Source organism: Spea bombifrons, chromosome 11 (assembly GCF_027358695.1).
Source record: "Spea bombifrons isolate aSpeBom1 chromosome 11, aSpeBom1.2.pri, whole genome shotgun sequence".
Taxonomy (NCBI): Eukaryota; Metazoa; Chordata; class Amphibia; order Anura; family Pelobatidae; genus Spea; species Spea bombifrons.
The window spans coordinates 16843062-16987240 of NC_071097.1; the positions used below are offsets into that span (position 1 = coordinate 16843062).

A 144179-nucleotide genomic window follows, 5' to 3' on the forward strand; every position below is an offset into this window, starting at 1 on the left:
AAATAAATATGTTGTATATAGAATTTAAGAAACTCATTGTGTTATCGTACCATAGAGGAATCTTATTTTTAAAGGGGCAGGTCCAATCTCTGTAGTTTGATGGCATCACTGCAGCTGCTGGAGGCCAACATTTGGAATGGCTACATAGACAACTGTAAACTGCATGGAATCCCACTGAGCTCTGTTTTACAAGGTATGCAAATACACATAAGTGAGCTGGACAGGGATGCAATAGAATCTAAGCCAGACCCTGGAGATTAGCTAACCAAATGTAACAACCATATGAGAACTGTGAGAACCAAAACACTAAACGAGCTCAAGCTTGTAATCATCAATGATTCACAAACCAAACCATCAAGAATCAAGCTCACCCTAGCTTGTAGATGAGAATCAGAATTCTTGCAATAAGTCAAAGAATGTGGCACACACACTCAGAGAAGCATACTTTAATTATAAAGGTGGCTATCCAGACTAAAATATCTGCCGCTGTTTTCTGGTGGAGTAAGAGTTCAGGGAAACTCTCAGAGACGTAGTGAAAGGCGCAGGACTCTCAGAGACGTAGTGAAAGGCTCTGCTGGAAACTCCATGTCTCGCTTCTTGCTGCTGCCCCTGTGGAGGCAGCTCAAGTGGGAAAGGTGGGACAGCTCCGTCCCTTACAATTGGACCATGCCCTGGTTCTACTCGGACGTGGGCAAATTTGTAAGGGAGCACCAACTGGAGGGAGTTAAACCAGACTTGTGGTTACCCCGTGTGATCCACAAGCTCATCAGAGCCAAAGACACTATCGAGAACATCCCAGGGCTCCCCGACGCCACAGCCAAGACTGTCTGGGCTAACGTGTCGTCGAGCAGGCTAACCAACAGGCATAAAGACATTGCATGGATGGCCATTCAGGGAGGCCTCCCCCTAAGGACATTTATGCATGCCAGGGGGCTGTGCAGATATATACACTGCCCACAGTGCATTGTGGAGGAGGAGACTTCCCTCCACTTGTTCTGGCAGTGCCCGTTTGCACAGGCCTTGTTCAGAGCCCTGGAGCTGGATCTCAAGGACTCTATCGAGAGAAAGTACCTGTCCTACCATTCGGTACTTTACGGACGTTTCCCAGGGACACACACGGAGAGCGCCATTGAGGATGCTTGGCGCCTCATGTGCTGCGTAAAGGACGCTTTATGGTTTGCCAGGAACCGCCTGGTGCTGAGAGACTACTCTCTCAAGGACAGTCTAGAGGCTGAAGACTAGCCCCATTCTCCCTGGCCCCCTCCCCCCCCCCCATTTCCCCAGGTTATGTTCCACTAAAGTGCTAACCATATGTGCCACGTCTGGGAATGTAATTGTACACTGCTTCTACTGAGCTTTCCGTAAACTGAAGTCGTACTGTAATGTGTATTGCCCTGTGCTGCGTCGCAGTACTGCTTATCGTCTATCTGTGCTAATATTACTGATCTATGTATTCCTGCTAAAACAGGTTGATGTCTGTTTTATCATAATCAGTTTTGTATAATAAACTTAAATACAAAAAAAAGAGTTCAGGGAAATGGAAAATAAGGATAAGAACAGGGTGACTCCTATGCGCTCACAAGCTCCACAGAATTTCTTGGTTTGTCCAGGTCAAGAGCATGGAGCCCTTATAACAAGTTATTCAACAGAAGTCTAGATTAGGCAGACCATACTTTCCTGGTCACCATTGGCCACCCATAAACATAGGGTGACCTAGACATAAGAGGGGACTAGGAAGCTAAGAAAGGAGCTTCCCCATGAATCTGCCACGCCCCCTTCCCATATTCAAATATACAGATACATTTGCAATCAAAAATATTCAACCCAATACAAATCAGGTTTATTGTCAAAATTTACAGACTTTCAGCTGTTTGCAATGAACAATGCTTCAAGTGGTTTCTCCAAATTGAACTGAAAATGCAATCTATGACTTCCCCAGTCTCCAAATTATTCAACCCCTTCATGGCAACCATCTTTAGTAATTAGTAGAGCATCTTTTTACTTTTATGACCTGGTGCAAACGAGATGCATAGTCAGACACCAGTTTTTGGCAGTGTTCCTGGGGAATCTTAGCCTATTCCTCATAAGCGATGGCCTCCATTCAGAAATATTCTTGGGTTTGTGTGCGGCAACCACCTTCTTCAAATCCCATCAGAGATTTTCTATAGGGTTCAAGTCAGGTGATTGTGATGGGCACTGTACAATCTTCCAGGACTTCTTCTGCAGCCAAGCCTTGGGGAAATTTGAAGTATGCTTGGGATTATTGTCCAGTTTGAAGATTCAATGACATCCAAGCTTCAGCTTCCTCACAGACGTTATGACGTTTTACAGAACAGAATCCCAAAACTTCTGTGGCTTATCAATATGATTTCGAGCATATCATATATGTTACACATCACCACCAAGCTATTTTTTAACCTACAGTGGATGTAAAAAGTCTACATACCCCTGTTAAAATGCCAGGTTCTTGTGATGTTAAAGAGTGAGACAAAGATAAATCATGTCAGAACTTTTTCCACCTTTAATGTGACCTATAACGTGTACAATTCAATTGCAAGACAAACTGAAATCTTTGAGGGGGAAGAAACAAAAACACAATAACCTGGTTGCATAAGTGTGCACACCCTCTTATAACTGGGGCTGTGGCTGTGTTCAGAATTAACCAAACTCATGTTAAATAGAAGTCATTACACACCTGCCATCATTTAAAGTGACTCTGAATAATCACAAATTAAGTTTAACTGTTCTAGTAGGATTTACCTGACATTTGCTTAGTTGCATCTCAGAGCAAAAGCCATAGTCCGCAGAGAGCTTCCAAAGAACCAGAGGGATCTCATTGTTGAAATATATCAGTCAGGAGCAGGGTAAAAAAAGAATTTCCAAAGCATTAGATATATCATGGAACACAGTGAAGACAGTCATCAAGTGAAGAAAATATGGCACAACAGAGATATTACCAAGAACTGGACGTCCCTCCAAAATTGAATTTCTGGCAAATACTGGCTGTGTGCTACATGTGACAACAATCTCTCATATTCTTCATATGAATGGGCTATGGGGTAGGGTGGCAAGACGGAGGAAGCCTTTTCTTACAAAGAAAAACATCCAAGCCAGGCTGAAGTTTGCAAAAACAAACATCAAGTCCCCCAAAAGCATGTGGGAAAATGTGTTATGATCTGATGAAACCAAGGTTGAAGTTTTTGGCCATAAATCCAAAAGGTATGTTTGGTGCAAAAACAACACTGCACATCACCCAAAGAACATCATACCCACAGTGAAGCATGGTGGTGGCAGCATCATGCTTTGTGCCTGTTTTTCTTCAGCTGGAACCGGGGCCTTAGTCAGGGTGGGGGAAATTATGAACAGTTCCAAATACCAGGCAATTTTGGCACAAAACCTGGAAAGGGTTAACATTGTTCTTATATGCCGTCAATTTTTATGTTTCTCTATTGGAGTTCTTGCATGTAAACCTTCTGCGTTAAGTATCCGCCTTACTGCGCCTGTTGCCACCAAGTCTTGGTGCAGGTCTTTTGTAGTCAATTGAGGGTTTTTCTCAACCTGCCTTCTCAGAAATCTGGTTGCAGATATTGATAGCTTTCTTTTTCTGCCCTGTCAAGGTTGCAGAACTTGAGAACTATGCTTCCAGTGATGTCTCTAAGAACATTCAGTGCCTTGGTTTTGTTTGATTTGTTCATTGCAAACAGCTTAAAGTTTGTAAATTTTTATAATTTGCAATGGAGGTGAATAATTTTGATTTCAACCGTATGATTCTGTTGGGGAGAAAATGGAGCAATTTGAACAATAATCGGCATTACTGCTTAATGACCAATGATGTGCCCCATGTGGCCCCTCCCCAGGCGCCCGATTTCAAAGAGCTTAGGAGGCGGTCAACGATTGCCTCCTAAGCATAAATGTTGCCGAAATGCCTTGAGAGCGAGGCATTCAGCGACAATGAAAACCCACCCCAGGATGCACTGTGGCCGCCTCGGAGAGTGGTCACAAATGCCACTGCAAGAGATGTTGCCCCTAGAAAGATGTAGGTGTCCTTTAAAAAAACTGCGCTGTCAATGGAGCCCAGCTTTCTAATCACAATATGATTAGTAAAATATATTATTTATTTTTTTAAATGGTAAAACATTAAATAGTTAAAATAAATAAATAAAAAATTGGTAACATTTTAAAATAATTATGCAGTGATGTCACCATCTGGGGAACCATCCAGTTCCAGCAAAAAAATTTAAAATTTATAAAATAAAAAGTTTATTTTTATGAGCTTTTTATTATTGCTTAGCAGTGTATCTTCAGAAAAATCCATGCATGAAAAGATTTAAAATACTAGCATTTCAAATACCTATTGGGTGTCTACTTTATGCCCCTATAGGGCATATGCGCAGACTGAGCAGATGTCAAAATGAGAAAACAAAAAAGCGCACCGCCCAAATGTGGCCTTTTACTCACAACCACAGTTGTGAGTAAAAGTCCTTAAGGCTAGGTTTCCACTTGGGTTTTTGTCCTGCGTTTTTTTCTTGATGAAAAACGCCAGGAAAAACGCCAAGAAAACTGCCACTGCATTTACCTGCGTTTTGGCGTTTTTTCTGGCGTTTTAGCCTTTCTGTGGAAATTGCTTTTTTTGACCTTAGGCAGTTTTTCCAGCCTTTACAAGTTAGAAGTTTCACCCAGCTAAAAGGGATTGGGATAAATGGCAAGTATCTGCCCTCTCCTGATGTCATTTACTTGGTAGAGTTCTACTTAAACGCCCCGGCGGACCCTTTTGTCTCTTTTCTGTGGTTTGTAAGGCATGCTTTATTTTGAATGTCTGCTCCTCTAGGAAGATTGGCCCCAAATGATGGTGCAAATTGTTTGCTGTTGCTTTTGGCACGCAGGATCCAGTTGATGCGTCGGGTATGTTTGTTTGTAATGGCATGTTTGTTCCAAATGGTGTAAAATTCAATATGAACCAGTCCAGGACTTTGTTTTGTGTGAAACTGTTTGTTTTCAGCCTATTTCTCGTAGGACACACAGATACTGGGTCCATCCTCTGCATTGTAACTGTGGAAAAAACGCCATGAAAAACGCCAAGGCAATAAACCCACATGGCTTTTTCATGGCGTTTTTTCTCTCCCATAGACTTCTATTGGAGAAAAACGCCAAGATTTCCTTGCAAAAAACGCCAGAGTGTCAACATGCTGCGATTCTGAAAAACTGCCACAGAGCCCAAAAAAGCAGAAAAACGCCAAAGAGGACTGAAAAAAACGCCAAACAGAAAAACGCCAAGTGGAAATGGCATTTTGCGATTTCCTATTGAAGAACAGCTAACATCTGGCTGCAGCGTTTTTTCACTAAAAAAACGCCAGGTGGCGCTATTGGCGTTTTTAGCAAAAAAAAACCAAGTGGAAACCTAGCCTAAGAGGTTAATCTAAATATATATATATATCTATATTTATTTTAAGCTTTCCGGCAGAAGCAGACAGGTGTCATTTAATATCTGTTGATATTTGAGTACATGATGCCTTGTGCCCTTACAAAATTTAGAGATCCTCTGGCAGAAAAACAGCCCCAAAACATTAAGAAAATCGAAATGATAAAACAAAAGTTACCTAATGCCGGGCTCAAAATATATAAATGAAAACATATAAGGCAAACAAAATACAGACAATCAAAAAGTTGGGTAAAACTAATACAAATTATTTTTTGTATCATTTTTACCCTCATTTTTGACTCTCTATATTTTGTTTAGCTTATATTATTTCTCTTATGTATTTTGAGCTCAGCATTAGGTAAATTTTGCTTTACCTTTTCAATTCCCTTTGAGCTATACACAAGTTGTGGGGCACGTGTCAAATGCCTTGTAGCTCTCCATCTTTAGTTATATTGCTTTTTTTTAGTTTGGATTCACATTTTTACTGAGGTGTGCTTCACAGTTTTTCTAAAAACATTAAAGAACCACCACCATATTTAACTGTGGGCATGAAGTACTTTTCCATATGGCTACTGCTTTGTGCGCACCAAATCCACCTCTGGTGTTTATTGCCAAAGGCTCTATTTTGGTTTCCTCTGACCATAGAACCCAATCCCATTTGAAGTTCCAGTAGTGTCCGGCAAACTGTAGACAGTTGAGTTTGTCTTTGGATGAGTAAAATCTTTTTTTTTTCTTGAAACCCTTGCAAACAACTTGTGGTGATGAAGGCGATGTAGTTTTGGAGACTTTCTGACCCCAAGACGCAACTAACTTTTTAACTAAGATTTTTTTGTACGTTCAAGACAAAAAAGGGAAAAAAACAGATCAGTGTCACAACATGACACAATTGCACCAACCCAGCAACACTCACTTTGGCCAGGCTTTGTGCCAAAGATCGCCCACCAACGTCAGTGTGCAGTACTGGCCGCGTCCCGCAAGGGAAGGCTCGGGGTAGCCGGAGCCCAGAAGTTCCCAGGCGTGTCTATGACCTATTGATAGCTTTTTATATAACTAACATTATTGAGACCTTTAGGGCCATTGAATGGTGTGATACTCATACCTACCGTTTACAAAGTATGCTGTGTATATAGGCACCGCAGTTTACACATAGGTTGCGGATGTTTTCTAGAAGCAAAAAATAAAATGAATCGCGCTTAAAATGGCATCTTTCGCACAGAATAGCATACGTAGCTCCTTATAATCCTTGTGGTTTAGGGATGTATTTTGGGCCCACCAAAGCAATTTAACCCTTTTGTTGCAGTACATCACTCAAAACCGGCAGTGAAACCTATAAATTGCTAATCCCCTTCAATAAATTGCTAATTTCCTGCAGTAAAATGCATTAGCAGGAAGGGATACATTAACATATGAGCCTCCGTCAGTCTGAAGCTGGAGTTTACCAGGAAAGAGGCCCATGCTTTTCGCCCACAAGATGGCATCAAGGGAAGCGACACCGTAGCTGCTAAAGATGGCTAAATGCTAAATACCCCGCCTCATTCTAAATCTCTACACGTTACACAGACCAAGATGGCCCAAGCGTCAACTCCCTTACTTCCTTCCCGGCCTCACAGGTCTCGCGCATGCTCAGATCAAATCCGCATCATTCATTTAGAAGGCGCGCCCCCCGAGTCAGGTCTCGAAGGCGCGCCCCCAGAGTCAGGTCTAGAAGGCGCGCCCCCAGAGTCAGGTCTAGAAGGCGCGCCCCCGACTCAAGTCTTGCACAACAGGGCTCGCTCCCGGCAGCTGCAATCCACTGTCTCCATGGCAGCGATAGTTCCTGCTATTTCTCTCAAGAGGAGGGGTTTATGGAGGAGGGGGAGTGGCGGGAGGTAATACCTACACGAGCTACAGATTTACTGGCGGTCGGGTGAGTTTAAAATGCACTTTTGTTTTGCTGGGTTTACTGAGGGGCAATAAGCATTTCATTTTACAAAGCGCTTTCTGTACTTGCATTCACCTGGGGCATGGTACAGCCCTGAGTGGTGCATGCTGGTACTATGTGTGAGGGTTAAACCACTATTTGCCCCATGGGAAGAAAAGAGGTAGTGAAGCCCTGTTAGTGGGCAGGCTGGCTACTCATCACTCCATCACATGCATGCACCACTTCACTTACTTGCCCTTCTTGCCTTTACATAAGAAATCATTTGCAATTGTGAAATTATTTTTACACCCTTTTTCAGATTATACTTAAATAGAGAAGGAATGATGATGTGGCTTCAGCCTTGTCAATAGACCTCAGTGGTTAAGTAAAGTCTCAATGTTCTGAAAATAAGCTGCATATCCTCTATCAGTATTTATTGTGTTTATCAGATTTTATGGAAATATGTACATTGATAAAATACTTAATTTAAGGTCAAAACTGGTAAGGATACGTGAAATTGGAAAAACAGGGGTTAGGTATTAAAAAGTGATCCTAGAACAAAGTTTAAAAAGTGGCCTTATTACCATAGCAACCAATGGGATAGCCAAATCACCATAGCAGTTGTTTCAACACTACTTTTCAAGTTTAGCATCACAGTAGGTTTTTATGTTACCCCAGAAGTTATGTGTATCTTTGATTAGTGAATGGTGTATTAGTTTTATTTAATCTTATGTGATATTGTGCTCTGGCTGAAAAGGACACTCTAGCCATCATATGCACATTTTGGTCCATTTAACTTTTTGTGGTGTCCTCCTTGCCAATGCATGGATTTTGCAGAAGCTCCCCATGTGCACCCCCCCAGCTATTTGCTTCAAGGGAATACATCTCCCTGCTCATGATATACTTACTTACCTTCTGTCAGCTCCAGCGCAGCACCAGCACCCATGCATGCTGTAAAAGCATTCCCATTAATTTCAATGGGAGAGATTTCCTGCCACTGATTGGCTGCTTCAAGCAGCCAATCAATGGCAAGAATCATAGGTCCTCAGCGGAGAATGGACTGCTGAAGCTTCTATGTTAGGTGCTTCTCTGATGAACGTTTATTAAGGTACGCCCATAAATTGGAATTCTGCCTTCACAAAAATGTAAATCTTCCTTGGATATACTGGATGTTTATTGGGGAGTTATACCTGTTAAATGTACATTTAAGTTGCATAGTTTGACATCATCTAGCGTTATGCTTTCAGTTTGGTCCAAGATGTTGGAAAGCATGCTCATGTGTGGTTCCTAAATATGAACGTACATAACACCACAGTCAAATACTGTTGCGCTGTATTGATTATTTGATTTTTATCTTGACCAGTGATGGTTAAAAGATTACCCACAAGTAATTTAATGGCAAAAACACACATTTTTGCATAGGAGAAATGTGCAAAATTATGAGGATCACAAAATTTGTCATCCAACATGTCCATCCAATAGGAGACAAGGGGGTAAAGTGAATGATGGGGTAACCCAGTTACTGACAGTGATTTGGGCTATTTATAAACGATCACCACAAGTAAACTTACACCAAAGCAAGAGGAGTGCGGCTGGTCAGGAAGTATACATGAGGCGGGAAAACAACATGGGAGCCTCATCTCAGACTGAGAATGCACCGTGTTAAACTAGCCTGCCCTATAGGAAGATACCTACTTGGGAAGGCCATTGCCATTTTTTGCTCACTATTACCTCTCTATTAGCATATCCAACTGGTCCCGCCCATCAGGGCAGTCCCAACCAGAAATGCATGGCAAGCCTCCACTGCAGAAGAAATACAGTAACCACAGACATACGTTTCAGCCTCTCATAGGCCTCGTCAGTGTGGAAGTATGCATGAGGCAGCCAAAGGAGGGTTCTTGACCTCATTGATTGCTCATTCTGAGGTTATGCCATCAGTAGTCCCATTTTTTTTGATTTGTGAATTCTCTGTGTGCCTACAGTTTTGATCTAATATATATATTTTAAATACTTTGGAAACTATTCAAACAATATGCCAAATTCATGTTATTTAAAAAGTAATAAATAATATAGGAAACAATTGCAAATAGACTGAGCTCTTGGTACATGTAGCTCAAGCACTACTGCACAAGGTAGGCCAATAATAGCACAAAGACAATTACTCTCTCTAGTGTGTCCTACTAAGCCTGGAACTTTGCTGATGGTTTTCTTTTCTTCTGAAAAATGGGATCAATGTATTTATCTGGAATTCTGGATTCTGAGAGTTTTTAATATAAACCCATTTTACATCTGTGAGTAGCATCTCTGCTTGGGATGTTAGAAAAACGTATTGATCTCTGTCGTAATATGAGTTGTATTTCACATTAAATAGTGCATTTCACATTAAATAGTGTGGATGGATACATTTGGAACCATACAAAAATACATGGTGGTGGGGGTGAGGTTGGTATCCTAGGTATCCAAGAAATTAAAGAAAAATGAACAGGAAAAGGAATTGTGAAAGATACACAAACCATTCTTGAACGAAAGACTTGGCAGACTAAATGACCATTTCCGGTTAAGCAGAAAACCATTGAGCTCACTTGCCACAACATTGTGGAAGTTTTAAAATAAGGATGTTTAAGTAGAAAAATATAGCTGTTGTGTATGCTTTTCTCTAGAAATCAGATTTGGCTTTCTGAGTGCTTTATTAATTTACATTCTATGATGTACTTGGTGGTGTTAGTGGGCCACCAGGGGGCAGAGTTGCAGCATGTTGTAACCTGCCCAGAGGATCAATTAGTTTCTTTGTGTTGAACCCCAAGGACATCTTGATGGGTGATACAATATGTTTGTTTTTTCTTCATTCACTGAACCTGTAATTTGGTACATTTCGAGCTATATAGTTTTTTGTTGTATATATGCCTTCAGTTTCCAAAAATAGTGGAAATCGTTTTTTAACTACTGAATGTATTGTTAACGTTACTGGTAAAATATATAGCAGAATATGTACAGCATTCCTGAGGAAATATCCATCCTTTCCATGACATTTCCTGCTGTCTGGTTTCAATATTTAAGACATTTTACATTAAGGATGCATATTACAAATCATTGCCTTAATCAGCCTCAAATAGCCAATAAAGGGCTATTACATTACCTCACACCTACATTAATATTGGGGACCTCTCCCAGAGTGATGTTGTTGTGACGGGAACGACCTGTACCCCGACTGGGTACTCCCGCCAATCGTTGCTGCTTCCTCCCAGAACCGCAGGGGTTCACCACTTCCAGCACTAGACTATATTAGCGAAGAAGGAATCAGGAACTGGCTTGGATTCCTCGATGGAATAGCATACCTGGGAACTTATGCCCCTGAAGCATTAGACAAGACTAATGTCCAGGGAAGTAACACATGCTTTATTGGGAAAACACACGGGCTAATATACAGTTCCAAAGGGAAAAAGGTCATAAATCACATCCCCATATCCCCACCCTGCCCAGACAGTCTGTCGCCACACTTAGGCCACTGAGCCCCGCAGTGTCCGTACAGCTTTGAACCGTCGTTTTTGGGGTGATCCCGAAGGAGTGTCTCCGATCCCGGGGTACCGATGGATCGCTCGGGGTCCTGAGGATATCCTGTCCAAAAAGCTTCACGATCGGTCCAGTAACCGCGCCGGCTAACCCTGCTCTTCTGGAAAGTCCTTGGCCGTCAAAGTTGTATGTTGTTATTTTTGAAAAGTAATGAAAGGACTAATTTTATGTTATGTGGTTTACTATAAATCGCGTGGTTTGCCAAATAAACCAGCAGGGCCTGTATAATATATATATATATATATATATATATATATATATAATATTCAGGTCCTGCTGTTTTATTTGGCTGTATGTATTTTCTGGAAAAAATTTATTGTTTTGTCATTTCGATTTGTTGACTGCTATGGTGTCCTGATTATTGTTGGAGTTTCCTCTAAATTCTTTGTCAGGGTATGTATTTAGAAGACTATAGACTATTATGGAAAATGAAAACAAAAATAAATATTAATCAAGTAGACAAAGTCATGTCCCCTCGTTGAATAGACACAGACGAATCAATGGTTGTTGTAGGCTGTAGGTCCCCATTATGGTCAAGCATACTTTAATTAAACCATTCTGGTACAAAGCAAGCAATTACATTTTGTTTACCATTATTGACTTGGGGCCATAATCACTTTTCCTGATGTTATATACCATGTTTGATGGCAGAGAAAATCAAAGTTCCTTGACTATATTGCTGGGAGCATAGAGTGTAAATTCAAATGTCACTTTTCTATACCCTACATTTTACATTTCTGAATTACTGTATACTAAGTAAACCCAAATAATGTTTAAAAATAAAAAAACAACATGTATGTATTAGAAACATTCTGTATGTATAATACTAGTATACCATAGGAGCAGCTGCCTTAAGTTTCTGTTCTCAAGATCTGCGTGTGTCAAACATTTTACCCATTCTAGTAGAGTTAAAAAGTTGGAACAATGTTAGCTCATTGGTAAGTTATTAGATGAGAACAACTAATCTAAGTGGACAAAGCAAGGCATTCATTAACACAATCATAATAGTAGCCAATGGAATGATGAATTCAGGGCTGGAACTAGGGGAGCAGGACATAGTTGACTTGTTCTTGACCCAAGAGACATGAAGTTGGGGTTGGTGACTAATGATTGTACAGGACATTTGAGACTTATTGGAGATCCCTGTCTTGTCCAGAAGAACAGTTGCTGAGCATAAAATCAGATTGATTAGAATTAACTGTGGGAGCCAATGATACCAGTCCAAAATCAGTTAGGTTAGGGGCAGTCAGGAGACGGGTAGCAGTGAATAATGGAATTCGCAGCCCTAGCTTAATGAAGCAGTAGCTAAGTCCAAAGACCACGCCAAGTTTGTAATTGGTATATCGGTCCTCTTAGTCATACAGGCTCATAAAGCTGTGCTTGTTACCTGCTGACCCCAGCTGCTGAGCATTTCCAATGATGACAATTGGAAATGAAAAATTCACATTAACCTAAAGTTGTAAAGGTGAAAGTTCCCCTTTAAATGTGGGGGTAATGTAAGGATTGAGCATGCAGCAGTTGACTGTGCTGTATTACCGTCATTTTTTTGTTGTTACTTCTTTACAATCCAATTTGTCATTCCAATGGATTATGTTCCCTCATTGTAAATTATAGTATGGGGATAGCGTGCTGTTTGTAAATTAAAAGTGGATTGTAAAGGCATTAAATTATTTTTTAGATCATGTAGAAATTGTTAAACTTTAATTATAATTCTTTATAGCTGAATGTATTCTGTTTTCATGACAAACTGTGATAATAAATCCTATAATTGTTTAGTAAAACATGATGGAAGTTAATTATTTTCATGCGGTTTTAATATAGAAGGTTGGAATATGGCATTGAGGAACAGAAGTCCCTAAAATGCTCTGAACCAAGGGACTCTTTTTTGGAATAATCTCAATATTAGAATCCAGTATGGGAAATGTGCAGTTTAAGTTGGAACTTTTTATTTTCTATGATGGACTAGGTCTCCAGAACCTACTAAACCTGCTGTATTTGAGCTTTTCTTAAGTTATGAGAATATTGAGTTCAGAGGGACAATAATGCTGTTTTCCCTTGATCATGAGATACGGCTCCTGCTCCAGGTAGGGGAAGAACAAACCTATACAAATCTGCCCCTTCAGTGTTTTGGGCATGCCCTACCAGGTAGGAGATCATTTTCTTTACCACGTTTGATTTTTTTTTTCAGTCCTTGTGGAGTGCTGGAGGAGGAAGTAGGGAGCAGTCTTCAGGCTTTTTGCTCTAGAACACATAGTGAACCCTCCTGCAGCAGAGTTGTAGGATTGAGCTAAAGTGTCTGAGTGGGTTGGACATACCTTGCCACAGTGACTGTGATCTCTCAGCTTCTTCAACCAGCCAACCCTTTTCTCCATGTCTGGTCACCAGGATTCCTGTAGAGGATGGGACACAGAACATTCATAGTGTCCTCCACAAATTCAGCCATTTTAATTGATAATTTAGGTCTTAAGAGGGAAAGCAAGCAAATAAGGTTCTGCAAGACTGGGATTAGGTTCTACTTAAACATTATATTGTGGATAGTCACAGCCTGTGTAGTAACAACTTGATAATCATGGCTACCTAGATATAGAAGGAGGTGGTAAGGAAGGTAATAGGGCATTTAACTTGCTTGTTTGAAGATTTGCTTGCAGACTTGCAGAAGATCTTGTTGAATGTTTTTTACTTTTATTGTCAAGTATAGCCACTGGATGTTTTAAACAATGACTAATCATTTGGCTTCCATTTACGTTCCAACTCGATACTTTTTTGATCTCTTTGTTGGGCACAGCTACATGTTGCACAGAGAGCAAGTTGTCCCCGACATTTCGTTGTCCACTATTTTAGAGTGTTATTTGGCTGGGTTTGTTACCATGCTTAGGAGTTCTCATCCCTACATTCAAAGCTTAAATAGAATGAAAAAAACGCCAGCGAGTATGTATCACAAAAATCTGAATATTTCAATACAAATAGAGGCATGAAGAGTATAATATAAAAAATATATATTACAAAAATCAATACTCTAGTCCTCTCAAAAAAAGCAGCCACCTCCAAAGCAATATCCCAACCTGCCGATCAAAAAACAAACATCCAAGGTGGAGATATGCAAAAAAAAAGCACTTGAGACGCGAAACGTGTCAAGCGGTCTCTCTTTGTCTGGGGCTGGTATGATATTCATTGTATATATTTGTTTTTGTTACTTTTCTTGCATAATTTTGGACACACTATATTTTTTATACATATGGGATCAAGCATCCAAATAAAATATTTTTTTTATACTTCTATCTGCATGGCTTGCCGGTGTTCCATTGTATGATGCACAAAATAAAGTAGAGAAAAAAATAAATGAAATTAAAGTCAATAATGCTTTCTCTTTTTGAGGTAGACACGCGCCTATGACCATATGCCAGAACTCCTGGTCCATCTGCACTGGGCAGTACAAAATAGCTTTTTCTGTATCTGACACCTTATTATAACTAAGAACGTTTTCATTTTTTGAATTTTTTAAATTCCAGAATGTCTTATGGAAAATATTAATAAAAAATAAAGCCACGGAAGCTTGGTTCATTGAGGTTAGTCACAATAATGGGGTCACAGGTATTTCTATGAAATGAGTCTTGGTAGAACAAGGCCAAATTGCATATTCAGACTCAGCTGCTGCTAATAGAGGTCCTAAGATAGTTTTCCATTACAGCATATGAATAGAGAATAAATAAATCAAACCTTGTGTTTGACCAGTTGTCATGTGCACGAACCAGATTGTGGTTTCCAGGGAGTCCAACAATTAAGCCATTACTGAGAGGAGGATGCGAATTTCTGGCGGATTTCTTCGTTTTGTGTAGTTTTTGTGATAGAGTAAGCTGCAAACTGTAAAGATCTATATTCATCTGTTCAAAAATAAATTTACAATTTTTGGTGAATCTGAGTAAGCATTTTTATTTTGTACTCGAAGTCTTTCTGCTTGTACAGGAGTTAATCAAATAATGTTGTTGTTCCATGTACTATATCAGATCAAATCAATGGAGTTATGTATAAATAGGAATTCTGTTTCAGAATATTAAAACTGAAACTATCTACCCATTGATTGCGACACCTTGGTTTTTGCCATTTTGTACCAGAATTACTCCTTATACAACTTTGGACCCACCATAAGTATTAAAATATCCAGAAGCAAATTCTTAACTTGAAACTCCAGCTATTATATACACTTTAATGCATATGATAGCTAAATGGTTCCCTTTAAATTATCATGGCATCACACTTGCATTTGGAGTGGAGGGTTCTGCAGAATCAGTCATATGCATGTGCTGCATTTTATTTGCTGTGGAGGTGCCGTGATATTCGCCATACTAGCCAACTGAAGCACTGGCTCAGTGAGTGTTTCATGGTATCTAATCAGACTTCCCCTGTGCATGTTCAGAAAGTTATCCCATTGATTTTAGCGGGAGTGTTTACCTGCCACTGTACTGCTTCTAGCAGTGATGCGAAATGTAAGACCACGAAGGAGGCAGTGTGCTGTTTCTCTGGTGCTGCAGCTTCTACCAAAGTTACAGTTGATATAAAAATTCTACACACCCCTGTTAAAATGGCAGGTTCTTGTGATGTTACAGAATGAGACAAAGATAAATCATGTCAGAATTTTTTTAATGTGACCAAAAACATGAACAATTAAATTGCCAAACAAACTGAAATCTTTGAGGGGGACCCCCCCCCAAAAAAATCCACAATAACCTGGTTGCATAAGTGTGCACACCCTCTAAGTGACTCTAATTAATCACAAATAAAGTTCAGCTGTTCTAGTAGGATTTACCTGACATTTGCTTAGTTGCAGCTCAGAGCAAAGGCCATGGTCCGCAGAGAGCTTTCAAAGCATCAGAGGGGTCTCATTGTTGAAAGATGTCAGTCAGGAGAAGGGTACAAAATAATTTCCAAAGCATAAGATATGCCATGGAACACAGTGAAGAAAATATGGCACAACAGAGATATTACCAAGAACTGGACGAGAAGAAAACTGGTCAGGGAGGCTTACAAGAGGCCTACTGCAACATTAAAGGAACTGCAGGAATTTCTGGCAATTACTGGCTGTGTGCTACATGTGACAGCATTCTCCCGAATTCTTCATATGAATGGGCTATGGCAGGGGTGTCCAAGTTTTTTCTGCAGTGGGTCACTTCATCAGAAATGTATGAGTGCGTGGGCCGCACTCATTTTTCACTGAGAGAAAATATGGCCCTTTAGCTTTATAATGCATATTAATACAGGGTTAATTTGGCGATAATGAAAAAAAGCAGTGGACAAACAGTTTTTTGATCAACATTTATATGTCATTCTATCAATACTAAATTACAGTAAAACAAAGTCAGTCCACAAACTATTTAAAATAGCCAAATAAAAACTGCACAAGGCTGGAGCACACTGGAGGCAGGACCGGATTAAGAGCATCATGGGCCTGGTGCTGAGGATTTTGGTGGCCATTTTATGGAAATAAATAAAATAGAATCTTTACTTCTCGGCATCGATGTGTACTGGATAAAGATGACATCAGTGCTCTGCAGATAATACAAGATAATCTTATGTGATGGGATTGGGAGCAATCAGTACACTAAAAAAGGCCTCATACACGGGACGCCTGAAGCCACGATTTAGTGCCACTAATCCTTTTTAATAAAATATGCAGATTGAAATAGAGTAAATAACACAAAACCTTTACTTTTCCTCTCACTAATTTCTGGACCAAGAAAGTTTTGTCCTCTGAAGTGACTACAAATTCAGGAGGGCGTTTTATCTCTGGATAAGTAAAAATTAAATAGTTTTATTTATTACTACAGTAAGTAAAGTGCCAGGAAACAGATGACCAAACGCACACACCAGGGCAGGCTCTGCCACACTGACACCCAAACACACACACACCAGGACAGGCTCTGCCACACCGGCACCCAAACAGGCCCACACACACCAGGACAGGCTCTGCCACACCAGCACACAGACACACACACACCAGAACAGGCTCTGCCACACCGGCACCCAGACACACACACACACACACACTAAGACAGGCTCTGCCACACTGACACCCAGACACACACCAGGACAGGCTTTGCCGTACAGACGCCTAAACACACACACCAGGACAGGCTCTGCCACCCCGACACCCAAACACACCCACACATACCAGGACAGGCTCTGCCAAACCGACACCCAGACACACACACACTAGGATAGGCTCTGCCACACCGACACCCAAACAGGCCCACACACACCAGGACAGGCTCTGCCACCCCGACACCCAAACACACCCACACATACCAGGACAGGCTCTGCCAAACCGACACCCAGACACACACACACCAGGATAGGCTCTGCCACACCAACACCCAAACAGGCCCACACACACCAGGACAGGCTCTGCCACACCAACACCCAGACACACACACACCAGGACAGGCTCTGCCACACCGGCACCCAGACACACACACACACACTAAGACAGGCTCTGCCACACCGACACCCAGACACACACCAGGATAGGCTTTGCCACACATACGCCTAAACACACACACCAGGACAGGCTCTGCCACCCCGACACCCAAACACACCCACACATACCAGGAAAGGCTCTGTCACACCGACACCCAGACACACACACACCAGGACACGCTCTGCCACACCGGCACCCCCCCACACACACACACCAGGACAGGCTCTGCCACACCGACACCCAGACACACACACCAGGACAGTCTCTACCACACCGACACCCAAACACACACACACACCAGGACAGGCTCTGCCACACAGACGCCCAAACACACACACACCAGTTCAGGCTCTGCCACGCCGACACCCATTGCTGCTTTGAATGTGGGCCAGTCTGGCCTTGCTCACTCACGCACGTTGGATGCCCCTGCTTTATGCCCCCCTAGATATGCCACTCTGCCCCTGATATGCTTTATGCCCCTAGATATGCCACTCTGACCCCCCCGACTTACCAATGCACCCCCAGACTCCCTGGTGCCTAGTGGGGGCAGCCGATGTACATCTGCGCAATGCGCATAGACAACCTGTACTGCTGCTCGTCACATCTGCCGGGGCTTCTATGCAGAAGTGCTGGCAGCATCCAGAAAGGAGGATATAGGTCCCCTGCAGGGGCATCCTCATCTCTGGCAGCCGGGGGAAGTCTGTTCCGATGCGCTCAGACAACCTCCACTGCTGCCGGGGCTTCAACGGTGGAGTACCGGAAGGTCATGTAACACTGGTGCTCCTTCGTAGAATTCCCGGCAGCAGCAGGGTTGTCTGCATCGCACAGACATCCATGGCTGCCGGAGAGGAGGATTCAGGTCCCCTGCAGCGCTGCGGCCGATCTGGATCCTCACCCTGCTGTTTGCCCGCAGCAGGGCTAGATAAAAAAAAGATAAACCCCGTTTGTACAGTTGCTTATAGGCCACGGCCCAGTACCGTTCCACAGCCCAGTGGTTGGAGACCCCTGTTCCTCTAGCCCTCTAGCGAACTGTTCCAACTTTGTTGGACGAGCCTCTATCTTGTGAGTGGCAAAATCACTCGCGGTGGCGTTTTGTGACCGGTATCTGGAGCGGTCACAGCATGTCCTGTGGTGAGTGTTCTGTGTCGCTGAATGCCTCGTGATCGAGGTATTTCAGTAACACCTTTGAAGTTGATCGCCAGTGTATGGTGGATGTTGATGCCCCGGGGAGGGGCCAGACATGGCCCCTGATGCTGATGTCGTTGTTGCCGAATGCCTCGACATCGAGGCATTACAGCAACACCATTTAAGCAAAGATAGTGATTGTAGATCACTTTCTAAGCATGTTTAATGAAATGACGTGTCAGGCAGGTCATTGGTCGTTAAGTGAGTGTTTTTGCGTGACGTGCCTGACCCATCAATGTATGTCAAGGGATTAAGGGTGTGCACACTTATGCAACCAGGTTATTGTGAGGTCCCCCCCTCAAAGATTTCAGTTTGTTTTGCAACTCAATTGTTCACGTTATTGGTCACATTAAAAGTGGAAAAAGTTCTGACATGATTTATCTTTGTCTTATTCTTTAACATCACAAGAACCTGGCATTTTAACAGGGGTGTGTAGACATCTTATTTGTTTTTCTAGGTTTGTACTCTCAAAGTACTATGCATTCTTAGTTTAGCAGGCTGCCTTTTTAAGGTTTTTTAATCAGGTCTTAATTGTACAACTCTAGTTTTACATTTAGCACGATCTGTGTCCATTTGTGAGTGTTTATTGAATGCTCCAATAATTGGTCCACGATCGCCGCTTTGCTTATTCATGCAGTATTTATACAGTGACCAGTTGAATCCTGTACTTCACAAGTATTTATCGGATGCCTGATCACTTGTCTATTAAGGATGAGTGGATATTTTTCCGCCTAAAGCTTAATATTAAAAAAAAGTATCAATAATAGCTGAAAATATTGATTTTTAAAAGCACCCAGTTTAAAATGATAGTGCTGCTATGACTGAGAAAGTTTTTGGATATTAATTTAATTTGGGGATGTTCCAATAGGAGACCTGCATTTTAAGTATACATTGTCACAGCAGGCATAATTAAGCATAATTGCTTTCTTGGCAGCCCTACTCCAGCTTCAAGGTGTAGGGTGTAGAGACATACTTAAACAGTAAAGCCACCAAGTATCATTCCATCTTAGAACTGTCTAGGGCTGCAACTAACGATTATTTTAATAATCGATTAATCGGCCGATTATTTTTTCGATTAATCGATTAATCGGATAAAAAAAACAATATGCAAATTTTTCGTTTATTTAAAAGAATTTTGCATTGTGCCCCCACCCCTTTGCACTGTGCCCCCACCCTCACTCTGCCCTGCATCCCCACCCCCACTCTGCCCTGCACCCAGTCTCACAGCCTGCCCTGCACCCAGTCTCACAGCCTGCCCTGCACCCAGTCTCACAGCCTGCCCTGCATCCCCACTCTGCTCTGCACCCAGTCTCACACCCTGCCCTGCCCCCCCACCCCCACTCTACTCTGCACCCAGTCTCACACCCTGCCCTGCATCCCAACCCCCACTCTGCTCTGCACCCAGTCTGCCACCCTGCCCTCCCACCCCCACTCTGACCTGCATCCAGTCTCCTGGCCCCACTCTGCCCTGCACTCACATCCTGCCCTGCATCCCCTGCCCCCCCACCCCCTGTGCCGCGGACCCCCCACCCCCTGTGCCGCGGACCCCCCACTGTGCAGCGCACCCCCCCCACTGTGCAGCGCACCCCCCCCACTGTGCAGCGCACCCCCCCACTCACTGTGCAGCGCACCCCCCCACTCACTGTGCAGCGCACCCCCCCACTCACTCTGCCGCGCACCCACACACACACTCTGCCGCGCGCACACACGCACACACACACGCACACACACACACACACACACACACACACACTCTGCCGCGCACCCAGTCTCGCACATAAACATTCGCACAGACAATAGACATAAAGAGTACTTACCTCCGCTACGAACTTGTTCCACTTCCAACTTGATAGTAGACGCGCGTCACATCCGTCGTCACGTAGCTTGAAGAAGGCGGAGACTGCAGAGCGTGGAGCAGAAGCGGGGAACGCTGGCGGAGGTAAGTAAAAGGAGCCTAGTGCTCCAACGACGAATCGATCACTCGATTAATCGATAACGGAAATCGTTATCGATGATTTCCGTTATCGATTATTATCGATTTTATCGATTCGTTGTTTCAGCTCTAGAACTGTCATACCCATTTTCTGTGAGTTGCATATGAAGATGCAGCTTTATCAATCATACGCCCTTGAGACAATAGCTAATGCTTAAAAGTAGACATAAGCAGAAATATTACATTCTTGAATAATACTTAGTTACAGCTTGGTTACAGCAAACACAAAATTTAGAGCCCCATATATTACATTTTGTAGGTGTTGGAAAATAAAAAAAAAAATGCCACCAAAGACAGACTTATCTGCCATGTTAAGGTACTCAATAAGCAAATACAAAATGGCAGGACTTCTAAAGTAAGCGAATATCTGTAGTTTGTAAAACCAAAGTGTTAGAAGAGATTTACTACAGCTAAGAGGATAATAGGTTGTCAGGATGAGTGATGGGGATCCGACAATTTGTTGTGCGGTTTCTGCCCCGTAAAAAATGTATACAAAGGATGAGCAAGCATCTACAAACTAATACATATAAGCCACTCTCATTGAGATGGAAGCATTGGAAGCATGTAACAATGTATCTCTTGGAGTTTCTTCACAAAACCAGTCCAAAATAATTTTGGACTAAAACAGTAGTCCCCATGAGATTGCTGGTAGACTGAAAAGAACCTGCTTCTGATATCAAATTCTACTCGACTGGAGATGTTAAAACTTGAATATATATATAAGAACCTCATGTGTCTCCAAAAGAATGTACCGTTCTGTACCTGCTTCTTGCTAATAACATTTCACAGAATTAACTAAAGGTTGTTTTTTTATCATATTTTCCACCAACTTAAGTAAACCTGTAGCCAGGATTCTGAATAACAACTCTTGGCACGATTATGCATAGTATTTGAGCCCAGTTGGAAAAACATGTTCAAAGATAGGGTTTGGGGATCCCACTGTGTTAAAGCGCTAGCCAAGACTGGCAACAGCAGATACAGCTACAGAACAGAGTGGGAGAAGCAACAGGTGCCAGTACCTCCATTTTGGTTGCCCCTTGATATATCAGGCTGCTAAAAAGTATTTTATTGGATTTATTTGGCGCTAATAACGCATAAAAGTAACAGGTTTTATCCCTCGAGTGTGTCTGCTACAGTGAAATAGTTTGATGTCCTTTATTATATTTTCCCCAAACTAACATACCATATAAAGTGATGTTTGTTATGTGACAATCTAATGTATTTCATGGAATGTTTCCTAATTACATTCAAAGTGAGAGAACTAGAGTTTCATTTAATAATGAAGTAGATCTTCACTTACAATTTATTATGTGTACAAGGGACTAGGGCTGCAACTAACGATTAATTTAATAATCGATTAGTTGGCCGATTATTTTTTCGATTGATCGATTAATCGGATAAAAAAATGCAATTTTTTCAAATTTAAAATAATGTAATAAAAAACGTACAATTTACACTTTCATCTCTTTATTGCAATGGCCTCTCTCTATTCACCTTCTTATTTTACTGACATAATAATAAAAGCTACAAGAACCCAAACACGGTGTTTCTCAAACTAGGTTTTAATACAAAGTTATTAGTAAATATTAATTCATATGTTAACTATTTTTCATATTTAATAAAAACTATGAGAAAAAAAGCCTTGTTTAAATTTTTTTTATTTACCAAACTGCCCCCGGTTATGCACATCAGACCCCCAGCTTGCCACTCTGCCCCCATATATGCCTTATACCTCTTATATGCCAGATTCCACTGTGCCCCCTGATATGCCACTGTGCCCCTGATATGCCTTATACTCCTTATATGCCAGTGATATGCAACTGAGCCCCCTGATATACCTTTTACCCCCAGATGTTTTATGACCCCCTGATATGCCTAATATCGAAATGCCTTATACTCCCTATATGCCCTGAAATTCATAAAACCCCCCATACACCACTATAACTCACCCATACACAACTTTGGCTCCTCCCCCTCCCATACACCACTCTGGCTCCTCCCCCTCCCATACACCACTCTGGCTCCTCCCCTCCCATACACCACTCTGGCTCCTCCCCTCCCATACACCACTCTGGCTCCTCCCCCTCCCATACACCACTATGGCCCCTCCCCTCCCATACTCCACTCTGCCTCCTCCTACTCCCATACACCACTCTGGCTCCTCCCCCTCCCATACTCCACTCTGCCTCCTCCCCCTCCCATACTCCACTCTGCCTCCTCTCCCTCCCATACTCCACTCTGCCTCCTCCCCCCTCCCATACACCACTCTGCCTCCTCCCCCTCCCATACACCACTCTGCCTCCTCCCCCTCCCATACATCACGTTGGCTCCTCCCCCTCCCATACATCACTTTGCCTCCTCCCCCTCCCATATACCACTTTGCCTCCCCCCCCTCCCATATACCACTCTGGCTCCTCCCCTCTCCCATACAACTCTGGCCCCTCCCCCTCCCCCTCCCATACTCCACTCTGGCTCCTCCCCCTCCTATACTCCACTCTGCCTCCTCCCCCTCCCATACTCCACTCTGCCTCCTCCCCCCTCCCATACTCCACTCTGCCTCCTGTCAGCAACGGATCTTCACTAGACACCAGGGAGCCGGGTAGAGAGGCAGAGTGGCGTATGGGAGGGGGAGGAGCCACAGTGGTGTATGGGAGGGTGGCTCCCATACACCCCTCTGACTCCTCCCCCTCCCATACACCGCTCTGCCTCTCTACCCGGCTCTGTTACGGACAGTAACGGAGGCTGTCTGTGCGATGCAGACCCCCACCAGCTGACAAAGAGGATGATTCTCTGTCAGCCTGTAAGTGTCTGCATCGCACAGCCTCCGTTACTGCACTTCACTTACACTGTGGCTTCTATGAAGCTGCAGTGAAAGTCCTTGTCAGTAACGGAGCCGGGAGAGAGGCAGAGTGAAGTATGGGAGGGGGAGGAGTCAGAGGGGTGTATGGGAGCGGGGAGAGAGACGGAAGTGAGAGACCGGCTGACAGTGAGGAGAATCCAGGTCCCCTGCAGCGTTGCGGGGGATCTGGATCCGGTGTTATAATCCGATCTCTGTTTATTATAAGGAGAGGAGTTTTTCAGAGCATTTGCTCTGAAAAAAACCTATTTTTATAATCGATAAAAATCGATTCGATTAATCGATGATGAAATTCGTTGCCAACGATTTTCATAATCGATTATTATCGATTTTATCGATTAGTTGTTTCAGCCCTACAAGGGACGTTCAAAAAGTTTCCACACTTTTTTGTATTTATTTCAAAAAAAAAAACGACATTACTTTTCTACATAGTCACCATCCTTTGCGATCCAATTTTCGTACCAACTTTTTAATGCCATCAGCAAAAAATGTTTTTGGTTGAACATGTAGCCTCTGTTGCACTGCTGCTTTCTCATGATTATCACATGAAAATCTTCTTCCCCTTTAAAGCTTCTTTGAGCGGCACATACTTTACTGAACTTAAGGCTGTCATGATTCAGGGCATAGGCAGATCCAACACTCACATTCAGCTTTCCAGCAACCTCTTTAACTGTTATTCTTCTGTTTTCGCAAATCAGTTCCAGGGTTCTTTCTTCATTCCTCGTGGTCATGGCTGTAGCTGGACGTCCGGAGCGCTCTGCGTCCGTCACACCAGTACAGCCATTTTCAAACTTTTCAATCCACTGATAGACGACTCTATGAGAGAGAACCTTATCCCCATGCTGAGCACACATGCGAAGATGAATTTGTGGTCTCTGCACACCTTCTGCCCACAAAAAGTGTATGACAGAAAACTGTTACTCTTTGGTGCAATTTTTATACGTTTCACAGCCATCTTCAACCCAGGGTGAACTAAACTGCAGGAGCAGCCGGCTTGCCAGACAGAACTAGTCACACGACACACTAAGACATTACCAATTACTACTGCTCCCACCTTCACCACTTACAACGAAAATATAAAAGTGCGGAAACTTTTTGAACGTCCCTCGTATTATTATTTTTATTATTTGTAGTATATCATACATGTTTTATATGGTTTGTGTTTTCTGTAAATGCTTAGTCGAGTAGTAATTTCAAGAGACCAAGAAACTAGGTATTGAAGGTAGAACTAGCAGGTTTATTTATGAAACATTAAACTTGCCGAAGGAGCGACCACAGACAATTCTTCATGAAGGGATGAAGTTGTCCTTTCCTAGTCCTTGGTAACAGTGGTGTGACAAAGTGTTTCCATTCTTCTACAAACGTATAGTTTAGTGAGTAAACTCAATGGAAGTTTCAGAAAAACATTTCCTGCACAATGAAACTGTTACACGTTGTAATGTTTGCTACAATCCTTCCTGCATGTTTTCATTTTACAGATTGAACTTGATGGACTTTGGTCTTTTTTCAACCTTATGAACTATGTTACTATGTTACTATGTTACATTACAAATTTGATTCAACACCTCTCGTCCTTGTACAATTTTGAGGCTTGTCTTCCATGTAATAATCTTATACCTTTTTTTTAATTCATCTGAAACCATGCAGAAATGTGCAATAGCAAAAGCATTTCGCCAGACTGGCTTTTCATACCGTCCGACCAGTTAGATAAAGCAGAAATAGGTCACTTGAATAATGAGAAATCCTATGTGCCAACATGCTTTAAATATAGCCATTGAGTGTTTTCTCTATGACATAGCCCTATAACGAGATCATAAAATTCCACAATAATAGCGGCTTTAATCTGGCTCTGGTATGTGCTTGATGGGGAAATATATTTTGAAATAATTACTAGTTGTAGCTGACCAGTTTAATTAGGGAAGCGCCTATTAAGGGAAATATCTTGCTAGTGACAATAAGCTTAAATGGACTTTACAAAATAGTGTTATTGTTTTTTTTAATGAATATTGTACCCCGATTTTACATAGTGGGGGCCTGGATAAAAAAATGTATAGTAAGCTGAGAGTTAAGAATTAAAAATAGCACTTAAGACACATTGATTCTAAACCATGTACCATGAATCAAGAGTATTAAAAGAGTGTTAAATAGTGTAAATTTTTAATAAGTGTCGTCCTGCTGATTCGACTGTTGCATTGGTTGCTATAGTGATAGAACCACTAAAGTCTTAAATCTTTATTATTAACTCTAGATGTGTTGGCCACATTCTGTCACCAAGTGGACCTAATAAGAGGTTGGGAGCTATAATGAAGAGGGAGGCAAGAGCATTAAACAAGCCATGGTATTGCGGCACAGTGAAAGATGGAAGTCAAACCTACAGCTATATGCACAGCATCATAGAACAAAACTAAACATTACGTATGCTTTCACCTCTCTTCACAAACAGTGTGGAAAAAAAACTGTTAGAATAGCTTTTCTGTGTTATTAGAGTGCCAGAAGGCAGGCTACCAAGAGCTCTACCTCCTCTGGGATAGTTGCTTTCCAGGGTTTGCTGGTCATATGGCTGGTACAAGCCGTCCACACGGCAAGGACTAGCTGCACACAGGCTCAGACGATATTGAGTAATGGAGGGAAAGTGTGTGTGGCAGTAGGAGTTCACCCAGAGACTCCGGATCAAACCCAGAGAGCTGGGGTACTTTCACGTAGTGGTGGGCTAAGCAATACATGTCCATATAGTGTGATGGAATCCACAATATTTATGCCTTAGAGAGTTTTTATTTTAAATGGTATTCGCTGGGTATGCAATGAATTCTTTATTTGTTTTGCAAGCCCAGAGAGTTCCAAAGTAGAGATACAGCTTAACTGTACCCTGAAAACCAAGTACAACTGTCCCTTTTAATATATTCTGTTAATTGAATATAGTGTTTTGAAGATGCAGTCCCTTCGAAGCATGAACTCTACTACAAACTTTTGGTTGCTGTGATTGCAAACAAATCAAGGCAATATATTTGCATTGCTTTTATTTTGATAGAAGAAAACATCACTTAGAGTGTTCAGTTGTCTTCCCAGTATGTTTCCGTCTTCCAAGTATGTTTCCGTCTCCTGTTTTCACTCCACCTTGATAGCAATAAAATACACTTTTTTAAATTGTCAGAAATTGGGCCCATTCACTACTAAGGAAGTTTGTAAGGCTGGATACATTAATGGCAGGTTGTAAACCTCCATAAAACGCAAGTCGTTATGAGCATTTCCTGGCATTAACAAAGGAGACAAAGCCTCATGGCCTGTATAGCTCATTATGCAGTGCCATTTATTTGTGTTTTAATAGTATCAAGATAAACACATCCGGTTTTACAAAGCCTGTATTCCGCAGTCGAGACTCCCTTCGTTAGTTAGTATCATGACTCATTTCAGGATTGCTTGTCGCCCCTGTAATGCCAAAATGTTTATGCCAAAATAAAACGCTGTCAACAAAGAGCGATTACTGGAGTATTAGCAGCATGTGATTAATAGGGTGATTAAAACCTTTGCTTGGACCGGCAATTTAACACAATGTTTTCCTGGTCCACCTGACAGTGATATGAATGAACAAACACACATTGGATTGTGTTTATATTTTCCTTAAATCCTCTAAAACCTCCTTGTTGTGATCTGTGCTTGTTTTTTTAAAAGAATGTGCGAGTGTTTTTTCCCCTTCCACTTTTTGTAGGGTGGGATTTTTCACTTGGACTGATATGTAGGTCAGGAAACACAGGTTGGGTGCGGGTATCCTCTATACTCGATAGGAGTAACTTTATCAATGGTGTTGACCCTTCATTGGTGTATATCTACATGTTTAGTGGTTGGTCGTACTGAGTGAGTATGCTGGAGTGAAATATAACTTTAAGACGTCAGCGTGGAATACAGAATGTTTTCCGAAAAATACTCTAAAGGGTGCAGTGGGAAGCAATGACACTGAAAAAGAGGACTTTCCTTAAAAAATCTGAACTGTCATGTCACTTTTTCCATTAATATTGTATAATGTTATCTGACCATCATAACTTCTAGTTCTAGAATATGACTTTTTGGCCTAGCATTTCCTCATTGTAGAAAAATGCTCTCCTCTTATTTTCTTTAAACCCTTTTCTTATGTAAGCATTTCAATTATATAATCTCAGTCTTATCTTTCCCTTAAGATATACAAATTGAGATCCTTTGGTCGAGGAGCTTAAGAAGTCCTGATTATGTACTTGTGGCGCAGACATTCATTAGTCAAATTGTCATCCTGGTGTATTAATGTTCAATTAAGGCTGGTAGAAAATTTACTAAAAATCATCATGCTACAGATTTGTGAGATAAGATTCTTGTGGTTGATCTTGTGGTTTATATATGTCTGCAAAATATAGCCTAAATGTGCCTCATGTGCTTGGTATTCTGAATTCAAGGCCTGGAATCCTTGTAGAAGAATGATTTCAGCAGCTTCTTGCAGGAGGTGGTAATCAAGAAGTGCAGGAAAGCAACTAAATTGCTTAAATGTTTAATGTTCCTAACACCCCCACTATAGAAGAATTCATACTAAGGCATTCTTGCAAAACGGGAAGAATTTTACTCCATGGTTTAATCGCGCTTGAAGCAGCCAATCAATGGCAAGAAAGTGCTCCCTTGGAAATCAGTTGGGGCACTTTCCACGCTTGCACACGGGAATCCAAACCTTCTTCCACCAGCAGCATTCGCCAAACTAGCTCTGGAAGGGAGTATATCCCGTGCAAGGAGGTGTATTCGGCAGAGCACATCTCCTGCCCTGCCTTTTTCTGGCCGGTGGGAAAACTGCAAATGGCTATTATGGCATTCTGCAGACCCCCCCCCCCCAACCCAGTGCATTTGCAAAATAGACAACAGGGTCATGCAGTTATCATATTAATTCAAATGCATATGATGGCTGGAGTGTCCCTATAAGTACATGATTGTAAAGTCAAATGAGCGATGAGTCAAATGAGGTATGTTTTAACCTGAGTTAGTGTTAGGGTTTTGGTTACACCATTGTAGTAGAGCTATGGAATCCGCGGGCGCTCTATAACATTACACAAAGTCATTTCTGAGTTTCGGTGTGATAACAGGATCCGAATTTCAGCACTAACCAACGTTTATGTGTAATTAGCTGCTGTGCCAATCATCAAAATGACCCACCCACTTTCATATCGGTGTCCAATCAAATCCGCATGGAGTGGTTCCATATCCCTCCTGCTAACTGTCTCAGCTGTGGAACACCTTCCCTCACGTCACATGTCCTGTGCCTGCACGACTGTGGCGCTGTTACAATCACAGATCCACCGCAAATCCATGTTTTGGGGGTTATTGAATATTCTTGTTGACTGGTGAATCTTTTTTAATGATACCTTCACTGTCTAATGATATGAGGGGTTAAAACTGTGTAACCTGCCCCAAAGAAATGTGTCATCTTCATAATACATGAGCGTGCATAATTATTTAGCACCCACAGAGAAGTTGCAAAAAATTAATTCTTATTGGAGTGGCATTGGTTACATTTTGTGATGTAAACACATTACATTATATTCTAAGTATAAATAATGCTTTTTAAAGATTAGATTTGTTTCAGAGCAACCCTGTTTATTCAGAGCTCCTAGAACATTAGGCAGCCACATAACATTTCATTTTACCAGGTCACCTGCTCAGCGCTAAAATGTTTATTTAGTATCTGCTTGCATTAAGGAGTTCAGGCAAGCAATATGACGTTAACCTGCCGATAGCTGAAAATATATCTTAAAGATGTTGAAGTAGCCCCCCCTGATTTCACAGATCTGAACTGTTGCTCTTAATTTTCCTTCCAACGCCAAAGCAAAGTCGTTGCCAAGATGCCAATGATTTGAGGGCAGCATGCGCGAGCCTGAATGTTAGTAACACAGAGTGCATTCTCCTTCCCTCGACATGTATAAGCAGAGCCACTGTTACTGTGGATGAGCGCCGTCTTCCCTGCCTGCAGCATTTCGTACACAGCATTGACCTGCATTTCAGATTAGACACACGCATGCACAGACCCTTCCCCTTTTAAGCTGCAATTTCCAGCAGAAGCAGCTCTCACAACACACACACGCATGCATACGCAGCTCGCTCTAAAAGGTGTTTTATGGGCTGTCCCTTTAAGAAAACAATGACCTGCGTGTGAGAGGAGGAGCTGCATCCTGAGAATCAGGTGCATGTCTGATGGGATGATGTCATCTTTCTAACAAGACCTGCCCGGGAGGGAAGAGTGGAAACATACGGATGCAGAACACAACATTTCCCTAATTGCAGTATTCCAGATGGGAGGATGAGCTGGACACTGTTACGGCTGCATGCAGTTGGCGTGAGTATCGCAGATAGCATTTTGTCTTCCTTCTGTGGCGTGCTGCTGTTGCAGATACGTACACTTTGAAGGTGACACATTGCTTGTTTATATAACTTGAAAAGAGCAAGCAGGCTGCTGCACGGAGACATGCATTGAAGATCATGTTGCTGTTTCCTTGCCGTGACAGATGTGATTGTGTACGCATCACTAGGGCCCCATAATACGGTACAGCATTGACCTGTTTACTTCACTATCCTTAACCCTCGCTGTGCCGGCCGTCGGCCTTTTACAATATGTTCCTGAAATGTTGGTCTGGCTTCCGTTACACTCAGAGGTTTCTGTTTTGCATTTTATTTGAGAATACATAGTTAATGATCATTCATGTTTAGAATAATGTATACGATCTGTCCGTGTGGCATTTACAGTTGTTCCATCAGTGCATCGCATTCTGTATTTGCACAGATTTATTTTGTAGTTTCAGTAATTTAACGATACATCTGGTTAAAGGCAATAAAGCCTTAGTATATCAAGTATAGCCAAGCCTCGTGTTGTATATGGTATAGGATTCGGTTAAAAAGCTGGGCAATAGCCTTGATAACAGCAGTGCTTGTTGGTAGTCAGTAGAAGGTATTTAAAAAATCTGTATAAATAGTTCTGGATCATCCCGGTTTGGGTCTAAATATATACTTTGCATCATTCCTGTTGCCATCTAATGTATACTTTGCATAGTGCGGCGATTGCTTAAACAAACCAAAGATCTTAATTACAATATACAGCTCCATGCGATTTAGATAGTATATGTATACACATCTTTCAAGGCCGCTCAGGGAATATTTCATAAAACCTTACCAAATTTTAACTCTTGCATCATGGACAGAGACAGGATTGTGTTTACATAGACACGTTTCTTTGCTCCTGCGTCCCCTGGATAATGGCAGAGGGTAGTGTGTGTTTATGTAATATCCAGAACTAACGGTAGGTGAAAGATGAACACGCACGTGACATTCTATAATCCCTGCTATATAAGCAAGAAGAACCTCATCAGATGGTCTAGTATACTACTCAGTGAGAGACGACCATCCATACCCAACTGGAATAATGTATATATGTATACTTTTATCACCAGATGTACTTGATGCGTTACAGTTTAAATGTTATGTGTTTTTTATACATTGCCGAGAAACATGTTGCCACTTTGTGACTAAGATAAGATTTTCCCTACATTTACATCCGTTTCTTTTGAGCTGCTTGTAACAATTGTTCCATCTGATTGCCTAATAAAAAACTTTTAAAAATGTAAGAAGCGTATAGGACCAGCACTTTGAAAATTGTTCTTTTTGTATGCTATTTTCTGTTTCCTATCTTGTTTCTTATTGTTTTCTTACTTTATTTCTTCACTCTTTGTTTTTCTGTCTTGCATCTGCAGTTTTCTGGGAAGCAGCATGAGTTATTATAATGACTTATTTGACTCTGTTATCCTACATCCTGCTAAACACTATGACACGTAGTCAAGATGATATCTCCCCGATATGTAATCCTTACTTTTAAGTTGGCCTTATGGTGGCATGGAAATGCATGGAAATGCCACCAAAATAAGCATACTGATGTTATGGAGCAGGAAGCTCACTGAAGCTTTAGCGTATCCCTTCCGGCCAAAGCATGGAGATAATGTAAAATAAACACAAGAAGCACTGCTTGTATTTTGTGTGTTTCTTTTTCTAATTTTTATGTATACATGTTTGGAATAGTTTACGTTGACGTAGTTACATATTTTGAAGAAGACATAAGTCAAATTGAGTCCAATATTTGGAAGATGTTCCCAATTGCATTGTGCCTTGGTTTGTAGCTACGTGATGGAAATGTCTTAGAGTTCCTATGTCTGTCTGTCTATCTATCTATCTATCTATCTATCTATCTATCTATCTATCCATTTGCTAGAGAGAGAAAAAGATGCATTTAATTTGAAAGAAATTGGTACTGTTGCTTTGTGGATACTAGACAACCTACCTTCAAATAGCATTCCAAGATCCTAGAAAGGAGGGACAAAGTGATTTGGGTCTGAAATATATGCTGTCCTTCCTATGAAGGACACTTTGTAGGTATGAATAGCCCTCAGGTATGATGAATACACTGTTATCGTTATCTGCTAATTGTATTATGTGTGTGACACTTTTTGACTGGCATTCATACGCCTGGACGTTGGACAGATATTCAGACATTTCGATTTCCAAAACGATGTCTCATAGTCATTTCCCACTATCGCCCGCTGGCCCCTCATGTCGCATTGATTTACTTATATAAAAAGTACTTCTATTAACTATCTATCACAACAACGTTAACAGGCATACATACAGTTGATCTTAATTAGATATTAGTTAAACCATTAATGTTATGCCAAATGGCCATTTATAAAGGTATTCTTTACCACGGATAGAACAGATTCAAGGTGATCATACCCACAGCACTGGATATTATCCGTATGTTTTTGGTGGTCGCGTTGCTGTATTTTTATCTATTGATTTTTTGACTTTTCAAGAAAAAGTCATAAAATAGCCAATTTCCTAGAGCAAAAACATCTGCAATGTTTTAATGATCTCCTTCTTCAAATATATCTGGCATGCAAAGATAAACAGATATGGAAGTGCAAATGTGTAATTTTGTGTAGGTGTTCAGCCAGATGGAAATGTGATGTAAGGCGTATATTGGATCCATAGGGGAAAGAAAAAGTTTTATAGAAATAATACATTTCAACGATATTTTAACAGCATTTTGCATAATGTACCAATTAGCAAGGAGAAATATAAACAATGACTTGAACTTGTATGGCGTGGATTTGATGTAGCGGGGCACGTGAGCATGTGGGTATAGGGCAAACATAAGAAGAACTATTGTTTTTAGTTAGTGTAAGTCCAGTTTAAAACTATATTTCTCCTTGTTCATAAAATACAGTTCTGTACATTGTAATGTTACTTAGGATAGACAAAAACATGATTTTATCTCATTTTGTTCTGATAAACTTCCTTTATCTGTAGATCTAGAGGCTGCCATTATTGTCGGCCATGATATTTTGGGCGACCTTTTCTACACAATCACTACACTAAGCTGATTCTTTATGGCACTGCTGTACAATTCATTCCTACATAGACTTTCATTAGTCAGAATGTCCAACTGGGTACCATTTGCCACAAGCAGTATGACAAGGAGTCAGGATGTTTGGTTAGTAGATTAGGCTAAGACAACAGAGCTAGAACAGATACAAATGTCTAATAGGCAAAACCCAGATCAGTGTAAAAAAAAGAAAACAGCACATTATTGTTGAAAATCTATTTTAATCTGATACTAGTAAAAATCCAAAAAAAGTTCAATGGTTATAGGTCAATTGGATGGCCATCTGGTCATCCAATCCAAGTGAGCGATTTTGAAGTTTTTTGGGGTTTTTTTATTCCAATTTATGCAAAAACAGTTATATCTTAATTTAAAAAAAAAATGAAAACCTGACCCAAATATAATTTGTGCCAGGTTTATCCAATTAGACTATTATTACATGCTTCTATGCTCCCAATGTTTGCATGGTACAGAATGCTTTCATTAATCTCCCTCACTTCATTAGTATTCACTATGTGAATTACCATATATACTTTTGCTTTCCCATCTTTAAAAGCAATTAGTTCAGTTTGTATAGAAACTGCGTAGGAAAGATTCACATAATTGTTTGCCCAATATTCCCTTTTAGTGACCCACTTACTGAAAAGCAAACAGCGACTGTGTGTCTTGTTATATTTCAGTTCCCAGCACTGATGAGGCAGTGCCTAGCTGTGCATGGAGATTGACGTATTAAACTGCTGTATTCAATGGGGCTATGGTTAATAAAAGAGGCGGGAACAGATAGATTACACGCCATTGGTTGCTATTTCGGGTAATGGCTGCTGCTTGTTCTGTGTGATGCTGATGTTGCCTTAAATAGATTTTTCAGCTGTTGATGCTGCATAGTACTTCAGAATAGAACCATGAAGAACAATTGTCTGGATTCTAATAGATCCAGCTGTAAATACGTCTATGTGGATTTTTGAGGAACGTGGATTGTGTATCACTACAAAGAACGATGCCGTAAAAAATTGCATCAACCTCAGGGTGCCAGATTGTGTCATTTAGATGGTTTTGTGTGTCTGTCATCTTGTGGGATGCTTGTGTTATCATTAGCATAGCTGTCGGTTCCTACAGCTTCGGGGACTGCAGTCTTGGTCCAAGGCTTCTCTCTGAAGCTGCCTTTATTTTGCTTGTATCTCAAGCAGAATACTCTTTATAGCGAATCTCGCATCTGTGCTACTTACAGTACTGGTTATAAGTTGTCGTGAAAACAAAGATTTTGCCTTAGCCTTGAAGTGCTAATTTCCAGCTTTTGATTTCTCCAGCCGCCTCTTGCAAATTTTCCCTGCAAAAAATAAACATGTTTTTTAGTGTGTGTTTGTGTGTGTATTCGTGAGTGGAATACAACTCATCATTCTCAGCCATAGGATCTTTCTTACCATTATCTACATTATTATGTATATAGATGTGAGTGGAGAAGCACAAAATGGCTTATCGCTTTAACCACTATGCATTTTAAAGGGATAGCCGTGGCAACTTTTATTCTTGTCTTCTGTAGTACTTGTTTAACGATGTATTATACCTGTCCCACTCTGCCTTTTTGGTCATTTACTGTTCATTTATAATGCAAAAATAAAGGGAAACTTCAGCCATCATGCACTTTAGATTCTACATAATCTTCTCTCCCCATGTGCATTTGCCCCTTTCCCCAACTGTTTGCGGTAGAATACATCATCTGCCATGTGACAGACTTACCTGTCAGGTTCAGCACTGGCTCAAGAAGCATTCCAGTGAGACCCCCCCCCCGTGCAAGAGCAGACATCATTCCAATTGATTTTCTGACACTGATTGGCCACTTCAAGTAGCCAATCATTGGTGTGAATTGTTGGACCATGGATGAGACATTCTGCTTCTACTAAAAATAAATAATTAGATTGTATTTTTAATTAAAGAAGAGTTAAACAAGCACTTTTTAATAATTTGGTCTTTTAGAGCAGTGACAAGCAGCTCTGGAGCTTATATAAAATTGAGGAACATATAAAAGTGGGTGTATGCACAAATCGAAAATCGAGCGTCCTAGTGAGACCTAAAGGAGCAGGACTGTCTACTCTTTGGAAATCCTTTAATTCTTACTCAACATTTGCAAATATTTACAGATACTCAAATGGAAAACGCATCTTAGTGAATTTTAACTCTGATAAAAATAGAAGAGTTATGTGCATTTATTGCTTTCCCTTTGATGTAGCAATATTTAAATCCTATTCGTCATCTTTCGTTTCATTCAAAACTGCACATTTGAGTTGTGAATTAATCTGAATCGTTGGTCAGTTTGTAGATAGTAAATTGAATAACACGTTATGGTGGGAGCTGACGATGGAGACAGACACCAAGTTGTTGATAGTCTTTACATATAATATAGAAGCTGAGTAGGGGATGCAAGAAGCGAGAGGGTTGGTTTTTGTGGCATTGGTATGATGAATAGCAGCTAGTGGGTGAAATATAAGACATTTGAACTGTAGCAGAGTTCCCACCATACCTCATGCTTGTGGACTTTGCATCTTTGAGAGAAACACAACTTTGAGACAACATCCCTGATTCTTGTTGACTGGTCTTTGTACTGTGTGGTGAGGCGATATAGTTGGTTTGCAACAGATATCTGTAACCTTGAGCTAAGATATAGGTCCTTAGTGAATTAAAAGTAATTACTCTCAGCTATAGCACAAGCTATAAAAAGGCGAAATGGTGATTTTGTTTCTTCTTGGTACTTGGATATTTGTTGGTGTCTGTTTCCTAGTACTTCTGCCAGGAACTGCTGTCTCGTTAAATTAAACGGTCAACTTATTTCCTTTGCACTCCTTCTATTATTCTATGTGACAAATCATCAGAGTTGGTTGCAGCTGTCTGGACGGTTATGTGAAGGAATCAGGTCACATGCCCAATTTTGTAATTGAAGGAAATCTTACAAGTCAACATCTGAAGATACATTTACTACAACAAACTTCTTTTAGTTATGTCTTCAGCACAGGTTTGGCCTCAGGTTTTTAAACTCTTTACTGATTATGTACTGGGAGATGCACTATATGGCCACCAGGTTGCTTAGGTGTGTCTGTTTCTACACATTATACATTTAATGTGAGCTAATACAATGTTAGCCTACAAGGGCAAGGCCTCTAAAATGGTGGGATGTCTTGCAACAAACAGTTTTGGGATATGGTGACACTCCCTGAAAAAAAATACAGTCCGGGAGAGCCAAATGGTCATTATCTGCAGTCAAGTTGTGTGTGTGTGTTTTGTTCTTTCATGTGTAACGTCAAACATTGAACGCAATAGCTTTCTTAAAGGCTATTTTCAGCCATTGCTTAAAAAAATCTGTAACTTGTATCTATGATTGTAGGACATTAGAGCCACCATGCTTTATACTTACATACTACTCCAGTGTTTATGTTGGAAGGTTCGGTGTTATTGCCAATCTTGAATCATGTGATTAATTTATAAACATACATATGTTTTGTAATATTGTATTATGCAAGAAACCGTTTCGTTTATGTATATTTTTCATGACTTTTCATGAAATCTTTCGTCTGGATAATCTGTACTTCCGCTGCCTTTTGTTTCACAATTAATTTATTGTTTCTCTCATGATTTGTCTTGGAAAATTTTGAATTCAGAAACTTTGATCCACCTCCTTGTTGGCTTGTTCTGGAAGTTTTAATTCTGAATCTAGAAAGACTTATTTGTTTCAAGGTTCCCTCATACACATATAGTCTTATATGCAGTCCTGGACCTGGTCTCTAGACTATGCAAATGAGAGAACCCATGTAACGTGGGCAAGAAAGAAGTAACATACCTTGTGACTTTGTGTGAGGGACTTAGTCTTAGACATGTCCGTGTGTTCTATTTTGCATCTAAAAAAGAAAATGGTATTATAACTGTTTTATTCTAGTAATAGATGTGAAAAAGTCAATTTCTTCTTATCTTTCTTATGCTGAAGCTGCCAAGAAGGCACCTGTTATAATCGCACACAAAGCCAGGAAGCTTGATTTTTCAAAGTAAAAGACGTTTGTCTAATTGGGATAGTTGTCTTTGTTACAGGCTGACCTTTGACCCTGAACAATAGAAAGCTTCAATGCTAGGCTTCCCCCGTGTCCTTTTTATTTATGGATTCCTTTGTCCTCGCTCATTTTGTAAACTTACAAATGTGAATTATTGTTGACACCATGCATAACAGAAGGCATTTACCAATGGCCACTGGCCATCGGTTCCTCTAATTACTGGAAAATGCTCTGTGATGGACAGCAAAGACTTTTTAATGAAATAATTATTCATAGATTTGATGAGGGGATCTGGAGGAAGAAAATAATATGCTTGTTGGCATTGATTTTTAGCTATGTATGTTTACGCTGCATGTGTTATACATAGAAATCCATATGAACAATTATCAATTCTAAATGATGTAAGAGTAAACAAATTTATGCCACAAGTCAAGCAAAATACCCCATCTGGCACGTACCATTGGACCAGCTAAAAGCTTGTGTTAGAAAAGGTCCATTGGAACCTAAACATTCTCACATGCTGATGTGTAGAGTAAGAAATTGGTTTTGGGATCAGGTAGAAATCTCTGAAAGTGACAAATTATCAAACCTTCATTGGTGTTAAAACTATTAAATATGTTTTATTAAGAACAAATGAACAGAAGCTACATTATTGACAAGAGCTGTTATGTGCAGTCTCACAAAACCTCTTCTTCTCAGTTTATGAGTCATAATCCCAGCATAAGGCAGCGATGACTTTGTTATGCATCAAGGAGCTGAAATTATTGCCGTAATTTGGTATGATTACAAATAGACACTCTAATTACTGACACACGTATTGGAAATGCGACACGCCTAAACGTTCAGGGAAGCATGCGAATAGAAGGAAGGCGGCTTCGTTTATGTAACAAAAATAAAGTGGATAATGTGGAACTCCTAAAAGGAAGAAGAATACCATGCTGCGTATATGAGAAGTATATTTTTGGGTCCTGGCTCATATGGATGGCTTGGAAACTTGACGTAAGGATAATATGGCCAGCAAATGATTTTGTGAGAAGATGTGTGGTATATTTGTGATCTATGTACCATGCTCCAGGATGATCCTGTCAAAAGGCCTCTTTTGTATTCAGCGATAGGGATCTCAAGGCAGTGGGAGTCTGGAAGCCTGTTGGCTTAACAGCAAAGTATTATATGTATAATAATATTCCATTGTAGTATCACTCGTTCTTGGCCCCCACTGTCAATTCACTACGGATGTTGCTGTCTGTTAGGTTTACAGTAAGGATTACTAAAGCTTTCTTGCCCAGCATGGTTTCTCAAGTTGCTATTATAGATACTTCTTAGTAGGGTAGTTATTTCTGATCAATAACTTATATAAGGAAACATTTATTAATATGTCCCTTAGGTTATTTAAAAGGACATGATTGGGCGCCCAAAATCTGCACTGAATAAAACAATATATTTAAACATTCTGAGGTCCTAGAAAAAGGGGCATTAGGGATGATGGAGGGACCGATTGGTTTGGGTGGCAGAGAGCTACACTTGGGAGTAATGCATGCAGAGACTTAATTGCTTCCCGTACTACATTTTAAGTAAAGGTTAATTGGTTGTCCCTTTCTTGCTTTACCAAATCATTCTGTGCTGGGTGTAACAGCAGTTTATTAAACATTTGCCGGTGGTGTCACTTGTGAGTAAGCGTCTATGATGTCCATAATACACCAATATACCGTATTGGCTCGGATATAGGCCACCCCCGTGTATAGGCCGCACCCTAAAAGTTTGGTGCTTTTTTAAAGAAAAAGTTTTTTTCTTTAAAAAAGCACCAAAAAAACATACTGCCACTCTGTCCCCCCCCGCCCCCCGAGATACGCTGCCACTGTCCTCCCTCCTCGAGGTACGCTACCACTGTCTCCCCCCCGAGATACGCTGCCACTGTCCTCCCCCCCCGAGATACGCTGCCACTATCCTCCCTCCCCGAGATACGCTGCCACTGTCCTCCCTCCCCGAGATACGCTGCCACTGTCCTCCCTCCCCGAGATACGCTGCCACTGTCCTCCTCTGCCCCCCCCTCCCCAAGTTACCGGAGCAGACTCCCGGGTGTCTTGCGGGGCCGGCGGGGGACATCTACGCAATACAACTTCCGGTACCGGCACATCCGGCACCGGAAGTTGTATTGCGTAGACGTCCCCCGCCGACCCCGCAAGACACCCGGGAGTCTGCTCCGGTAAGTCCGGGGGGGGGGTGCAGAGGTAAAACGCATCCGCACGATGCGCTTAGACAACCTCCCGTGCCGGCACCCCCCCCGTGGGAAGTGCTGGCAGGGGAGGCTGTCTGAGCGTATCAGACAGTAGGATACAGGTCCCCTGCACCGCTGCGGGGGATCTGTATCCTAACCCCGCTGCCTGCCCGGCGCCCGGGACTGCATGTCCCGGGCGTCGGGCGCTAGACCCCGAATATAGGCCGCACCCCCACTTTAAAGTCTTAAAGTGGGGGAAAAAAGTGCGGCCTATATTCGAGCCAATACGGTATGACTTCTAAAGATTTATTAGGTCCTAGAATAAGAGTTTCTTGCAGCTGACTATCAAAAGCTACAGAGATGCAAGCAGTTTGATAATGATGATGGTTTTCACATTGTTTCTAAAGTGATTGTGAACGGATATTTAGGGCTGCTGACCCCCCTCCTCTTTTATACTACTGGCTTAGTGTTTAATATCAAGTAAATACATTTTTGTACCAAAAAGGAATATTAATATTTCAAATGTATGTGTTTATTAAATACTAGTTTTTGATGTAAAGAAAATATTTTTGTAAGTGACCATTAAATTCAGTGCTTTATGTAGCAATGTAGGTTAGCATTGACAAAAATCTTTTATCTTATTGTGTTCAAAAAATAAAACAGACCTGCGTCAGTCATGTGACATGCTGTCAGTCATGTGATATTTTGCGTGACCGTCCCTGCTCGAACACCATACTGAGCTGATTCTATCCTTTTCTTGGTATAAGATTGTTTCTCCCCATTATGTTATCTCTCTTCTTTTGGTGGGTTACTGATTGTTGATAATTGGTTCAGGCAGGCTTTGTGTGGGTAAGGAGAAGGGAACGTACTTTAGGACAGGCAATTAAACAGATAATACTGGTCCTGCCACAGGCTACCACCCACCTCGGTTTCCGTGAGGTTCGTTTTTTAGTTTTGAAGATCTTGTTGTGCATGTGCTTGCAGGAGAAGGACTTTGGAGTCGGCTGGGGCATTGGGACTGTCCCAATTTCCCCTCGTAACCTGCCAGAACATCCCAGCCGGCTCATCAGTCGTATTTTTTAACACATTGAATAAGCCAGATACCTTCTGTGTATACTTTCTTTTCGGTGACTCGGGCAGACACAGTAAATATATGTGTAGGAAGTCAAACTGTGTCTAGGAGACTGGTATTACGTGTCTTTTAAAATGACAGCTTTGTCACAATATAGTCTCACAAATAACAAGATTAGCACGTAGAGCTTTTGTGATGGTTTTGCTGAGAACTATTCTACCCGTAATCTGTACTAGGATTGGCTTTATATGTAATAACACACTTATAGTGCTTTTGTATTTAGGGAAAATCTTTTTTTTTTTTCTTCAGGAAATGTTCTCTCTAGTTTAACATTTAACCACATAAAAGATGTTTTGGAGATATTTAGATGTTCATTCTCTGTGTTTCTAGATGTTCAACGGGGTCACCTGGTTTTGGCAGAGGTACTAAACTATTGAAAAGACATTTGTGCATATTAAATGAGTACATCTGGAAGGCTATTGGTTGTTAATTACTGTAGCTGTTACAATAATCTTTTGGATATTTTCTGGGTGTTTCAGATCCAGAATTATATTCAGAAAAGAGTTCCATCACCTTTATAAGCAGCAGTTGCTTGTGGTTCTGGCCTTCTGGAAGAAGGAAGGGGGCGGAGCCAGTTGTCACAGTGATTACAGGGAGGGACTGGTAAGTAGGAGCTGCTGCTGTGAGTCAGACTAAACGGATTATATAATGAGGGGTATTTTTCAGAGCGTTTGTGCTGAAAAAACCCTCATTTTATAATCGATAATAATCGATTCAACTAATCGATAATGAAATTCGTTGGCAACGATTTTCACTATCGATTATTATCGATTTTATCGATTAGTTGTTGCAGCCCTAGATTATAGTTGACCTGTTTTTGAAATATTTTCAAACATGTTATTTTAATGCTTTATCCCTCAAAAATGATAATAAAACCTTAAATCCTACATAAAATAACTAACTTATTTGACTTCTACAATAGCAAACACCAAATATGAATCACATTTGTCAAACTTTGTTTTTTTGTTATTATTTGTGGTGATTATATATGTGTATAATATATAATATATATATATATATATATATATATATATAAATCTTGTGGTCTCATTTGTTTTCTGTATTTTGTTATTTTATAGAGATAGGAATGTTCCCATGTGGCTGCAGGGGAAGTAAATGTTTTATTATTTATGCTGTCTTTCTTTCCCAAAGACTAGTTGTGATGTTGAGAAGATATTTAATTTCTCTTGTAACATATGATACATTGTTACGTAATTCTGGTTGTATCTGGATCTACTCAACATTTTTACCCTTATGCAGTGTTTTGATTGATGCTTCCCATTGTTCTTAATTGTCTTTTTTGTGTTTTTTTTCCCCCCAATTCTAGGTCCCTGACATTTTCCAGAGGATGCTCCTTAAGATCGTGAAACATGGTTTTGCTTATCTCACCCTGCAAGCTTCTTTCGGTCATCAAAATGATGGATCTGTTCTAATTGAAGTGTTTCCTGATGATATTACAGTACTTGCCAAAGCGTGAAGTCATGAAGTTTGAACAAGGCCGAGTTATTCTGCGCAAACCTTTGAATTCCGTTAAATAAACATATTTTAACCTGCCTGCAAGCCAAAATATTACATTTAAATTATAATCATATAATTTATTTTTCCTAATAGAATTTTTTTTTTTTTTTAAAGTCAAATAAATGAAGAGCCTTCTCCTGGAATATATTGTTCTCCATATTGCTAAGCGGGGTTTTATAGTCTTCCTCATACTCCTTTAAGTTGTCATCTTTATATCTGTTCTCTAGAAAGGCTATTAGTTAACCGTGGGAGGTGAGGCTTGCCGAACTTGACAAAACTTCCCAACAATGCAGCACAGTAATTAAATGACGCAACAGGTTTTTTTTTTCACCCTTCTTCAGCTGCCTGGATTTCCAGTTTTGAACTGACTAGACTAGGGCGCTTCTGTGAAATAATTAAATCCTTTAAAAGCTTTTGTGCCGAACTTGTTGAAACTACCAAGGAATAGTCGTGTTTCTTGTTGCAACCTGCCCTGGCTGAAGTTGTCTATCCTATCCCCCACCCCCTTTCATGATGCAGGGGGCTCCACGTCATGTGAGTCGTGTTGATTGTTGATGTAGAAGCTGCTTCCAGACCTTTTTGTTTTTTTTGTACTCGCTGTTCTGAGGATTAAGAAACACACTTCTTCTGGATCCGTAATTGTTGCTGCTTTAGGGCCTTTCTGGACACACAGTCACAGTATCTATCCGGAGTTTTTAGATACCGTCATTGCTACAGTCTCAAGGATATTTTAGACAAGTTGCATGATCAGATCAAGGATGTACTCTGATGATTTTCCTACAAGTATTTCTACTTCTGCATCGATTGTACTCCCTGTATTCCTTCTGTACGGGTTAAGCCTAAAGTAACATTTCTACCTTTAACAGTTCCTGCTGATTTCTTTTGGTTTATACGTTTTCACTTTTACAAACGATCTTACTGGTTGCATCTAGAGGCTCTGCGGAGATTCCGGTCTCGTATTTTCTCTTTTGCACTGAACTCAATGATGTCCTGGAAGAGAAATTACTTTTCTACGGGTAGAGGAGGCGTACACGAGATGTTTACTCCACGAAATTCCATGTCCATTGCTCCAAGCAAAGGTCTGATTAATGAACCCGGACAGAATAGCTGTTTCCTAAACAGTGCACTGCAGGTAAGGATGCTGACTGCTTGTAAACACGGTGTAAGGCTTTGTCCTCTATGTACCCGCAGCTGCCTTCTCTGTAGAAAACATTGTGGGTTATGTATAACAAGTGATTTTGATGCAAAGTTTGGATAGTGGCTTTATTACCATAGCAACCAGCAAAACGGTCCAGTTCTTCAATTCCTTTGGTTTCAATGCTAATAAGACTGCTTGGCAAAGTTTGAGCAACTACTACCTTTTTATACATAACCATCAGTAGCTGAAACTCTGAATTGTAGTTTCTTATCTGTTCGTGTGGATACAGCTATATACTTGCACAGCTTTACAGCATAAACTTTATGTGTGTGTTAAAAGTATATTTAACTTTCCTTTATTGTCTTGTATTGGAACAGCTTTAGAACAAATTGTGGACCCTATGTTGGCCAGCTATGTCCAGTATACACACCATCAACAGCTCTGTAGAAACCTGCTTTACACTATTTAAGCAGGACATTCAATTAAATATTATTAATGTGAATTATTCTTGTCTAGGGGTAGATTATTATGGCATTGGGCTCATTATTATTAATATATTATAATGATGTTATTATATATGTTTATATAAGTGGTTTTTAGCACTTTTGGTATATAAATGGACTTTTAGAACATCTACGGACAGTTCAACATTGGGAATTCTTTCTCTATAACAAAGTACTAAATCTCCCCAGTGGATTTTGTGCACTTATATCTACAATTTTGGGCATATATAGAAGCAAAAGTTAAACTTGGCAGAAATATCGGTAGATTTCTTAATAACGTGTCTTTGTCAAACTATACAAAAAAAAATGTTTTGGGAGCGCCCCATTGACCATTGCACTTTACATGAAGACACAGTTAGTAACCCGTTAACCCGTTAATGCAGAGACATTGGTCTCTAAAGTTAATATACACAAAAAGTCCTTATTAGCGCATCCATGAGGCTTCAGTCACATACGGTGACTTAGTAAGAGATTTCTAATTCAAGGCAAGGGGGGCTATTTATTTTGCTCTCTTAGCAAACCATCAAATTGGGTTTCATCGAGCTAAACCTGTATTTACAAAAGACAGTGGGAACTTTCTAACCTTGCTGAGTTTTTTAAGGATACATTTTGTTTTTGTGATGCTGAATTGTTCTAAATTAACGTTAAACTCGACCCGATTAATTCATCTGTTTTCACACCGACTGTAATTTCTAATTGTATGCATCCTGCTGGCTACAGACCAATATAACCGCCAAGTTCTTGTGACATGGAACAACTCATATAACGTTAATACATCAGCCGGTATTTAGAAAGACAAGTTATAATCTTGTCATCAATGTAAACATAGAATCCTAAAATAATAATTGAGGATTTGACGGCAGGTAAGAACCATTCGGCCGATCTCCTGTACCGGCTTTTTCCTGCTTATTTGGTCCTTAGGCTTTATGCCTGGCCCATGCATGTATAAATACCCCGCTGTCAACTGACAACCAACAACACCGACTTTCACTGTAATAGTTCTCTGTGAACCAAACTCGGTTTACTTCCCTAAAGACAAAAATGGCATGTCTTACTATTTATCTCACCAGTTTAACAATACATCACACGCGTATACTTCTTGTAGCAGAGCCTAAGCATTGAGGCTGCAGTTCCACCTTTTCTGCTGAATTTCACACTTTAATAATTTAACACAGAATTAGAAACATCATTCCTCATACAGCCCAAACATGCACAATATTTTCGCAATTTCTTAGGGAATTGTTAATTTAGTGCATAGTTAATGTGTGAAATTAGATTATTCACTCACATCCTACTGAGTTTATGATGGCATATAGTATGGGCTTGTATTTATTATTGTTTAAAATCCTGGAGTATGTATATATATATATATATATATATATATATATATATATATATATTGTTGTTGTAATGCTAACAGGTGTACTTTACACGTCACAATATAATAAAGGGGAAGTGCAGTCATATAAGTACAGTGGTCATACAGACATTATGAACTAGGTACATTATGTATGAATACGGTAAAAAGGAGCTCCCTGCACCGATTATATTACACTGTAAGTAGACTAGTCCCTTGCACAATACGTTTAATAACGAGCTAAAACAAATCAGGGCTTTCTTTGACACGTGAGCTTGAAACAATGTGCCATGGCTGTAATAGTTCACTGCATGAGCTGTTTTAATAGCCCTAATATAATTTGCACCAAGCTGTCAATTGGGAGTTTCCATCCAATATCTTTTTTGGAAGCCGTCATATGGATGACTAAGGGTATTTAAATGGAATGACGATGTACGTGAAATTATTTGGAGCAGCATAGCTGAATGCCGGAGCGGGCAGGTCTGGAGACACAGTCGTGATGCTAAAAAATATTTACTTGCTCTTTGAGTAACCTTGGAAAAATGCAGACTGTTCAGAACATACTCCCTAATAAAACAGTATTCCTCTAGCCTGTGGGAATACCCTTACCTAGGAATTCAACAGAACTGTGCTGTTTGCACTATACCAAGCAAAATATTTGCTTGAGCTCCACGACCGCCTTCTTTATTGTGTCCTTTTCTTTTTTCTCTAGTTTTCCATGAGTTTAGGGTTTTTCCTCCCCACTGTTTGTCCTTCTGCGAAAAGGAATGTATTACTAAGGATGCTGACGGAAGAATAATTGGCACATAACATGTCCTTTATTAATAATAAATAACAAAAATAGAACTGTATTTTTGTTGATACTAACAATTAATAAAAGTGCTAAACAATAATAATAGACAATGAACTGTTCACCCTTTGAAGACATGATTATTCTACACCCTGAAACTTGGACAGTTGTTTTTTTTCTGCTTTTCTTTGCCTTACGCCACATTTCACAACCATTTTGATAATGTTAAAATGGGTTTTTAGATGTGTCAACTAACACCGACATTAATGTTCATTTCTGCAAATAACATCACTGGCTCCTTAGTCACAAATCAACGCTGACATTGTCGGAAACATCCTTTAAAGTAAAAAGGTCCCCAGAGAGTCTATCCAGATCTACCTGAGACCTGAAGGCTGATCAGCAGCAGTGGTGACTAAAGTCAAAACTTAAAACAATGTCTGTTTTATAAATAATTCTAGGTTACAACGCCTGTAATTATATCCATTTGTATTCATATTTTGCATTTTAATTTTTTATTTGGGGTCAAATTGCTTTAAACAATTCAAAATGTGTTTAAAGGCACAAGTTATCACATTGTTCGTTAAGGCCCTTCTCTTTTTAACCAAGGGTATATTTGGGATGAAAAATAACTTAGTTAAAATCAACCAAGCTCGTGACCTCTTTTATGTGTAAAGTTAGTACCTACACAGAGACATTGTTCCTAAAGGAAGTAACACACGGCTACAGCTGTTACATATAATGATCCTGATGAGAATACCACAAATCTTTCATGTGTCCAATCTTGCCTGTCACATAAGTATATACATTTATTTCTTCCATAGGTTTTGTGGCACCTGGATATTTTCCGCCGAAGCTTCCGACAACTTACAACACATAAATGTATGGGCGATTCCTGCATATTCTGCGCACTTAAGGTAGGGTGTGTGTGTGTGTGTGTGTATGTATGTGTGTGTGGTTCTTATAATGTATGAAGCATAGCAATGCATAGCGCTGGCCAATTCTGTGTTGCACGTTGAATGTATAGGTTGTGAACTATGGTGATGGAGACGCCTTCAATTACAGGTTTTGGTGACAGCAGCTAAATGTATTGATAAAGAAATGGTTAAAATTGCACAAGCTGTGTATATATTAATGTCTTTCCTAGAGCGCTCGGGCTTTCTCAAGGTGTACATTTTAGTATTTATTGAGAAATTGATTAGTCACTTGTACATCATCGCAGTGACAGCCTGTATACAATAGGCAAACATATTTCCATTAATTGACAACTGAACAGTGAAGAAAACAATTCTTGATTAAAGTGTAGCAGTTTTACAAAACATTTGTGGTTACGTTTATGATAACCTTTTGGTAACTTAGCAGCAGCAGAACCAGACATTGATTTCACAAAAAAATTTTTTAACAAAAGTTTAACATACTGCTTAAGTTGTTGTTGTTGTTGTTTTTTTTTTTTGCCTGCTCTTAGAAAATCAACAAGGAATAGTAATCGCAGTACAGAACATAATTATGCTACACTGAGAAATGGTTGATAAACAACAAATTAAGAATTGATTGAGTGAAGTATTGGAATGCTGAAGCATAGAATATTTTTATAGCAAACTGATCAGCTTCATCTTTGGCTACTTAGGTGTGAGACTGGCTCGTTGGACTACGGGCGACAACAGCTTTATTTAGACAGATTACTCACTCAAATCTGCTGCTCGCTTATGCAATAATAATAAAAAAAATCTTCTGATCCAAGAGTTATTCCTTCTGTAAGGGTTTGCCATTTATTTGCAGGACACATTTCCTGTGCTCATATTCAGCCTGAAGTAACTATGTATAGAAGTGAGAATAAGCAGTCGTTTTGGGTAGAATGTGTTGAAAGTGTAGTCACTTTAGGCACTAAAAGAATGTTCCTGCTGATTATATCCCGAGTCAGAATAGTTACTAATGCTCGTTCTTTGTATTTGAGCAAATTTGATTGATATGGCTGTCCTGAAACCTGGCTAGTGTTAAGCCCACCCATTAAGTCTCATGTGTGACCCCTAACAACGTGATACTCTAGCAAGACCAGCCCTGCTAATTGCAAATGTGCTCTGTCTTGTTGACTGGAACATGATTAGTATTCGGGAATAGTGCTCTGATCCATACTGGAAAGGGTTATAGTATAAATGTCTTTGTTCTCACCGCCTCCAAAATCTCTTATAGTGAAGGAAAAAAAAACTACACAAAATGCAAAACTTCTAACCTGCTCTTTGTAGGAATATTTTTTGATGGAAACATGTTGAAAGACTTCTTTTTTTTTTAGTCTGTGGGTCATTGTTGTATGCTGTATCCAGCTGAAATTCCTCTTTCATGTAATAATTCCTAGACTAGACAGAAAATATATTTTGCTTTGGTCCAGAAAGTATACAGGTCAATGTAGTAGACATTGGATCTTCTTATCAAAGGCTACACTGAGATCATTCAGGTGCTTTGATATGTTTCTGCAGTAAAAAAATCTGTCTCTTCTTCTCTCTCGCTCTCTTCTTGCTTAAAAGAATTAATAATGCCAGTTTGTGGCCTGTGCCTTTACAATTAATAAGTCGTATAGGTTGGTGGAGTATTGGCCTGGGGGGGGCAGTACGCATGTACCCAAACTGGGTGCAGATTTCTAATACTGGGGTATCTAGCTCCCAATGTGCCACTACCCAACTGGCCAGTTGCAAGGAAGATCTCTAACCTCTTTAACTATGGAGGTCCATGCGCAGCCTCCGTAGCACACTTTTCCTTCGCAATGTACATCCTTAACATAGGAAGGGCTTGATTATGACGTTGTATCAGGGCACTCAGCGGGAAACTGCCATAAAATCTGAAAACTTAACTATAATTTCTCTTCTGTGATCTGCATAAAAATCACACTCTGATCTGCAATGGGTTAATAAATTGTTCAATTCAAAAACTGTTTTCCTTCTAGTTACCAAAAGAACTTTGTTTATTTTGCTTTTGTTGTTTTGTTGTTAAGAGGTTACATTATAAGGCATTCACCCTACAGGTCCAGAACACTTCATTGTTGTTTTGCGTATGGGTGTTGTAGGGTGGGCTGGAATTCTAACAAGATAGAATCAAATTATTTTCTTCTTTTGCAACTGTCTCAGAAGAATGATTGACAGCTACTTCAAACTCAACCATCCAAAACGTTGATATCTTCTAGCTTCACAGGCGTAGTTGCTTTTTTGACAACTGCGGCCGGTACACAAAGGAGAAATATCCTGATTATCACTCTGACACTGCAATAACACAATCCTAGCATTACAGCGAAGAACTTCCTAACATGTTAATCATCCTTTACTAGGCCTCATCCGTACATACCTTATCTTTTTAAATCAGCAGTAAGCAAAAGGGTTTGAATGCCTCCAGGAAAGTGTTACTAAAACCTCAAAGTATGCAACTGTGTATAATACGCCGGTACAAATGTACCCTATATTTTTAAGAAAAAAAAATAGGTACGTTTGTATAATACGCAGCTATAACTCCAGCTTCACAGATTGTTTCACGTACACCCGTTACATATACTAGCACTGACATATACGGACACTTATACATGGACACACCATATACAAACTCACTCCATGCATCACACACTCCCATCTACATTTAGGACCCCCTCTTACCTTTTGTAGGCTCAGGAGGAGGCTCTTCCCTTTTTGATCTAGTACCTGTTGACAGGACTGATCTCCTGCTCTCTCGCAGTCCAAGCTCTGTGTTCAGGCTTGGACAGCGGGCTGAGACTGAGGGAACCATGATGGAGAGGACACCTTGACTGGGACTGAGTTTGAGTCTGATATCATTTCCCTCAACTCAGACACAAGCAGCATGCTAGGACTGCGAGGGGGCAGGAGACCAGACACGGGCAGCATTTAACTCCTTGACAACAATTGACATGGTAGGCACGTCACGGAAAAAACGTTAACGACAATTGATATCTCATTATGACTTTAAACTGGTATAGAAAGCTATCTACAATTGCTTTCCTCACTCAGATGGGGTTGCTGTGAACGTCCGCCATATATTGCCATATATTGTATGGCGACGGACGCCTGATTTAAAAGAACTTAGGAGGCGATCAACGAGGTGTCGTAGAAATGTCTCGATAGTGAGGCATTCAGTGGCACCGAAAACCCACCCTGGAGAGCGTTCACAAGCGCCACTGCGAGAGATTTTGCCTCTTGTAAGATGGAGGCTCCCATTAATGAAAAATAAGTTTCCAAGAGGGTCTGTCCAGTCTGTGAGATCCCTTCCTGCAGTAAGCACTCACCATAGTTGGTCTTTAATAATGCATAAGTTAGGTCGTGAAACGATAACGTTTCATGCCAGCTCACTCACTTTTTAAAAAAAATAATATTTACTCCTCTGAAGATCATAAGATCTAGGTGAAAATTTTATCCTGGGCAAAACAGCCTGTATTTTCTAAAGTACAAACTGTTTTCTCTTAAGGCATTAGTGTATCAACTGTTGTTTCTTCTAAAGAAGATTTTAATAAATAATCCCATTAGTTACAGTGAGGTTGGCCGCATAACATTTGCATATCACTATAAAAATATTAAACAAATCACAGAACATATTAACATATCTGCTTACAAATAATTGTACATTCAGAATCATATTTAAAACACTATTGTATTAGGAATGTGGGTAACCTAGATTTGTGAGTTTTTCACGGGCTATAAATATCCATTAGAAATGGAAGAGTAATGAATCATCCCAAGGAATGTTGAAATAAACCCTTAAATAAAGCTCTCCAAAATCTCATTTATTTATTTTTGCATATATTTTTCTGTAAATAAAACCGCACGCCGCACTCACGTGTCCTTGATATTAAGTAAAGTAAATCAGTTTTTACAAAAAGAGGTAGGTATAGGTCCAGTAAGAATTAACTCGTTTCACGCTTATATTAGAGCTTACTCATAAGCGTATGAGTAAGTTTTATGAGTAAGCGGAAGTATGAGCGCAAAACGCCTCCTAAACTTCAATGGTGTCGCTGTAATGCCTCGATCACTAGGCATTCAGCGACACCGAACACCCACCACAGAACGCGCTGAGAGCAGCCGCTGCTGCAAGTGATTTTGCCAAAATGGGGGGAAAAAAGCGCACTTCCCAAATGTGGCCTTTTAAACCCCAAACACCAGACAAACCCATGCATGTGTGGTATCACTGTACTTGGGAGACGTTGCTGAACACACATTGGGGTGTTGTTTGATACCTGGAACTATAAATGTATACCCGAAGTACAATTTGTGTGGGAAAAAAAAACACAAAATAAATTACTACCACAAAGTTTGACAAAGGGTAGTAGTAGAATTAGTACATGGAAAGGGTTAAAATACCAGGATATGAGATACCTTGAGGTGTCTAGTTTTCAAAAATATATGGCTTAATGGGGTAAATTGCATTGCCTGGCTTCAAATATACCTGAAATAGCACATGGGGCAGAATGACCAGTTTTGGGGGGGAAAAATGCGTTTTGAAATAGCAAAACGCTACTTGTACTTATTGCAGATAAAAGCAAAAAAACATAAAAACATTGGGTATTTCTAAACTCAGGACAAATAGTAGAATCTATTTAGCAGGTTTTTTTAATTAGCGTTTTTGGATGAGTAAAAGATTTTTTCAGGTAAAAGTCAGAAATTTTTTATTTTTTCTTTCAATTTTTTGTCATAGTTTATTCTTTTTTAAATGGAAAATTAGATAATATTATCAAAACTATGGTATCTGAAGAAAGCCCTTATTGTCGTGAAACAAAGCAATATAAAACTTGTGTGGGTGCCCTAAATGAGTGACGAGAAAATTACATCTAAACACGAGCGCCGCAAAAGTGTTAAAACAGCCTCGGTCCCAAAGGGTACAAAAATTTAAAAACAGCCCGGTCCTTAAGGGGTTAATTGAGCTATGGCCACCTGTTCCTGTAAGCACAGTTTCACCTCCCTCACTTTCAATATTTATTATGAAGGGACAGCAGTGGCATGTTTTTCCACTGTGAAGGCCTGGCTGAGCTGGCCCTATATAATGAATAATTTAATACACGAGGACACTTGGAAAATAACTTCTTCAGTAGAAAGTCACTGGGGATGGCCCTTCATAACGTATAGTGAAGTGTGGCAGATAAAACCACAACTCTCCTGTCAACTCCTCCTTTATTGAATTGACCAACATGAGGGCTTTGGCTGTAATACCCTATAGTCTCTGCGATCTGTAAAACCATCTAGTACCGCAATAATTCCTCGTATTTCCTACCAGTTTTAAAATGGAAGCACCTTTTTTGAATAGGTTTGAAACTATACTTATACACTATCTCATGTCGATATCTTCATATTGGTAGGAACAAACTGTTTTTGGCAAATACTAGCCCCGGAAAATACTGGTTCACTGACATGAGGTTATATGGTATTTATAGTTGTTATTAAGTGTTTCATATTTAGAAGGTATTGTCTCTTCAACCATAAGAAGTTCAGGAGGCAATTGCACGTGTGCTTCAAAATACTTCACTTTCATTTGTTCTCTAGTAATTCTGACATGAGACCTATTAGCAGGATTACAAATCTATCGGGACATGTAGTAAAACCCTCTTATTTTATTTCCTTAGTTAAAGTGTGCAAACAAATATAACACGTTTTGCTCCTTGGAAAGTTTTGCATTTAGTTACAAAAAGTAAGGGAAGTAAAAAGATTGCAGGTGGGTTTGAATAAATGCATTTATTCATAAAAAGGCTCTGTTGGAGAGAGAACAGTACAGATTAGTTTCAATGTGTTTGTCTAGTTTAACAGATGAATAAAGTGGTCTATTGTTCCCATAACAGAACTACCTTGTCCTACAAATGTAGGCAATGTCACGTGACGAGTACGACCACAGAACTGTTACCATGAGACAAGGTAGCCTGCCAAGTTTATTGAGCAAGGATATCTTTTTTTTTTTTTTAACTTCTAAAACGACTTTATATAATATAGTTAGGTTCAGCTAGTTAAAGAAGAGGTAGTGTGTCTCCATGTATGAGGAATTACTCTTAGAGCAATATTTAGTCAGTGACCATGATTTGAAATCTAGATGATCACTAGAAGTCACTAGACATCCAGCATTATTCTGAATTGTGTCATAGGGGTCTTCATGTACCAAAAAGTAAGGCCTCGTAATTGCATCACTTTCTTCGATGATTTATAGTTCATGCCCTTTAAATAATGTACTGATAGAAACATGTTTAAAAATGTCACCAAAGGGACTTTGTATGTCTGTTCCTGAACTGTACCTTCTTCCTAAACAGGGAATATTCAATCAGTTCCAGTGCAGCAGTGAGAAGGTGTTGCCGTCAGACGCTCTCCGTAGTGCACTTGCCAAGACGTTTCAAGATGAGCAGCGTTTCCAGCTAGGTATCATGGACGATGCCGCAGAATGCTTCGTGAGTATGAATTCCTCCTGACAGATTTGGCAACATCATTCCCTGTGTATTGCTTTAATTAGATTGTAAGCTCATGAGCAGGACAATCAGAAACACCCCCATTTTTGATGACAAGCATATTGCAGATATTTTTGTGCATTCTGATTGCAGTGCATTCTATCACAGGAAAACCGATAGTTGTGCCAGCCGACACCAGTATCACACCAGGAAGTTCCTACATGTATAAAAAAAATAATTTATTGAGCGTCCTTGGACAATAAAATTGAAAGGAACAACAGTATGTGAACACGAACAAAAAAAGGCTAAACCGCTTGACACGTTTCACACAAACTGAGCTTAGTCATAAGACTAGCATTGTAAACTTAAAAATTCATCAGATAGTGTGTGTTTATATATATATAAATATATATACATATATATACAGTGCTGTGAAAAAGTATTTGCCCCTTCCCCATTTCTTCTATTTTTGCAAATTTGTCAAACTTAAATGTTTCTGATCATCAAAATAATTTTAATATTAGTCAAAGATAGCCTGAGTAAAATGCACTTTTTAAAAGACCATTTCTTGTGTCGAAGGAAAGAAAAGCTATCCAACCCCACCTGTTCCTATGTGAAAATGCACTAGCCTCTTAGTTACTAAATCAACCACATTTAATTGATAATTGGGTTCAATTTCACTATACACACCTATGCATTATTAATGCCACCCCTGTTGAATTTAAACAACAATTAAAAACCTGGATTGCTAGGTGAAGTAGGCTTAAAGATCTCAACAAGCAGCACATGATGTGTGATCTTGTCAGGACCCGGACGAGCAGGTCGGGTTGGAGCCCATGTGCAGGGGATACTGGGGATTCTGTCTGTACCCCTTGATGCATATTGATGGGTAGGTAGGTACAGACAGGCACACAAACGGAATAGCAGGACTGGAAAACAGAATAGAAGGGAGCTGAGGCCCACTGGCAGGGCTGAGAACAGGTAAGCCCACTGGCAGGGCTGATGACAGGTAAGCCCACTCTGAACAACTGCAAATCGTATATGCCAGGAACGGAAGACAAAAAGGGAAGTCTGTATAACAAGCCAAGTCAGAAGCCAATGATCAAGAACAGGACACCGGGAACAAGCCAGGACCAGGAACAAGCCACAGCAAGGAGCTGCTTACACTACAATGCAAAGGCACTGTGTGAGGAGCAGGGCAGGTCTTTCAAGGCAGGGCTCAACTCAGGTAATAAGGTTCAGCTGTACCTGTTAATTGGGTTCTGAGCGCTCCTGAGGGAGGAGGGTGGCCACTAGTGGTAGCAGATGGATATACCACATGTATTGTTAAGCCATGGTTCAGGCAGCGAAAAGTGGACCCTGACAGGTCTAAGGAAATTAAAAAACAGATGAAAAAGTAATTGACACCTATCAGCCTGGAAAGGGTTATAAAGCCATTTTAAAGGCTCTGGGACTCCATCTAATCCTTGGTGACAGCCATTATCTACAAATGGAGAAAACATGGAACAGAAGTGAACCTTCCCAGGAGTGGTCGGGCTACCAAGATTTCTCCAAGAGTACATCAACAAATCGTCCAGGAGGTCAGAAAAGAACCCAGACTAACATGCAAGCTCAAGCCTCACTAGCCTCAGAACGAGACTAAGCAAAAATATCATCCATGGGAGAGTAGAAAGGTGAAACCAAGCTTGCTGACCAAGATGAACACAAGAGCTCATCTTACATTTGCATCTTGTGATAATATTCTGTGGACTGATGAGTCAAAAGTGAAACTTTTTGGAAGACATAGGTTTTGTTACATCTAGCGTACAGCTAACTCAGCATTTCATGATAAGAACATCATACCAATAATCAAATGGGGTGGTAGTAGTGCGATGGTCTGGGGCTGCTTCAGGACCTAAGTCACTTACCATAATTGATGGAACCATAAATTCTGCTCTGTACCAGAAAGCGAATGTCCAGCCATCAGTTTGTGATCTTGAGATCAAGCGCAATTATGGAGCAGGACAATGATTAGAAGCACACAGACAGGTCCACCTCTGTATGGCTCAAGAGAAACAAAATTAAGGTTTTGGAGTGGGCTACTTGAATCCTTTTGAGATCCCGTGGCATGACTTTTAAAGGCAGTTCCTGCTCCCAAACCCTGCTCAATTTAAACAATTCTGGCAAGAAGAGGGGGTCAAACTTCCTCCCCAGCAAAAACTTATTAACCAGTTTTTGCAAACATTTACTTTCAGTTGTTGCCACCAAGGGTGGCACAACCAGTTACTAGGTTTAGGGGGCAATAACTTTTTCACAAAGGTGATATAGGTTTTGATTAACTCTTTATCTTCAATAAATGAAATGAACATTTAAAAGCTGCATTTTACCCACATCGTCTTATATTAAAATTAGTTGGATGATCTGAAACATCTACATGTGACAAATAAGCAAAAATAGAAAAAATGGGTAGGGAGCAAATACTTTTTCACAACACTTTATATTCAGTAAGAATACATTAAAAACAATGTACTATGTTCTCAATCTGCAAAAAGGCCCTTTTTAATTTCAGAAAGGGTAAAACCTTATTATGGGAGCTGGCACCATATTCTTCACTCTATATGCTTTGACAGAACGAAAAGTTGTTATATGCTGCAGATACACTTGATATGTGATAATGCTGCAGATGTATATAAAAAAGAAAATTTGTGTTTCCCCACTTTTTATAGGAAAATCTTCTAATTCGCCTCCACATCCACATTGCGGATGAGTCCAAGGAAGATATATGCACTGCCCAGCACTGTATTTCTCATCAGAAGTTTGCGATGACCCTGTTTGAACAGGTACAATACCAATTCCAAGTGACATATAGAAAACAGAGCCACAATAGTTCCTCGTTCTTGAACTGGACAGTATAGAATGCCTGTATAATTGGCTCATAAGAGATCCAGACTTTGTGTAAATCCTGTCATAATCCATGGTGCTATGGAGATGGCTGTGCAAGTTAAAAAAAAAAAACATAAAGCTTCTAGTAGTAGTGATTTTTTGTTTAAAGAAGAACTCCCATAAACTGGTTTTATGGCTAGTTTCAGATTAAAAACTAGTTTTTAAAAATATTCTGCCATTCCGTTTTTTTTTTTTTTTTGAATAGTTCTAATTTTTGTATAATGCAATGTTTTCACCCAATTGTATGTCAGTCATTTGTATTTGTTCTAGCTTTGCTATCTTATCCCAATCCCCTAGATAAAATCCTGAACTCCTTAACATATTCCCTGTGATAAAAAAAAATTGAATGACTCGACAGACATTGTGGTTAATAAAAGTCTACGGAGGAACAGGCTTCCTTAGCATTACCATAAAGATTCAGCTTGGTGTGGTCTTTAGGCAGGCAAAGTTACCCCCAAAACATGACTGACAACAGTGACAGCCCCCAGGACTGCAGAGAAAGAAACAACATTTGATTAAAAAAAAGATTTTGACAATAGAAATCTACATTACTGTGTTCACCACAATATTTTATTCTCAAGTAAAAAAAATATGTTTCCATGGGACAGTATGTGTGTCATTAACAGTTTTTGTTTTATGTATTACAGTGTGTTTGTACAAGCTGTGGTGCCACATCGGACCCTCTGCCATTTATTCAGATGGTGCATTACATTTCCACCACTGCCCTCTGGTAGGACTATTTTAAATTATTTTGTGAAACAGGAAAAAACTAAGCATTTACTCATATTTCTTTTAATGACATCATTAGTATTCTAATTTTGTCCTTAATTATGTTCATTTCATTAGGGTTCTAACTTTTTTAGAGTAAGTAATTCAGTAAAATCTTGATTTTAAATTGATTACAATGTTTAATACTTACCACCTTTAATGGTGTTCTTGAGCGTATATGCATTGCGACAAAACTGCCAATGAAAGTAATTTAAAAAATATAAAAATTATCAAAAACCCCTTCCTGGACCCAACTGATCTATCCCAACTACCTTCCCATCTCTCTATTTCATCTCTCCTCCAAACTTCTTGAATACATTGTACACACCTAAGTTTCTTGACTCCAACTCTTTACATAGCCCTCAATCTTGACTGCCCCTACTAAATTTACTAATGACCTGTTTACCGCTTAATCCAAAGGCCGCTACTCTATGCTAATCCTAATGGATTTTTCTTTTGTCTTTGACTCCGTGGAACACCCTCTTCTCCTTCAAAGTCTTCACCATCTTGGTCTCTCCTGGTTTACATCCTACCTTCTGATCGTACATTCAGCGTCTCCCTCTCCAGTAACACTTCCCTTCCAATGCTAAAATTCCTTCAACAGTTTCTCTCAATGTCATTGGTGCAATCATCCCCCCATCCACTTACACTTGCTGCCTCCGTGTCACCCTTGACTGAACACCTTTCATTTACCCCCTCCAAATCCATTCTGTTTCAAAAAACTGCCATCTCCATCTTACAAACATTGCCTGCATCCCTTCCTAAGACAAAATGCCACTAAAGCTCTTTTTCCTGCCCTCATTATTTCCCATCTTGACTACTGAATCCCTGTCTTAGCTGGTCTCCCTCATACCCGTTAAGACCCTGTACAATCCACCTTGAACGCAGCTGCCGGACTTATCTTCTTCACCCATAACTTTAACAAGATTTCAAAATCCTAACTCTTACTTTCAAAGCTCTTCATAGTGGTCTCCCTACTTACATCTCCTAATACTTTCCTAACCGGTCTCTCTGCACACCTAATGATCTCCATCTCTCCTCTCCTCTGATTTCTAGTTCTCATGCACACTTGCAAGATTTCTCAAGAGTAGCATATATCCTCTGGAATGTACTTCCCCGACTTATCTGTCTTTCCTCTGCCTTTGGTCCTTCAAAACTTTTTAAGGATACCTACAAACTTACCTGTTAACCCCCTTCCTCCTATCTTCCTTTAACTCACATTTCCAAGTCCCTCTCCTGTAATATTTTTACTAGTGTGGCTGGTTCATCCCTAACAGTGGCACGTTTACCTCTTGTATAATACTCCTTAACTCCCTCCTTACCTCTTGTTTCTGTATACACTTGTTATGTCCTGCGTATCCATTGTACCGTGCTGTGAAATATGATGGTGCTATGTAAAACTGTAACTCATGATAATTATATTAACATAAATGGAAGTTTATTATGAGGCTGTTTAAATGAATATATACATTCCTATTTCTTGAAGGCACAATGGAACATTGTGTTTATACTAAATTATGCAAAATCTCACCTGTCAACCGTTTTATTGAAAATCTTAATATTATGTTCCGTAACTGAAATGAAATGCATCAAATTTTGCTACTGCAAGATCAAGTCTCGATCACTAGATGTGATGAAATATATGAAGAAAGAAGATTAAGTAGGGACATGTTTCATATTCTGCAGTTGTTTCTGTTTATCTGAAATGCCAGTAACATTCATCAGCGGCAGTTTTCATGGGGAGAGATTTCTATAAACTCCTTAAAACTCCTTATAATGCACATATACATTCTAATTAATCCTTTATTTGCTTTACAATAGTAACCAGGCCATCTGTATGTTGGAAAGAAGAGAAAAGCCTACCCCTGACATGTTTGGGGAACTGCTCCAGAAAGCTAGTACTATGGGAGACTTGCGAAACTGTCCGGTGAGTCAACGTTTTCATGTGTGTGGTTGTGTATCTCAACTATTTGTCTTGCGTTAAATAGTACACTTTTATGTTATATGTGTACTGAAGAATAAAATATCTACAGTGTTGCATAAAAGAATAGTTGCCTGTTGAAATGTCTTTATGTGGTCCTATTGTAACTCATATGTGAATTGCTTTACAGAGCAATTGTGGTGAGAAAATAAGAATCCGCCGTGTGCTCATGAACGCTCCTCAAATCATAACCATAGGACTGGTGTGGGACTCTGATCATTCAGACTTGGCTGAAGATGTCATTCATAGTCTTGGCACCTGTCTGAAGCTCGGTGATGTGAGTTTATACTGTTATAACTACTACAGTAAATAACTTAATTGATAAAAGATTTCTCAGTTCTGGTTATTGGAAAAAGCAATTACCTAAATTGTTTATTTCTCATGAATGATGGCGGAAGCTCACTTTAAAATAGATAATCCTCTAGTATTTTTTTATGTTGCAATCAGGCTTGTGCTGTTAGGTTTTCCTTTAAATTTCCACTTGTTTCCTCCACTTAGTAAGCAAACACATTTTTCTGTAAAGAGGTATGTGTGGAATTGAGGTTAAGGAATGACAAAGGGATTTAGTCGATATAGTGGAAATATTGCAGCTGTTTGTGTGACAGAACTATATTATTTCAACTCTTTTTATTTGTATTCAAAATGAATTAAATGTTTTGACACTATAAGGGTCTGTGAAAGAATTAACTGGAATTCCAGGATATAAACTCTTACTTTGTCGTTAATTCCCACTGCTAACAATCTAGTTAAAGGGTAATGAATGAGGGAATAAATTGTGTTTATTATACTTTTACAGTATTTACAATAAAAATGTTCCCCTTTAAAATGTTGTTTTAACATGTAAAAGGCATGGTTATTTTAAATTAATAAAAACACAGAACCCTTTTCCTTAAATTGGTATCAGTTAAGATTGTGTATAGGTAATTATGACTTATGATCACAGCAGGGGTCAAGCAATCCTCTTTCTCAGTTGTTTTACAGGGTAACAGACGACAGAGCAAAACACTCTGAACTCTACCTGGTTGGAATGATTTGCTACTACGGGAAACATTACTCCACATTCTTCTTTCAAACAAAAATACGCAAGTGGATGTATTTTGACGATGCCCATGTTAAAGAGGTGACCTTCAGAAGAATTACTTTTTACTAGGTTATTCCTTGTCCCCCCGTTGCCCCCCCCCGCCGAATTTGGAACCACCCAACGGATTGCCTGTCTTTTTTTTGCAGTAACCTTTTTTTTTTGACTTAACAGAAGTAACTAATTAGTTCAAATCTCAGAGTATCTTAACCATTTTTCCACTTTTTCAGATTGGTCCAAAATGGAAAGATGTAGTTACAAAGTGTATTAAAGGCCATTACCAGCCATTACTGCTTTTATATGCTGACCCCAGGGGTACTCCAGTATCTGTTCCAGATGTCCTGTCTCAGATGGATATACGTCAGTACAGCAGAACCTGCTATGACAGCGAAGACTCAGGTAATGAAGCTGAACCCTGTCTCGCAGCATCGGAATTCCTTCAATGCACTATAAGAATTTAAAAAATCTAAGACTCATTTTTAATTGTATGCATCTTCAATAATATGTGCTGGAAAAAAAACGTATAAAGCGGCGACTTTATTGTCAATTCAAAATACATTGTGCATTAGTATTATTATTGTTATTATTATTACTATATGATAGCCTTACCCATTATTGTGGGTTGCATCTTAGGCAAATAAAGTGGCAGTTTTTGTGTTCTATATGTGTTATACGTCTTTTAATTTTTTTATTTTTACACAGGGAGGGAACCTTCAATTTCCAGTGATACCAGGACAGATTCTTCCACTGATAGCTATCATTATAAGCATTCCCACCACGAGTCTGTGGTCAGTCACTTCTCCTCTGATTCGCAAGGTACAGTGATATACAACCTGGAAAATGATGCAGCATCACAAAGCAGCCGGGACACAGGTAACGTATAACTTGAAGAAATTGTTTGTTCGCTAAAGGGAGAGTTGTCAGAGTTGTGTCTCAGCTCCCTGACTTTACTATACATTATGAAGGTCCACCCCCAGTGAACATCTGCTACAGGAAGCGCTTTATAATTGATTGTAAGCTCATTTGAGCAGGGCCCTCCTAACCTGTTGTTTCTGTATGTCATCTTGCTATGCCCTGTCTACCCATTGCATAGCGATGCGGAATCTGATGGCGCCATATAAAACAATAAATGATAATAAATATACACAGCTCTTGTAGTTGAAGGAACTTGATTAATAATGAATGATGGCATATGGGAGGGAACTTTCTTGCAAACTTTCCTGACCACTTTTTTAGTGAATAGAAAGTGCTAGTAATTACTAAGATAGGATCTTACCTGTAACAAAGAACATGTTATAATCTTGACAGTTAAATGTTCAATTGTCCATTCCTTGGCAGAATTTGAGTACCAGTATCGAATAACTCTATACAAGGATAACCTATGATGTTGTACCTTCATTCTAATCCACAGGGCACCTGACAGATAGTGAATGCAGCCAACGACACTTCTCGAGAAAAGGACCCATAACGGACCGAAAGCGAACTTCTAGTAGACCCAGAAGGAAAGGAGAAGAATCTCAGTCTTCTGGCTATCACAGCGAAGGTCAGCCTTCACTTTTATTTGTTTCCTTTCCCTCGTGATCCTCAGCTGCACTGCAACAAGTGAACTGTAGCTTGCCCTTTCTTCAGGTAGGACAGGAAATTAATAAAATCAGCCCCTCCCAACTGCCTCCTCATTGTTTTTCCTGGCCTACTGCAGGTAGGAGCATTATTTTTTTGCAACTTTTTCTTTTAGGTCCACGGGAGGACCTGTATCCCTAGCTCCCCCACATACACTCGGTAGAGCAATCAAGTGAGGAGACATATTTGGAACCTGTAGCGGTCTGAGAGCAATCTGGGTTCTGCCTCTGGTTTAAGAGGCCATTCAGATGGAAGTGAGCTCCCTCAGGTGTTATTTTCTCACCTCCACTCACAAATAGCTTTAGATCTTCCCTGTTATTGTGGAGAAGATGCTAGCAACGTTTATTTTTAAATCGTTCCGTTCCGCGCTCTAGAATAATTTTGAGCTTTTCAGGAACCAGATATTTTGGGACATTATTCAGGACTTGCAGATGAAAGAAGTGCTAGTTCGTGTGTCTGCAAGGGTCTATTCACCAGTATTTTTGGTGCCAAAGTCATAAGGCACCTTTCAGCTCATCATAGACCAGCGTTTCCAATCAAGTTCCCGCTACCATTGAAATTCGGGATGGAATCTTTAAAGTCTATACTGAAACTACTGAGCCTTGGTGACTATCTGGCCACTCTACAATAGATAGAATAGATTCGCAGGACACTGATCTACGTCTGGCTCTGCTACGCCCTCAGTGGACTGTTCACACTTAGTTTCGAGCACTCCCTTTTGGCCTGTCATCTTCTCCTCAAGTTTTTACTAAAAGACATACTTTACCTGGTCTATTGGCTTCTGGCTGCTCTCTCACTTGCAACCCTTCTGCCCCAAGTCACCAGCACTATTCATACGTTACTAGAACCTCTGCTTGATAGTGAATCTTAACAAGTCCCAGTTGCTTCCCTCCTAAAGACTTCTTTTGAAAACAGTCATAGACACCACTCTGCAACAGGCCTTCCTTCCACCAGAGAAGGTACAACATCTTCAGGACTTGACCATAGATCACTTGAAACATTCCTCCTGTTCCATCAGGTAGATATGTTAGGACTCATGTCAGCATCAAAGATGTCTATTCCTTGGGCTCTGGCCAGGGTGTGTTCTCTACGGACGTTTCTCCTCAGAGTTTTGGGTGGCTTCTCTCTTGTGGCTAAATTCTCATCAAATAACCAAAGGGCTGTCTTGGCGGGCTCTGTGTTGGACAGTGTTCTCTACAGATGCCCAATCTTTTGATCGGTAGCTACCTCATAGGCTAAACTGGCAGTTGTACCTTCAGATTAGATATGTAGCAGTTTGGTCTTTGTTTCACACCTTTCTATAGAACTTGATATTTCAGCAGCAGAAACGTCTGTTATTTCCCACCCTTTCTGCTTAGGTATATGTCACTTGTTAGTGCTGTTGAGGATCACAAGGGAAACATTTAATTTTTACCTGAGAAATTATTTTCTTACTGTATCTTGCAGCAGCACTATATTGTTTCCTCTCAATAAAATGTTCTTTTGCATAATACTTTGTTGGCTTTGTTAATACACTGAGAGTGGTGTTGGGAGGAGCTGGTTTTGTTGATTCCCTGCCCTACCTGGAGGATGAGGAGCTACATCTCACCTTTTAGTGCTGCTGCAGGATACACAAGGAAGGAAATTGCCAAGTAAGAATTTAATGTTTCATTACTTTAAATTTTTCCCCATTTTCCCAGCTTACCGATATAATTTTATTATATATTAGGTGAAACATTAAAGGAGAAGCAGGCTCCCAGAACAGGCCTTAAATTGTCCAGCAGCTCAAGCAGGCTCAGAGACTTTAAAGCTACTGTTAGCAATATGATACATAGCAGACCATCACAAGCATCACAGACATCACAAACCGTTCATCATGTAGGAAGTGGAATGGATCAGACAGAAATCAAACCTCCATCAAGCTTGACTGTGCGACCTCGGGACTGGGAGATGGAAAGTGGCAACAATGAAGCCAAGTCAAATGTATCCAATAGGTATCGTCCGAATTGGCGTCCTACTCGTGAGCCATTAAATGTAGATAGTGTCTTCAGATCAGAAAAGAGGAAAAACACTGGATACTGTCCGCTCAGTCCTTTCAATGAAGATTCAGGTGAGTTTTTTGTCTATGTATGTTTTAATCATTAATCACAATGTGATTAGTAAACAAAAAAAAAGATAGTTAAAAAAAACTCTATTTAGAATTTATATCTTAACAAAAATCCTTGCATGGAAAGAGTATTCTTTAATGGTGTAAATTGAATTGGCCAAGTTCAATGATGTCCAAAAGGACGTGGCCACAGGCTGACCAGATGTCAAAATTCCAAAGAAAATGCACACCTCTCAAATGTGGCCTTTTTTCAGCACAAAAAATACACTACTAAAAATATTTTTGTGTTGTCTGGCAGTAAAACATACAAGGTGCTGTAAATTCCTACTAAAGTAGAATGTCTGTGGAAAAAAAACACAAAAAATACTGCTGCAAACATTGACAAAGGCTGGTGGTAAAATGTGTGCATGGAAAGAATTAAAATACCAGTATGAAATACCTTGGGGTGTCTCGTTTTCAAGCATATATGGTTTGATGGGGTAAAATGAACTGACCAGCTCCAAAGATGTCTCGAATAGGACATGAGGCAACATGACCAGATTTGGAAAAAAAATGTTTTTTTCAGTAACAATATGCTGCTTGTACTTATTGTCCTATAATGTGCAGAAAAACATAGAAAACATTGGGTATTTCTAAACTCAGGAAAATATTTCTAAATCTATTTAGCAGTTTTTCGTCGTAAAAGATTTTTCAAATAAAAGTCTCAATTTTTCATCATAAATTATATGGTATGATGAAAATAATGGTATCTAACGAAAGCCCTTCTTCTCCTGAAAAAAAAAAATATAGAACGTGTGGGTACAGTAAATGAGAAGTAAATTACAGCTAATAATGAGCACCACGAAGGGTACAAAAATAAAACGGCTCCGTCCTTAAGGGGTTAATTATAGTGCTTTGCTAGTGCTAACTTTTGTTAATAGTTATTTTCCATCACAAATACTACCAGTCTGAAATAGTTGAGTGATTAGTGCAACTACCTTAATGTATTTTATCCACACAGATCTGGATGTTTTGACCTGTATGATATTACATGTTTGTTTGTTACATTGTTGCATAATATCACCCAGACATGGGTTGCTATGTGAGGTTATTGATTTGATGAGTTGCTGGTTCTTTTGTAAGTAATTTTACCTGCTTTGTAATTCTTGTGTTTTTCTTCCATTTTCCTTCTCATAAAAGCTAAAGAACTGACCGTTAATGATATGCATGATCATGCCATGCATGATGCAAAAGAGACACATCAGTGTGTGAAATACAGGAGTTGGGGTGTGGGCCGGAGCATTCCACATCTTATTGAGCACCAACAACCTCGCCTTATTCAGAGGATGGAGTCTGGCTACGAGAGTAGTGAAAGGAACAGCAATAGCCCTATTAGCATGGACCTGCCTTTATCAGAAAACTGTAGTGCTTTTCGGTAAATATTCAGTCTATTTAGAGTAAAGTCACAATGTAACAATGTAAAATCTCAAATACAATACAAATTTGTTGTTTTCCCTACAGCCTCGGTTTAATGCATGTGCATTTTTACAGTACATATTAATGTACATATTGTTTATGTGCAGTTTTAGATATGCAGATTAACCCTAAGCTTTCATATTTTATGGCAGTTTTATCATTTAGCTGAATAATAAAGATGAATATCTTTTTAAGGGAATATCATTCAAGAAAAAGTCCTGCCGCGGCACCCACCTGGCGAAATATCCCCAAATCCCAAAGCAGCAGTGCATTGGATATGGCAGATTCAGCCTCAAGTGTCTGGGTGAAGGTCCACCCTTCGCATATGGGTAAGATGAAAACCCTAGACAGCCTTATAATTGTATGGGTTTGTGTATTTGTGTGGATGAACATTCCGAATTTAAAAATGTGTAAAGTCTCCAATGTACATTAGCAATTCCTGAAAAATACAGATATAGATTTTTGATTCTTTATCCACCGCTATGTAAAAAGTAACAGAACGCCATGTAACGATAAGGAATCAAAAGATGACATACATTGGATCTTGTATCCATTTCTCTACCTAGAAGTCTTAGATTGCTTAAGAAAGTTACACCTCTTTAACTGCAAAGAACAATGGTGTTAAAGTGGTCCTGAAGCTGAAGGGAAAGAAAAGGCAGTATCAAGGGCAGTTTATTATCAGAATCAAACAGGCCAGATTCAAAATGGTAAGGACAAGAGAAAGTCAAATTCAAAATGGTAAGGACAAGAGCAAGGTCGGGTAGTTCAAAGATCAAAGAAGGCTGCGGCCAAGAGGACTCAAGGTCAGGCATAAGGTCTGGATACTGAGGAACATGTGAATGAAACAAAAACAAGAGATGTCCCAGGAGGCACTGAACCTGTGAGCATCTATGTGTGGGTTTACATAAAATGCCACAGTACAGTACTTGCAAAAGTATTCACCCCCACTTGACATTTGTCCTATTTTGGGGGTTTGTATCATTTGATTTACACAACATGCCTACCACAAAAACTGAAAGCATGCATAACTATTCACCTCCTCAAAAGTCAATACTTTGTAGAGCCACCTTTTGCAGTCACTTGGGGTATGCCTCTATAAGCTTGGCACATCTAGCCACTGGGATCTTAAAGGCAAAACTGCTCCAACGCCTTCAGGCTGGATGGGTGTTACTGGTATACTGCAATATACCACAGATTCGCAATTGGATTGAGGTCTGGGCTTTGACTAGGCCATTCCAAGACAGTGAAATGTTTCCCCTTTATGCGCTCGAGTGTTGCTTTAGCAGGATGCTTATGGTCATTGCCCTTCTGGAAAGTGACCCTCCGGCCCAGTCTCAAATCCCTGGAAGACTGAAACAGGTTTCCCTCAAGAATTTCCCTGTATTTAGAGCCATCCACCATTCCTTCAATCCTGACCATTTTCCCAATGTCCCCACATCCCCACAGTTGTATGTTGCCACTGTACATGTTCTCAAAATCGAGACTAGAGAGATGTACTGACACTGGCTATATAATTCCACCAGCCACAGGGAACAAGTCTCTCTACTTGTCTGGTCAACAGAAGACTACAAAACGAAAAAAAAAAAAACCAGTTATGTCTTTTTTTTTTACTGGTAGACAGGAGACCGAGGATGGGAATCTTTACTTTTATTTTACCAAAGTAAAAATAAAAACAGCATTGTGCATGTTCCACAGTTACATGGAATTTAAAAATGTATTGTATCTTCCTTGGTGTACTATGTGCATTGAGGACATTTGTTCAATTATTCATTATAGCTTTATGCCTGTCCGGTGCTTGTTTAAATGTCCTTACTGTATTACCCTCTACCCCTGATGGGAGGCTGTTAAATGTATCTACCATCCTCTCTGCAAAATCTCCTTAAAAAAACAGAACAGTAAAGGTATTTCTCTTCCGATCATTTTTTTTTTTGCATGATGTCTTCACTATGCATATGGCATCCAGGGGCTGTGTCTTGTTGATTAGGTAAATTAATTTAGTCCCCATTCCCAGTCCCAATCTATTTTTCTCGTTGGCATATGGACCTCTCTAACTATTCGGCAAGTCTAATACTCCCCATTGTTGGATGATAGCTCCATTTGTTTTAGCAAGCATGTGGCTGTGACTGATGAGAGTTCCAGCAGAACCAATGACGGTGGTGACGGTTATCCAACTCTGATTTAAATGTAAGCTAGTTCTGTTTGGTAGCAATAGTTATTATGCTCGTCACGAAGACTTGTTTGATGTACTTGTCTTGGGTCAGAGTGTTAGATTTTTTTGGTTCAGCTGTTTTCTGTATATAATTTTGTGTAATTACTGCAAAGCAAACATGATTATTATGTTGATGAGTCGTGTTTTTGATGTAAAGAGAGTGCGGTTAAGAACTGCAGTTCTGGTGTATGCATTGCATACAGTATTTTAATCTGTAAACATGGTTACTTGGCTTGTTCAGCATACTGCAGAATTTGTATGTGTTATCACACTGTTATTTTAGGCCATTCTACTCAACAAACACCCTGACTCCTTATACTCCCTGCGTGAAACGTTATTGTCAATCACCCAGCCAGACACTATACTAATCAGTCTACATAGGAGCCAATTTCATTAGCAGTGCCGTAAAGAATAATCCCAGTGTGGTGTTACAGCAGGGACAGTTACTCAGAGTATCACATGACTGACAACAATGGCCGCCTCCTGGTCTGCAGATAATGGGAGCTTATTTATGAGATAAAACCAGGATTATGTGAAAGCTACATCACTGTATACAGCACTGTATTTTATGTTCAAGATTTTTTTTTCCCAATGGAACTTGCCCTTTTATTCAGTGAGAAAGTATTTTCTCTAATATTAGGAGATGCATAATGTAACCGCAGCAGTTCTCAGTATTGCTCCCGTTGCTGATTAGGATCTTTTCACACAGTGTTATACTTATTTGACAGCAGGAGTAGAAGGCCCTGTGCCTTTAAAAACTGAGCTTGATGAGTTACAAGAGGAAGTAGCAAGAAGAGCGCGAGAGCAGGAGTTACGTTGGAAACGTGAGAAAGAGATTGAAGCAGCTATGGGATTTAACCCTCGGCCTAGGCGATTTTTGGATTTGGATGAATTACAAAATCAGGGTAACAACCACATACCTTATTGTTTTTATTATTTTTTTGTTGTTCTTTTTACCATTATCAGAAATGATAGTTTAATTGGAGGTTATGTATAAAAAGTAGTTTGAGCAACCGATAGAATGTTCTTGCTGTTTGGGCCAGTCCTTGTTGTAGTAATCAGATATGATGTCTAAGTAAAGGTTAGCTTGACTGTCTTTATCCAGTAAATGAGAACTGCAGAGAAGTTGGGCTTTTAGAATAATGCTTGGTTCTTAACTTAGTGATATACAAAGTTAATGTGTAAATGCACAAACATCCTATATCTTTTGTTCAATGCTGGCCCATGGGGACCGGTTTAGGCATTTGTGATCAAGTACTCTCTAAAGTATTCTGTATGTAATATGTACGTGCTTGGTCTTTACAATGGATCCATTTGTGGTATGTGGCGCGCTTGCCCAAAAAAAGCTGGCAGTTAAAATGTATTGTTCCTCCAATGAAGCACACACTTCATAACCAGTACAGGCTTTTGGGATACATAGTGGGAAACTAAATGGAGCTTTTGAAAGTGCTCTTGTGAACACCTTAAACAATAATGAGGCTGACACAAACTACACAACTGCACTAAAAAGCCACAAGAAGATGTTAAAGTGTGGACAATCTTATTTGTGGCCTTTACAGGAAGGAATGACAGCTTTGAGCGATCCATGCAAGAAGCAGATTCAGTGTTTGAGCAGTCACTGAGGCTTGAACAGAAAGGAGATTACTCTTCTGCTTTGGCCCTGTGTAACGAAGCTATTTGTAAGTAACTCATACTCAATCCACTGCTCCTCTTTCAGTGTGTATTGCATTAAACCGCATGTCTAATATATACCATTATGTTTCGGGGTTGGTGGGCTATATTTCATGTCTATCGCTAAAAACTTCTGATGCTTAATTTAAGAATTACTAAATGAAAGGAGCAGCTATTTAGTATTTGTAGAAAACCGGTGCACACGGTGCTTTAGGTTTTGTTCTGCCAAAGGACTCAACCCTTCCACTGTAAACTCTACTCCTTCTTCTTTCAGTCCTACTCCCTTCTCTTTGGGCTCCACCTCTTCCTTTCTGTATATTAAGTGTAGATACCAAGTACTTTTAAGTATATTTTGTTGTTGTGTGCACCATTTCAAATGCTTTATTTATTAGTTCAAGACATAATAATCTTTAAATAAAATAACTAAGAGTGTAAATTTAACCACTTTCACCAAGATCAGTCATCCATGTCAACAATACTAGCAAGATCACAGATCTCAAATTGGTTGAATTAGCTTGTGGTCAGTCCATGATGTGTGGAATAGCAACCGCTGTTACTTTATATTGACTAACTATTTGCGCCTTACATAAAGTGCCATCGTTGTCCCCAAACATCTTAGTTCCATCATTGTGCCCAAACAGCTTGCCTCTGACATTGTTGTTCCCCAGACAATTTCATAATTGTCCTCAAACAGTTGCCATATTTGTCTCAAGTACCATATCAGTGCCATCTTTCTCCCCACACATCTTGCCATGTTTGTACAGTGCCAACCTTTTCCATGCTCTCCCACACCTATACATACACATACATACAAACACTTATACACTCTAAGGGGTCCCTTACCCCAAACGCAACCTTTTCTCCTGCTGTGAGCAACCTCGTATTACGTGACTCCGCTACGCTCAGGGTGCCCCCGGTGCCACTCATTAGGGGTTGCTAGATTAGCACACAGAGAAGGACTGCCCCCCCGAGCTGGTCCAAAATTGTTAGCAAAGAGCTAATTTGTATGTTATTTTGCTCCTGCTGATAAGCACAGGTGGGTCCATCGATGTTTCGGACCTGTGCGAGTTAAAGAGCCACCTGTTATGATATCTGAAAAGCTCAGCAGCTGAGGGGCTTCCGGACAAATGTTATGAGGCTATGCTAGAAAAGAGCAGTGATGTCATATGAGAGGAAGGCTTGGAAGGACTGACAGTTCCTTCTGGCATAGCAATAAACAACATGCTCAGTCCGTATAACGGTTGAGTTTTTTTCCTTAATTATAATGTTAAAATGCTTATGATCATATTCAGAACATTGAATACAAAATGTTTTATACTATATAGTTCACTGAAAGAAGTTAATGTCCCTTGAAGTGCTTTGCTTTTTAATACTGATATATATCCTTGATTTTGATGACAAAAAGGAACATCCTGGAAGTTTTGAATCCACAACTAATGTTGAAACTGCCTTTCCTTTTCTTAAATGCAGATTTACCGGAGCAATTTTAGTAAAGCGTGGCAAGTTTTAAAGTGCAGACATTCTGTATAATTATAAATGTAAACTGCTGCTTTGTGTAGTAGAGCATTCAATAAAAATGCATTTTGGTTGTCATTGTGATTTTTTAACTAACGTTTACACAACGTAGCGTTTACAATCATGTGATCTACACCCATTTACCAGAAAATGGCACACCAAGGTTTACAGTAAAGTCAGGATAGACTTCATTGATTGGAATTTGAATACAAGGATTTGCATTTTCTACTGATTGTGAAGCATGGACTAAGTTAGAGATGGGGAGAAATATAATCCTGCATTTAATTTAGGAATCAAATACGGTATGCTAGTAGCCCCTTGCCTTTACCCAGGCTTTTTAGTTTAACCGTGTGAAATGTCCTGGAATTTTTTTTGCAGTTTCTGTTTGCTTTTGACATGTCTATCAACTTAAAGACATTATTAAAATGCTTCCTTGTTTCCTTCTAGTGTGTTTTCTAACATTTTGAATGTTGGAGGTCTTTGTTTTGAACAATCCACAACACTCAAAATATCTGTGATAAGCAAAAACTGTTTGGCAAGTTCCTTTCATGTTCAACTGTTATTAAAGGAGCACTCTAGCCCTTTCTCATGTTAAATGCATATTGGACTCGGCTTTGCATGTACTCCGGTTCATTTTATGACATGCAAATTGGTGCATGCATTCTTTAATTATTGGAAAACGAAACATTCGTCTCATTGAACTCCTCCTCTACTGAAAGCTGAGAGCGTACCTGAGTATGCTTCCTGCAGATGTTCAGTAGAACGCCTATTCTGGTCAGTAGGAGTAGTATCAACCAATCACATGTATGCATCTGAATGCTTGTGTTTTGCTACAATGCATGTGGTTGGCTGGGGCTCCCGTGACTTAAGTGGGGGTGTTACTGAGCGTGGTTAAAAGGTTTACACACGAATGCTTCCTGATTTCTGTAAAGGAAGACCGAGGAGGACATAAATGAGACAGAACTCTAATTCTAACTCCAGTAACCAAAGAATGCGTGGCCAACTTTGCATACAGTAAAATGAATTATGGTGCATGCAAAATGGACTACAGTGTTTATTAAAATAAAGACAGTTTTGGAGACTAGACTGTTCCTTTAAAGCGAGCCTTATCCCCTGCTGCCAGTTTGTTTCATGCCACTTATGTTGGATCAGTCAACATTTTATAAATGCATTGCTTACATAATGTTCACTATTGATGAACTAATATAGAACATTTTTAATTTTTCTTTGCTCTATTTTGCATGGGTCCATGTTTATGCTCCTTTCTGCATTTAAATTTTAATTTCTTTATTATTATTATTATTATTATTATTTTGGTTTGTGTGCGTGCATCTGTCTCTGCTATGTTTTCTTTTGCATTTTAGCTAAATTCAGACTTGCCATGCATGATGCCAGATCTAGCACACACTGCAGAGCCCTAGCAAATAAGAAGTTGCAAATGTGTATTCGAAACGCTCGGAGTCTTCAGGACCGCATGCTGCAGCCGACAATTCCACTACCACCGCCGTCAGTTTACCCCTTGCCACAGGGGGGAGCTTTAAGCCAATCTACAAGGTAGCTGCTGTCTAACTTCCCTTAAGTAGGAATGAATTAACTAAACTGTTTATTTTACCTTATATTTCAAGAAAAATAATTTAGATATTAAAAATTAGCTAAGGTTTTCCCTTTGGACACTTTCTTTTTTAAATAATTGTTTTACGGTTCCTGTTACATGACTTCATTTGGCTAATTAAATGAAATTAGGCTATATGTGAAAAGAAAAGAAAATCTGTCCAAATTACACCAGCAGGCTTCCATACTAATCCATTACTAAAGATATTTGGTTATCTGCTACATTAACCTCACTATCGCTTGATCCATGTCAGTGTTACTTGCGTTATGTTGTAAGTTCTTAATTTTAATGTTTTCATCCACGTGATTGAGATTGTTCCTTATTCTTAAATTCTATGGCTGCTCAATAAATAACATTTGTTTTGTTTCTGTGAAGTAATTACTTTAATTATCACCTGTCGTTGCAGTGACCAGGCTATCTCGGACCAAGTTCCAATGAACCCACAGGTACTGCTGGATACAAACACAAAGGAGGACTTTGCATCCGCTCCATTATTCCACTCGTTTGCTACTAGCCATGAGTTGCTTCCATTGTCCTCTGAGTCTTCCAATTTATCAGCTTCTGACCATAGCTCATATAGCAAACCATTTTCCAAACACCTTGCCCCATCTACAGATCCTGATATTCGTGGTACCGCCTCACCTCCTAAGCATAACTTAGTTAACAAAGCAGTAATAACAGAGGATTTCACCCAAGGCCTCCAAAACGGTATGCCAAAGACTGAGAGGACAAGTGATGAGAACCCAGATAATGGCAGTAAGCTGATCGAGGAACATGAGCTTAAAGATGGTTTTCTATCACTACGTAAGGTGAAACGCAATGGCATTAAGTCTGGATCTTTACCATCCTTGCTATTCCCCTGGGCACGGCGAACACAGGCTCAGTCTCCAGATATAAGCAACCCACCGAGCTATTGTAACAAATCTGTTAGTACTGAAGGCCATACAACCACTGATCAGACTGGTTCTTGTGTTTCAGTCCCTCCGTCAGGTTCCACCAATTTCCACCTTCCCTCAGCCAGTGTGTTCTCAAGAGTCAACAGCCATGGCATTTTATTGGAAAAACAAATTGAAACTGGCAATGCAGAACTTTGCAAGGCTGAGGCACCTAAGAGTAAGGGGTTAGTGCGGTCTCTAGCAGAACAATTTCAGAAGTTGCAGGGGGGTTCACCAAAGAGAAACAGTTTAGGTGTGAATTGTACTGGTGTTGACAATCCAGAGCAGAAGCCTCCACTAGCACAAATACAAGAATCCATGAATACTTCACACACAGAGTCAAATTCCCAGCCCGTAATAGTTCCAGAAAACAAAGCCAACTGCACAGAACAAGTCTGCCAAGATAAATCTTTGACCATAAATGGTTCTAACACAAATATTCATAACCAGAATATTGCTTTCTTCACAGGAGAATTACCTGAAAATAATATTAATGATAATATTAACAAAGTTAATAGTTCAGTTAACCATGGAAAAATATTGTACAAAGGGGAAAAAAAGGTAAAATTTGGAAGCACTGTTCATTTGCCAGTCTCTGGGCCTGTGGACCAATGGGCAGAGAATGTCAACAAGTATTATAGTGCCCATGTGGATGGCACAAATCGCCCAGTTTTATCGCCTCGGTCACATCCAGTAAAGTATGGCTTGTCAAAGAGCTCATTAGATTTGCGCCAGGAGTGGAAGGAGACAAATCAAGAGACTTCAGAGCTGGACACCTTATATAACAGGAGTTTACAGGCTGCTCCCAATAGGATTGCGCAATGGAGGTCTGAAAATGAAAGACAGACACTTGGGAAGCCACGTGAGTGCCTTAATCAATAATACCACAAAAGATGAAAAATCATCTTTATTATAAGAAATGTAGTATGTTGCAATAATCTCTATCCATGTTTTAACAGAATTTGCCATATGTTGTAATCACCACATTTTTTGAACACTCAGTTTACAAAGGGTTTCTACATACTCACCCGGTAATCTTATGTGAACCACCATTTAAATGGCAATTAAGCCTCCTCTGCTTCTTTCATTGAATTGGGCACTATGTACTGTGGTATATAGTGCTATTCAAAACAGAGGTCAGATTCGGGTAGCTAGCACTGTTTGAGTAAGAAATATAAAGATCTGCGTTAATACACATTTATGGAAAATGCCAGGAGCTGACCACTTGGTTTTTTTCAAGTTCAAAGCATATTTATATGAAAAGGAAGGTATCGGCTTCATTAAGAGTTTATGGGGGGGAAAGTGTGCTGATCTCTTCCTACAATCTTGTCCCTGGTCTTCACTGCAGTACTAGACCCGGCTGCATCCAAAAAGCACACTCAGTTCCTTACTTATTATTTTGGTTTGTGTGCATCTGTTTCTGATATTTTAGAAATAGCATTTGAGGTCTATTATTTAAATGAGATTATGCTTTGACAGCATATTACAATGACTTGAATCATTTTGTTTTATTGTATTTCAGATCATTTATTTGTCCTTGTTTTCCCTTTTAGTTCTTGACAACACAACAAGGAAGATGCAGACTGCTGGTGGCAAAGGTCTATCAAGGACACCCACAGCAGATATAGAGCGCAGTCTCTGTGGAACTACACATTCACCTGTATCTAAGGTAACAAACATATCTGGGAAATGGCCAGGTCCAGTGTATTTAATCTGGGTGTTGGGGTTTGTTTTTTTATCAGCTGTCTATGTGTTTGTCACATCACAATGTAATTCTGATGAACTCGCACCTGGCTAAGCTTTTTATAATTGTAAGAAGCATTTTTAATCCATTTTGATTAAGGCATACCAATATTACATATGAGACAGACAAATACATTTAAGCATGAGTTTACATACAATCTTACATCAACTGCTCTGCATTTCACCACTGTATTAAATATTATACCATATTGGACCATACTGTATGCAATGTTTATTCTGCTACGTTTTTAAAGGGGAACACCCACCATATTGTTTTATTTCTAGTATCACATTAAAATCTAGTCTTCTATTGGATTGTTTTCCTTTTTATAACAGTTCTAGTATTCATATAATGTAATGTTCACAGAGTTCTCTCTTATCTTACACACTCTGAACATCTATGGTGAGGATATTGTGGAATAAGCAAGGACTTCATTAGCATTGCAAATGAACAGCTCAATATGTAGTTTTAGCAGGAGAAAGTCACCTAAAATGTCATGACTGTCAATGGCCTGCAGATAAAGGGAGTTTATTGGACCAAAATAAGTTAAAACTAGATTTTCCCTGCCGACCCTGGTGGCACTTGAAGTAGGGCTTTTTTTGTGGACCCTAGGTTGGGTCAAGGTTTCTAGCTAAGCCCTTGTGGCGCTTTTAGCCTCAGGTCTGGCTGGTCATTATGCTGCCATAAAAAAATGAGGGGAAAAATGTTTTGACCTCCTGTATAGACTTGCTGGACACTATGATCACACTATTTGGACAATAGTATTGTCACATCTCACCATTACACCAACAGGGCATTCTAAATACACAGTTGTTTTCACCCCTTTGCAACCATAACAGCTTCCACTCTTCATAGAAGGCTTTTCACAGGATTTTGGAGTGTTTCTGTGAGAATGTTTGCCCATTTATCCAGTAGAGCATTTGTTGGATGAGTAAGGTGTGGAAGAACTTGACTGTCCCGCACAGAGCCCTGACCTCAACCCCATGTGACACTTTTGAGATGAACTTGAATAGAGATTGCGAACAAAATTCCTACAGATCCACTAAAAAATCTTATTGAAAGCCTTCCCAGAAGAGTGGACGCTGTTATATCTGCAAAAGGGAGAACTAGATATTAATGTCTATGTATTTAGAATGCAATGTCATAAGAGTCCCTGTTGGCCAGGTGTCCCAATACTTTTGTCCATATAGTGTGAACCACCATTTAAAGAAGACTACTGGTAAAAACACTGGATGCCCCAGAAGAGATCAATGGTGAGAAAGCGCTTTCAATCCTTTCGTCAATCATCAAGCATTTCAGCAAAGACAATGGAAACAGAGAAGGAACGATAGATCCTATGTCTGGTGTTCCCAAAGATCTTCTATTTGACCTAGCTTCAAGAGTATTCACAAATATGCTGTCAGCAGTAGCAGCACATATCAAGAGTCTAGGTATACCAGTCTTCCCATACCTAGACCTTCTGCATGCCGGTTCCCACTCTCAGCTGCACGATCCTCTTCACATCACCCTCTCTGTACTCCAGCAAACAAGTTGACTGGTGAACCGGGACAAATCTCATCTTGTTCCTTCCAGGCACATCACTATCCTAAGTTTAATTCTCTACACTTTGTTGAGAAAACTTTTTTTTAACCTCAGCACAAGCAAGACAAACTGACCGAACTAATAGTTTATATTCGACCAGGTTTCAGAATATGCATGGCTCTGCTCACGTATACAGTGTTCTTTGGGCATTAGCAAGCATAAGACCTCCTCTTTTTTCCTGTTCTCTTGAGTGGATGGTCACAATGCATCTTTAGATCAAAATGTAAGACTTCCCTTACAGATTCTTTCCTCGCTGCATTGGTGGTTAGACGAGGCCTGGTTGACCTCCAGAAGATCTTGGCTGACACCAGTGCTTCTGGTCATCACCACGGATGCCAGCAGCCATGGTTGAGGTGCTCCTTCCTCAGATCAGGTTATCCAGGAAAGCTGGAGAAGACAGAAATCTCACCTTCCTTCAGGGCGGACAGCAGGATGCCCACTGGCAGGACGGACGGCTAGGATGCCCACTGGCAGGGCGGACGGCTAGGATGCCCACTGGCAGGGCGGACGGCAAGGAAGCCCACTGGCAGGGCGGACGGCTAGGAAGCCCACTGGCAGGGCGGACGGCTAGGAAGCCCACTGGCAGGGCGGACGGCTAGGAATCCCACTGGCAGGGCAGACGGCTAGGAAGCCCCCTGGCAGGGCAGACAGCTAGGAAACCCACTGGCAGGGCAGATGGCTAGGAATAACACAGGGTCAGGTACAGGGCCAAAGCAGAGCGGTCCAAACACGTTAATGCAAAGGCCCTGACTGAAGAGCAGGGCAGGTCTTTTAAAGGCAGGGCTTCAATCAGGCAATAAGGCTCAGCTGTACCTGGTTATCTGATTCTGAGCACTCCAGAAGGAGGAGGGTGGCCACTAGTGGTAGTAAATGGACATGACATGGTCCGGTCTAGCAGGGTGGAATCCTGACACAGCATCTACTTGCAAACAGGGCTGTGAAGATCCGTTCAGACAGAAAGTCAGTAGTGACCTACCTGAGTCGCCAGTGTGGGACAGGAAGTCAATCCCTCACTCCAAATATGTTTCTGGATGGAGATTAAGCAAGTCACTCTTTTGGCTCTACAAATCAAGGGAACAGTTTTTTTGAGTCAACACACTCTTAATACCTGATAAATGATCTCTGCACGAGGAAGCATTTCAACTTCTAGTCAACAAATTGGGTGTCCCAGACATCGACCTCATGATCACCAGGAAAAACTCAGATACCTCAGTTCTTCTCACTGAATCCTATTTGTCAACTGTGAGATTTTCATCCAGTCTGTATTTTTCCTTGAATTCCTCTGATCTCACAGGTTCTCAAGAATTTTTTTGTCCACACCAAGTTGTCCTTTCCTTACAACTGGAATTTCTGCCAAAGAACAGAGAAATGGCAAACATCTTCATCTGCTACTCTGGACCCACCAAGGGGAGCTACACCTCTAAATGGACTATTGCCAGTTGGATTACACTAGTTTACTGCTTACCTCTCTGGAGGCTAAACCCCACCTCTGGGGCTCAAGGTCCATTCCACAAGGGCTATGGTCACCTCATATCTGAAGTCTATCTAGACTCTCCAGAAGAGATCTGTATATGGGAAACTTTTGCCAAAACTTACCGCTTGAGTGACCTGGCCATGAAAGGACTTTCCTTACCGATTCTCATTGATGCCTTTATTTTTTTCTAACTCTTTTTCTCTTGTAAATCTCACATTATGTGCCACCAAGTTTGGCAAGGAAACATTGATTCTAGTTACAGATGATTTGGTACAATTCTTCTGCCCTCCCTAAGTTTTTCTGTAATAAACTTTTTTCACTTTTGCTGTGTACCTGGGTTTTCAGGTATGTACCACCAAGGTAATAACAGGGGGAAAACAAATTCTTGGTATATAGAATGTATATTTTTTTTAATGCCAATCTACACTTTTGTATACCTTGTTACATACTCAGAGAAAAAATGTTTTTTCCATGGGCTTCCCCTTTAAAATCCTTTTTTTGAATGTGCTTTATATCTTACACTAAAATTTCACTTTTATGAATTTCAAACTCTTTGGAAATTGTTCATGCACGGAATTCTTGGCAGAAGCTGTTTTGCCAAGTAGCAATAGCATTAGTGACCCACTGACCCTAGTAAGCTGTAAACAATGTGTGTTCCTGCCACATTGCATTTGTGTGTGCACCTGCAGGTCACTCACGTCAGCGACCAAACCAGGGAGTGTGAGGACGACGAGCTGTACAGTGCAGATCGTTTCCGGCGCCTGGCCCGGAGCCTCAGTGGGACAGTCATCACTAGCAGAGAAGACACTCTTGTCTCTTCTCAAAGTTTTGTAAGTAGCACGTCCTACACCAAATGGTTTGGTCCATCTTATAGAAAAAGGAATTATGTAACAGATTTGCATAAACAAGTTCCAGTTAAGAATTTTCTTCCTCTAGTGCACGACTCCAGTTCTTGAGTGTGCCAAACAGGTCACCATTTTTGGATATCACAACTTGAGCGCAGATATCTCAAATTTGTTAAACTGGTTGTTTTAAGGCAAATATACACAAAATTCCTGCATTGTTTGTGTCCCTCGACTACTTGAATTTTGCAGCCCTGCTCTAAATGTTGAACATTCTTAGCGGCTACCTACTAACTTCTTGGCTTACTCTCTTATTGCAAAGTATGTTAATGCCCCTATTAATAATTAAATAAAAGGTTTAAATTATTAAAATTGAAAATAATTTCACAAGCATTTAAAATTCAAGTGCATTTAGTTGTGTACTAGTGGCTATTTCATTAAAGTGACATTAAACTTTATTTTTCACCCTTAAGAAAACAATTAAGCAAACTTTTTGAAAACTAAGATTTGCACAATCGTTATCTTAAGTATTTAAGTATATAAGTCATATTTCCTTCCCATATATCACTTCCTGCTAACTGCTACCACTCTCCAACAGTACAGGCACCAGTAGTGTCCATAAAACATGTAGATATTGCAGGTTCCTATATTGTCAGATAGAGGTGGCGATAGCAGGCAGCAGGCAGCAGGCAGTGATCTGCAGTCAGATAAGTAATAGTCAAAGCTCGGGATAACAATTGTGCATATCTTACTTTTCATGTAAGTAAGTTTTATTTAATAGTTATTCTTATGGGTCAGAACTCTATTTTACCGCACAAACGTGTGGTCGCTCTCTTTCAATTAAATGCATGTCCTTTGAGATTTAAATGTATAGCTTTTCACATGCAAATATTGATAATAGTTTTAACTATATAATTTAGTGTTATATTTATGTTGGTCAAAAAGTTGTATTGTTTAAGGTGCATATACGTTTTTGGCAATTTTGCTTAGGTTCTACTAAACAGCAACACTCCCACATACATTATTTTTTATGTTCTAGAGGGCCACATTCAGCTTTTACATATTTTTACCCTATATATATTACTACTACTGGCATGTTTGGAGGTAGGTTTTTAATATTTGAAGTGGTAAGGCTAAGGGATATTGGGGTAATTATTTGGGATCTCTCATATGACATGACATCACTGGGCTCCCTATAAAGTTTATTTAATGATTTTTATTTATATATAATTTAAATAAAAATAACTGATCACATTATGATCGGTAAGCATGGCTACATAGATCAGCCAGCAGAAGAAGCAATCAGAGATCCCAGCAGTGTCTGGATAGACCCTCCTGAGTCTCTTCTCTTCTCCAAAGACCTTCAGGCATTTGTCAACATTGACACTTACTGGAAGGCAATGCACAGGGGCACTATTGGGCATTCATATTTTGTAGCGTTGTAGCAATGCTGCTTTCTGCAGACAGGGGAGTGTCCAGACTGGCAATTGATAGCCTGATCCCCAGTGCAAAAAAAAAAGTAATGACACATAGGTATGTCCTAAGGGGTATACTCATTAGCGTAGGAACCCCTACAAATCGGGGGGGTAACATTTTTCCCCATCAGATACCCTCTTCTTTCTCCCCATCAGATACCTTTCATCACTATCCCCTACCCCAGATTCTCCCCATCTCTTTTTTTGCTAACAAGTACAGTAATATATATCTTAAAAACACTGGTACAAATAATGTACGTTTAATACATTAAATATGGGGGGGGGGACAGCCAAACCTTGTTAACAAAAACATTTTTTTAAATATTTAAAAATTGAACCCAAGGAAAGCATTTTGTTGGGCCCCCTCCACGCTTCCTAGCATGCAATCACTCCCTCCACTCCCATACCCCAAAAAATATTTGCCACACTGATTGCAGATTAGGGGTTGACTGTGAGAGTTCCCTTCTTCTGACCCTACCGTGACTTTGGGGATGATTACGGGGGGAGATGATCTATCAGAATCCCTTTGTTTCCTCATTCACTAAGCCACAACTCTCTTTTCCTTCCTCTCTGTAGTTCAAGTATAGATCAAATTAGAGCTGAAACAACGAATCGATAAAATTGGGGATGCAGGGCAGGATGTGAGTGCAGGGCAGAGTGGGGCCAGGAGACTGGATGCAGGTCAGAGTGGGGGTGGGAGGGCAGGGTGGCAGAGTGGGGGTTGGGATGCAGGGCAGGGTGTGAGACTGGGTGCAGAGTAGAGTGGGGGTGGGGGGGCAGGGCAGGGTGTGAGACTGGGTGCAGAGCAGAGTGGGGATGCAGGGCAGGCTGTGAGACTGGGTGCAGGGCAGGCTGTGAGACTGGGTGCAGGGCAGGGCAGGGCAGGGTGTGAGACTGGGTGCAGGGCAGGGCAGGGTGTGAGACTGGGTGCAGGGCAGGGTGTGAGACTGGGTGCAGGGCAGAGTGGGGATGCAGGGCAGGCTGTGAGACTGGGTGCAGGGCAGGCTGTGAGACTGGGTGCAGGGCAGAGTGGGGGTGGGGATGCAGGGCAGAGTGAGGGTGGGGGCGCAGGGCAGAGTGAGGGTGGGGGCACAGTGCAAAGGGGTGGGGGCACAATGCAAAATTCTTTTAAATAAACGAAAAATTTGCATATTGTTTTTTTTATCCGATTAATCGATTAATCGAAAAAATAATCGGCCGATTAATCGATTATTAAAATAATCGTTAGTTGCAGCCCTAGATCAAATAAACAACACATGTAAAGAGCACTTGCATATATAGATCAACTGAATAAGACATACAAACCCTATATTTGCAGGTATACATAATGTATGAAAACATAGCATAGCAGATACAGATCAACAGAATAACACACAAACCCAGCTTTGCAGGTATAGATCAACTGGAAATCACATGTAAACTCAGGGGATAAATAAACCCCCTAAATTACAGGCATAGGTCACAGGTTGCACACCCCAAAGGCCAGCCCTGGCATCCACATTCTCCACATAGAACCTGACCAGCACCCAGATTACACAAACCGATTCACTAATCATTCACACAATTCATACAAACATTAATTCATTCATTCTCTCACTCATTTACACAATTCATCCACACATTAATTCATTCATTCACTTGCTCATTCACACAATTGATTAATATTCTTATTACTCCCCCTTTCTTACTATCTATCCCAACTTTCTTACCATCTACCCCCTTTCTCCTCTTCTCACTATCTACCCCCTCACCCCCTTTGTCGTTCACTTACCTTGCTGAAGTCCTGTGGTGGGAGCGCAGTGTCTCTGTCTTGCTGCTCTGCCGAGGTGATCGCAGCTTCACTGCTAATCATATTCCGGCTCTCAGCGTGGAGCACCGGCACCGAGATAGACGCCTTGCGCTCCCACCACTGCAGTCAGGGCACCGCTGAGGAGGGTGGCGGCCAGAGCAGAGGAGTCAGATGGGTTCCTGAAAACTCTTTCATGAGCGACCACTTGGCGCATCTCTCTCTCCTCCGCCGTTGTACTGGGTTTCGATTGAGGGGGCAGGCTACAACTGCTGATCGGTCGGCTGTGCACCCCTCGCAGCTTCGCCCAAGGCGAGTGCCTCTAACTGGGGGGGATTTCTTCATTATCGGCTCCCCCCGCATGATTTCCTGGGGGGGGCCAGCATTAAGTGACGAAATGCATTGAAATGCATCAGGCATTCCTTAATTTTTGGGGAAACACTTCTTCCCTTTCCATGAAAGTCTTTGTATTCTTCACAATCATAAGTTGGTCACTTTTAGTTTTGATCCAGTCAATCTACAGGAAGGCCAGGATCAGTTTATGTGATTATTGACGTATTTTAGGGTTTGTCTAGATCAGCTGTGTATGGACTAAACCAGTGCATGAAGCTGCATTATTTTACCATGTCATGTTGGCAAAAATCCTGCAACATGCATTGGCCGAGTTTAATATTCTCAAGTGCCAGGTTAGCATGTCAACACAAGTAGCACCTGCTACTGTTTTAGCAATATGTTGAACTGTGAAAAATCTTTATCTTTACTTACCTCTTGTCTTAGAGTAAGTCCCATCAAATTTAGACGACTTTGAGACCGACAGTAGCAAGGTTGTAATTCCTATCTGAAATTATCAGGCGACTTCACTTCCAAAAGCCCAATCCAGCCAAAGCACCAGCTTCACTATGTGGCATTTTTTCTTTTTTAAGATTCATTGGGCATATTTTATGAGAAGTATAGCTTCAATAAAAGAAACCAGCTTTTAACATGCTTCCAAGGATGCATGTACATTTGTAACATAGCAATGTTTTTTTGTTCTGGTTTGAGAATCTTTTAAGTACATTTTATAGCTTTTTGTCCTTTAGTTCATCATACCAACTGGATATATTTAGACTGTAATCATGCAGTTGGTTGTATGCATGTAATCCTTTTCAGTTCTTGCATTTTGTCCTCTAAATTATTCAGTGTCTGTACCTGGTAAACATTTTAGATACACTCCCAGCACATATGATCACCTCTGTAGTGTATTAGGTGTACTGCAGTGTACTGAGTGGGGCTTGATGCGCTGTTATATGTTATCCTTCCTTGTTATGCAATATGTGCTTTATTACAGTATTTGATCCTGCCTCATGTTAACCATCTTGTTCATTTGTATATTCTTTCTTTTTTTCTGTCCCGTTTGTTAAAAGGAGGCATCCAATGAGAGGAAATCGCTTATGGACAGCAGCCATCGCTCTCACAGCTCCTCCTCCCACCCTTATACCCACAATCCTTCTGTCTTATCCTATGAACCCCAGCACTACCCAACCCAGCTGCAGCACCCATCCCATGAGGTTCTGGCGCCCAGCATGGTGGGTGAGACACACAGACCACCAGGTAATCTCACAGAATCTTTCCTGCATGTTCTCACATCACTTATTTGTCATCTTGTAGACACCTTCACTTGTTACATCTGGGAACCGTTTGCTTTACCCAACCTCTTCTATGTGTTATTAACCAATATGTGGGCTGCCTCTCCAATAACTATCATGTCTTTGGAATGTGGGATTTCATTTTATATAAATGTAACATATTAGAAATTATTGTAAAATTGTACAGGGATAAATCCTGTAAACACAGGACCACATGTTTTGGACCTATAAATAATAATGTGGATGCCTATGAATTTACTGCACAGATACAGTGATAATGTGGGGCTTATTGATCTATGAATAAGCAATAAATGTCCACAGTTATGCTAACTGATGGTATTAGACCTCACCTGAGTAGACACAGATGTTTATTTTGAATAGGCAGATCTGCCACAATGACACTGCCATTGTTTGATCAGTCTGGAGTTATGGAATGGGATTATGAGACTGATGTATTAATAATGGTAATTACATTTCAAAGCACAATCTTAGAATGAGCATAGAAAGATGATTACTATGGTCCATAGACAAAATGCAAATTTAGGCTTTTCAACAAATGTTCTTCAAGCATTGTATGTATTGTTGAAGAATTAGAGTCATTATATCAGTGGTAACAGTTTGGATCATACTGTTCCATTTAGCTGACCGGTTCTGGCATGACACTTATAATACTTTTGTTTCAATATAAAACAAACCAATGTCCAGTTACACTAATTCTTATTAAAAAAAAAGTGTGAAGATGAAGTATGAGATTAAGTAAGTGAGGAGGACAGACTGGGAGTGAAAATGGAGATTAGGGTGGATAACACTGCTGTTAGGAAGGGCATGACATGAGTGAAGAGAAAGGACAGTGGAACATAGTAGTAAATTCTAGAACTGTGACAATGGGTGAGTAGATTTCAATGTAGCGGCACATTTGGAATAATGCATGCCTAAAAGCTGGCAGTAACGCATTCATTTTCTTCCATGTGTGAGGGAGACGCTTCCGCCACTTGTGTTGCTTTTGTTTGTTTGCTTTTTCTTGATTTCAGAATATTTCTAGATATTTTTACCCATTCCAGCAATTACTAACAAACAAGATGAGAATGAGATGCTATTTTGTCTGTAGATTAGAAGCATTGCCCATAATCCCTATCAATATCCGTGTTCCCTGGTAGCTATGTATTTACTTGTTTATATATAAGTTGTTCTGATGTATCTCTTTCATGTCACAATTCTTCAACCCCATTCCTTCCCTTGTTTTGTGTTGTTTCTTTAAGGAGGTACCAACTTCAAAAAGCTTTTGGCTATGCCTGACCGGGGTGAAATTGTCAGAAGCAACAAATATTCAAACATGGCACTGAGCTATGCAACTCTGCCAAGGGCACCAAAGCTCAGTCCTGGTTTACACTCCAGTCCACCACAAAGGTCTGTCGACCACTGGCAAGACGCAGGAGCTGAAGAACAAAATATTCCAGGTTGTCTTCTATGGTCTGGTCAGATATCTTCATCTGAACAACACATGGTGAATTGTGGCTCCATAGGCTCACCAGGCAGAAGATCACAGGTTGGCCTCTCACAGCAGACATCCGGGTTCAGAGGCTATGAACCCTCTACAATGAATTGCAAGCCACAAACCACCACAGGGTACAATACATTTAGAATGCCTCGTAGTTCTTCTATGGGTAGAGGAGACACATGGGAAAATTCCTTCATGCCTCAGCCTAGAATACAAAGCCCAAAGAGGGTTGACATGCCACCAGAGGATGACTGGAGACAAAACAGTTTTGCACCCCAGTTAGGTGGTAGGAGACCTCGTCCAGTATTTTCGCCCCATAGGACCTTTTCATCTGCTTCTGATGTGTATGGGACATCAAACTGGAGAGGAGCCTTTGCCTTGCACAGAAATGGTCAATAACTTTTGTCATTCAGCCAGCCAATCATGGAAGCATCTTTCCTGGTTAGGTACTGCCAAATTTGCAGTTTCCATCAGAATTCTATGCTTTGTAATGCAACTGAATCTCTTCTAAAACAAAATGAGTGCCAGTCTTCTTTTAACATCTTTATTCCTGTGGAGAGCCACCTAATGTTAGTTTATCCAGCAAGAATTGAAATCCATGTACCCAAGTGGTCTAGGAAGGATTTGCAATGAACTTACACTGGGATCAGTATATACGGTTTCAGAAATGCTTGTCTAGGGAGCTTGCAACCACTTCAGGTCTGAATTACTGACAGACATTTCTTCCACACAATACATATTATGAGCAATTGATTTTTATACATTGTTAGCATGGTGCTCGCCCAGCAATAATTGCTTAAAAGGAGAATTTAAAAGCGTGCAAGAGGTTTCTAAGATAAACCCAGTAAAAGAGAAATAAACTACTTAGATTTTCCGAAGCCATTGCCTTCAGTCTTTCAGGCCCTGCTTCAGTTAGCAATAGTCATATGTTGCAGTGGTGTTAGATTAAACATTGAGTTGTTTGGAGTTATATGTTGGTAACCTTGTTGGTGAATTTATGACCAAAGGACCTTATCCGTTTTGCTAATCCATGCACTACAGTCCTACCGGACACATAGTATTCCTAGACCTCCCTTAACTCTTTTTGGAATGTTTTTTGCTGCCACAAGGGCCTGGGATCTCCTGCCAGGCAAAGGGGTTAAACTTGGCAGACCATGCACATCTGTAATTGGCCTTCCAGAGACACCCAATACAACAAACCAGCGTGTAGCTTGTTGGTCTGTGGACTGGAACCATGGATGGATAGAGTTAAGCACAAAACTTGACTACTGTAAAGGTGGTGGGAAACAAGTGAGGGCAATGCCACGGTTGTTAAGTAAGCCCTCCCCAACCTTATCTTTCCCTCCAGTAATTGTAGCAATGCTCATAACAGAAGACTGTTATTTCTGCATGCTTAATCCCACTGATGTTAACATCTAGAGTAAAATTAAATATTTTAGTGTCAAAACATTTGCTTTTGTAAGTATTTTTCAAATAAATATATGAAATAGTTCTATTACATTTTTATGTGTTGTCTTCATTTTTGTTTGAATATCTGTGGTTTGTATGCAATAAAATATTATTGGATGAGTGTGGAAGGGAATGGCCGCTATGGTGCTGTTGTTGGCCACTTTATTGAGAGGTTTATGAGCTGAAAAGGGTGAAGGACAACAGATGCCCTGTGGTACTTGTCCTTTTCTAAAGAGAATAAGTAATGTATTAGGACTGAATTGTCACATTAGAACTGAATGGGTCACAATTTATTTATTTTATAAATTATGTGAAATGAAGGTAAATACACTCAATGCAAAAAAAATTTATGTGGTTTTAAAGAAAATAAAAAGTATCACATTATTAGAGGACCAACAATTTACAGCTTTATTTACAGTGTTATCCGTGTCACTCACTTTTGCCCAGCTGTCCTCTCCGCTCAGCGCCAGCATATAGCATATTTTAAGGACGCTTCCAGCCCCCACTGAGCTTCTGCTGCCGGAAGAGCTTGGCCGGCACAGTATTAGGAATACTCTCTCGTTAAATCATCAAGATTTCATAGTCACCTCCATACCCATTAAATTATGCATTATACAGTGTCGGCTCCTTATTACAGTGTCGACTCTCCTGAAAACATTCTGTCCAACTCTGCCTTTTAGTGAATGGACCCACACTGGTTTGTAAAAGTCTAAGACAATATCTAGAACTTCTGAACAAATGTTATAATATTGCTATTTGAAAAAGCACTACTATGTGAGATCCAGGTTCAATTTTAGAGCAATATGAGTGCCTTATGCAGATAATTTTACACGTCGGCATGAATAACTCGCTATTTGTATTTGCAATCCTCTTCTAAATTACCGGTATACCTTGTTCTGTTCCTGAGAGGACTGATGATGGTGAAACTGCCATGTCCTATATACGTCGAGAATAATGTCTTCACTGTGGTGTTTTTAAATGGAATTAAAATATATTATTATCAAAGACATGGTTGAAATATAATTATACAAGCCTGCAACACTTTCTTGGTGCATCTTTTAATAGGTTAGTCATTATATGAATATGTTTTATATGTGTTGCTAATAGGCAGTAAAAATCTATCTTTCTTCTTGAATATTTTTGTATAGATACTTCTCATGTATGTTTTTGTATATTGCAATCCATGTATTTGTGCATCATCTTTTGGATCAAGAGTAGGAAGGTTAGGTAGAAGGGTTGAACTTGATGTAACTATCTTATTTTTGAGTGGGAGTTTCTTAGGGTTCTGCTTTGGAACAGTTGATAACAGCCAACAATGTACATGTATATAAAATCTTTAAATATTCCTATATAACAAACACTTCTCAACACACAAGAAATATTAGGAGCTTAAATTCCATATAGGTAGTAAGGGAATGCCCAGTATAGTTCAGGAGCACATATAGAGAAGGAAATAATACAAAGAATTATTGTATCTGTAAATATAATTACATAGTTTTGTTTAGAAAGGACAAAATGCTTTTTACTGATGGCATTGCATTGTGATAAAAAATGTTTAATGACATGATAAATAGAGGAATTGTAGCTACAGCACTTAAGAGCAGAGTTGGAATGGTCTTCCATTTTTTAAAATAGGTAATTTTGTTAATGCTGATACAAAGAACCAATTCATGTAAAATTGTATTATGCAAACAGCGACATCTAGTGGTCAATGTCTTGTAATCACTCCTTTTTTTCAATTTAGTCTAACAGGTGACTGAATACACTTGTGAACATTTACTTGTGAGAAATAACACTGCCACCAAGAACTAATGTTCCTTATGTCAATGGAAATCTAGCAGTTTTTTCACACTGGGAGACTGGCCTGCAAGATTGCCAGGTTATACCATTTACATGTATCGCTTACAATACATATTGTGTACATGCATTCCCTAAAAGGAAGGAGAAAGGTGTGTAGAAAGCAGGCTTAAATTTTGGATGTTGAAGAATAAACAACCAAATTCTAAGAACATGAAGTTAAGATGACTTAGTTTCTAATTTATTGCCTAATAAATCTCTAATTTATGTGGGTATTTAGTGCCCTGACCTGAATTAGCAAATGTGATTGATCTACCCTTATGGGCTTATGTGTGAGTTAACACAATGCCGTATCTTTTCCAGAAAAGGAAACAAAAAGCAACTGGTATGGCCTCTTACTGTCCTGCGATTGGGCCATTTTATTTTTTTCTCCCCACAAAAAATTAGACAGGCTTTTAGAATATCATTGTATTATTGACTTATCACATGTTGAATAAAGTTGGCACTTTGAAAATATTACAAGCATCTGTTTATAATCACACCCCAAACCTTCTAAAGCAGCTATTTGTAACAATAAGTTCGTTTTAGTTGTCAAGTTGTCAATAAACAATGAATCTTGATTACTCTGGAATTGCAGATTTGAAGGGACAAAATAATATGCATTCTTATTTAGTGGGGCTTAAAGTACTATAAGAGCCACTGATCAGTTTCAAGAAGGCACTCGCACTGAAAATCAATGAAAGCATTCTCTGCACATTTGCACAGAGCTGGCAGTAAGTATATCATGTGCAAGGAGATATGTTCGGCCGACTGCATCTCCTGCATGGAAAATAGCCAGGATGCATGGGAAGGGGTGAATGCATTTGAAGAGATTCTAAAGAATCATTTGGTACACAAGGTCTACATCACATAAAATTAAAGGGACCTCTCATCAATCATGTGCATTAAAGTACATATGATGGCTGGAGTGTTCCTTTACTCTTCCAATATGACACATTTTAGTGTCTTTTGTTTTTAGCAGTACTACATTTCTGCCAGCAGATGCCGCTAAAGTGCCTCATAATTATTGCACAGGTGTTCTTACAGCAGATCTTCCACTTTCCCTACTTTGTAGTTTTCCATGCAAAGTAAACCTTATGTATACAGTGCTGTAGAAAGGTATTTGCCCCTTCTTGATTTCTTCTATTTTTGCATATTTATCACACTTAAATGTTTTAGATCAACAAACATGTTTTAATATAACTTAAAGAGAAACAAGAGAGCCCCCTCAATAATAACCAAAAACAAAGAATTTCCACAAAGAATATAAGACAGACAAAATGAGAAAACAATATGCAGCTTTTACATGTTCATTTAATTTATTGACGGTAAATAGTTAATTGAAACCTGTATCACCCATGTGAGAAAGTAATTGGTGTTGGCACCCTTTGCGGCAACAACTGAAATCAAACTGGCAGTAAGTGTTACATTTTGGGCAGAACTGTTTGAAATCAACCACATTGGACGGTTTCGAGCATGAACTGTCTTATTAAGGCCAGGCAACAGCATCGTGATCAGATTCAAGTTAGAACTAGGCCTCTCCAGAACCATAATTTTGTTGCTTTTCAGCCATTCAGAGGTGGACTTGCTTGTGTGCTTCGTCATTGTCTTGCCGTATACTTGAACTTTAGGTCAGAAATTAATGGCCAGATATTCTCCGTCAGCATTTTCTGGTAGAGAGCACGATTCATGGTTCCATCAATTATGGCAAGTCACCCAGCTCATCAAGCAGCAAAGCAAATCCCAGTTTGACTGTTGGTATGATGTTCTTATTGTGGAATGCTGCGTTAACTTTACGCCAGATGAAACGGACACATGTCTTCTAAAATATTTAACTTTTAAGTCATCAGTCCGCAGAATATTATCCTAAAAGTCTTGGGGATTGTCAAGATTTTTATTCCTGTCAAATGTGAGACAAGCCTTTGAGTTCTTATTGGTTAGCAGTTGTTTTTGCCTTCTAACTTTCCCATGGATGCCATGTCTTGTTATGGAATCATAAACATTGACCTTAACTGAGGCTAGTGAGACTTGCAGTTGTTATGCGTTAGTCTGAGTTCTTCAGTGACCTCCTGGATGAGTCATCAATGCGCCCTTGGAGGAATTTTGGTAGATTCACCACTGTTCCAAGTCTTCTCCATTTCTACGTAATGACTCTCACTGTTGTTTGCTGGAGTCTCAGAGCCTTAGAAATGGCTTTGTAACTCTTTCCAGACTGATAGATGTCAATGACTTTGTCATCTGGTCTTGAATTTCTTTAGATTAACCCCTTCTGTACCGGCATTCGCGTACTGCGTCTTCTCTTCTAGACCGCAGTATTATTTAAATATTTTAATTCCATGCTTGTGATTCGCTTCAAATCGATCACGTGCACCGACTTGAGGGGGAGTGGCTGCTACGGATCGCTGGGGACACCCAGCAGTCAGTAGCAGCCGCCCCTCGCGATCCCAGCTTCCATAGGGACGCTGGATCGCGCATCATCGATGACGTACCTGGTCTGTGGGTGACACCCAACCAGGAAGTACCAGGTACGTCATCGGTACAGAAGGGGTTAAAGCTTGTACAGTTTTTTAGACCTTTACTTTGCAAGACATGTTCTATTTAATTGATGTTTAGATTTCACAGGGCTGGCAGTAAGCATGCATGGGTATGTCCAGTGAAATTGAACCCAATAATTACATTTGGTTAATTAGTAGATTAGTAATTAAGGGGCAATTACTTTTTTCACATAGGGCCAGATAGGGTGGATCGCTTGTTTCCTTCTATACATGAAATCATCATTTTGTGCATTTTGTATTTAATCACATTGCCTTTGTCAAATATAAAAATTTGGTTTATGATCTGAAACATTTAAGCGTGACACATATGAATAGGAAGGGCTGTTCTTACCTTGCCCCGCTGTGCTGCTGGTACATGGCGGGGGATCCTCTTCTCCTGTTGTAATCATGCGTGACCGCTTTTGGCGTGAAGTAAGCTTTGCAAGGACTTAAAGGGGAACACACACCAAGTTTTAAGTTTCCCCTTATACCTATATATACCATCATTGGATTCTGAACCATGCACCAGACCTCTGCCTTGCCTTAACTTTTGTTCTTCTCTTATCCCTTAGGGATACTGAGGTCCCAGGTCCTGCTCCATCTAAGGTGAAAATGTCTGCATTTACTCTGCATATTGCATTGTTAAATCCGCATGAGTCTAATCACATTAACTACTATTAAGCAAGGCCAACTCTGCTCGTCTTTCAGGACAGTTTAACTGTATTGGTGTTTTTATAACAGAAACACAATTAGGTAATGTGACGTGACACCCTGTACCCCGACTGGGTACTCCTGCCAAACTGCACTTCTTCCTGCCGGGACACCAACGATTAACCCCTCAATGCCCCCCCAATGAGCATAGACATACGATGGGACTGAGCAGGCAGGTAAGGCGTCTCCCCAGGATTCTATCAGTGCCCCATCTAAACTCAAACCTATCCCCATGTGTCCTTAGCCTCAGGGAGTTACTGTGACATGTAAGTTTCCTCCTAAGGGTAAAGTGAGTAAACCCCGTGCGCTTGCACTATTAGAAGTCTTTATGTAAAACCAGGGCCGGCCTTTGGGGTGTGCGACCTGTGCGACCGCACAGGGCGCCACACTCCAGGTGGCGCGGCCCGCCGCCGCCGCGGGGTCCGCTGCCGCCGCCGCGGGGTCCGCTGCCGCCGCCGCGGGGTCCACTGCCGCCAGTGGCGTACCTAGCGGAGGGGGGGTCCGCACTGGGTGCCGCTCATCAGGGGGGCACCCGGCACCCCTCCAGAGACGGACAGTAATGTCCGCCGCTGGAGGAGCAGGCTCGCAAGGGAGCTGGAGGTCTGTTAAAGACCTCCGATACCGCTCCCTTGTGATCCGCGCGGCAACAGCTGCTGTGCGCCGGGCCCACCGCTGCCCGTGCCCTCTGACCTGGAAGAAGATAGAAGAACTGAAGAAGAGGAGCGAAGAGAAGGAAAAGGAGCTGTAAGGAGAAAAGAGGAAAGGTAGGAAAGCATTCAGTGAGAGTGAGAGTGAGAGTGGATTGGTATATGTGTGGATTAGTGTATGTGTGAATTGGTATATGTGTGGATTAGTGTATGTGTGGATTGGTATATGTGTGGATTAGTATGTGTGGATTGGTATATATGTGTGGATTGGTATATGTGTGGATTAGTGTATGTGTGGATTAGTGTATGTGTGGATTGGTATATATGTGTGTGGATGGGTATGTGTGTGGATTGGTATATGTGTGGATTGGTATATGTGTGGATTAGTGTATATGTGTGGATTGGTGTATGTGTGGATTGGTATATATGTGTGGATTAGTGTATGTGTGGATTAGTGTATGTGTGGATTGGTATATGTGTGGATTAGTGTATATGTGTGGATTGGTATATGTGTGGATTAGTGTGTGTGTGGATTAGTGTGTGTGTGGATTGGTGTGTGTGTGGATTGGTATATATGTGTGGATTGGTATATATGTGTGGATTAGTGGATTGGTGTATACGTGTGGATTAGTATATCTGTGGATTGGTAAGTGTGTGAGAGTGATGGGTGTCATGCTGTACCATTCCCAATGTCTTTTTCATGATCTAATTATGCTCTAAAAGTACTCCCATCACTCTATACTGTTCCATACAGTGGCAGAGCTGGGAGGCAGAGGCCTTGCACCCCCAGCGCAGGACTCCTGAAAGGTAAGTGAACTTCAAAGAGGGAAAGGGTAGATAGTTAGGAGGGGGTAGATGGGGAGAAGGGAGTGAGACAGGGGAAAGGGGGTAGATAGGGAGAAGGGTGTGAGAAGGGGTAGATAGGGCAGAAGGGAGTGAGAAGGGGTAGATAGGGCAATCATACTCCTATCATGCCAAGTCTGCGAGTACATCCTGGAATCTGGGTATGCCTGGGCATGATAGGAATGTGATTGCTGTTAATCATATATATATATATAGATAGATATATAGATATATATCTATCTATATATATATATATATATATATATATATATATATATATAATATTGTTATTTACTTGTTTTGTCCTATTTTGGTGTGTTACTTACTTTAAATAAAAGTGTTAGATTTTTTTATGGTGTGGGGGGGTCATATTCGGTTTTGGCCAGGTAAATGCTGCACTTTCAGTTTCAGTCCAGAATTCGTTTCGGTGCATCCCTACTACTAAGCCAGACAATGAAGTGGTAGGCCTACACCACATCAATGTTTGGCGTAGTATATAGTGATTGGGGTTTTGTTACAAGTTTTTATTCCTTTCTTTTTTTGGGATGGGGGGGCGCCAGAGGAGTAGTCCGCACAGGGCGCCAGAACACCTAAGGCCGGCTCTGTGTAAAACAAAATCTGAAATCAAAGCATAATGAATGTATAAAGGCATTTTTCTGATAGATGTGCTGTGCAGTGGCATGGATGGATGAATGAAGATGTTTCTGGCACCTACCTTTATGCCTAACCTTTTGAGAAGTGGTGTTTAAGAGATTTGTTGACTTATACAAAGACTGTATGAAAAATAATGAGGCAGAAAACCATGAAGGCATCACATTCCACTTGATTATAAGCTTATTACTCGCCCTATTCTTCTTGATACCCTTTGAGTAGATCGCTCCAAGAGCTTTAATATAACATATGGTGGATGATAAAAATTGACATTTTGCTTGGAAGGTGCCTGTTGGGCCGCTGTGGTGTCAGCGGTGAGCGCGGATGCCCTGGCTTAAGCCCATGTCACACTTAAGGGGTATTATAAAGTATACTATAGGCTGAGATGTAAACCTCAATTCCCCACACATATCTTAATCATAAACATAATCATAAAATGTAGACATTTATTACACTTTTTTAAGCAAGTGGCATACAAGCCTTTCATTTCTATGTTTCTAGATAAAAAAAATTATTTTATATACCAGATATTATCAAACGCTATTGCATTTTTCTTTTGCCATTAGCTTATCTTCTGTATTGAAATGAAGGCCTTCAGATGGCAAGCGCATCCAGCATGCCACAGTGAAGAGCTGATTATCACTGGGTGTCAACATAAAAAGGGGTGGAAAGAAGGAGACAAAATGTGAAAGAGACACTTTAGTGGTCCTTTTTATTTATTCTTTAGAGGAAGTTAGGAAAGCAGAAGCCTCAATGCCTCATTAAGAAGTGGAGAATGTGTTGGGTCTTCCAGAGAAACAAAAATCTCAGAAAGTACCCACAATATTGTGTTAAGTGTCCGTTCACAATCATTCCTTTCAGAGAGAAACATATGGTGGAGGGTTTGTTTAAAGAAAGAAAGAATGGAAATCACATAAAAGAAATAAAGAAAACTTAAATAATGTATGGGGGGGGGACTGTAAAGTGTTGTAAACACTCTGGATCAATGAAGAAGCTTTTGGTGCTTCCAGATCAATTCAGAATTTTCTTTCATGCTGACGTGTGGACAGACAACTTGTCTGCTTTTTTATTTTATTTTTTTGTGTCTTGCTAAGCATGCAGCGTGGGGGCTACCTATTATTGATTTATTCTTGGCACATTTACAGCAAATAAAATGAAATCCCCTTGGTTATACATATTGATACTTGAAAAAGCATGATGTATACTGGCTCTGCCTTAATAAAGGTTAAATTAGCAACTTACTGCACTCACATTATGGGCTGATATCTGCACGATCGGTTCTACGTCTTATTCTTTAACATCTGATATTCTGCTGGGGTTAAACATGAGAAAACTAAGTGTTCCTGTAGCAGCTCTGATATTAAGAGAAAATACTCAATTTTAATGGCATCCTTTACAAGATGTAAATGTCATTGCCTAGAAGTCTAAACCATCTAACTGTCTCGCAAAAACCTAATTGCGCTGCTAATTTGTGGCTCTATGTCATGAATGGAAGGCATGTTGATGCCTCTGAGGTGGAATACTCAGATGGAATCCATAGGCTTTGAATGAAGTGCATGAGAACTAGCAGTGTGCAGAACTGCTGACGGGTTGGGCCTCAGTCACAGACATTGGATGATCAGAGAAGCCAAGGTCAGGATACTAGTAGTTAAGTAACAATATAAGAAAGGCACAACACTGTGGCTACTCAGGGTCAGGATGCCAGGTATCGGGAACAATGCAGCTAGGAAAAAAAACAAAACAAAAACCAATGTCAGAAACTAGAGATTCAGTCAATGCAAGAGCATGGGGACCAAGGAATATGAGATCGCAGGACATTGAGTACAGAGGAACAACTAGAACTGAGGAATAAGCATCGTAAGATCAACAGGAGCCCAAAGATTTAGTGACAGGCTTTGGAAATGAATGAATGAGCAAGTGAGTGAAAGTGTTTAGGGGCAGAAATGGGCCAGGAAGGCTGTTAAGGGGCATAAGTGACACAGGTAGGCAGCTTAAGAAGCAGAGGTGGCATAGACAGGCTGTTTCAGGAGCAGAGGCCTACCATGTCAATGTGATGGGGGTTATGCTGCAGTACCGCCACATACTCTACATACACCCCTGTATGTAGTTTGCATTCATCCAGGAGAGCACTTGTGAGGTCAGGCACTGATGTTGAGTGAGAAGACCTGTTCATCCCAAAGATGGCTCATCCAACCACGTCTTTTGTACCATTAATAAATTTAAATGACTTAAATCTATAAAGGGACCAACTTATCTGTAAAAATGCTTTTCTATATGTTTCCTCATCATTTTTTATATCTTTGGGGCTATAGTTGCAGATGAGCCAGTAACCCCAAGTTTAACAGGACAGTCCTGTTTTAAGACCAGTGTGCCATGCTTCACCGTGAAATCAGCTTAGGGCAGTCCTGAATAAAAATATGTCACAGGGCGTATTTACAGTGGCTGTTTCATATAGTGAATTATGTGTACGGGCAAAGACATGTGGGTCCTAATCTGGAGTCCTGTTTTGGGCCTAGCAATAATGACATAAGGGCTGACTTATTTGCATACCTGGGAACTTTCTAAAAAATCTGACCTTGAGACTCTTGAAATAATTTCCTTTTAATGGCCCATCCTGAAAATTCCATGCAGTGGTTTGAAATATGGGTTGCCCAAATGGCTCTAATACCGGCCCTTGTGGAAGCCTTGACTTTATTGTAATTATTTTAAGCAAGGATTTCAATCATTACATACTGGTAACAAAAATAGAAATTGGGAGCCATATATGATCACCTGAGAACTTGAAACTGGGGCAAAAAGTCAGGGGCAAACCCTGAGTGTTCCTGGGTATGCTCGTTTGTCATCTTACTGCTCATGCATGGCCTCTTGACAAGCCACTTGGTGAGGTTGCCATCCTCTGCTCTACAACCGCAATGTGTGCCATCTGTAATAACATGTTCTAAGGTGTAAAAACAGATGTGGTTAGCTGGTTAAATAGGATAGCGGCTCTCATATACTAGAATGTTATTGAAATTGTTTATAGCTAGTTCTGCCTAAAGTAGTCTAAACTAATAGTTTAACATCCATCTGCTGGAAACTGTAGGTTTGAAGGGACAACTGAACTCCTAATTCTCATGCAGGTTTGCAATACAAACAAAGTGATGATGGTAAAACATTCAGAAGACACATCAAACAAAAAGTTAAGGCTTTCTGTAAGTGGTTCTTTGAGTTTATGTGGGCTGTAAAGTTTGTATATGTACATATAAAGATTTTGACTGTGTTAAAATGTGTGTCGTGTGCCACTTGGCCTTATCGTGTTAATGTGAGGGTCAAATTCAGGTAAAGTGTTGGTATCCAGTAATGAAGACAGTCACACTTTCCTGCAGTCTGCGTGCAGCTCTTGATATTCATTTGTCTTTTGAAATAAGCTGCATTGTTTTTCACGTCGAACTTGCTCCCTTTGTTTGTGTCTTTATACCCTTGCTAATAACCCTCTAGAGCACTTACAATTGAAAACAAAAAGACGCCGGACAATAAAACCTTCATTTCATTCACAAAGCCTCACACCCTATTAGGTGGTCTTAAGATTCTCCAGGGCTGGGTGGCCTTATCGCATAAAAAGACATATAACCGTTTTTATTAAGTGTAGTAGGAGAATAAGTCCTTTTTTGGTGATATATGCCGTTATTGGGAAGGAAGTGAAGATTCTGAAGGGATGGCCAATTTTTCTTCTTAAAGATATTCTCATCTCTCATTATTGGAATATCCATATTTTGTATTAATTCCAATTCTCCATGGACACACTGAAGCCTGCAGAGGCCTTGTTTCAGTTCATGGATACCTTGATGAGACAAACTGGTACCCATTCAGGAAACTTCGGTGTGGTAACTTGGGGCTGCTATGATTGGAGTAACTGACCAGTGGTTAAGGAAACTCAAGTGGCCTTAAAATTTATATAGGTGATTATACCCAAGCATTGCCTACATTGCTATACATAGATAATTACATCTTTATAGTCACATGACTACCCATGGTATGAAATTAAAGGGACAGTCCTCAGACCCTGGTAAATTGCTTTGAAATGCATTCCTGTCTTCTTTGAAATAGGCATCTCTGATATTTGTGGTCCCACAACTGGGATGACTTTTGGAAACCCCTATTGATAATATAGTTAATTTCTCTTCCGCTTGATTTTATTGCCTAGATGGTAAATATACCCATGCATGGTTAACTAGTGAAGCTAGAATTATTTTGTAATAATATTACATCATCACTAGAATGTTTGCTACAGCTTTTTCTTCAACAGGATAGCATTTAGGATAACATTTTGCTTGTATTGGGAAGTGGGCAGCATGTACCCGATATGATCATGACTCCCATTTATCGAGAATGCCGAGATGATTGTAACATTTCTTAGCCAAGTAACAATAGAAATGAGTATCTTCACCTAAGTACAATTTAACAGTGATATCTGACTTATCTCCACCCTTAATGTTGATTTTAGTCTGTGTCAAAGATTTCATGTGGATTTAAGATTTACCAGCATAAATATAGATGAGGATCATGCAGAAACTGTCCTATAATATACGTAGAATGCAAAAAAATGGGTCTTTCTCTCTTATAAAGCAACATCAAAATGAAGGTATTTCACTGAATGCTCATTAGCTCATGCTCTAATTTTTTTTTTATATTTGGCTACAGTATTAAAAATGAGACTGTTACATACCAAAAAAGTGTGCTTCAGGTGTGTTAAATTTAAGTTCCTGTTCTATAATGATGTTATTCACAAAGGCCATTCCTGTGAACAGCAGTATAATCACAATGGCAAAAGGACACGACTTTGGCAGGTATGTTACTTGCTGAGCAAAACAATTGGGCTACGATCAACACAACCGAAATGTAAAAAGTGTTGCATCTTCATTCTATCTACTTTTGTCTGTTTCCTACAGTCTTCCTAATTTACCAATAATGTCATATATGAGATGCTTGCTAATGATGAAGGGATTGCCATCCAAACCCCCTTTTTGCCTCTTTTCATCATTGGAAATAACACATTTTTAGTTTATTATGTCTCCTCGCCACTTCCCATTATGGTCTTGCTTCTTACTACATCCACTTGCCTCGACCTTTGTTCCTATGCTGGCCCACATTGCCAGCACTTCCTTATATTCTTGCACATTCCTCTTTTGCTTTAATAACATAATGGTTAAGTTCATTCTGAAAAAACTACCCTCGACCTGTCATGTACAATTCTGTTTTCTGCATTGTTGGCCATCTCAGTTCCCATAACCTTTTGGACCCTTTTCAATATATTTTTGTGCTACACACACACTTCTAGCACCGTGTTGACCACAGTAGAAAAAAAATCTCCAGTTTAATGCTGAGGGCACTCTTCTTTCTTAATCCTTCTTGACCTAAAACCTTAAGGTTTCCTTAATACTTATCCTTTAGTTCTTTTGCTGTTTTTTTGTGATGGTGACAACACATCATATGCTCCTCTGTCTGCTAGAGTGGCTTAGTATAGAAAGTGAGGAACATAGAACATGATGGCTAATAAGAACACACTGGCCCACCTGACACTGACCATTTTACTTGCCTTCTCTTTTCATGTTATATATATTCCTTACTAATAAACTGTGAAGACTTATTTGCACTTCTCCACACCCAATGTCTTTTATTTTAGGTTAATCAGGGTTGTATATAAGGTAGGCTTTAGAAATCATCCAAAACCCAGAGTTTGGAAAAAAAACCAACTAATTGCCCTGTATCCATTCTTGACTTCAACAATCCACTCAGATAAGCAGATGTGTTATTGACTATTTTTTATATTGCCCAAGCTTGTAAATTATTTTAAGATTTAAAAAAAAATCCTGAGTGAGTTATAACAAGACATCTGCAGAAACAAAACCATATATCTAGGTTTAACTAGCACTGCACTTAAAAGTTCTGGTACAATCCAGTTAAATATTATTCAGTAGCGTGTGTTAAAAATAGGTAGGTACTTTTAATGTAGTAAATATTTCACATATCACACATTATAACTATAACTACAAGATATTGGAAGTATACACCAGCTAAGGATTTAAAGGAGCAGACCTTTTTATGTTAAATGCATTTTGGAGTTAATATTGCATGGACTCCGATGCATTTTACTGCATGCAAATTAGTGAGTTATTGGAGTTGTAAAATGAGGTTTCTCTCTCATTTAATGCTTCCTCCAGCAGCTTCTACTGAATGCAGGAAGTATACTTAAGTACACTTCCTTAACATACTCATTAGCACTTCCATTCTAGTTAATGGGAATAGCAGCAGCCACTCTCATGTATGCTAACTAAACCGAGCTGTCAACTAAGAAAGTAATTCAGGAAAAAATATTTGGTTTACGACCAAAGTTGTAGATTTTGCTTTTAATGAGACTAGCATTTATGCAAATTATGGGAAAATGTCTAGCATTTGATTGTGATGGTTCCTGTTATGGTGGTCACAGGAAAGATGGATAATGTTACTTTGTCTAGGACAATCATCAATTACCCGTGGTCAATAAGAATTGATATTTGGTTGCAAACATCAAGTCTGCTGATCATTTGGATCAATTGCTGGCAACTGTTAACCTCCCAGTTAAAACGATATAAATACGATATAAATACCATAACCATATGTAACTCTGTGCTGATTGGAAAATAAATGAATCAGCTGTTTCATCCTGGTCAGGAGTGAAACATTTTTGTAACCTCAAAAATGAAAGAAAATAGAGTATTTTCTGCTGCCCCACCTGAAATAGCATTATCTCCTAACAACCAGAAGGACACTATAAAATAAATCAATAAGATCCCTGATATTTGCAGTCTGCTACATGTGCATGGCTCTGAAGACCTACGCATGCGATCTGTTTATTTTACTAACTGCCTTGTGGGCTGCAATAATGGATGGATAGTCTGTAATCAGTGGTTATATTCTAGGCAGACATGAGGGAGGAAGGAATTTAAATGGCGTCTCTACTTATGCGGTCATTAAAATACTGAGATATCATATAAATATCCCTAAAATAAAATATTCAAAGTCATTTTCAAAAAGAAATTCACCTTTAAAAATCAGATTTTTTAGTGCTTATAATACTGAGATCAACGAACATATACTTTACGTGATCCCAAAATAAATCATTTCAATTATGACCATGTGTCAGGGTTTTGATGAATGACCAACGTTCCTTGGTATGAACACCAAATCTGATCTGTAGATCATTCCTCCCAATTGATTCTTAACCCTTAACTCACTGAATAGAAAAAAAAGCTACTCTGATTTCCTCAACTTTCTAGTGCAATCTGATAAATTTTCAAAAAACATATGAAATTGTACTTAACGCTTAATCTTCTATAGGGAACATTTGTATGATATTTTCTGAAACTTCCAGCAGCGTTACAAAACGCAAATCTGTGCCATGGCCTCGTACTCAGCCCAGTGATATATGACAGGCACATGAATTGCATTTATTATTAGCAAGGGTCATGCAGGAGATGGCCAGACCTCTTGACTTTTAATACCAGGTGCACACAAAATCTGCATAGAACCATCATGCTTGCATTTTCATGAGTATCCTGTAAGAAAGAGGAGGTCTGACCACCCCAATTGCACCTGACCTGTGTCACGTTGTATTTGTTCCATACGGTTTCCCCTGGGCTGTATTCGGTGACAGACAGTCCAATTTACCTTTAAAACTGTATGATTTGGTGAAAGAACCGTTAACAGAAGCCACTTGGAAATAAATACAAATCGCATTATTACATCGGCTTTAAACATTCTTTCTTGGTGGGGTGGACTGCCATGAGCTGCAGGAAAGTAAAAATGGAAGACAACCACAAAAGATATGTCATAGGTGAACCGTGGTTTTATATGTACAGCACTTACATACATAAAAGGATGGAACAAGGTATGGGAGAGAAGTCAGAGATATATGTAAGGATGTTTTACTTTACTGAAAGGTTGATGGATAAGTGGAACAGTCTACCAGCAGAAGTGGCAGAGGCTAATACAGTGAGAAATGTAAACATACATGGAATAGGTATAGGGCTATCATGGACCTAAGACAACGCATAATTAAGGTGTGTGTCTTTACATCAGGTGAAATGAACAGACTTGATGGGTCAAATGATTCTTATATGCCATCAAGTTCTACTTTTCATCGTTATTTACATATACACCTAGTAGGTGCTATGGACATGCTCGGTGCATTGACCTAGGTTTGCCCTAGTGATTTCACATTAATTGGCAAATGACAAAGGTTGAGACCCAGGTTCTGTCGTTGGTGCTCACGTATACACGTTATCCCAACATCACCCATTGACATTGCAAAGCTCATGGGAAGGAAAGATGAAACTCTCCCTGCTCCACACTTGATTACCTGGCATGTGGGCCGCAAGTGATGCAGAATGACTTTGCTGCCTGGTTCTTGTGGTCCAATTGTGCAAGAACAAGGTAACTGTATATCTGTCCATCCTTCCAGCCTAGACTGCTGTATAACAGGTAGAAGAGAGTTCAGTTGAGAAGCTTATAGTATTCAGTAAGAAATCATTGATATTAGGAATTGAAGCTTATACTGGCTGTGGAATAATATAGTATTAACGGCCCTGTTCTTCTATAACCTCATTGAGTTAATTGCCCCAAAAAACTGGAGGATGGACACTAATGGCTGAATGGCCATTGTATTGTAAGTAATAGTAATTTAGCATATATATATATACATGCACCATCCCTGGAATACAAGGCTGAATTGGATACAGTGCATTTATTATTATTATTATTATTATTACTCATACTATATAAATGTTGCTCTCTGGAGGATGATAAGACTACTAATGATAGAATTGGGGAGTTGCAGAAACACTTTACTCCTGCTGTAAAAATTGTACTACTGTAAAAAATCCTATTTCAGTTGAAATACAATGCCAAAAAATAAAAACAGATAGGGCCATAAACTGATTTTACCTAACTCAAATAAATTGGTAAAATCTTCATTTTCACAAAACTAACATTGCCAGTAATAAGGATAAAACATAAAAGATAGAAGAATATTTTACTATTCACAATGAAACCATCTCATTCTGCAGGCAAAACATTTTCATGTCCATTTTATAAAACAATTACAGATACATAGGCAGAATTCAGAATCATCATCGAAGTCATCTTTACACAATGCATTTATGGACAGACGAATAATGGCCATAGAAACATGGTAGCAATTACATCAAAACAGCATCTATAGCAAAAAAAAAAGAAGACATATTAACATAGAAGTGTGCATTAAACTGGTAAGACAGCATGGAACAAGGAATAACAAGGAATATTAGTGGCTACTAAAATACACTGATTGCCACAAAAGATAAGGATCTGAAGATTTCTTACTTTTGTACAGAAGCCTTGATATATTTGTAGCAAATGTAAGCTCTTGGGACAAGCACATTGCTCACTTGAGGCAAAGCTGTTGGAGAATAAGTTAAAATAGGCTTGCAGCCCATGTTTCCCAGGGGCTTTTGATGAAGAGAAGAAGCATCCTACACCGTTATTCATGCTGCCAGAGACCTCTGCATTTTCAAAGGTTTCCTAAGCCAGCCCCTTCTGTATCCAGCAAACTTGCAACATTGTATTTCAACGAGCAGGAAACATTTTAAACCCAACAAAAGAGCAAGATATATAGTTGACTCCATTCTCAAACCTCCACTTGTTTTTTTTGCTGGTTGTTTCTAAATAAAATTTATTGTTTGATTTAGCAGTCTTGCAACAAAGAAGGCATATGTGCACCTTGCGCCTGGCATATGGGCTTTCTTGTATCCAAACACTCTGTATGCATTGGGAACAAGGGGGCATCTGTTGAACTTGACAATAAAGTCATGGGATAGGGTCCTTGTCAGCAAGATTAGTGGGTCTGGCATCTTAGAAAAAGGGAGAGAGAGAGATGCCGGCCACAGGTATTATATTATGGATAGGTATGTCAGCAGGAACATCTGCTCCCCTTGTGTGCCTTGGAAGAGCATACACATATTCGCTGAACATATGGCATAAAAAAAAATCACAGTATGGTTTAATAGTCCCTGTCTACCTCCTGTCCTGGGAGAACCAGTGCACTTAAGGAAGGAAACCCAACAGGTGTCTGCCTGGGTGCGCAATGCACCTCTTCACAACCCATCTCTGTGCCTTCCACACTTGTAGCATCTAGAGTTTGTTTGCCATTATGTTCAGGGTGGGGGGGAACTTTTTGGGGATGTGTAAAATAATGACTGTGTCTGTTTTGGAGAGCTTCAAGCCTTGTTTTGTTTTTGTGTTTCTCATCATATGTTTTCTTTTTTTCTTCTGTGCGTTTTTTTCTTTTCTTTTCTCCAAGTTGGCATATGGGTCCCCCCTCTTCTCTCCAAGAAGACATCCAGAGCGCAGAGCAAGTCTCAGCAGTTGTGTGTGTGTTATTATTTTTACAGTTTAAGTGTGTGTGACACAGAATAGGTAAGTGTTATCTAAAACAAACTCCCCCCTTCTCCAAATTAAACATCACCATGTGTCCACAGCAGCCTGGAAGCAAGATCCTGATTGCAAAACCTGTCCATAGCTGGCAGATGAAATGCGGTGTATTCTTCAGCTGTTAACCATATGTTTTCAATAAAATAAGACAAATAGGAAGGGGAGATATGACTTGCAGTAAACCTGTTATAAAGTAGCATATAATAATCCAAGGTAAACTGTTCCAGTCGCCTCCATGAATGGGTCACTTAATGCCAAATCTATACATAGGCTGCCCAGGCAGGTGTGTGTATATGAGCCTAAGACTATTTTGCCTTACATATTTTTTTATCAGGTTTGTGGTAATTCAGTGCTTACTATGCTAACTATGAGTAAACAGAAGCCACCAGTCATTGTAGAAATAGGAAAAGAGTTATCAGACATTGGAAGCCTGAAGGTGATTTAACAATAAACGTGCCTTCTCCCTGAGCAGGTGATACCTGCCCCAAGCTTCATGATTAATGCTGTCCAAAGCACTCCACTTTACAATCTCTTGTAATTATTTATTAAACGCCATCTATTTATTATTATTTTAGCAAACAGTAGTACCAGGTGGGGCTTTCTTTTTAGTCTTCAGCCTTTGTTTGAAGGACGTTTGAAGAGGGTAGCCAAGGCTTTGGAAACTCGCTAACCAGATTTTTTCGTCCATCCAATTGTACAAGCAAGAGAGAGAGAGAGAGAAAAAAAAACTGCCAAGGCTTGCTATTCACTTGTTATAAATGAAAAACAAGGGCACCGAAAATAAGAAAAGAAGAAAAGTTCTTCCTCGAGAAGATGCAGAGAAATAAAGGCTTTCATACCCAACTGTCCCCTTTTCTCCCTACTTGAAAATGCAGTCACTAAGCAGATGCCTCTCCTGGGAAGGTCTAGGTAGAACCGTCTCATTCCTGCGCCTTTGCGGACGCATTGTGCGCACAGAGGCACCTGTGCCGGGCCACAGGACCTGCTTTTTCTGGTGTCAAACACAACCCAAAGTTCCCAGGGATCTCTCAGGACAAGGAGCTGTTTCAGCACCACCATGTCACACATACATATCGGTTACACGTTGCTTTGAAACAGCAGATGAACAAAATCATTCCAGATAGTTGTTTTGGATAAAACGAATCCACTGTCCAGCTCCAAAACTGCATTTTTGGTGAACCTCATCTTTCATATGTCCAGAGAGTCTGAAATGTCTATGTAGTGTTATAGATGAATTCTTTCCTTCATCTTCACGCTAGAAAACCAAGGTTTCATGTTGTCAGATCAGCTAAATATTTGTAAATTTCGTTTCTTTGCGCAAAACACTAGGAAGCTCTTTGCGCACATAGAAAGCCTGGTGTATCTTGGGTTCTTTAACACGTTCCTATTAGATTTCATGGCTACATTTACTTCCCTGGTTTATTTCACCTTTCTGTTATAGGGAATAGCTACATAAAATGTCACTCTTATTTAATGAGCATTCAAATAATAAATCTTAAATATTGTGCCAGGCAGCACACTAGGTTTAGATGTCGGGTTAATGAAGGAACTGTGGTGGGTATTTAAAAAGTTAAATGTCTCACTAACTCTACAATATGTGGGTCTGTCACTGTCTGCTCACACCTGCAGGGATGCAACTCTCAATTAAGTCTAGTTAGCTATTTGTAAAGTGTGCTAATGCACAAAAATAAACACGCAATTTGCTGAGCTCCTTCTAATGAGCAAACATGTCTTTGCTCTTTAAATATTTAGAAAGTAAAGATGTAGCATTTTATAAATGTGTGAAAAAGTTAACTTGAAAGCATCCAAATAAACATCCCATTAACTAGCTGTGTACAGAAATAAAGTATCATTATAATAAAAATTATTATTATTATTTGAAGTGGCATTAAAGAATATACATTCTAGTAGATTAAGGACAAGGCGCAGCCAGATGCATAAGTGAAGACAAATACTGTATTACTTTATATTGTTTTATATGGTGTATTTTTTTAAAGGAGGTTATACATATATAACAGATGATTAGTTTTGATGAGTTTCATCTCTTAGAAAAGAGTGTCTGATCGATTATAATAATTAATACATTTCACATAGTTGATTGATCTCCGTTAGTTATATCTATCAACACACACTGTTCTATGTATGGAACATGCATTATTAAAAATAAATGCAAAAAATCATATTAGATGCGAAAATTGAACAAGAAAAAAAGTGTTCCAACTTCTCAAGCTGGATAAGCTGATCTTTTGTTTCATCCCACTCTGGCAGAAATCAGACGTGAGGTTGGTGTATCTGGATATACTGACTGCAATGCTGTGTTGAATTTAAGGCACTTTTAGGACAAGGGGTGAGTGAGTGGGTTATCTCCCCCCCCCCTGTTCACTGGGCTTTTTTGTTGGGATTCCAGCTGTGTCAGACAGTGGGGAGGCTCGCGTGTCAGCCTCGTCTCTGATTGGCCACTTCCTGGGCTGTAATGAGTCAGGCACACTCCATCCAGGACTGATAAGATAAAGTGTGCCAAGGGGGCACACTTTGTATTGATCACTAAATCTCTATTGTCTCGGGACAGTATATATAGGGACAGGAGGTAGTCGTGTGCCTATTACACAAGCTTCACAAGCTACACTTGAGAGCAGATTCACCTCTCACCTTGCTGTCCCAGAGAAGCAGATCGCCAACAACCTCTGCTGAGGTCCCACCATTGCCTGCCTGAGGGTCTTCAGCATCTGATTTCTTTTCCTGGAAGTCTGCAACATAAAGCCTTAGGTATGTTGTTGTTACTTTGTTGCCTGATATTTATTTCTTAGTGTTATTTTTTTGTTACATTTTAGTATCACATGTGTTCAGAAACCAGTTGATCTGTTTATGTTAAATTTCTCACTATTGGCTCTTACAGGATGTCCCCAAAAACCGATTGCCCCCAGATCCAGGCAAGGGACAATTACTACCAACTGTCTGATGATGAAGCATCGTCTGCCTCGATGCCCTGCTCGCCAGTCCCTTCGTTGAGCCATACAGAAAGCGAAGACTGCCTTTTGGGAGAAAGATTTGCCTTCGCAGACCCTAGAGAGCCCCCTCGCAAGAAGCTGAAGGCAAAAAGAACAAGATCTAAAGCAAGGAGCGAAGTTGTCATTAACAAACAGAGGAAAAATCGTAGGGTGAAAGCAAACGACAGAGAGAGGAACCGCATGCACAACCTCAACTCAGCTCTGGACTCTCTGAGGAGTGTCCTGCCAGCCTTTCCAGATGATGCCAAACTAACCAAGATCGAGACTCTGAGATTCGCTCACAACTATATCTGGGCTCTTTCTGAAACCTTACGTATGGCTGATCACAGCTTGTTAACCTTAGGGCACCAACAGGACATGAAGGACTCATTTCAGAATCTACCCAAGACCTGCTACATGATGGAACTCAACAGCCCCATTAGCAGCTGTAGCTCCTCCACCGAGTGGGACTCACTGTACTCCCCAGTGTCCCAGAACAGCAGCAGCAGCAGCAGCCCCACAGGACCAGGGAACGACTTCATTCATCATTCCTATCCTGGTCTGGGACAGGACTTATATGCAGAGTATTTGTGAAATTTGAAGTCACTTGACTCTCTCCTCCTGAGACATTTTCTTTTCTGGACTTTCAAAGCAATACAAGATACGGGCATCACAACTTAATCATTAATCCACTACATAATTGCAAAGGTTGTTATGGGTGTATATTTTTGGTGGGATTTTGACCAAGGGAAATGATATCATTTTTCATTATGATTATTCTTTTTAAATCAGTAATTCTGTTGCATCAATAATGGAAGATTAAGATTATGTTTTGCACTTTTATTGACAGATCTTCCTACTGTTTAGCTCTTAAATACAAATTTCTGCTTCTTTTTGATTCTGGGATGTATTTTTTTTTTTTTTTTTTTGCATAATATGGGACAAAAGCTCTTTGGAAGTAATGCTGATTCCAAGATTTCCAACGAATCAATGTGCTTTAAATTATATTAATTTGAAATGTTTTGTATTTATTGATTATATTTCCTTATAAATATATATATTTTGTACAGATATTATGAATACTTTTTTCGTATCAGGATAAAATTACTGCTACCAAAAAATCTGATGGCAATAAAAAAATATTTACACAATACGAATATTTGTGAAATTTATTTAGAAATTATATTAAAAAAAAAATGAGACAGCAGCTGAAGAAGGTCCTTTTTCGTTTTGTTTTTTTTACAGCTACATTTTCCTAAAGTTATTACTATATTTACAATGTGTCCTGTTAAAGGTTAAATATGAATGAATGTTAATCAATAGCTTTAAGTTCCTGGGCAGATGTATAAAAAAAGATGTATTACTGTAATCAAGATCTGGATGGAGGATCGAACAAATGCTGAGTGTTTTATTTTTGTAAATAAATAAGATTAATGACTTCTTGGTAGTTTGCTGCGGCCTCAGGTGCTGTTGCAGTGAGGTGGATGGGAGTTTGCTGTGCACCTGCCCAGAGCAGGAGGTCTGTACCTTGCCTGTGACTCACCTTCATGGCAAAATAAGTCAGGTTATTAACTGGTATATGTTACAAAGAGAAGCCCTGGGCATGCTAGGATCAAATTATCCCTTTTTGTCCTCAAGCCATCCCCAAACTATACCAAGTTCAAGAGGAGAAATGTAGCAGAGATCATGCAAGGAGAGGAAAGAAAATAAAAATCCTAGTATTCCAGAAATTTGGTACCCTCAATCAGTTTAAATTTAACACAGAGCTCCTTGCACCCCCAGATAGATGAACATGCTGCTCTTATAATTACCTCTTCTTTCCCCAAAGAGTTATTTGGGGTATTTCATGAATGGGTATAGTGATATAGCATAAATAAGCAATATACATGAAAAATACATAAAAATACGAAATATTTTCATTAACCCTTTGCAAATGATCTTTTCTCAAGTCACAATATGTTTTACATTGTAGTAAGAAGTGGTTGTCGCCTTCCACTACTCTCTGGTCGCATTGCTGGCATTTTCTGCTCTCCCTCAATGGCTGGGGTTTTTTTTTGTGTCTGACATTCTTTTTTGGAGATTGTGGGTACTTAATCTGTAGGGCGTAAGAATCTTCCTGAGTTTGGGGTTTGGTAGCAGCAGGTATGGTGCCATAATGTAATCTCTCTGTAGAGAGTAGTAGATTATTAGCTTTCATGATTTTTTTTTGTTTTTTTTTTCAGTCTAGAACATATATACCGTATGTTTAATTTTACTTATTAATGGATTTACCTGGTTCTTTGCTAAGGTAGCATGTGTGTTACACTCTCCTTATAGTGAGAGCAGAGCTGTTATTACTAATTAGCTGTATGATTGGGGGCTGCTGTTATTCTGGTGTATCCAATATTCCATAGCCCTTTGATGGATGTTACAGAGAAGGGGTATGAGGCCAAATTCTTCCCTACAGTCTCTGTCTCTTATGAACATGTTACAGTGCCTATTACTGGTGTGTCTGTCTCACTTTAAATTCAATGCAGCCTTCTCAAGTCCCATTTAAACTCACAGAAAATGCTGTGTTTCACCCACTAGGGATAGAGACAATAGCTTGCAGAGGCAACCTGGTCAAAAGACTCTATAATAGCATAATATTGGCCCAAGCACATTTGGAAAACAACAAACTCATGCCCATCACACTGTCTACAAAACCCATTTAAAACATGTTAAGGATCCAGTTGTGGTGTACACACAGCTCAAAGCCAATGTTGCCCATTTTGACCCAAGTGCAGACTTATTTGTGAAGTACACAGAGATCTACAAAAAAAAATACCTGCTTTAGATCCTGAGGACTGGATATTTTGCCAGCAATTATTCTATGACACATAACTATATAGTGTCCCCCCATTGTCTGCAATGGAAAAAATAGACAAAAATGATGGTAGTACGGAAGAACTATTTTTTTGCAGCATCCTAAAAATCCTCTTTGGTGCTGAATGCTCACAGCAAAGTTGTGATTGTGAATAGACATACATAGTCCAGGGGCAGTCAATGGGTAGATCACACATCTCATGATCCACAGCCAGTTTACTAAGTTGTTTAATTCTTGCCAATGAATTGTTATTTGGTGCCAAATGGGTTACATGGTGATGGCCGGTGATGAAGACTTCATTGAGGCTTCTTAGTATACCCCTTTGGGTTAAAGTAATAAAATAAACTTTTTATAAAAAACGAGGCTGGTTTATACTCTCTGGGAGCAAACGCAGGGCTGGAATGCTAATGTGGCCAATAGTAAAATGTAGATTGACCACATGAATCTTGCATTTAGCCCTCCACAGAATCAATTTGTAGTAGTTAGATTTATAACTTCTCCCTTTCATTACATTTTCCAAAGAGATGCATTCTCTCACTGCCCCCGCTCCTATGTGTCTTGAAGACAAAGAGATGCTTATAGGCCAAATGGTCATTGTCATGCTAATTGTCGTCAGCTGAATTAATTTAAAGGATGCAGAGGGGGCACTGTTGAAGTAATTTGTAAAACAAAAGAAATTTGGTTTTTGAAGACAGAATGTCCCTTACAACCTCACAAAAGTTCAAATTGGTATCTTCCAATGCGACCATTTCAGATACCCAAAATGTAACTTCTCAATTATGGAAAATTAGACTTTTTTTAAAAGTAATATTACACTTTATATTTCAAATTAATAACGAGAACCATTTTAGTTATTAATTATTAGGCAAAAGATGCACTGTGCATGCTCTTTTGATTATTCCTCAAGTAGAAATATAGTAGTAGAAATATAACCAAATTGTACTTGAATATACATTTACGCACACATACATACACTATACAGTATATACACTATGTGGACAAAAGTATTGGGACACCTGACCATTATACCAACAGGGACTTTTATGACATTGTATTCTAAATATATAGACAATAATATGTAGCTGCCCCCCCTCCTTGCAGCTATAGCAGCTTCTGCTAAATTTTAGCCCATTTATCCAGCAGAACATTTGTGAGGTCAGGTATCGGCCTTGCTCGCAATCTCTGCTCCAGTTCATCCCAAAGGTGTTCAATGGGGTTTAGGTGAGGACTCTGTGCGGGCCAGTCCAGTTCTTTCACACCAAACTCATCCATGTCCGGGCTTTGTGCTCTGGGGTACAGTCATGCTGGAATAAAAAGGGCTTTCCCCAAACTGTTCCCACAAAGTTGGAAGCATAACATTGTCCAAAATGTCTTGGTACGTCCTCTTCTTGTGAAAAACCATCCCAGAATAGTGGAAGCTGTTACATCTGCAAAGGGGGGGGGGCAACTATATATTAATGTGTAAGTATTAAGAATGCAATGTCATAAAAGTCCCGGTTTGTGTAATGGTCAGGTGTCCCAATACTTGATATGATATCCCCGTGTAATTTTTTCACAAAGTAAAAAAGCCCAATTTGGAAAATCTGCATTCATAGCTAGAATCTTCCATTGCTTTCATTAGTTTGGCTGTCCTTCCCATTCCGGTTCCATGATACATTTTTATGAACTTGTTCCCAAGACTGTACTGCATACACAAGGTGTGTGCTTGTCAATTAAATCTAAAAAGGCCATATTACATACTTTTCCTGTGCATTCATTCCCCTTTTAATACAGGAAAACAAAATGTCTTCTTTTGCAGCACAACAACATCTGTTATCGACAAGTACTCCGATACTTGTACTAGATACGCCTCCAAAGAAGATTTCACCAATAAGTAATACTTTCATTTATAATAACCATGTTTGTTTTTATTTGCTACATGCTATTTTTTCATTTTTCTTTGTTGAAACATTTCTTTCATTCCACTATTCAGTCTCCTATTTTATCTAAATCCCATTGGAGTAAACATTCATTTCTGATTTAATTACCGTACATCATTTTGTGTCATCTGCACATTCGCCTGGGGCGAATTTTAAAATGCCGCCCCCCCTCCTTATCTACCCTTCCTCTCCTTCTGTCCCTTCTGCCCCCCCATTATCTACCCTTCCTCTCCCTCCCTCCCTATTATCTACCCTTACCCCCCCCCTGTACTTACCTTTCAGCAGTCCTGCGGTGAGTCTCCCTGTTCGGTCTCGGTGCCGGCTTGTAATGCTGAGCGCCGGAAATGAGGTAATCTTCCGGCACTCAGCATTATAAGCCGGCACCGAGACCGAACAAGGAGACTCGCCGCAGAGGAGAGAGGGGCGCCTAGCGGGTACTGAGAGCTTGGTAAGCGAAAACCACTTGGCGCCCCTTTCTCTCTCTTTCGCTTTAAAAAAAAAAAAAAAGTGCCGCCCCTTCAAAAGCGCCGCCTGGAGCGGTTGCCCCACTCGGCTCCATTATGTCATTGAACCAGTTCTCTGTACACAAATACTTTCTCTCAATCCAATGTGTTTGAATTTACATAGCAAACTATGGTGGGGCATGGAGTCAAAAGACTTTGCAAAACTGAGGTAGACTTCATCGACTACATCTCCTTGGTACACACCATAGCTTAAAGTTTTATAATCACCAGCATTCAATTAGATCTGCAGTTGCTACATTCTCCACCCCTCTTTCCTTTGACATTATCGGTTTAATGGATGAGCAGAAACACTCTAGAGGAACATGTTAGATAGTGATCAAGCACAAGCAATGGAAGCTTGTCTGTGCATTCCTAATGCAATTGGCCTAGTGACTGGATCCAACACTGAGCCCTTCCTATGTAATGTAATGGCATGGAAGCCTTCGTCACAGAGGTGTGCGAGAGAAGATATCTTAGGCCAGGTTCTTAATAAGGCAAACAAGAGATGTTTCTAGAGAATCATTTTTCAGGGGGCTCATATAAGCAAAAAAGTTGCAGGCTTGCAATGGTAACCACCTCCATCCATTCCAACATGCCATGTAAATTCATTTTTCCATTAAAATAATGGTGTGGGTCTTATCTGGTTTCATTACTTCAAGGTTAAAAGCCACATTTTAAAACAAAATGAAACCTAACTATTTTTTGGAACACACTTTAAAAAAAAAAAAAAAAACAAGAATTATTTACTAATACCATACATAACTTTTTGTATTAAGACATCTTTGAATAATTTACCAACATTTTTGTAAGAAGAATTACAGAAACTTATCTTTAAGGTGATTGCTAAGGTAAGTGCAATAGAAGAATCTTGTTATTTATTTAACAGATTGCTTTCAAATTTTATCTTAATAATATAGTGTAAGGGTGATAAATAATCCACACTACAGTAAAAGTAAAATTTTAAGCTAAATAATAAACAAATATGATTACTTTTTCACATCATTTTCACATTTTCTAAGATCACTTTGAGACAACTGCTAGTCACAATGGGACCTAAATGGTCAAAGAAATCTGATGCAACAGTAAAGTCACACAAACTGTACACATAATTAAATAAAATAATGTTTTTAGATACTAAATAAAAGAATACAAATAACAAAAATAGGTTATTATAGTTCCTCACACACACACACTCTATATTTAGTATTTTTTGAATATAAGTGCCGTTTGAAAATCCAAAATCCATACCACCAAAAATATAAATGGTGCGTCTTTTGTAAGGCCCTGTTGTATTATAAGAGTTAAATAAGAGTTAAATACATGCGAGGAGTCTAAAAGAGTCAGTTCCACTTCCATTATGAGAATTAAAGTGGCTCTAATTGGCTTGCAATTGAATAGAAAAGTTCAACTGAAGGGTATAAAAAGTAACAGATTGGCCAGGGATCCTCATAAGGCGCTCTGTGAATAAAGCGTTGGCGTGAATTTTACGCTTATATTCTATAAGGCTGAAACTCACAGTGGTTAACGTCAGAGCCAAGATTGATGCAGACAATGCGAGGAAATGCACCACTGACCATGGTCCTGAACAGGGTGGTGAGCAGGACCAGAATAGAGCTAGGCTTTCTTTACCACTGCCTGGTTTATGGCTATTAAGCTCTCCACATTCCCCCCTAGGGACTCAACAAGACCCCTGTCAGCGTCCCAGCAAACTCCTGCTGCCAGACAAATCACAATTTCCACGCTACATACTTTGTCTATAAGTGCAGCTAAGCTTTTTCCCCCTGAAACCTTTAAATTGCAAGGCGCTCCCCACTGGGGCATCCTGCCTTGAAAACAAATGTATCGCTATTCTCATTCAAATGCAGCGGCTTGTGAAGCTTCTCTTTGATTAATGGTTTATCTAAAAAGGTGTTATTCTCACGAATAATTCTTTTTAACCAACGAGTGACTAAATTATTTAAAGGGCTTTTACGATACTCAATGATTTCCTATTTTTTTTGAAAAAAAACTTTTCCATTGTTTGTGTTATCCAGAAGTTATCAAAAGGCTGAAAGTTAGCTGAAAGGAACATTATGCAAGTTACTTTTTACAAGAATTTGGCTAGTGTTTTTTAATATGAAAAGCCTAAATTGTGTAACAGATACATCGGGAACCATAACGGTTAAAGTTGTTCTTTAGAAGATGTGCCCATTTCTTGTTTAGGCATTAGAGCGTCTCCGGACATGTGATAATCCAAAAGGTGCTCCAACTGAAATATTCAGTATTGCCTGGCCCCAGTTTATAATAGTGACTTCTTTACTGCCTCATGTTCTATAGCCAACTGTATAGTGGATGGTATTAGTTAGCCTAGTAGTGTAACATGTAGAAGAAGCACTGATTTAGAACATCCTACCAAGGAAACCAGCAACACAAGTCTGCTATGTTACCTTTCATTAGGTTTTAATAGACCAGCAAGGGTCTAGTGTGATATGTTGTATATATATTCATTACTCAGGGCAAACATAGCAAACAGATTGGAAATATTTGCAGTACAGAACACAGAATAGTCATATAGGCTTAAAGTGGATATCTATAGGGTAATAACTCCTAAAGTGTTCGCAATAGCCAGAGTATACACTTTATATAATCTGAACAATTAACAGATATAGATTGGGCCCTAATGATTACTCTGATTAGAAGAAGTCCGTTTCTGTGTGTAGGCACGATCCATCTAAACCCTGTTCTGAAAAATGTCTTCATCCAACAAAAACAATGCGGGGCAGCTACTTTGAGTTTAGCAGTTTATAGCATAGGTAAGCATGTAGTAAATTTGCATAAATATGAAATGTCTTACATATGCACCAATGTTGTCATTTCCAGGGCCGGGTTGGTGATGACGGGCGGACCTGTCACTTTAAGGCCAGCGGCTGCCTGATGATGTAAGTTTCGGTTGAGGGCTGGGTATGCACTGACCGCATGCTGAATTAGCCTGGTGTGTCAGGTGGCCAGTCTCATATATGCCAAAAGATTCATCTTATGTTCATATACAGTAATTGTAACTTGGTTGCCATTACTTAAGTCATAGAAAGCTTAAGACAGAACATCTGGAAATAAATTGTGTAGATGAATCTTTTTCTACCATTCGACTGTTGACGTCTTTGCTATACCCACTGTACAGCGCTACGGAATTTGATGGTGCTATAGAAAATAATAAATAATAATAATAAATAGTATCAGATAATGTTTTGCTGCCTGGATGTTTCCTTGGAGCATGATTAGGAAGGCAGTTTACAATCACTCAAATATCGCAAGTGGAATTTGATTGTTTTCATAAACATTTCAAGTACATAAATCATACTTATAGAAATGCAACTATAAATATCGTATTACAATATTCATAAGTATAAAATCTGAAGTAGAATAAAATACCGTTTATACAAACTCAACAGTTTAGTTGATGAAAAAAAGTGTATAACAATACGTTTTTAAGTTTGATCTCTTGATCAAATAGAGCAGGGTCCAGATTTTTTTAAAACAATTCCACCAATTTGTTCTAAATATATATATAGGTAATATACAGTAATTCTTTAACTCCCTCGCAAAATATGTTTAAAATGTCCAACCCCCTTATAACAACGTCAGCGTATATTGGAACGGTGAGGGATGGGATGGATTGGATCCTGAATGCAGCAACATAGAAACACTGAATTCGATGGCAGACAAGAATCATCCGGCCCATCTAGACTGACCATTTTTCTAGATGTAAAGACACGGTTTTTGGTCTTGTCTTAGATTAAGGATAACTTTTTGCCTACCCCATGCATGTTTAAATTCCCTCACTGTATCAGCCTCTATCAGTTCTGCTGGGAGGCCGTTCCATTTATCTATGACCCTCTCGGTGAAACTAAACTTCCTTACATTTAATTTAAACCTCTGACCCTCTAGCTCTGTGTTCCACCATTGGGTTAATGGTATGTAGTGGGTTGCTATGGAACTTCTTAACCCCAGAGACTTTTGATTATGTCACTGGAAAGCTGTTTCTACCAAATTTGTGAAAAAGGATTATTTTACTAGCATAACATACAAAATCCCCAAGTGTATATCAAGCAGAATATATCAATACTTACTTTCTTATATATATATATATATATATATATATATATTATATATATATATGTGTGTGTGTGTGTGTGTGTGTGTGTGTGTGTGTGTGTGTGATGTCTGTATTCTGCATTTGTTTTGTACAATTTACTTTTAATATTTTGATATAAGTTTATAAGCCTTTATAACAACCAAAATAAGTGAACATCTGGAACAGCATTTTATCCCATTTATATTATAAATCCCCATTTTAATATCTGAACAGAATTTAATTAATTAGATTCCAGGGGTAAAAAAAAAAATACGGGACCAGGGACTTAATTAACTAATTGCTTGATCATTAATCCTTTTAATTTAATATGGTTCAATTTAATTGAAGCGAACACACAAAACAGTAGAAAAAAAGGCGGTGGGGGGGGACATCAAGTGCAAAAGAAATCAGATTCTTTCGCATGGGCTCAATTCAAAAGTCTCTTTTTTGTTAGGTAAAATAATGACAATCCAAAGAGTTCCTGATAGGGCTTTAAAAGATGATTATTCTTTCACTGTCTCCCAAGCATGAAAATTTAGCTGGCTCTGTTCCATTCTTAGCTTGGAAGACCTCACAGTGTCTAATTCAGTAAGAAGCCAGTTACCTAAAACTTGTCACTCACACTTTCACTTCTTTTTGTTGTCTCCTGTCTTTATTCTGTTCTTCTTTGTTAGTTCCACCTCCTCCTCTCCAGGAGTTACTGAAAGGATGTCTGGGAAGATCTCTTAGACTGGACGTTCGCACTCCGTCCCTCTGTTCTAAAAATGAAAACACTTCAGTTCTGGAGGAAGTCAAAATGTGTTATAGATCCCTAAGCCTTGAAGCGCTCAAACAAATCCATTGAGTTTGGAATCTGTTACTCCTCGTACTTAACAATTAATGTAAAGTTACACTTTTCTGGGGACATTAGGCAAAGATGCACACAACTCAGACACGAGCTTTTTCATATAGAACATGTCCTATAGAAAATAAAGATGAAAAAAAGAATACAATGTCCTTCATCTAATCTGAACAAAAAAAGCAACGTTGATCAAAAACTAATTGACAAAAATATATTGTTGACCTCAAGGGAAAAAAAAACATAGGCACCTAGCGGATCACCTACTTAAGATCCATTATTGTGTTTGGGACCTTATTTAAAGGTTTCTTTTCACCCTTGAGAATAGAGTATATGCGCATGTGCACATGCCTATAATGCACCCTGCACTATAGCGAAATACAATATGCCTCCATCCATTGTGTTACTTTGAATCAGTATATTTGTGCCATAAAGATACAAATTGAGATACTATGAAATGAAAATATGATAAGGTGGCAGTTTTCATATTAACAATACTCAGAAACAACAAATTGAAAAAGTAACCACTGGGACCATTATGTACCATTATGTACAATCATACATGGGTGCTATCACATGTCATTAGTTATTGCATGTGAGAAATCACACATTCTTCAGAAAAGCACATTGAACACAGTGGTATTTGTAGAATGTGAAAATGGCCTCTATCTAATAATATGTAGTAAAAACTACTTTGTAATACCATATTATATGTATTGGTAAGTGGGGGGGCAGAGTGGCATATGGGGGGTTAAAAGGCATTTCTGTAGGTAGAGTGGCATATAGGGGGTATAAAGGCATATCAGAGAGGCAGAGTGACATAAAGGGATATCTGTTGGCAGAATGGCATATAGGGGGGTATAAGGCATTTCTGGGGGGGGGGGGAGTGGCATATAAGGCGGTGTAAGATATATCTGGGGGCAAGCCTAGGGGCAGATGTGCATAACTGGGGGGGGGAGGTTGGAAAATAAAAGTAAATAAAAACAAAAAATCATACTTTTTATTAAATATGAAAAATAGTTTACAAGTGAATTAATATTTACTAATAAAACTTTTTTTTCCATATGGTACTCTTATATTCAGGCTTTTTCTTTTTTCCTAAATTAATATTCACATTTTGGGGGTCGTCTTATAATGGAGCAAATACAATAATACTATGATCCCTTAATTGTTGCTAAGGCATTTAAAACATCCCCTTATTTATGAGTCTTGTACATTATTACCAGGTGGGTAATCTGCACATTTTATGGAGATTGTAAACATTTTCAAAATGGTTTTATAGCACTTCATAGCTTTATTTTCCTGTTCATCTTTAATTTAACCCATTAAGCTACATATTGCTTTTTTGTCATATAACAGTCTAGTACTCTGTGGATACTAGAATTGTAGTCAAATCAGGTACACCCAAAATAGGAAGTGGTCAAAGCTGGTCAACAGCTTTCCGAAAACAGTATTTAATAATGTCTTCTTTAAGGTAAATACACACTTTGCATTATTTTACAATAAAGGCCATATACATATTAACATTCAAAGTGGAAATATTGGGCATATTTAGAAAGAGTAGTTGTAAGTGAAGCTGTAATTGCGAAGTAGTCACAATAGCGATCAATAAAATCTTCTTGCTCATTGCCTCATACTTACCATTTTGCATCATGAATGTGTTGTATAAATAAGACACATTATAAATATGCTCTATAAATTGGATATATTGTTCACTATATGTTTTCATAATACGTTCTGTAAATACGACACATTGTATCTGCCATGCTTTAGTTTAAGAAATTAACTATATATTTGCATGCCAGAATTGATAGGAATTGCTGATTATCCGAAGACCACTGCTGACATTTGAAAAAGTTTTAGAGAGGATGAAAAAATTCTGTAAAGTAAGAATAGACATGTTAATTGTCTTTTTATCATTTAACAAAATGCAAACTGGGTGAACAGAAGAAAAATCTTAATCAAATCAATATTTGGTACGACCACCAGTTGCCACGCAGATGCTGCTTTGAAGGCAAAGGGGTGGTCACACCAGATATTGATTTGATTTGGATTTTTCTTCTGTTCACTTACTTTTACATAGTAATATATATATATATATATATATATATATATATATATATATATATATATATATATATATATATATAATATCCAACAAATAGTTACCGGCACTCCAGGGACTTTCTAAATAACCAGGTGTGGTTACCGGTAACTATTTGTTGGATATTGTATTATTTACTGCTACAGCTACTTGGCACCGGGCAGAAAATAGGCATTTGGAGTGTAATTGTTAACTTTGGACTTTATACATATATATATATATATATGTGTGTGTGTGTGTGTGTGTGTGTGTGTGTGTGTTAGTGCCATAGTCTATAGATTATATATATATCAAATAATTTCTTTCCGGAACATACCAGTTTCTGAATTTGAGAAGTATGATGAGAGAAGACAGTGGAAGATTGATGAAACAGGTGTTTTAAGCAGCGCAACTTGGCTGTCAAAACAATGGTGTTTAGTGATAAATTACATTATTGGTTACAGATCTTGGTAATGTTTAATCTCACTGGTTAGGTTCATTGGAAGGCAAGCAAATCACATACAGGGAAGCTTGTATGCTGTTGATTTATCATGTGTCTGGAAAAAAGCTACTGTTTCTTAAATGATTTTGCTAAAATAAATTAATTAACTGATATGTTCTCCTTCATTATGGCCTTCAGTAGTTCTGCCCTGGCTTATTTCCATTTTACTTTGATTGCCTCTTTTTGTTCATAAACTGTCAGTGGTCTCATAATTAGATATATGCAGGTTAATGATATAATAGTAGAACAATGTGTCATGGCATTATACCATGTTGCGAAATAGGACGACGCTATGTAAATCAATTAATAATTATTTTTAATAATAATAGCATGGTCTCTCTCACTCTCTTGTGATGACCCCATTTGTGCCATCGTTTCATAAAATACAACAAGAACGATATATATCACTTGGGCCTAATTTAGATTTTTTTTTTACAGGTTTGTCTTATTGCAAAGAATACTAGGGAAATGTTGCCCATTTATCTCATTAGGAGTTGGTGGTGGAAGTACACTGGGGATGGCATGTAGTTGTATAGATAATGTCCATCCACCAAAATATTTCTTTTGCCATCAACTTTCCACCAAAATATCTCTACCCTGGAATTTTCAACAACCTATTAAAAATAAAGTCTGTTTTCCAAAATATTTCTGCCCATCTACTTCATAAAAATATTTTTGTCTGCCCAGGGGCCCAAATAATTGTGCCGGAGTTCAGGGGAACCGAATTCAAGCTCAATTCTAATGATTTTGTCAAGATAAAAAGGCAGCCCACCTATACACAGTTACGTTTATGAAGTTCTAATATAAAGTGTAAATTTACAGGGTTGCTGGGAAATAAAACATACAAATGAGCCAAAACACAGGCCTGCTCTGCGCAAGCAATCCAGTATATCTTCAATGCAGGCAGTTTGGGCTAGTCTGTTTGCCTTTTATACTAGATGCATTGAATAAAAGCCTTTTGTCATTTTGCACACACTTGGCTGCTCTCTCCTTTTACTTTTGTATCATCCTGTCTGCACCCATGTATAAAATGATCACTACCAGAATAAAAATAAGTATGTGAAAGCTGCATCGCAATAGAAGAGTGAACATATATACCGGTAGTAGAGATGGCTTCTTTCAGAATTTAGTTCAACTCTCAAGAAATCAACTTAAGACACCCACTCACTTTTTATTTATGCATTTTTAATTCTATGTCAAATGTCAAATCTAATTTTCCAAATTATCCTTTTTTTATACAAAAATAATAAAAAAGCCAATGTGAATAATTAGAAATCTCAACTTTATTGCTTCACACTGAGTTAGTTAACATAATGTAATTGTACCTATATAAGACAGCAGATGGCAGCATGACTTATATACGGTATGTTGCAGCCACCAAACATCATCGACACAGTCAGACATTGGTAATTCTGATATCACCGATCTGGCATGCTATTTTTTTTTTTTTTTTTTAAAGTCCTTTAAAAACAACAAACGAAAAAGAAGGGACTGGGAAACAAATTGCAATCAAACTACAAAAGTAGACTGGTGTGGAGACTGTCCTCAGAAGCCTCCACCTGGTCTCTCTGCAGCCATCTGCTGTGGCTGGCTAATTCTATTGATTAACATGTACTCAATAGGCCATCGCTCTGGCTAGACTGGGCAAAACCAAGGTTTCAACCTCCAGTCCCCATTAATAATTCTACAGGGGTTGCCAACTTTAAATTTATTGCTGGCCTGTGTCCCATTTAAGAATCAGACCTTATTTATATGCTCAGTTAGCTTTTCTCAATACATTCTTGATTCATTAATATGCCTTTTTTACAACATGCAATTATTTTTTTCACCCTTAACACAACATTTTCGGGTGATGTAGCTTCATTTGATGGCATTCTTCTTGCATATCGCGTTTTTTTCCCCTATTATACTTCATGGATCTGCTGTCAATTGTTCTTATTTACTCTCATGTATTTATGCTTTCTTTTCTTCTCTCGCCCTGCGGCAGTTGCTCTGACCCGGTTAAAGGTGACCACTAAATTATTTGGCTTTCACTGGCCCTTTGCTCAGGTTTTACTGCCAATGCCTCAGTAACAGGGCAGAGACACGCACTGCAGGCTTGACAACCGTTTTGTGAGACAAAAAGAGGATAAGTACAGCACGCTTTTCTGGGGTGTCCATTTAAATGTTAAGTGCAGAACCGTGGAACTCTAGTCCTTGGGGTTAACTAAATATTTCGGTACAATACAGGCTAACGCACACACATGAAGATATTGCTTCATGGGTCAGAAGTCAGTCTCTTTTTGACATGTAAAACTGGTAATTTTTATTCAGTGGGATCCTGGCCAGCACCGATTTTTCAGAATCTCTCAACCATATTCATTTTTTAAGGATAACCCACAAAGGGTAAGAGTTGAAAGATATTACTGTGTTTCCTTACAACCCAGCTGGGGATCTTTGTTGTGGGCCCCTCACCACTTATCATATGCCTATGGAACATCAGTGAGCAAGTGAGGAACCATGACCTACACAATGCTAAGTGAGTATAGTGCTATGGAATCTGCTGGCACTTTATAAATAAATAAAAGGTAATGAGTAATATGGTCTTAGAACATGATATTCAATTCACGAGCATATCACATAAAAATGAGGAGCTTGATACTTATGAAGAGGTCATAAATACTTGAATTCCATAAATACTTGAAAAAGTGTCTACATATAAATGTATTCCCCAATTTTCCTGTGCTTAAAGACACCTGTATTTGCAGCGGACTACACACAGCTGAAGTAGTAGAAGGATGAACTGAGTGGTAAAAGCTAATAAACTTTTTAACATGAATAAATTATAGCCTATTATTGACCATTGTTTACACAATGATAAGAAGGTCAAAAGTGCTTTGGATCTGAAGGTCCAGCAAACCGTTTAAAGGTTCAGGGTTACTACAGGATGTGTGAAAGCAAATGTTTAACTCAAACTGCAAGTTAAAATATCTGTCCATTTATTGATTACAGAGTCATGAGTTCTCTGCTTTTCTTGTGTACGGATACACAGTGGAGTATAAAAAGGACCTGTTATTAAAGGTCTACAGTCTTTGATGAGCAATGTTAGCATTTTGAGCTGGTGATAAAGCACCTGCATACCCCATGCCTTTTAGTACATACTTTACCTGGAATTATAGGCGCAAGTAATATGGACCCATGGCTGGATTCGGAGTAGGCTGAAATACTTAACTAGCTGATACTGTTTTTTGTGTTTTTCCAAGAAAAGCCAACCCCACTATATTGCTCGCTTAGATAACTACCCAGCTTAATGACCTGGTGGTGATGCCACTGCCAGGTTCTCCCCTGTTAACAAACACATTAACAAATTCAAGGGGTGCTGGATAGATATATCACACCTAGGGCATTAGAAGCCTTAGGGTTTGCCTTGTTTCCAAGCAGAGCGCTAAAAGAAAGTGGTCACCTGTAGCTCCACTCTCACAAAAGCAAAGCCTATATTGTTGTGCATTACACAAAATTTATTGGAACGCATTGGAACCCAATGAGAACGCTAAAGGGGTAAACTCTTGTTTGTGGTTTACAATCAGAGCTGTATGAAAAATCTTGCCCATCTCTGAAAGTTGGTAGAAAGTAGCCCCTTATAATACTCGTGTAAGAAAAAGCCATGTTTCCACATAGGCATTTCTGTCAATGTATACATCATGAGCATCTTTGACTTTAAATAGATTGGCACTCTTCATTTGCAAAGACAATGAAATATAATATTTCTCTAGGTCCATACAGTATTCTTGCATTATAACACAATTAATCTTAGCCTTGTGCATGCTGACTAGGGTGGCCACATTTTATTTCTGCCATTCAGGGACACCCTATGAAAGGCATGAGATCACACACACACAGGTGTAAATACATTATATATATATATATATATATATATATATATATATATATATCACATACACACTGATTCACATATACTATTATATATTAATTATTAGGAAGCCTTGGAAACCATATTGATTTCAGATTTAATAATATACATACACTCATTACAGACGAGCAAATTCAGAGTATTAACCCCTCTATTACCAGACATGAGCAGATTCAGAGAATTAACTCCTCTATTACCAGACATTACACACACGCCCCTTTGTCCCCTCATTTACTAAGCCATACAGTCTCTTTTACTTACTCCCTGTAGTTCAGGTATAGATCAAATAAACACAGAAAACAGCACTTGCACGTAACTGAATAAGACAAACCCTATATTTGCAGGTATACATAAAGAATGTATGGAAAGATAGCATAACAGGTATAGGTCAACACATTAATACACAAACCCAGCTTTGCATGTATAGATCAATTGAAATTTACATGTGACATACAAATCCTGTATTTGCAGGTATGCAATAATAATGTATGGAAACATAGCATTGCAGGTATAGATCAACTGGAAACCACATGTAAACTCAGCACTGAGGATATAAAGGGTCTATTTTACACAAATCATTTACACATATTCATTAATGCATTCTCACAAATTCATTAATTCTCTCACTCATTCACACAATTCATACACAGATTCATTCTTTCATTCTCTCACTCATTCTCACTCTTTATTTATTTGAATATTCTCTATACTGAGCGTCAATAGTCAACACAAAGTTACTGAACTGCCTATATCTATCTATCCACAAACCGTTGGCTCCTTGTAACTTCGATACCATTACTTCCCAGTGTGTCACAATCACATACATCACTAATTACCACTATATAGTTGATGATAACATTAAGAGCAGTATTCTAATGTAATCTTATGAAAATTGGCATGTAGTATGTTGCATAAATAACAAAATTAGATAATCTCTTCCATGTGTATATAGAAAATGTGTCAAAGGTCTCCATGAAACCCTACAAGGAACCACCGAATGCCTAGCCTGGATACCTTGCTTTTAACCTTTTAACCTTTTCCAATGCAGTGTGAGACCATGGCTCATCCATCACTACTACGACTGAAAAAGGAGAATAATCCTCTCACAATTTAATTCTGAACTCTCCCCTCCTTCCTTCCTTGCCTGTTATTCCCCTTATCCCTTTCCACTTGCCCCTCATTTATCTATTCATTCCAGAACAGGAGATTTCAATTAGTTCACTCATTCGTCAGCTGAAGTGAGATCACAATAGACCACATTGAGTGGACCTCACCCCAGCCTGCCATAGCTTTGAAGCAGTGATTTGCTCACCCAGTGGAGGACCAAACAAATGCTAATTTCACATGCGCCTTGGCCCTTTTTTTTTTTAAAGGGAACTCTTTCTTGATCTGTGCTTTTTTTTAAATGAATTTACTTATTTTTCCCCAGACTGGCAGTAAATGGATGAGCAGTCACGCTGGCTCTAGCAATGACTATTGGACAAGGAGATTGCTTTTTAATAGATACCACACAAAATTCAACAAGCATTTGAAAAAGCCATTGGCAATTTTAACAAATGGTTGTGATGCATTCATGAGCAAGTTATATTATTTATTTCAGAAAACTACTGACTTTCTCATTGTATGCAATGTAATGCCAAAAAATATATTCTTCTTCCTCTTATTATTATTATTAACTCTGGTATGCTCCATTGCACTAGAAGGAAAACAAGTTAGTTTTGTTTTATAGCACCATTATCCAAGGAACTGTATGAGCTTTAACAAGTTAAGGATAGGGTAAACACAACAGTATAGAGGCAATGGGTGAGATACTGTAGCTAGTGTTACACTTAAGGAGACAAAGGATAACAAACATGAAATTACGCATCTGCTACTATGTTAGGCTCTAGTAAATGATACTGCATAAGCAAGATAGATTTATACCTGCAGGTATTAGGCACAAAGAATATGGACCCATGGTTGGATATATATACGCTTTAACAGCTTTTACACAGACCCACTAACGGGTACTGTTGCAATATATAGACCACTTACGCAATAGCCTTTAATTCCATTTTTGGGAGGTGGGTGGCAGGGGTGGAGATCACCTGTGGTAGGTGTTCCTAATGCCTATAGATATCTGGGATGCAGATCCAAGGCCGAGTGTTCTCCTATTATTGATGTAAGCATGTAATCTTAATATACACTTGTGAGAGACATAAACTATGCGTTAGAAGAGGGTAGACTCCTTCAAGTCTGAACTTGAAATCATTCTAGGTTCTCAAATGTAACACTTTTATTTATCACATTCTGTTATATATTTAGTGCATACTTGCATGTATACATATGAAGTGCATACTTGAAGTAAAGAGAGCTGTAACATACTATGGATCACCGCATTTTGTACACTGAGCTCCTACAAGGCTGGCTTCTCCTGCTGAGTGCTAACATATGGCCCTAGCCCTCCCTCCTATTCATTCCCTTTGGACGGAAAGGAAGGGACAGAGCTAGAGAGAGTCGTATCCATGGCTTCTATTCAAAGTGTTGTGTGTGGTGCTTGTGCAGAGGGAGAAATCAGCTCTTTTTAAATGAATGGAAGTAAAATATTTTTAATTGCAGGGAAAATGATCTCGCTGTATGTTGAAACATATGCATCAGGTTGTCTGCTGTAAATAACACATGACCCAAGGTATTATTTTTTTAAACAGGAAAAGTGTTTTTATTCGTGTGATGTGGATCTTCCACAGACTACTTTATATTTTATATGAAGACATTTACAGAGATACTCTTCAAATGGCATTAATCACTCTGCCCTCGAGCCAGATGATTGTGTCAACTAAACATTTCTACATTACTTGTTACTAAGTCCCTATTCAGCTCTGTGTTGTGCCTAGTTGACAGGGTCCATAAGCCTTAGCATTCGGACTATGGCACATTGCCCTTAAAAAAAGTCCAAGTTGTTCCTACATAATAATAATCTTGGAGAGCAATTTCTTTTATAATATCTACTGTGTCTGGTATTAGGGTGCTTCTATTGACCACATCAATTTGCCCAATCCGCTATTAGGGTGACCACATTGGCCATGTTTTCCAGGACACATATAATTTTTACATATTGCTGATCAACCCAGATAAAATGCTTCCTTCCTATCTGCCTCGATGTTTTGTTGTGCAATTTCAAATATGTAGTCCCTTTGGAAAGCTGTAAGCAATACAAGTCCTAGCTATCTGTTATATTTTCATGGACATGCCCACACACACACTCAGCCAGGCAGGCATGAGTTGAATGCTATGTCCACTATTGACCCCCCACCCCTTTCCTAGCATCCCATGCTGAATGGTCTATTTGGTAATCCCTTTTGTGATGTAATTGGATTTCCCTCCTTGTTAGCTGCAATGAAAGTGTCATCTATATAGGTGGAGTCCAATTCATCTTAAATTAAGGTTGTTCATTTCTTTTGTGAGTTGTGAAACTATTCACTCTGACACAGCTGTAGAGAGGAGAAGCCTTGCACCAAAGACATATTCCCCCAAAGTTCCTATCCTGCACTATTGTTGTGAAACTGAATTGTGTGTGTAATTTACATCACCTGGTGATTCCCTCTCTGCTCCATAGGAAACAGTGAATATGTCAAAGGATAATTGTATTAGTGCTTGCAAAACACACAGGAGTGCACATATTCATCTCCTTAAAGAGTGCACTGGGCCACATTCCTGAATAGACAGTGACCGAAAAGGACACATTTTGAATGGGGCAAAGATGTGTGGACGTTAAGATCTGGGGCTAGAGTTGCCATTTTTGTTGAAAACATGTTGCATTCATTTATAATTGTTTTCATAGTTTACTATTGGCCAGGACTGCTGGTTTCTGTGTCAATAAGTAGTTTAAATGACCCAGTGGCAATAGGGTCTTTATGTCTCATTCCATTCCAGGGCCTTACAGATTCACTGACCATAGTCTGGCAGTAAAATAAGGGCAAGAAGCACAGGCTAGCAATCAATAGCAGAATGCACACCAGAAAGGGGTGAATAGGCATGAAATAATCTGAAGTATGGAATTAATAAATAAAATGGTGGATTAAGGAATCCAGGCCAAAAGCATAACCTTTAAACCCCTCCCTATGCATTGATGGAATAAAGAAGACCCTTTTCCCATCATTTAAAAATCATGGGCCAAGTAGGATAACATAATATCCACAGTGGGGTTGGTGAAATGGGTATATAAATAAGTGCTCTAGTTGACATTAAAGACCATCAATACATCAATGCCATGAACAGATTAATCATAGAGCTCTTTAGTCAAATACTAGTCTCATAGTTTTTATTAGTTCTAATCTGTAAAACAAAGAAAATGTGGATTTGGGATTGCACCCAGTTTTGTGACCCTTGGTAATTATTGATTGTCCGACCTTCCCAACATGATCTTATTTATGCATGAAAGATCACTATCCCATACATACCAGGCTTAATAGGGAAAGGGAACAAAGCTTCATGAACAAAATCCTATGATTTGCAGGTATAGATCAACTGAATAAGACATATGTCACAGTAACTCCCTGAGGACACATGGGGGTAGATTTGAGTTTGGGAGGAGGGTACTGATGGATTCCTGGGGAGACTCCTTGCCTGCCTGCCCAATCCTCTCTTATGTCTAAGTAACCCTGTGTTCATTGGGGGCACAGGGTGACCGGAAAACCCTGTCTGGTCTGCCCTAATCAGACTCCCATGAACTAGCTGGCTATGGTAGCCATCGGCAGGGAGATGTGGCAGCCGGCCCGTCTCTCCAGCAGCAGACCAACATTCTGGGAGCAGAGGAACCTGTCTTCCCTCCCCAGCGGCAGTTACAACACCAGGGAGAGGATGCAGGCGGGATCACTCCCCAGCGGCTAAGTGGACTCCTGGGAGAAGGGGCAGTCGACACTTCTCTCCAGCGGCGAGTATTTTCATCGAGAGAGGCAGAGGTTGGCTGGGTGAGCAATTGGGCTAGGGGACCAATTGGGACTGCATAGACTGACTAACTTCAGAGTCAACCTGTCTGGGGCACATGGAGGTAAATTTAAGTTTGGGGGGACACTGATTGATTCCTGGGGGACTCCTTGTATTTGCAGGTATAGATTAACCCCTTAAAGACCCTTTGGGACCAAGGCTGTTTTAACATTTTTGCAGTGCTCGTGTTTACCTGTAATTTTCTCCTTACTCATTTAGTATATAAATTATATATTGTTTTTTTCAGGACAAGAAGGGCTTTCATAATATACATTTTTTTTATCATATCATCTAATTTCTTATAGAAAAATAAAATAAAATATGATGAAAAAATCCCACTTTTTCTCACTTTTATTTGAAAAATCTTTTACTCATCCAAAAAAGTTAATGAAAAAACCTGCTAAATAGATTCTACTTTTTGTCCTAAGTTTAGAAATACCCAATGTTTTTATGTTTTTTTTTTTTTGGCAAGTTATTGGGCAATAAGTACAAGTAGCGTTTTGCTATTTCAAAACCAATTTTTTTTTCAAATCTGGTCATTCTGCGCCATGTGCTATTTCGGGTATTTTTAAAGCCGGTCAATGCAATTTACCCCATCAAATCATATATTTTTGAAAACTAGACACCTCAAGGTATTTCAAATGATGGTATGTTAATCCTTCCCATGCACTAATTCTACTACTACCCTTTGTCAAACTTTGTGGCAGTAATTTATTTTGTGTTTTTTATCACACAAAATTGCCCTTCAAGTATGGATTTACAGCTCATGGTGTATGTCACTGTCAAACAAGAACAATATATGTTCAGCAACATCTCACGAGTACAGTGATACCACTCATGCATGGGTTTGTCAGGTTGTTTGGGAGGTAAAAGTCCACATTTGGGAAGTGCGCATTTTTCCATTTGGAACTTTAACATCTGGTCCTACTGCCCCCATGTCCTAAGTGGGCCATCTTTGAAGCCAGCTAATTCAAGTTACCCCATCAAACCATATACGTTTGAAAACTAGACACCCCAGGGCATTTGTTTTTCATCACATAAATTGTACTTCAGGTGTGAATTTACAGCTCCTGGTATATGTCACTGTCAAACAACACCCCAATACGTGTACAGCAACATCTTTTGATTATAGTGATACTACTCATGCATGGGTTTGTCTGGTGTTTGGGGGCTAAAAGACCACATTTGGAAAGTGCGCTTTTTTCCCATTTTGGTCAGCCTGTGCCTGTGCCCTATCTTTGAACCTGGCCACTCCAATTTACCCCATCAAACCATTCATTTTTTTAAATTAGACCGCCTTTGGGTATTTGAAATGCTTTTATTTTAACTGTATTTTGACACTTTACATGTCAAGATTTTTGGGTAGATACAGTAATTTTTATTTACTTATTTTTTTTCTTTTTGGACTTTTTTTTTTTTTTACATTTTGCTGGAACTGGATGGTTCCTCTGATGGTGACATCACTGCATAATTATTTTTTAATGTTACCACATTTATTTATTTTTAGCTATTTTTATTTTTTCTATATTTTCTTTTTATTATTTATTTTAATATTTTACTAATCACATTGTGATTACAAAGCTGGGCTCCATTGACTTGCATGGTTGAATGCAGTATTCAACCTGCAAGGGGAGCCAACTTTTTTTTTAAAGGATGCCCCACATCTTGTGAGTGGCAAAGTTTCTCGCAGTGGCGGCTGTGATTGCTCTCCAGAGTGCTCACAGCGCATCCTGGGGTGGGAGTTCGGTGTTGCTGAATGCCTGGCTATCGAGGCATTACAGCGACATCATTGATCGTTGATCGTCTCCTCAACGCTTTTGAAACTGGCATCCACCTCCTTACATTGTAAGGCGGACATTGACACCCCGGGGAGGAGCCAGGCATGGCCTCTGATGCCGATCTCTGGGTTGCTGAATGCCTGAAATGACGTCATTGGTCGTTACCTGATCGTTTTTGTGTGACGTGCCTGGCCCGTTATTGGACGTTAAGAGGTTAAACATATCATTGCATTCACATGCAAATTCAGCATTAAAGGTATGGATGGAATAAATACATGGGAATCCTAAATTCCAGGCTTACATCGCACACACCAAAGGCCAACTCCAGCACCCAATATTGCATTTACAGGACTTGCCTGTAAAGCCACAATGGTCTCCTCTCAGAGCCTCAGGTCTCCTCTTAGTCAGACTCTAGTTGAGCCGTGCTCCCCGCACTCTCTGGAGTCTGTGCGTCTGGAGGTCATGTAACTCCTGACACTCTTACTTCTGCATAGGTGGGGGCAGAGTGGCATATCAGGGGGGCAATGTGGCATATCAGGGAGGCAGAGTGGCATATCTAGGAGGCAGGAGGCATAAAGCATATCAGGGGCAGAGTGGCATGTCTAGGGGGGTATAATGCATATCAGGGGGCAGAGTGGCATATCAGGGGACAGAGTGGCATATCTGGGGCAGAGTGGCATATCTATGGGGGAAGAGTGGCATATCTAAGGGGGCAGAGTGGCATATCTGGGGGGCATAAAGCATATCAGGGGGCAGAGTAGCATATCTGGAGGGTAGAGTGGCACAATTGTTTGTGCTTTTTATAGATGGAAAGACAACCAGGGAAGTTGCAAATATATTTCATTATATTTTAAATTTAATAATAATAGAATTAAAATGCACAATAAATGTAATGCACTTGAAACAAGCCCAAAACACCCCGTTCGCTGTCCGTGGAAAAATTGTCTTCCACAAACCGGTCCCTGGTGCCAAAAAGGTTATGCTATACACAGTGTGATTATTGCCTAAGCTGAGAGCCCCATGTGTAGTGTTTGTGATTCTTCAAAAAAGATGAAAGGAGAGGGCTTATAGCCCAACAGGAAGCCTAAAACAAACAAAAAAACTCCCATCATCATACAGCTTATTATTCTGATGTTATCCAAGATGTTTTGATGATATGCAGTGATATGCTCGTGCACTGTGTCTTGCATATTCAATTGCCCACATCTGACTTTGCTACAATGCCCCTGTATAATATCCAGTTGCAAGAATGAAAACCCCTCTAGACAGTAAGCTTGTTTGAGCAGGGCCCTCATCACCTGTTGTTTCTGCAAGGCAAATTATTATTTTATATACTACTTGTAATGTCATGTTACAGTGCAAAGGAATATGATGGCGCTATATAAAACAAATAATAAGAAATAATAAGAAACTACTTGTGGAGGAATTCTAAAATTGAAGCAGGAATTGTCTTTTCACTTGTCTTTTTTTTCTTATGGGAAAAAGACAAATACAATTTTTAGATACATTTAATGAAATTTACAATAGCATTTTCAGTCCTAATGAAAATCAAATATAGTTCCAGTCATGCTTTAATGTGAAAACCACAGGGTTCCACAACGCGGTCTTATCCTGATAAAAATTAAAGGAATCTTTTTGGCGATTGGACCATTTTCTTTTCTTTTTTTTTACCTCTGGTGGTAAAACCTGCTTTAACTCTTGCTGCAGGGTGCAGAATCCCATGATATGATGTCATATCTGGCACCCAGCAACAGGTGGCACCCAAACCTCAGAGCAGGAAGTGTTAGTGGCGAGGTCTGTGCCATAGGATGACCACATCATCCAACACATATACATTTAACGTATTGACAACCAGCACAACTGCTGCTTTGCAGTATGAGTGATGTATAACATTCAACATGCGACAGGGCAGCATTTTACATATGCTAGTCTACAACATGTGAAATGTATATACGTCCTGGGAAAATTGGTAGATGTGGTCACCCTAGGGCTCTGGCCTGGCAGTTGAATAGACCTCCATCTCCGTTGCCCTTTAAACTAATTGAGCCATAGCAGGGAAACGTGCCATAGGCCCCATTATGTGTAAAGATGTGATTAAAAATCTTATATGTACACAGTTTCATTTGCACACCCAATTATTTGTACGCATAGTATTGAGCTTACGCATATAAATATCATGCACTTAGAGAAGAAGGGCATCACAGGAGGAACAAGGGAGTTAGCCATTTCGCCCTAAAGATAGACACCTGGGAGATTAGGGTCATCATTCTGGTTATTTTCTGGGGTATTGCAGAGAATGTTTTGGAACATAACTGGAACTCCACCCAAATCTTCTTGGCAGAGGCAATTAACAGGCCATTCTATATACCTGGTCACACAAAGCTTGTTCCTGTTACAGCATTCAATACAAAAAAGTTACAGTTGCAGTATACAAGAATGCCGGCAGAGGGAGGTGCTGAGCACAGCACTGGAAGGGAAGCTGTTGCAGTCAGCGTCGGCGAGGCTCGTCCCTACTTCCTGTATCGTAGCAGGAGCTGTAGAGCTGCGGCCTCTGTCAGGAAGTAAACGGCATTCCTGTGCGTGGTAAGCGTGTTCCTTCTGTTAGAAAAAGTCCTGTCCTCGACACAGTGTCCGCGTGCCGTGCAATATGCGGTCCGGCTTTCGGTACCGTTCCATATGAGAATGGAGCTGTATTCTTTTCGGAGCGTGCAAGCTTATCAATGTGACGGCCTCCCGTGAATTTAGGTTTTTATTAATTAAAAATAAATTAATTTCATGGAGAGTTGAAGTATTGGTGATTTTAGCTAATGCACGTTACTGTATAAAGAGGGATTCTGGTGCAGCGTTTGGACAAAGGTCTTGTCGCCATAGCAACATAGCAACTTCCGCGGTTGTAGAGATAACACCTCTTCATTCAAACGTTGCACAGCAATCCCTTTTTATACATAAACGTGTAATAGCCAAAAATCCCCAAGCTGATATATGTTAAAACACGCTTGTAAATTTAAATAAATAAAAAGGGATGCTGGTGCAACATTTCGATGAAGAGACAGGACTGCTGATAGGATAGCTTGGAAGCAGGGATCTCTCCACCTAATGTATCGGTTTGTCTTAGTCTGACAATTCTCATCTTGTCGTACCCCTTGAATATATGCATTGTATTAAGCGCTGCGTAAATTGTTAGCGCTATGTAAATAAAAGATAATAATAATAGTAATAGGATCGCTTCCTTGGTTGTTATGGTGATAAGATCACATTTTAAATTTGCACCAGAGTCAGTTTACATTCACCCTGCCTTTGCTAACGGCCTGCTGTAAGGCAGAGGTTGTCTACAGGTAGCGTTCCAGTTGAGCTTTATGTGAGTGGCAGTTGCACAACAGCTGGATAACTTGTGGACCATACATTCTTACTAATGTTCACCCCAAGGGGCCTTAGCTGAGTTTGCCATATTGTGAAAAACATTTCTGCATGTGTTATTTTGTAACATTGTGCAGTATATCTTTTGATTGTTTTATGCAAATATTTATCCGCAGCGCAAGCTAACATATGGGTATTAGGACTGTGTTCTTTCAAACAATCTGCTTTTCATGCAAACAAATAAAGAAATGCGCAAAACGTGCAATAACGCTGAGACTCTGGGTACTATTACTCTTGCCGGTCCAAACAAAAAATCACAAGATGCTACAATAACTATGTATGTTAATGAGAAAGTGACTATTGTAGGTTGCTGTTTTAATCTAGTAAATCATTAAGACTAATGGGCCAAAGTACACTGTAGTATCGGACATTATTAAATCAGTATTAAATAATTTTATATTTCACTAGGTACATAGAAAATGGTTCGAATTTTGGCCAATGGAGAAATTGTCCAAGACGATGACCCACGGGTGAGGTCAAGAGAGAACACTCGTCCGGTAAGTATTTAACAGTGGGAGATTTTTAAATTGAAAGATGTTTTAAATTAGCTATAGCGTGTTGAATGTAAACTTATTTAGTTCTCCTGGCTCCTCCAGTCCGTCTGCCTATAAAACAAGTCAGTTACTATTGTTTTTAGGGTACACATCGGCCAGTAGCATTTTCGACCTCCAATGTCTATAAAACCTAGCTGGGCTTCCTTGTACAATAGGGGAGAAGACTGGAGCTCTGGATTTTTAAACAGTCCTTTTAAAGCAACAAAAATAATATATTTAATCCAAAAGAAGATGGAGAAAAAGTAGATTTTCTTATTTGACAAATAAAAAAATAGATCTAATAATAACTTAATCTGAGGTTAAGCTCCTTAGGTCCAGAAACCATATGAGACTTCACGTTTTTATTTTTATTTTTTTTTCTTTGGCACCATGAAAGGTATCAAACTCAGCTAAAAAGCTTTAGAACAAAATTACCGTATTTGCTCGATTATAAGACGACCCCCCAAAATCTGAATATTAACTTAGGAAAAAAAGAAAAAGCCTGAATATAAGACGACCCTAAAGGAAAAAAGTTTTACCAGTAAATGTTAATTCATGTAAACTATTTTTTTTAATAAAAGCTATGATTGAGAAAAATATTTTTTTTTTGTTTTTATTTCTTTTATATTTTCTATTGTATTTTCCAACCTGTCCCCCAGTTACGCACATCTGCCCCCAGGCTTGCCACACCAATATGGCACTGTGGCCCATGATATGCCTTTTAACCCTCTATATGCCACTGTGCCCCATGGTATGCCTTTTGACCCCCTATGTGCCACTCTGCCTCCAGAAATGCCTTATACCCCTATATCCCATTCTGGCATTTAGGGGGTTAAAATGCATATTATGGGGCAGAGTGGCATATAGGGAGGTATAAGGCATTCCAGGAGGCAGAGTGGCATTAAGGGAGTTAAAAGGCATTATATAGAGCACTCTGCCTCCAGAAATGCCTTATACCCCTATATGCCACTCTGGCATTTAGGGGGTTAAAAGGCATATTATGGGGCAGAGTGGCATATAGGGAGGTATAAGGCATTTCAGGAGGCAGAGTGCACTATTAAATGCCCCCTTAACGCCACTCTGCCTCCTGAAATGCCTTATACCTCCCTATATGCCACTCTGCCCCATAATATGCCTTTTAACCCCCTAAGTGCCAGAGTGGCATATAGGGGTGTAAGGCATTCCAGAAATGCCCTACACACACACACACACACACACACACACACACACACACACACACACACACACACACACACACACACTTACTTACTTACTTACCGGTGCTTCCAATTTCCTGCTGTATTGCCGGGGCAGCGGGTTGACGTCTCATTCCGCGGCAGCCGGAAGGAGGTGGAGTTGGCAGCGGGGGTTTGTATGCGTCCGTCGCAAATACCTTCCCCGGCTGTCAGAGATCAGGAACTCTTGAACTCTGATCTCTGACAGTCGGGGAAGGTATTTGCGACGGACGCATACAAACCCCCGCTGCCAACTTCACCTCCGGAAGCACCGGTAAGTGTGTGTGTGTGTGGGGGGGCGACGACAGGAGGATCCAGGTCCCCTGCAGCGGTGCGGGGGATCTGGATCTTAGTCTCCTAATCAGACCTCTATTTGAGGTCTGATTAGAAGACGACCCCGATTATAAGACGAGGGGTATTTTTCAGAGCATTTGCTCTGAAAAAAACCTCGTCTTATAATCGAGCAAATACGGTATTTAATAAACATCTCTCTATTGCATTGATCACAGACAACAGAAGCAGCTCTTCATTCCTACTGGTTTTGCCGTTTGTTGGCACGGATATAATTCTTTAATGCATTGCCTTGATGTGAAGAGTTTGAAGGATATATGTCGTGGCTGTCCTCTTTTTAACTTGCTTATTGTTGCAGCAACAATATCTCAGAAAGATTCAGTCTGTGTTGTTTAGAACAATTCTTAGTGCTTAACAAGTTCAATCAGAAACATTGCTTGTTTATATTGCCAGCGCTACTTCATGTAAGCATTACCAGATCTTCTATGCATGCTTTCTCACCTTGACATTTGTGTATGACAAATCTTTTAAAATTATCTCAAATATTACTGTTGTTTGTCTTTTCATTAAGTACTGTGCATTTTCTGAACTATATATGAAATAGTGCATGACATTTTTTCTCTGAATACCTTGCAACTTGTTCTGGGAATAGATGTATGTATATATTACTATTATTTGTAGGCATGATGATTGTGCCATCAATAATATACACAAATATCTTACCCCTGCATACACAAACAAAACAAATTATATTATAATAGAGACATTTTTAACTTTTGGTTAAAAAACAAAACAAAACAAGTACTAATCTTACTCTGTTCTGCTTTTCTTGAACATTGGCAGTCGGGAATTCCACAGAAACAAACAGTAGTTTCTCTTTTTTTTGTTTTGTAGTAGAAGTATTTGTTTTGTAGTGGCAGTATTGTATATTTGTTTTTTATTAATCTTACCTTCAAACTGAGCACATAATTTCAGTTATAATACACTAGACCTTGGTTAGTAGTGTCTCTTATTTCCCATAGGGATTTTTTAACACAGCAAACAATGCTGGAGCAGGACGTCCGCAAGCTCCAGGAGATGGGGCAAGAGAGAACGGCCGATCTCCTTTCACTGATATTAACCAGCAGCTGGTCAACATGGGCTTCCCTCGATGGAACCTTGGCAATCAAGTGGTGGAGCCAGTCATGTCGATACTTCTGCTGTTCCTCATACTTATGTTGGGTGTCCGTGGTGTGCTTCTGATAGGCTTAATATATGTTGTTTCACACCTAAGCCAGCGATAAGCTAGGAGGAGGTACTTTGCATACCTGGTGGGGGTTTTTCCCACCATTTTTTCTAAATCATGACAAATGCGATATTTTGATGTCTGCAGCACAGAGCTGCTACTGCCAAAAAGTATCGCAATTCGATCAACTTTGAAATTTGTACTTTGAAGACCGATTCTACTATACCTTATATGATATTGGATTATCCTATTACAATACCTTTTACTACAGGCTTAACCCTGCTCAAAACGTTTTTTGTTTTTTTTACAGATAAGATGATGGCTCGTTTATGTAACCCCTTTCATTTAATATGTATAGTGGACTTGTAAACAAAAACAAAGACATTGGTTAATTAGGAGTGCATGCAAATTACTGATATTTTGTTATCATTTTTTACCTTACCGTTTGTCGGTATTTGTAATTAAAGATTTTGCTCAACTGTTGTGAAAGTCATTGGGGATTTAATACCTATTTCCCCTTTTTTACTGTTTTTGTTTTGCATATATTGGAAAAAATGTTGCAGAGTTTAAAAAAAAAATGCTGTTAAATGAGCATTAGCCTTTTGTCCATGTCAAAGACATTTTGGAGTCCATTATGCAGAGCAGGAACTTGGTTGCATGCTGGGATATATTATGTGCTTTTGTGCAAATTTTGGGTGCAATATGAACTAATGCCTTTTGTGTTTCTGTCACAATATGCTTAAGAAAAGCAAAGGTATTCAAGCAGTACTCCCCTTAATGAAAACACAAACATGGAAACCTGTGCAGTACCACCAGAAAATGTTATGTAATGTCTGGGCTCAACAAACCCCAGATGCCAGGTTGCTATGGTGACAATAAATCACTTCCTGGCTAGTATTTTGCATGCGACAGGCCAGGGCTGCCTTCAGGAGGGTATGCCCGGTGCCTGGTCCTAAAAGCAATGACGCCAGGATGCACTGCTTGGGTACAGGGGGTCACTGAGGCGCTCAGTAGCTGAGGTGCCCAGCGGGACCACATAACTTGCATTATGCTGTACTGTAATGTTAGAGTCCGTGTGTATGTGTATATGTATAGTGCCAGAATCAGTGTGTGTGTATAGTATTAAAGTGTGTATATTATGTATGTATAGTGTAAGTCAGTGGGTATATGTGGACATCCCACTCCAAACCCATGAGTTAATATAGAGTTGGCCCTCTTTGCAACTAAAATATTTTCCACTCATCTGGGAAAGGTTTCCACGCGATTTTGGAGTGTTTCTGTGGGAAAAGAGCATTTCTGAGGTCAGGTGCTGAGAAGGCCTGGTCTGCGATCTGCGTTCCAATTCATCCCAGAGGTGTTCGATGGGGTTAAGGTCAGGGGTGAAAGCAGGCCACTTGAGTTCCTCCCTACCAAACTCCCTCAAACCAAAGTTGGAAGTGTACAATTGTCTAAAATGTCTTTGCTATATTATTAGCTTCACTATAACTATGGAGCCTACCCCAAATCCTGAAAAACTGTCCCAGGCGATTGTCCCTCCTCCACCAAATTTTACAGTAGGCACTATGCATTCTGACATCTGCCAAACCCAGATTCATCCATTAGACTTCCACTTAGTGAACCGTGATTCATAATTCCAGAGAACATGTTTCCATTGATCCAGGGTCCAGTGGTGATGCGCTTTGCACCGCTCCAGCTGACACTTGGCATTGTGCGTAGTTCCTTCCGCTTGTGTACAGCTGCATGACCACAGAAACCAACTTCATGATTTTTAGAAACTTCACACCTCATCCCTCAGTAGCCATACTCTGTGAGTGGTCTATTGCTTTGTGGCTGAGCTGTTGAAACTACTGAACACTTCAATAGCACTTACAATGGGCTGGGGCAGTTCTAGCAGGGCAGAAATTTCACAAACTGAGTTGTGGCCCATTTTTAAGTCCCTGAACCCTTACGTATAACCCATTCCGCTGCCAATGTTTGTCTATGGATATGTCATGCCTATGTGATTGATTCTTTTAACCCTGTTAGCAATGGGTATAGCTGAAACAACTAAAACAACAAAACTCAATAATAAAGAGGGGCGTTCACATACTATTGGTCGTATTGTGTTAAAGTCCGTGTGTATGTTAGTGTATGTTGTTGGATAGTGTGTGCATGTTTAAAAGAGTGTAGTGTTAGTGTGTGTGAGCGTATGATCTTGCCTGTGTTACTATATCACATTAGTGTGAGTGCAAATGTCAGCATATGGTGTTAGTGTGTGTGTTAGCATGTATAAGTGTATGTTAGGGTATGGTGTTAGCACAACTGTGTGTTTAGTATTTGTTGTTAAAATGTATATTGTCAGTGTATGGTGTTATCATGAGTGTGTATGTCAGCTTAAGGTGTCGGAGTGTTAGGGGTGAGCCTAGGGTTAATGGTGCCTGGGAGAGAGAATGTATGTGTATGACATAAGAGCGAGTCTGGATGTTAGTATGTATGCATAGTTATGGAGGAGCACCGAAGAAATACCCAGGCATTACTAGCCCTAACCTCGTCCTTGCTGTCAAAAGATGTGCTTATGAAAGGGGTAGAGCAGTGGACTGGATAATGGTATTGACATGGAAACCCAGGCTCTGTGTCTGTACTGATGGTGTTCCTGACACTGGCTGTGAAACTGTGTAAAATAAACAACGTGCACCTTTACAGGTGGCTTGCTGCTGGTATGACCGGGGGCGGTAGCACCTTATCACGTGACATGCAAGCACAGAGCATACAGAAATGACAGGCACACTGAACCCTGTTCCAGCTACATTCAGGTTGTATTTAATAATGTACTACTGCATTTGTCAACTTTAATTAATGGACATTGATTATTTATCAAGTTAATATTTATCAATTATTAAGAATAATTTACTGTATTAATGTATCGGCTTATTAAATGGATTCATGTTTTCATTAATTTATCAATACTTTTTTAAAAGCTTTTTCTATTATTTATTACCTATATTTTGTAATAAATAATTAATGTATACATTATCTTTATTATGTGGCATATTTCTTAATTATTATATATAATATTAAGGGGACTTGTGATGCTGTGACCAAAACTTTAAATATGTGAAGATAATACATTGGGGAAAAACTGGCTCCTGCATTCTTTGATCATTCCAAACCAAATTTGTCAAACCCTGTAATAGATATATATTCTCTTTCCTTGTTGTTTCAACAATCTGTTTTGTCTTTAACAATGCCTGATTCTTTAATTCCAGAAATATTTATATAGCCTGAATTATAAGTATATTTTTAACAAATATTGTCTACCTTTTTGATACAAGTAGGCATCATGTATGTATCCTTTGGCTGAATAATGTGATTTTCTTGTTAATAAAAGCTCTTCAGTTCAATCACAACTCTGGTAAGTGTTTCATATCATGGAATAGATAGACCTACAGGTTTATTAATTTTAACAGGGGCATGTTCCCTTTACACTTCTCTTCTAATTTAAATCAACTCTTTCCATTAATAATGTTTCACAGGACTTCTCCATTCTTATGCACAAAGCCTGGGTAACATTTTATCTGAAAAGCACCAACATTTTATTTGATGCCAGATCAGAATATTGTCAAGAAGATATGTTACTGCAACGTATATAGTTTGAAAAGTAATTTAAAACAAACAGGCCAGGATAATCAGAATTAAAAGTTGGGGCGCAATGACATGGAAGGGAAAAAATTAAAATAGTGTAATATAGTTAGGTAAAAGGGTGAATATTTGTGAGTGGTACACCTCTACGTAAAGTAGAAATATCAAGCCCATCTGATGATTCTCTAGAAAAATATCTTTAATATTTAGATATATATATGTTTAAAAATTGATAAAACAGACCACAATAGTGATAGTAACTCTGATCATGGAATTTACAGGAAGTTGAATTGCACTTACAATTGGGTAAAGCGCTAATGGCAATAACCATGTATAGTAGATTTAATGTCCCTTGATCCTCTCAGAGTCTACAGCACAGTCCAGTAAAAAAAGGGTAAAAAGTGTCTTTTAAAACTGCTCTCTCGACGTGTTTTGCTCTTGGCTTCCTAACTAAATTGTACTGTTTTCATTTTTTTCCCTTCCATGTCATTGCGCCCCAACTTTGGATTTATTCGTATTGTTGCACTCTGAGGAAGAGTGATATTTGGGCAGTCGCAGACACTGGGAAGTATTATATATTTATAGCACTTATGTACACGTGTTGGTGGGGATCTGGGTGCTTCCTAATTTGAATTTTACATCTGTTTTCTTGCAAAGGCATTATAAACTGTTCAAGAAGGAAGGGTATTAGTAATTCACATCAAGAAAATTGAAAAAAAAATCATATATAAGGTGCTTTTGCTATAAGTATGTCTGCTTTTGCTACCAATATGTTGTGGTTGATTCCCCTGCTTGATTACAAGTGACTTAATTAAATATATCTTTAAACAATGACAAACCAATGTTTCTATAAGGACCAGTATTAGAGCAATTTGTTAAACACTCATGGCGAGTCACTACTTACAGTCTTCACGACTAGCTATTAAAGGATTAATGTCTCAAAAGTCTCAAGGTCAGCTCGTTAAGAAGCTTCCCATGTATGTGTATAGTGAGTGGCCTCTCAGGCAGAGTAAGGATAACAGGGAGGAAGAGCTGCTACCTGTTTCTTCGTAGAACAGTCAAGTTGTGAAAGTATGAGTGCCCATGTTCGTCTTATTTGTTGGCGTTAACGCCACCAGGGCCTCGAACTAGTCTCATTTGACCTACAGGGTAAACGTGAATGGGCACTGATGGGGCAGGAAGAGCTTCAAAGTTAGAGGGAACCTGCTGAATTTCAATGGATCCCATGAAATAGATACAGCCTCTCAGCAGAAGTGATAGAGGCTGATACAGTGAATGAATTTAAACATGCATGGGATATGTATATATCTATACAGTTGCTAGAAATCATAGAATCAGAATTACCAGCATTTATGTATAAATTTGTCTTAAAATACCGTATTGGCTCGAATATAGGCCGCACTTTTCCCCCCCACTTTAAGTCTTTAAAGTGGGGGTGCGGCCTATATTCGGGGTCTAGCGCCCGACGCCCGGGACATGCAGTGGGGTTAGGATACAGATCCCTGACAGCGGTGCAGGGGACCTGCATCCTACTCTCCGATACGCTCAGACAGCTTCCCCTGCCAGCACTTTCCACGGGGGGGGTGCCGGCACGGGAAGTTGTCTAAGCGCATCGGACGGTCACTGGCTGCGGCGATGCGGGTAAACAGCCTCCGCTGCCGGGACATCTGCACGATGTGCTTTAACAATCTCCCTTGCCGGGACTCCCCCCGTGGGAGCGGAGGTTGTTTACCCGCATCGCCGCAGCCGGTGACCGTCCGCACGATACGTTTTACCTCTGCCCCCAAGACTTACCAGAGCAGACTCCCGGGTGTCTTGCGGGGCCGGAGGGAGACATCTACGCAATACGCGTATACAACTTCCGGTGCCGGGGGGGGGGGGCAGAGTGGCAGCATATCTCGGTGGGGGGAGGAGGAGGACAGTGGCAGCATATCTCGGGGGGGGCAGTGGCAGCATATCTCGGGGGGGGGGGAAGTGGCAGCATATCTCGGGGGGGGGGAGACAGAGTGGCAGCATGTTTTTTTGGTGCTTTTTTAAAGAAAAAAACGTTTTCTTTAAAAAAGCACCAAACTTTTAGGGTGCGGCCTATATACGGGGGCGGCCTATATCCGAGCCAATACGGTATATGATCTTCATGTAAGCTATAATAATAAACAAACACAATCAGTTTAACTAATAAAACACACACAATTGTATTGTTCTTGTCCTTATTAAAGACAACATTCAAATATTCAAAGTATTGGTTGGATAAAGAAAAGCATGTGAACCTCTTGGCTAATCACTTCAACAAAAACTAATGGAGTCTTGAAAGCAATGAAATTGGATTAGAGGTGTGTTTTAGAGCTACCTGGTCTTAAAAAAAAAAACTGACATTTTGAGCTTGCTATTCTCAAGAAGCATCTACTGATGTGAACCATGCCTAAGAAAAATAAATCTCAGAAGGTCTACAATCAAGAATTTTTGATTTGCATGAAGCTAAAAAGGGCTACAAAATAATAAGAGTTTATATATTCATCAGTTCACAGGTAGACATATTGTTTATAAATAGAGACAATTCAGGCCATTTGGAGTAGTCCAGTCAGAGCCCAATAGAGATGCCGTGGAATTACCTCAAGAGAGCCGTTCACACCAGACATCCTAGGAATATGGCTGAGCTTGTGCAGTTCTGTATGAAATTCCTCCTGAACATTGTGCAGGTTGGATTTGCAGTTACCGGAAGCACTTGGTTGATGTTATTGCCACCAAAGTAGGTTTGACAGTTAAATCCAAGGGTTCACTTAATTTTTCTGCCAGCACTGTGATTGTTTAATGGGTGTGTTCAATGAAGACATGGAAGATTATCATTGTTTGTGTGTTATCAGCACATTCTGTTTCTCTATATTTGTGACTTAGCTGTTGGTCAGATCACATTTCCGCACAACTTCTGGAAGGTAAGTAAAAGAATGTGGTATAGCCAGTGGGCTTCCTGCCTTGTGCCCTGTCCAGTGGGCTTCCTGCCTTCAGCCCTGTCCAGTGGGCTTCCTACCATACGTACATTTTCTTGCTAAGAGATTGTTTAATTGTCCTGCCATAATATACAATACATAACATTACCTGGAATTCTACCTGGGGTGTATTCCTTTGTGCCTGTCTGTCTTATCCTTTGGTTAACATGCATCGCCGTGTGCAGACAGAACCCCACGTATCCCCTGCAATGAGGCTCCTACCCAACCTGATTACCAGGGCCCTGGCACTATTATTCTATACCTGCAAATACAGGATTTGTATGTCTGATTCTACGCCTTCAGTACTGAGTTAACATGTGAATTTCAATCTATCTATACATGCAAAGCTGGGTTTGTGTGTGTGTTGATCTATACCTGCTATGCTATGTTTCCATACAGTAGTTATGTATACCTGCAGATATAAGGTTTGCATGTCTTATTCAGTTGATCTATACATGCAAGTGCTGTTTTATGTGTTGTTTATTTG

General features: G+C 39.6%; 3 protein-coding genes and 1 long non-coding RNA gene across 8 annotated transcripts; all 4 read left to right on the forward strand.

The window, feature by feature from the left end:
• Nucleotides 1-7264: 7264 nt before the first annotated feature.
• LOC128468394 (uncharacterized) lies at nt 7265-41817 on the forward strand. Its single transcript, XR_008345827.1, has 2 exons — nt 7265-7325; nt 41532-41817. It is a non-coding gene; the product is annotated as an uncharacterized LOC128468394 (long non-coding RNA).
• An 823-nt stretch (nt 41818-42640) lies between these two features.
• USP54 (ubiquitin specific peptidase 54) lies at nt 42641-86292 on the forward strand. Of its 5 annotated transcripts, none has more exons than XM_053450090.1 (22): nt 42641-42854; nt 46332-46424; nt 52784-52918; nt 55621-55734; nt 56485-56567; nt 58427-58532; nt 58717-58863; nt 59557-59706; nt 59895-60063; nt 60367-60537; nt 61076-61207; nt 62993-63373; nt 64550-64784; nt 65021-65154; nt 67763-67939; nt 68594-68713; nt 71585-71774; nt 72239-73629; nt 74321-74436; nt 78256-78396; nt 83073-83259; nt 84554-86292. In XM_053450090.1, exons 1-22 carry the CDS (start codon nt 42705-42707, stop codon nt 85189-85191), a joined length of 5160 nt encoding a protein of 1719 aa, XP_053306065.1. In that variant the 5' UTR covers nt 42641-42704; the 3' UTR covers nt 85192-86292. The 5 variants fall into 5 exon arrangements, with proteins under 5 accessions (XP_053306065.1, XP_053306066.1, XP_053306067.1 ...); XM_053450091.1 differs by having other exon boundaries at nt 67766-67939; XM_053450092.1 differs by lacking the exon at nt 78256-78396.
• A 20302-nt stretch (nt 86293-106594) lies between these two features.
• Nucleotides 106595-107659, forward strand: NEUROG3 (neurogenin 3). Its single transcript, XM_053450609.1, has 2 exons — nt 106595-106714; nt 106845-107659. Exon 2 carries the CDS (start codon nt 106846-106848, stop codon nt 107527-107529), a length of 684 nt encoding a protein of 227 aa, XP_053306584.1. The 5' UTR covers nt 106595-106714; nt 106845; the 3' UTR covers nt 107530-107659.
• A 25218-nt stretch (nt 107660-132877) lies between these two features.
• Nucleotides 132878-137572, forward strand: FAM241B (family with sequence similarity 241 member B). Its single transcript, XM_053450286.1, has 3 exons — nt 132878-132972; nt 134215-134303; nt 136888-137572. Exons 2-3 carry the CDS (start codon nt 134226-134228, stop codon nt 137146-137148), a joined length of 339 nt encoding a protein of 112 aa, XP_053306261.1. The 5' UTR covers nt 132878-132972; nt 134215-134225; the 3' UTR covers nt 137149-137572.
• The last annotated feature ends 6607 nt before the right edge of the window (nt 137573-144179 follow it).

Bases quoted from the DNA above. Each gene is read 5' to 3' on its own strand.
- NEUROG3 (XM_053450609.1), top strand. From the start codon at position 106,846: ATGTCCCCAAAAACCGATTGCCCCCAGATCCAGGCAAGGGACAATTAC.
- USP54 (XM_053450090.1), top strand. From the start codon at position 42,705: ATGATGTCCTGGAAGAGAAATTACTTTTCTACGGGTAGAGGAGGCGTA. The intron at 42,855-46,331 runs GTAAGGATGCTG...TTTCTTCCATAG, and splicing joins TCCTAAACAGTGCACTGCAG to GTTTTGTGGCACCTGGATAT. The intron at 61,208-62,992 runs GTCAGCCTTCAC...ATTATATATTAG, and splicing joins TTCTGGCTATCACAGCGAAG to GTGAAACATTAAAGGAGAAG.
- FAM241B (XM_053450286.1), top strand. From the start codon at position 134,226: ATGGTTCGAATTTTGGCCAATGGAGAAATTGTCCAAGACGATGACCCA. The intron at 134,304-136,887 runs GTAAGTATTTAA...TATTTCCCATAG, and splicing joins CAAGAGAGAACACTCGTCCG to GGATTTTTTAACACAGCAAA.